Genomic DNA, 144,179 nt, shown 5'->3' on the forward strand with positions numbered 1-144,179 from the left:
CGCACGCCGCAAATGGTGCCGCGACCATGCATCTTGGATCGTTGAGGACTGGAAACGTGTGATATGGTCGGATGAGTCATCCTTCACCCTATTCCCAACCACGGGCCGTGTTTATGTGTGGAGAACGCCCAAAGAAGCTTATGATCTGCAGTGTCTCCGCCCAACTGTGTAACATGGCGGCGGCTCGGTGATGCTGTGGGCCGCCATATCATGGTTTTCACTGGGTCCTGTGGTCACACTTAGCGGACGAATCACTGCCAACGATTATGTCGCAATTTTAGGAGACCACTTGCATCCTATCGTCCGGATGTTGTTCCCGGACAATGACGCCATCTTCCAGGATGATAATGCACCCATTCACACAGCTGGCAGCGTGGTTTGAGGAACATCGGGATGAAGTTCAACACCTCCCCTGGCCCGCCTAATCCCCAGATCTCAACATAATTGAACATCTGTGGTCCGTCTTGGAAACACGACTCCGGCGACGATTTCCACCTCCATCCTCTCTCACAGAACTGGCCGATGCCCTACACGAGGAATGGTGTAAAATTCCACTTGCTACCATTCACGACCTCTATGCCTCCATCCCACGTCGCATCAAGGCTGTTCTGAAGGCGGAAGTTGGCCCGACACCATATTAATCTGGTAAGTTGCAATTTCGTTCAGGTGTTTCCATTTTTCTGATCACCATCTGTACATCGTAATGATAATTTTCCGATCCATGGAAATTCCTTTCACTTGTTTCTAAGGAGAGATAAAACTTTCCGATTCATAAAAGGTTTTACTTTTTGTTTCAAAATGATTAAAATTTTCCTACTTATAAAGAATTCTTAATTTTTCAATACACAACAGAAAATTTTTCGATTCATGAAAAAATGTTTAATTTGTTCCTACATAGTACAGGATATTTTCTGAGCCATGAAATTTTTTAGATTCTTTAAACGATCGTCCACTTTTAAACATTTCTATACATGAAGTCAATGGATTTTATGGTTATGTGAAATTATTACTTGATCACTGATATTTGTTTAGAACGGTAAATTTTCCGGAAAATTTTCTGAAATGGAAAACTTTTCATCTCACATCACTACTTATGACCATGTATTAGTCATTTTCTACATCATTATTACTTTAGAATTGTTTATAAATTACTAAATCTATGATAAATGATATGTTTGTAAGTGTAATTAATTTCTATTGAAGACAGTCAAACAATAAGTAAATTCAATTTTACTCACGCGGTTTTTAAATGATATTGCTTTTATGTTGTATTTTCTTTGTGCAAGGGTATAGTTACAAGAAACAAGTTAAAAACTAGCAGTAACCGTTGTTGTTTTGATGCTGTGGCGCATAGGTGTTGAGTAACTAAATACCTTGTTAGTGTTTATAAATGTAATATTTTTATATTTCTTAAACACATTTCTAAGAGACAGTAGCTCAGTTGATATGAGTATTTATTGCGAAAATGAACTAGCAAAGCTTAGGAAATAGGGAAATAGTGTTGAACACGTTCAGCTTTAGCAAAAGCAAAGAAAAGTGTGTGAAGAAGCCACTCCCTTCTGAACTTAGGTAATGTGAAAGGTGAGGACGTAAATATAATTTGTATTTAGTGTATGTGTGTATGCATATCGGTATCATCATACCAGCATCTTTAGAAATTAAATAATGTGATTAGTGGGTACAAATTTCCATATATAAGTGGTGTGATATTTTAATTAGTAATTACTTGAAGCTACACCCAATTTGATGTGTTAATTGCCGTTTGAAGTGCTAATGAGCCTATCGTATTATTATTTTTTTTTAAAAAAATATTTTTCTTTTATCATTTGAGATGTGTTATTTCAAAATATGAATATTGATTTTGGGCAGAGGAGACGTTTGTTTGAAATAAGTGTTAGGGAGTTTCGAAAGCCATACTTCCGTTTTTGGTATCCATGGGGGAGGGGAGAAGGTTACGGAAACATATAATTGAAATGATCCATTTACACCTAATTTTTAAAAACTGTGGATACCATGTATGGAAGTTAAACTCTCCAATGCTAGAAAAATAGAAGAAAAACGTGGAAGATATTCTGAGCTTCATCACTACAATGGTACAAAACATACAGTCTTTTCCCATAGAACACATTTTGAATCAAATGAACTATGCAGTACAGGACGTGTGAATCTTACTGTGTAATCCATTTCCTCAGATCCAAATATGCATTTCCAAACCGTCCCATTTCAAGCTGACACAAGATAATTTTTAGTATAGATTGAAAGCTAAAGCTTAGGTTCACATAATTATGGTCATAGTACCTGATTTTCAAAATCTTGAACTATTAACAATAAATGATTAAAACTCATACATTGTGATGAAATTAAAATCTTCTGTAATTTGTGCGGTAGTAAAATTCTAATGAAAGCAATAATTCTTCAATCCGGTTGATAAGGATTCAGTAACATCAATTCATTATAAATAGTAGTAACAAAGACCAAGTTGTCTACCCGTAGATCATATCTTTTATTCCTGACTTATGCGTCCCTATTAGCTAATATAAAATCATTCTCAAAATTATCTAACAAAATGCTCTTAGAATCTTCATAGTGATGCACTCCATTCCTAATTGCTTTAAACCAAACTGAACATGGTGGCAATAGTACATGAGGTAAGTTCTTAAGGGATTAGACTTATCAATACCTATTAAATCACATCTTCCTAAAATTTCTCGGCAAATTTTTACTTTGACTCCAACTGTGACTTCAACCGATTCATGTGATCCGGTTCCCGGAGCAGTTTAGGAATCATTCCTAAACTGCTCCCGGAACCGGATCACATGAATCGATTACAATTACTAACACAGTGAAAGTAATGTACGATGTTAAGAATTATACTATAAGTACAAGGGCCACAATGTTACTATACGATGTTAAGAATTATACTATAAGTACAAGGGCCACAATGTTACTAAACATCAATTCAGGTGAAGCGGTGACTATGAATTTTGAGATCTAAATGGGGGGCTACCGTCCCCAACCCCCCCGCTCAAGTACCATAAAAACATCCAAAATAATAATAAATAATCAAACCACTACTATAAAGCTAAGATAAGAAGGGAAAAATTTAAAAAAAAAAACACTCGTCTCTAATCATAAATCAGTGCATGACAAAGAAAAAAAAAATTACATCTCAACAAGACAATAGGACAAGCAGCAGCAAACCAAATACTTTGCCTAATACTCAAATGCAAAACAAATCAAGAATAAAAATAATATGAATTAAAAAAAGAAAACACTCACCATTTCCCCATAGGAGAAATCTCATGAATAATGAACTCATAACTGCTGATTCCACACACGAAAAAATAAGATACCAAGAACACATGCACAATACTCAACATTACTGAAAAATGTTCCTTTCCGCACACACGTCGTTTTATTAAACCGAGCACACTTGCTATTATTACAAACAAGAAACCAATAAACGTCCACTTTTAGAATACGTCGAAAATATCTTCAGTTTAGACCACAACTATGATAGGTTTTCTCTAACTCAATTCAACCAATTCAATTACGCGCTTCTCGAATGCCACAAACAGCAGCACACACATACATGCACACAGAACATGTGACTACTAACCAACTACCATAGGACTACACAGACACCTAGTGGGAAAAATATGAACTAAGACGTCACACCAAAGGCACGAACAGTTCTAACAAGTGACTCACGCACAAACAGTTCCAGGAAGTAACTGAACCTATAAGAACCGATTAAAGTCACAGTTAGAGTCAAAGTAAAGACTTACCAATTCCTCTATGAGGGTACTAGCCGGAATGTCATCTACACGACCACTAAATTTTGTTAATGATTTGACATCGCTAAACTTCACCGGTATATTTAAAAATTTAATATTACTACTAGCTGAACTTGCGCTCTCTACACAGTGCATCATTCACATATGAGCATGAATCTCCTTGGCATTCCTCACAACATCTGTGCATGTTCCTTTACAGGCACAAGTGAAAGACGTCTTCACAAAAATCGGCAAGGAGTACCACAGGGGGGATTTTTTTTCGATTATTTTTCAATATCTCGCACCGTTTGCAAGATTGAGCTTACTTCCGGTTGGAGTTTCTAATTCATGTATGATGAGTATTTTCTTTCTCCTTGCATGCAGTATGTGATAAGCAATTACATTACATACACAATTAATTATAATGTCAGTGATATATGGTGTTCATTGGACAAAACACTCCAGATAATAAAGACTCATCTTAGCCTGAAGAAATGGTTATCCTTCGTTTTCATTATCATGTTGCAGTAAAACAAACGCCTGTGAGATATATAACCCCTGTGTACAAATAAGTGGTGTTGGAATATGTAACTCATAGGATATGACGCTTTATTCTTTTTAAAAATTTCAACACTTCCAGTGTATCCCTAAAAAATGTAATAAAGAAATAACGGCCACGTTTTTTTTTTTTCAAATATTCAATTATAACTGGACAATCTACACAAAATTGAATCGAACAGCGAAAACGGCACGTTTCTAGCACTTGTGGTTTTTGAGATCTCATTGTCGAAAGGATTGGAAACAAACATATAAACTTTTCATGACCACACACATGTAAACCTAGCATTTTAATATATAGAAGTTTTAAAGGTCTTAATTTTCTAGGTTTTACCTGTGCTTTAGTTCGTTCGTTTTAATTCGTTTTAGTCTTTCCTTATCCGTCTCACTCTCGAGGTCCGTACTGGTATCTTACCTAGCTATGCATTCCTGCGTGCTTTTGTTGTCAAACTCCTGTCTGTCGTCTGCATGTGAATCTGGGGCAACTTCTCCTAACTGAAAGATTCGTATTGATCATGTTGCTGGTCTTTAATTTACTCTTAAGATCCAAAACTTCCTTTTGCAACTCTGAGATTTGGGGTGAATTATTGTCGCTTCGTGCTTCCGTTACATCAAACTTGCTTTTCCGATTCAGAGACAGTTCTTCTAGTTTGATACTTTGGCATTGCTAATGTTGTTCCATCTTAGCAGTCTGAGATTGCTCTAATGGTTCTAATTTATTTCCCATCTGAATAATTCTTTCATCTGCAGTATGAAATTTTGAAGGTGCAAGGTAGGAATTTCAGAAGAATTTTCGTCTGCTCTAATTTCTTGAACAGGCTCCATTCATTGATTGGTGTATATCTTTTGCTGATTTCTCAAGAATATATACCCCGTTTTGGCCAGTCTTACTATACTTCAGATCTAATCTAAAGGTTTCCTGGGCGGAACCATCAGACATATATATAACGCCACAGTTCATTTTAAGAATATCAAGACAAAATTAGTCAGTACCTATACAAAGATCATTTGTAGAATTATACACCAGCTTTAAGATTCCTCTAACACCCTGTATTTCACGATAGTTGTAATTTGCTTTAAAATTCTGTAACATATTTTAGTCTCACATGCCGTCTTGATTCGTAATCACTTGTGTTCTATACAGGGTGTTTCAAAACAACACCGACAACGTTTGGGAGGTGATTCCTGACACCAAGATAAGACAAAAAGTAAAGACCAACCTGGGTGTACAAATGCTTCCTTTTGGAGTTATAGGCTGCCGAAAACAGAAAATGAACTTTAAAGGTTCATAGCTCCAAAACTATGAGACCTACCGTTGTCGGGTCAAGACTTCACTTAGGAACTAGTATGTGCCCTATCCAAATATCCAAGTTTCAGAATCCTGCGATACTTCCGCAATAATTTTTCTAGAGGTAGTTGGTGAGTACCTCAAGTTATATACCCGTAGCCAACCCTCTATAAAAATTGTCGCGTGAGTACCTTAGGATTCTTAATCATGTATTTTTGGATAGGGCACATACTAGTTCCTAAGTAAAGTCTTGACACGACTATGTACCCAGGTTGGTATATACTTTTGGTCTTATCTTGGTATCAGGAATCACCTCCCAAACGTTGTGGGTGTTGTCTTGAAACACCCTGTATGTCGATAATTACGTAGTGACTGAACTGTTTCCTCGGTAACCAAATCAATGTCGTGACAACTGATAAACAATCATTTCTACCTACCAGGGTTGGCAAAAACCATGGTTTTTATTGAAAAACAAAAAAAAAAAAAAAAAAGTTTTTTTTTTTTGTTTTGTTTAAATCAGGTTTATTTGGTTTAAATGATTTGCTCTGTATATTCATATCATATATGGACAGAAATAAGTTTGTTTCGCCTTGATGTTATTATGCAACAGCCGGCTTATGCTGGAAGGGGCCACATAAGCTTAAAACGAAATAAGAACTGATTCTCGAGTTACATCCGAGAGAAATTGTCCTCCATTTGAACTCGGAACCACGACTAATTGGCCACAAATGCGATACATCTGCCGACTCACTCACGAAGGAATCCTGATAAAAATACGTTGTACTGATCTTTACATTTTTCTTAATATAACTGTCAAGAGTCATTTCAAAAGGACAAAAAGATAAACAGTTGCACAAGTGAAACCATTATACAGAATTACATATGGACAATTTCAAAGTACTACGGAGTACAGAAGAACTAATTTAGTTCAAGTTAGTTAACAACGGCTTTTGTTGGTCCAAATTAAAGAAATACAACGACTTAATTTGCATATCAGTAAGAAAAGTGAATAAAGATACGAATTATTTGAGTCCACTTTGGCTCAGACTCATTTATACATAATTCGATACCAAAGATACTTCTCATTTCACTAAATGCCTCTCGTGGGGTCTGTATTGACCCCCCCCCCACACACACACACAAAAAGACGGCATTTCGATGTATTTTATCAATAGTAACATTGAAACAAAACAATATTTAGAATTTTCCTTTGATTGCAATTACATAACAATGATAACAATTACAAAAAAATCACAAAACAAACATTTATAAACTTATATTAAAAAAGTTGCTTTTGTAATATAATCTTTTTGAGTAATGAATGGGGAATTTAGGTCTGAATATAATACGAATAATATACGGGAGTGAAACGTGATAACCCACAAATGTGTGTTCATCAAGATTTTACAAACACTTACACTTTTACGAACATTTTTCGTTTTTTGGTTTAAACCAGCTTTTATATATATATATATATATATATATATATATATAAACCAGCTGGTGTAACTGAAAAATTAACATTTTATGACATTGAATATTACATTTCTTTCTTTTCCTTCTACTACGTGGATAGTGCAAGTTAAGATAGCGCTTTTTGCACTAAATGAAAAATGAAATAAACTATATGAATACACTTCATCGTTGTTGTATTCGATAACTCCAACACCACTACTAATAGTAAACTTTGTACAACTCGACTAAGTTGTGTTATTGCCTCCTTTACCACAATATTTCAGTGTTAAATTCTGAAACATACTTATATATGGTATGAACCTCATTTCACTTGGCTCGAAATACTTACAACAAGTATCACCCCCCTCGTTACTTGCGTACTTTCGCTTTACATTACAGTGCCTCCGCTGGTCCAGAGTTACTTACGGGTTTAATATAACACGCTTTCGGATTAATACAGTAATACACTTCCAGAATAAAGGAAGTTAAATGAAATATTGGAAGAATCCAATCAACGTGTCGCAAAAACAGGCAACTTTACTATACAATCATAGGTCACATTGCTTACTTCATGCACCCAAAAGCCAAAAATTTTTGTTATTTTATTTGAATAGAGATTTGCTCTTCATCACAGTCTTCTAGATAATTTAGGTGTATTATTTAGTTTTCCCCCTAAATTAATTGGTAGTAACTGGCTCACTTGGCAGTGATTACGATTCGTTATTTGCAACTACAATGTAGTCATGAGTATAAATATAGTGGGAACGTATGACTTTAAAATTACAGTGCGTAAAACACGAAACAACTTGTGCTAGGGGCCACTAAAATGCACAAATTCTATCTGACCGAGTCAGGGCAGGAATGCAGCAGGGTGAGGGGCCAGGCAGTATCGAGGCGTTGTGTCCATAAGGAGCAGGCGCGTCAGCGACGGTGAGTATACGCAGAAACCAAGTCGTTTATAACGGCTCTCTGTAAGTCACAGTAGTCTGGGGCCGTCGATGGAGTTGGGGGACATTCGAAATGCCATCCTAATTTAGCACAAGTTACCACATGAAGAATCAATTTAATAATAATAACTCTCATCATGTGCTCTGCTATTTGAGTGTGAGAAAGCCTTTGATAGTGTATACCATGGTACTTAAACTATTACCTTCGTTTCTGCTAATAATTACTTCGTTCCAAGGAGCTCCTCAAAGTTCCACTTTATCTCCACTAGTGGACATTTTATACATAAGTGACATACCAACTATGACTTTTAATATGTGCACTTGTCACAGCCGTTTTCGTCTGTACTACGTTAATACAAGCAGTCAGTAATAGCTTGCAACGTGCAATAATAAAACCATTCTCAATATGGTGTAATCTCTGGAAACTAAAGATCGATAGTTGTAAAAAGATAAGCCTTAGCCAACCATCGAGGATTGCAAGTTGTATATGAAGAAACTCATCAGTATTTGATGTAAATGTCTTCGAAAAGTTGATACGCCCAAACTCAAATGAAAAATTTTTAGAAGTTAAACTTAATTCAAAGCTTAACTGAAAAGTACATCTCATTATTAAAGGGAAAATAAATAATAGGTGGAATAATTACTAAACTGTGCTCTTGAGTGCGTAGTTCAACACTCAAAATCTTAACTTATATCACCATCTTTCATCACCACTTTTAGTTACATCATTCTACCGATATTTCAGTTCTCCATTTGGAAACGTTGTGAAGTGGAGCAATGACGCAAACTAGAATATATTTTGATTACATTAGTATGTCACTCCACAACCTATAAATAGAAAAATTGGGACTGTGTATTTTGTGTTATACTTGTCCATATCTGACATAATGACTTTGCGATAGTGCTGCTATTCACTAATAAGAAAAAAGTTATATGAACCAATGCTCAAAAGTGGATAGTTTCGGAGTTATAGGGTGTCGAAACCGTGAAATAAGTGAACTTTAAAATTTCATAGCTCCACTACTATGGGACCTATCGTAGTTAGGTCAAGACATCACTGAGGAACTGGTATGTGAACTACCCAAATATCCGTGTTTAAGAATGCTCCAGTACTTGCACACCAATTTTTAGAGAGAGAGGTCGAGAGTGATCAAGTACTCCTCAACAGCCTCTCTAAAAATGATTGTGCAAGTACCGGAGGTTCTGAAAGATGAATGTTTGCATAGTTCACATGTTAGTTCCTCAGTAATGTCTTAACCCGACTAGGATCGATCCTATAGTAATGGAACTATGGACCTTTAAAATTCATTTCGGTCCATAGTTCCACTACCATATATAATGCAGATACCAAAAACATATAAACATATATATACAGTATGGTGCTAAATTCGTTGTACAAAAGCAGAAGAGTGATTCCTGAGAGTAAAGCAAAAAAAAAAAAAAAGTTCCAATAACCATAGGGCGAAAACCTCGTCGTTTACTTGTTATAGGCTGTAGAAATCATGAAAAATGAATTGTGAAGGTTCATAGCTCCAAAACTATGGGACTTCACTTAGGAACTAGAATGTGCCCTATCCAAAAATGCGTGTTTCAGAATTCTGAGGTACTTCCACAACAATTTTTGTAGAGGGAGTTTGACTGCGGGCCTATGATATAAAGTACTCTCCAACTACCTCCATAAAAATTGTTGCGTGAGTATTGTAAAACATGTACCTGCCTTAGGATTTAAAACATGCTTTTGGATAAAGCACATACTAGTTCCTAAGTGAAGTCTTGACCCGACTACAGTAGGCCCCATAGTTTTGGAGCTATGGACCTTTAAATTTCATGTTTTCGGCAGCCTATAACACGTAAACGATGGGGTTTTCGCCGTATGTTTATAGGAACCTTTTTGTTTGTTTTACTCTCAGGAATCACTCCTCTGCTTTTGTACAACGAATTTGGCGCCATACTGTATATATATACACACACATATAAAGCGTGTATACGTCAGGGTTCACACTGACCTTGAAAGTCGGGGAAATATATATTTTATAGAAGTCAGGGATTATTTTTTTCAACTGCCGACATAACATATGACGAATACCTCAAAGAATAAAGACAGATTAGAATCATCTTTAGAAAAGAAAAGCTTAAAAAATGCTGCGAAAACGTCAGGCTTTGAAAGAGGAATAAATTAAATTAAAAATTCAAATGCTACAAAAGAAAAAACAGTAAGTTAGGTTTGTTATTTGTAAGTAATCAAAGAGAAGACCAAATTATAATATAATGATCTTTATCTTCATCAACGTATCAGAATGCCGAGATAATAAAGATGCTGGTGTATAACTATTATTAGGCACTAGCGTTCCGTTGTATTTCAAGTGCAGGAATTTTGACTCATAGCAAGTGTTTACAGAAGGAAGTAAACTTATACTATGCAAATTTTTACTTTGGACATTTCGTTCATTTTATTCGATTCAGTGAATTGGATCTTTTGGTTCTGGTGTTGAGAACGTATCTGCTCTTCCAGGTTCATTACTGGTATCGAGTCACGTGGTGACTTACTGTTGCTTTTCTGTTTGTGCGCGATAGTGTGGATATGCCTTGGCATCATGTGGTCTTGCTTATGATTTGACCATGTGTTCTGCTTCGTGATTGGAGGTGCATTTCGTGAGTGTTGTAGTGGTACTTTCTTGTGTGTGTTAAGCTGTTTTCCTGGCGACACATGTCTAACGTGGTGGATGTTCCTTTATGTTGGTTGCCAACATTAGTATGTATTAATGAAGTTTACACTGTTTTAAAGTGTTTTTCGTCACTCTTGTTAGTGGAGCATGCACCCAAAATATTGATCAATGGTGATGCAGTTCGGCTATTATATATGGAGTAGAAAATTTTGTTGTTCTTATCATATTGGAGCATATTAATTCACGAATCAAGCTGCCGAACTATATTTACCACACTAAAATTTCAGGTAATTTTTTTTTTTTTTTTTTTTTTTTTTTTTTTTTTTTTTTTTTTAATGTTAGGAATTCTGACGCGTGTTCCTTTTCAAGTACATACTTTTGTACGACGTTCATGTTATTTTTATTTTAATTGTTGTTCGGGGCGTTAAAGAGGGCTTGCCCCTCCCATCTCATGTATAAAATCTGATATGTGGTTCATATTTTTCATTCATGCTGTTTTGTGTCTTTTCTACTTTGGCTTTCGGGTTTCTTATTGTGTGCCCTTAATAGCAGACGAGAAATATGGTGGTTCTTGCTGCAGCTTTCTTTATTACTATTTTATACATTGCATATTTCAAGTTTTAATAAATTTAGAACTGTGTTACGATGGGAAGTTCTAAATCTATCAGCATTGGAATCTCGCAGTGTTTAAAATAATTGTAGAAACATTACAGTCTGAACCACTATGATTTCCTTCCGATTCGATTCGTGAGGAACTGGTTCCTAGTGATATTTCACGATCTGATCCGAAGAACCAGTTCCCTACGAATCGATTCATTGAATGAAATGACCAAAGTGAAATTTTTCTTATTCTGTATTAAAAAATTAAAGAGAAAATGTTGGACGTCTATGGGATGATGGGGACTGATTACTTTATTTTTTTTTAACCTAATTGTAAATGATAATATGGGAAATGTCAAGGGTCAGGAAAATTTCCTTAATCAGACATGTATTTAGTTTCTTCTAAAATTTTCTTTACCCCTTTTTACGTTTTTTCTTATTTTCCTTTCTTTTGGAATCAGAGTATATACTTTTAGAAAAATCATAGAAAAAAATAAGATACAGCCAAAAACATAATATGAACAAAAAATCATTACCGAAGAGACGGCGTAACCATCAGCGGAAAGTTGAAGAGTAAAAATTAAGAAAAAAAACAGGAGAATATTACGTATAAATGTAAATGTTCAGTTTAACAACACTGTGTGAGGGAAATTTAACAATATCATAGGAGTAAATTTCCTGAATGAGGCTAAGATTGACGGGTGGCCAACTTAAGAAGTAATATCTAATATTATAGGGAAATTATAGGTTCCACGTAAATAAGGCCAGATTAGAAAACTGGTCAAGTTAACAGCTTTTACTATACATTCTTGTATTTTTTTCAGGTTACAATGATGAAATTATTGGTTGGTGTGTTGTTGCTAGCAGTACATTTTGCGACATCCCAATTTCGAGGAGATGGTAAAGATATAGAATGGAAGTGTCCTCAGTATTGGGTACAGTTTCAATCTTCGTGTTATAGGTTTATTAAAAGTCCACTGCGACCGCGGAATGAGGCGAGGAGAAATTGTGAGGTACGTATTTTGAAATTTCAATGACTTACAAATCGAGTGTACATAATTGTTGTGTAGTTTATTTCTATGTGAATGTTTTCCTTTCTGCAGTGACCGATTACTGAAAAGAACAGCAAGATCTTTCGCGTCATGATCATAGAACCTTGCTTATCTTTTCTCTCTCTCTCTCTCTCTCTCATAATCTCTCATTGAAATGGAAACTAATAAATCTATCACTTCTAGTTAGAATATTGAAGATTCCTCCTCCTTATACTGCTATTGAAACGAGAACTAATAAAGAGGTCACTTCTAGTTGTAATATTGAAGGTTCCATCTCCTTATTCTGCTATCGAAACGGGAACTAATAAATCTATCCATTCTGGTTAGAATATTGAAGGTTCCATCACCCTCTTAGCTCCTTATTGAAACCAGAAGTGAATATTGTGGGTTCCAGCTCTCCCTTATTTCCCATTGAAACGAGGATTAATAAATCTATCACTTGTGGTAAGATTAATGGAGCTTCCATCTCTCTCTTATTCTCTCATTCCAACTTGAACTAATGAATCTGTCACTTCTGCTAAGAATAGTGAAGGTTCCATCACTCCATTGGCCTTCTATTGAAACAGGGAACTGAATGTTGGAGATTCCACCTCTCCCTTATTCTCGCATAGAAACAGGAATTAATAAATCTGTCACATCTAGTTTAAATATTTGAGGTTCTATATTTCTCTTATTCTCCTAATGATACGGGAACTAACGAATCTATAACTTCCGGTTAGAATATTGAAGGTTCCATCTCTCCCTTAGCCCCCTGCTGAAACGTGAACTAATAAATCTATGACTTCTAGTTAGAACATTGAAAGTTTTCCTCGTTAGACTACTATTGAAAAGAGAACAAATAAATCTATCACCTGTGTTTAGAATATTGAAGATTCCTTCACTCCCTTAGACTCCGATTGAATCGGAAACTAAATATTCGAGGTTCGACCTCTTCCTTATTCACCCACTGAAAGGGTAAGATATAAATCTATCAATTGTGGTTAGATTAGTGTAGATTCCATCTCTCCCTTATTCTCTCATTGAAACGAGAGCTAAGAAATTTATCACTTCTAGTTAGAATATTGAAGATTCCTTCTCCAGCCTATCCCGATATTGAAACGGGAACTATTAACTCTATCATTTCTAGATAAAATATTGAAGATTCCTTCCCCTCCTTAGACTCCTATTGAAACGAGAACAAATAAATGTATCACTTCTGGTTAGAATATTGGAGGTTCCATCTTTCCCTTAGCCTCCTTTTCAAACGAGAACTAATAAATCTATTACTTTTAGTTAGATTATTGAAGGTTCCTCGTTCTCCTTAAACTCCTATTAAAAGGAAACAAAATAAATAAATAAATAAATCTATCACATGTGTTTAGAATATTGAAGATCCATCACTCCCTTAGACTCCGATTAAAACGGGAACTGAATATTAGAGGTTCCACCTCTCCCTTATTCTCTCAATCAAACGGTAATTAATAAATCTATCAATTGTGTTTAAATTTGTCGAGGTTTCTTCTCTCCGTTATTCCCTTATTGAAAGGAGAACTAAGAAATCTATCACTTCTAGTTACAATATTGAAGATTCCATCTCCAGCTTATCCTTCTATTAAAACTGGAACTAATAAATCTACCACTTCTAGTTAGAACAGTGAAGGATCCATCTCCTCTTTATATTGCTAAATAAATGGCCGAGGGCTAACGAACCTATGAATTCTAGTTAGAATATTGAAGGTTCCATCTCCTCCTTAGCCTGCTATTGATACGGTAATTGATAAATTTATCACTTCTAGTTAGAATATTGAATGTTGCATCTCTTCCTTAGCCTCCTATTGATACGGGAGCTATTAAATCTTTCATTTCTGGTTGGAATATTGAAGGCTCCATCACTTCCTTAGTCTCATGAACTAATATATCTGTCAATTGTGGTTTCATTAGTGAAAGTTCCATCCGTTTCTTATCGCGCACCTGAAACGGAAACTAATAAATCTATCACTTCTGGTTTAAATATTAAAGGTTCCGTCACTCCCTTAGCCACTTGTTGAAAGCGAAACAGAATATTAGAGGTTCCTTCTGTTCCTTATTCTCCGATTAAAACAGGAAGTAGTAATTCTATCTCTTTGTTGTAGATTAGTGGAGGTTCCATCTCTCCCTTATTCTCTCATTGAAACGGAAACTAATGAATCTATCACTTCTGGTTAGAATAATGAAGGTTCGTTCACCCTTTTGCCTCGTATTGAAACGGAAACTAAAATTGTAGGTTCCACTTCTCCCGTTGAAACGGGAATTAACAAATCGTTTAATTGTGGTTAGATTAGTGGAGGTTCCCTCAGTCTGTTATTCTCTCATTGGAACGGGAACTAATAATTCTATCAGTTTTAGTTAGAATATTAGAGGTTCCATATTTTCCTTATTCTCCTATTGATATGGGAACTAATGCCTCTATGACTTGTCCTTAGAATATTGCATCTTCCATCACCCTGTTACCCCCCTACTGAAACGATAACTAACGAATCTATAACATTTAGTTAGAATATTGAAGGTTCCTTTCTATCCTTAGGCTCCTACTGAAACGAGAACTAATAAATCTATCACCTCTTGTTAGAATATTAAAGTTTCCATCACTCCCTTAGTCTCTTATTGGAACGGGAACTGAATATTAGAGGTTCCACCTTTCTCTTATTCTCCTACTGAAACGGGAACTAATAAGTCTTTTCACGTGTCTTGAGATTAGTGGAAGTTCCACCTCTCCCTTATCATGCTGCTGAAACGGAAACTAATGAGTCTATCACTTATGGTTATAGTATTGAAGGCTTCATCACTTCCTTGGTCTCCTATTGAAGCGGAAACTTAATGTTGTAGGTTGCACCTCTCCCATATTCTCCCATTGAAACGGGAACTAATAAATTTCCCGTTCCATCTCTGTTTTTCTCTCTTCGGGAGATAAATTAATAAATCTATCACTTCTAGTTAGAATATTGAAGATTACATCTCCTTCTTATCCTGCTATTGAAACGAGAAGTAATAAATCTATTACTTTGGATTGATTAGTGGACGTTCCATCTCTCGAAGAAACGTTATCTAATAATTGTATCACACTAGGTTGGATTAGTGGAGGTTCTCTCCCTCCCTTATCATGCTGTTAAGACATAAACAAATGAATTTATCATTTCTGATTAGAATATTAAAGGTTCCATTTGTCCCCTATTCTCTCTTTGAGACGGGAACTAATAAATCACTTCTAGCTCCATCTCTTCCTTAGCCTCTTACTTAAACCGGAATTAATAGATGTATCACTTTTAGTTATTACATTGAAGGTTCCATCTCGTCCTTATCCTGCTATTGAAACGAGTACTAATACATCTATCACTTCTGGTCAGGATATTGAAGGATCCATCACACCATTAGCCTATTATAGAAACGGGAAGTGAATATTATAGGTTCCACCATTCGCTTATTCTCCCGTTTATCCGTGAACGAATAAATCTATCGCATGTGGTTTGATTAGTCGAGGTTCCATCTCTGCCTTATCACGCTGTTCAAACAGAAGCAAATGAATCACTTCTGGTTAGAAAAATGAACTTTCCATCTCCCCCTTATTCTCTCATTGAAACAAGAACTAATAAAACTGTCACTTCTGGTTAGAATATTGAATTTTCTATCTTTTGAACCTTCTATTGATACGGTAACTAATAATTCTATCACTTCTGGTTTTAATATTGAAAGTTCCATCTCCTCCTTTTACTTCTCAAGAAACGAGAGCTAATGTTCCTATGAATTCTAGTTAGAATATTAAAGCTTCAATCTCCTTAGTCTCCTGTTGATACGGTAACTGATAAATTTATTACTTCTACTTAGAATATTAAAGTTTCCTTCTCCTCAGCCTGTTACTGATACAGTAACTATAAAATCTATCATTTCTGGTTGGAATATTGAAGGTTCAATCACTCCCTTAGCCTCTTATTGAAACCGGAACACTCCCGCCAAGTGAATTTTGTGGTGGAAAAACACCGTGTGCGTGGGTTTCCGCGGGGTTCTCCCGTTTCGCCCAACTTTCTTCATTCTATCATTTCATTTATTACTCATCATCACCATCTCCTTTAGCCTAACCGACATAGCTGTGGGACGTAATGCTCAAAGATTTCATTCCGTTTTTGAAACCGGAACAGAATTTTGGAGCTTCCATCTCTCCCTTATTCTCTCATTGCAACGGGAACTAATAAATGTATCACCTCTGGTCAGAATATTGAATGTTCTACCTCTCCCTTTGTCTCTTATTGAAGCGGGAACTGAACATTTGTTTTTCCACTTCTCCCATCGAAACGGAAAATAGTAAATCTATCACTTGTGCTTAGATTGGTGGAGGTTCCATTTCTCCCTTACCCTGCTGCTGAAACGGAAACTACTGAATCTACCACGTCTTGTTAGAATATTTAATGTTCCACCACTCCCTTTGCCTCTTATTGAAACAGAAACTGAATATTTGTTTTTCCACCGGTCCCGTATTCTCCCATTGGAACGGAAAATAGTAAATCTATCACTTGTGTTTAGACTAGTGGAGGTTCCATCTCTCCCTTATCATGCTCCTGCAACGAAAATTAATGAACCTATCACTTGTGAGAATATTGAAGGATCGTTCACCCCTTTGCTTTCTATTCAAACGGGAAATGAGATTGTAGGTTCTACCTCTGCCTTATTATCTCATTAAAACAGGAGTTAACAAATCTGTTAATTGTGGTTAGATTAGTGGAGGTTCCATCTCTCTCTTATTCTCTCATTGAAACAGGAGCTAATAAATCTATCGGTTTTAACCAGAATATTAGATTTTCCATACCTTCCTTATTCTCCTATTGATACGGGAACTAATGACTCTATCACTACTGCTTAGAATATTGGTGGTTCCATCACTCCGTTACCCTCCTGCTTAAACGAGGACTTACGAATTTATAAATTTTTAGTTAGAATATCGAACGTTCCTTTTCCTCCTTAGGCTTCTATTAAAAGAGAACTAATAAATCTCTCTCTAGTTAGAATATTGAAGATTCCATCTTCTCCTTATCCTGCTATTGTAACCGGTACTATTAAATATATCACCTCTGGTTAGAATATTAAACATTCCATCACACCCTTAGCCTCTTATTGAAACGGGAACTGAATATTAGTTTCCACATTTCTTTTATTCTCCCATTGAAACTCGAACTAATAATTTTTATTACATATCGTTAGATTGGTGGAGGTTCCATCTCTTCCTTATCATGCTGTTGAAACGGAAACTAGTGAGTATGTCAGTTATGGTTAGTGTCTTGAGGGCTTCATCACTCCCTTGGCCTCCTATTGAAACGGGAACTTGGTATTGTAGGCTCTACGTCTCCCTTCTTCTCCCATTAAAACGGGAACTAATAAATTTGTCACTTCCCTTTAGGTTAGTGGAGGTTCCATCTCTCTTCTATTCTCCCTCTTTGAGACTTGAAGTAATAAATCTATCACTTGTAGTTAGAATATTGAAGTTTACATCTTCTCCTTATCCTGCTATTGAAACGGGAACTAATAAATCTATCACTTCTAGTTAGAATATTGAAGGCTCGATCTCCTCCTTATCCTGCTGTTGAAACAAGAACTAATAAATTTCTTACTTCTGGCTAGAATATTGAAGGTTGCGTTACTCCCTTCCCGTCCTATTGGAACGGAAACTGAATATTGGAGGTTACATCTTTCCTTTATTCTCCCATTAAAACGGGAAGTAATAAATCTATCACTTGTAGTTAGGATATTGGGTTAGAATTAACTGGTTAAAATACCACTTCATTTTAGAATATTTTCGAAGTCTTCGTAGTTTTGCAATATGAAATTAAATTCGCTTTTTTAAAATTTTTTAATTATTGGACATGAATAATATTCTGTTTTTTACTGCATAATTTTATATTCAGTATGATTATCCACGTATGTAAGTCAGTGGTTCCCGACTGGTGTGTCGCACAGTTACAGAAGTTTTGTCGTGAAATTATAGTATTTAAGATTAATGAAGCAATTAATAATCAGGTCTGAGACGGACTGCCACTTAACGCCTCCGCGTAGCAATAATAATGCTCAGTACTACATATATATTCACTACTTTATTGAAACTTACAGAAACTATTATAATTTATTCTGTTTTATTATACTTTCGAACTATACTATGAATAAGCGTCAGAGGAAGTCCTATAGAACGGCTATCTCCGTCCGCGTGTCGACATATACCAGAGCGAAAACGGTAAGAAATATCGAGAAGGTATTTTCTGCAGTCGCTTCAGCATCACAAGAATATGATCAGTTTCCTCCGTTAACCTACTATTCAAAACGAAAGTATTAGAAATCAACCGTTTCTGATCACACAGAACAAAACCGGTAATGGGTAGCGATACTCGTCTCTTTGGAATCAATTCAGAATCTCAAGAAAACTTACTATAAAGGGAACCAAGAAAGTTACTTCGCTTTTTGCGGAGGTACGTGTTCAATTGGCCCTCCCATCGTGAGTTGAATGTAATTGGAGATAAGGCGAAGGTCAGTTGGCATGTCCAACATATTACCTGGTTGTGGCAGTTCAGTTACATCGTGAAATTGCGTAAGGACAGAATGAACATGAGACCTCCACAGAGCGTCATAAGAGCGTGCATGCTGTACAAATTCAAACTGTAGCGACATGGGGTTAAACGCTGCTGCAGCGTGGCGGAAGATATGCCAGGCCTTTGGTGAGGGTGTCGTGACTACGCGGACAGTGCAGCGGTGGCTTAACAAGTTTAAGGACGGTGACGAAACACTCGGAGACGCACAGCGTGCCGGAAGACCAACACATGTCCAAAATGAAGAGCTTCAGACAGCAATTAAGGCGAACGGTGGTCAGACATGTGAGGAACTAGGACTAGAATTCAGTGTGAGTGGAAAAACCATTCGGCAGCACCTCCATCGACTTGGGAAGCACTACAAGTTGGGCCGATGGGTCCCACATGATTTGATTCCGGGCCAGAGGGCAACTCGAACAGGCACCTGTGGTTCTTTACTGTCTCGTCTGAGGAAGGAGTCATTTCTGGACAGGGTGTTGACATGTGATGAGAAGTGCATCCTGTACGAAGCTCCACGCGGCACCGTCATCATTGTTTAGGATCCCACGAACTGGTTCCAAAACAGCCGAAATTAGCACTGCACCAGAAGAAGGTCCTTCTGTGTGTTTGGTGGACTGCTTGCGGCATCTCGCATTGGGAACTGCTACCAGCTGGTCAGAACATTAGTGCAACTGTGTACTGTCAGTAGTTGAGCCGTGTTCAAGAAAAAGCTCAAAACTCTGGAGCCAGCACTTCTGAATTTTAAAGAGGTCCCAGGACCATTCTTCGCCTTAGACGGGAAACACTGTTGCATCCACCACACTGCCCGGACATTGCACCTTCCGATTTGCACCTGTTCCATCCCTTGGACAATCACCTTAGAGGACACCAGTTCAAGTCCCTGATAAGAGGTGAAAAATGCACTTGGTACTTTCTTCGCTTCACGGCCCACCAAGTTCTACCCGCGATGGAATCCATGGCCTTCCAGAACGTTGGCAGAAGATCGTTGATGCTAATGGGGACTATTTTTGATCTTCCATTTACGTCTTAGGTGACATATCGATGTTCGAAGGTGGTGGGTGAAAAAGCGACAGAACTTTCTTGGTTACCTCTATATATGCACCGTAACATTAGCAAATCCGGACGTAGTTGAAATTTACTATGACTTCCGGTTTCAATAGTGATTTCGATAGAATAAAAACAGTAAGAGATATCGATAAGATTTTGTGTGTGTATATATATATATATATAATATATATATATATATATATATATAAAAGCAATCGATTCAGCGTTCCGGAAGTTGATTCCATCTACCCTGTTAACTCTCTGTTCAAAGCAGAAATGGTAGAAATGTGCCGTTTTCGATTTCAGTGTTGATCGCCATAGGACGAAAACGGTAAGACATATAGAGGCATCGTTGTTTTTTGATAATCGATTCAGCATCCTAAGAAAATATTCAAGCTTCCTTTGTCTGTCTCTGTTAAGACCGGGGGTTTTATCTCATATTATATACCTTTCTGTTCCAACCGGAAGGTATAGATCTGTTTCAGTATTAAATTCTCATTATTTGGGAATTTACCGTAGTTTTGCAATTGTGAAATGAAATTCATTTTTAATATAAAATTAAACAAGGATGTCGTGATGTGGTAGACATTTAGTAAAGGTGTTACCAGTCAGAAGAGGTTGGGAGCAACTGTATTAAGTTTCTATGAAGTAAGTACAGTTTTATTACTTTTTTTTTTTTTTTTTTTTTTTCAGGCATATGATGCCGACCTTGTTAGTGTAGATACTCAGGAAGAACATGGATTCCTATTGTACCAGCTCCTATGGCAAGATCCCCAACATCGGAAGTGGTATATTAGTGCGAAACAGCAGAGTCCTGGTTATTGGGTAAACGAAGATGGTACACAGCTTAGTAATATGGAGGCAGCATTTCTACCAGAACAGGATTCTGGCGTGGGCAAAGATTATCTTGCTTATAGGTAAGTGGGATCACGTTCCTTATTGTTTTGTTTGCTTCTTTCATATATTAATAGAAGAAAAACTTCGAACACTGTAGTATAGAGAATATCCTGAAATGGCAGATTTATACGTCTTTATATCCCTACATCTGAAAATCCTAATTTAGAAACACCTTGATTTGTTTATGCAAAGGCTCAGATTCTTCACTTTTCGGTAAATCAGAACAAAATTATAAAAATTAACGGGAGGGTGTCTTCTTTTCTCTCTAATCCAGCAAATAGGACATTTTCAGATAAATAAAATTCAAAGATTACTGTGTTCTGGATGCGATTGAGCTTCGTAAGTCAATATATAATTAGTAGCTCTCCTTTATTCCCCATTGGGAAGAGAAATCAGGACTGGAGGGAATTCGTTTTGCTCAGAATCAATCTCTAACAATGTTACTTGTATTTCATAAATTAGTGTATTATAAGAGACTCTGTTACATTTCGTTATTCATTGCTTTATTTAAATATAGGAAGGGTTGGAGTTTTAATACACAGAAGGTGAACTTCATCTAAGAATTTATTTGCAGTTAATAACTTATCTCAGTTGAGAGGAAAGGTTTGTTTTGTGAAATTTAGTTTTATGTAATCTAAATTGAGAGATAATAAGAATTTTCACAAAAGTATCCGTTTAATTCAAGGTATTAGCATTAAAAAAAAAAGTGCTACTTAAAATTTGTATATATGTTTAAGGAAGAGGGGAAGACAAGAAGTCCAAAAATTGTCAATTTTCAGTGACGCACAGCTTCTTTGACTCTTCCGTTTGGGAGAACAGGAATGTCTATCATGAATAATGAATATTTCTACTGCTACTGGAGTTGCTCAAACAGGTACAGTTCAGATGTACACTGTGGATAAATGTCTATTTGGGACTTGTTCCTTTTTCCCAAAACCATATATGGAAATACTGGGTGTCCAATATACAATGCAACCCGGAGTTTGGGATAGTAGAACTTTTGAACCTGAAGCGATACACAAATAATGATTATACCAAAATGAAGCTTTGTTCTGCACATATTTTTAAACTAGGAAGCAACGATTGAAGTACATTAGGAACCACACAGTGTTGCCAGATGTAGCCGAAGGTGTAAATCAATTTCTTTGCGAAATATGTAAATTGATTCATACGTATGGATGTTCTGTCGTTAATTTTCAGTTTGTTTAGTTGGAGTAGCTTGTAAACTGTGGAGCAGAAAAAAGAATTTTTCATTTCCTCAGATAACTAATCGGATGAGGTCTCTGTAAGGGACAAGTGGAGAAATCGTGGTTTTCATAAATCAATGTAGACAGATCCTTAACACACCATTTGATGTACTGAAACATCAGTAGTGTTGCAATCCAGAGTGTTAATTTATGAAAACTACGATTTCCCTAGTTCCTCCTTACAGAGGCCTCATTCCATTAGTTATCGGAGGAAATGAAAAATTCTTTTTTTTTTTTTTCCTGCTACATAGTTTCTTAGCTACTCCAACTAAACAAACTGAAAATTAACGACAGAACATTCATACGTATGAGTTATGAGTCAATTTATACGTTTTGCAAAAAAATTGATTTATACCTTCGGCTACATCTGGCAACACTGCGTGGTTCCTAGTGTACTTCAATCGTTGCTTCCTAGTTTAAAAGTATATGAATGAACAAAGCTTCATTTTGGTATAACCATTATTTGTGTATCACTTCAAGTTCAAAATCTCTACTATCCCAAACTCCGGCTTACATTGTATATTGGACACCCTGTAGTTGAAAAAATGGTTTCAGAGCAGAAATATCAAGTGAATTATCGATAATTGCTGGGAAATAAGGAAAACAATCACACATATACACACACAGACGCAGTATCGAACACAGAATTTTAGCAAGGGAGAGGAGGTTGAAGCTCCCAAATTCATACTTTGTCCGGATTTTTATGTAGATATCTTTGTGTGATTAACGTTAATTTTGTCATAATAGCTTGTTCAAGAATGGGAGATTAAAACCCGGAAACTCCCTCCTTGTGTACGCCACCACACACACAAAACGTCACAACAGTATAAGCACTTTCGATAGACGCTTCGTCCAACATGAAGTGAAAGAAGGAGAAAAGAGAAAAAGCCCGGGACTCATGTTGGAATTCCCTCCATTCTGACATGGTACCCACTCTGACACTACATCGCTACTTCTGTGTTCTTTGAGTTTTCTTTTCCCTCTCTCATGAATCATATAGCTAAAATGCTGATAGTATACTTTTAATGTGCATGTGATTGTTTTCATTGCTTTCCTTGTGAGGAACTCGTTTTATATGTGTACTAATGGAGTTAATATACATTTTTGTCTATTTATTTTAGTTTCTCAGATCAATTAAAGAAGTGGGGATTTGAAAGAGTGACAGGGGATGATCCCTTATTGTACATATGTGAAGTTTCCGTGGGCAAACTGCACTACCTAGTAGTGGACGATAGGACGCATCAGTATGGAGTTGATGTGGTTGATCCCGAAAAAGTGCCTAGAGGGCCGTACTTCATAAAACAACCGACTGATGCAGTTTTTGATATTTCGAAAAGAGAAATAGCGAATGATGTTTCATTAAGGTAAATATATTGGAACTTTATATTTTGAAGAGTTCCATGTAGTTAGTCAATTGTCACATTAAAGCTTAAGATAAGGTGTGATCGAAAAGTGCGGTGAATGTAGTTGCACAGTGCCATCTATCGACGTTGTATCCATTTCAACTAGTAAGCCCGGTAGCCTAAACCTTTTGTATAGTCAGTGTCGAGTTTGAACATGAGAATTGTGACATGTTAGTTGGTTTCCAGAGGCAGAAAAGTGAGGACGTGTTAAGTGTGTCTGTCGCGCGCCAACATTAAGTTTTGTTCTAAGCTGCAAACAAGTGCCAAACATGCTCACGAAATGTCAAAATCAGTGTATTGCGATGAAGTGGTGGCATTGAAGACTATTTACAAGTGATATGAGCGATTCAGAAGCGGAAAGGAATCGTTTGAAAACGAGCAACGATCGAGACGTCCTTCGACGTAAAAATCAGATAAATACAACGTTGTATGTGCAAAAAGTACCACAAATGATTTGTTCAAAGAGGCGAATGACTATTCGAAAGAGAGAGAGAATTTCGAAGAACTAAACGTGTATGGGTCCGTGAAAACCATTTTAATCGCCGATTAAATGGGCAAATGGCTGCCTTCTTCACACGAGAAAACGTACCGTGCCACACCTTGCTTTTGATCCGCGAGTTTTTTGACCGAAAAAATATTCCTGTCTGTCCACATTCGCTGTGCTCTCTAGATATAGCATCATACGACTTCTGGCTTTCCCCAAATTAAAACCGTGCTTAAAGGAAAACGTTTTGACACAATTCCTGAGAGCATCTGAACGCCCTTCCAAAAGAAGCCTTCAGAAATGCTTCCAGTCATGGATTCAGCGTTGAGATAAGTGCATTGCTAGCCAAGGACAGTAATTTGAAGGAGATTAAAGTAAATTCCATGTAAGATTATTACTTTGTTTTTAATAAAATTATTCACCGTACTTTTCGATCATACCTCGTATTTGTACGTTGTGTTTCGATCCTCTTAATGATGATTTGAAATATTCATGTAGCTTTTTACGTTAAGAAGTACATTTATCAGATTTTATTATTACTATTATTATTTATTAGCAAATATTTTTTTCGGATTTTTAAGGAGTAGTTAACATTTTCGAGACGTAATTATAAGTATGTGCAGCAAAAGTGCACATTTAAAAGCAATATATGTTGTTTTGCTAGTAGTTTTTGGAACAAATGGACCAATTTCAGTAGCTTGCCGTGGTGTAAAACATTATTTAATGTATATAACCGAAAACCGTACTAATAATGATTTGTCCCTCCCGAAATTACTAGCAGAAGAACATGTATGTAACGAAATATTGATATATATTTGCTAGTGACAGTAAAGAGAATTTCAGAGTACAAGAAATACTGTTTCACTTTTCCCGCATAGTTACATCAGTTTTCTACGTCACCATCTAAATATTAGAAAGCAAAAGACGATCCACACTTAAGACGACAAAAAATTGCAAAATTATCCTCTTCTTTGCAGAAGTAATTTATGTCTTTATTATCCTTTCTTTTCTTACTTCATTCCCAGTAATGCGATTGAGGATTTTACCATAGTTACCAATCACTGCTCTGACAAAAACTGGGTAGTAATGCAAGATAAGTATCTTATATTTTAAAAATGAATATGTATAGTATATAAAGACTCTGGTAAAGACAGTAAAGAGGATAATGGAAACTATTTTCATGTATGAGATATGGATAGACAGCATTAGTCACCGTTACTTGTTAATATGCTAATGAATTGACTGAGTGGTGGTCTTAATTAAAAATTGTACTCATTATTCCACATGTTGGTAACATTAATGAATAATAATATTGGAGTGTTGCGTAAGTTTTTCATCCGAGTACAGGGGTACTTTAGATTTACTGGATTTTTAAAACAATGCATTTTCCAAAATATAACATACATTAATCCAAGTTTTTACCGTAACGCACGAGTGCAATGCAATTAAGAAATGGTGACGATACAGGAAAATTGCTTCTGTGTTGCGGAATATGTGAGCTCTTTGTATGAGGTTGCATGGCAGAGTGCATTCACAAAAGTATACCAAAAAGAATCACCAAGTCACTGGAACATTATGCAGTACTGTCGGCAGTTTCAGAACTTTCTTTATGTACCCACACTGCCAGCAATATTGGTAAAGATCCGATATCGCATCACTACTGCTATGATATCCACCATTAACTCCTTGAAACCCAACCCTGTAGATAGAGTGCAGAACCTCGCGACCATGCTAAGCGGAGAGCATTGGGCAATCATCAACCACATTGGTTGCTAATACCATAATTGTTTTAAAATTATTACAATTAACATTTGGGTCTCTTGCAGTCTAGTGGTTGGAGCGTTTGACTCATTGGAACATAATCTGACGAATTATAACACTCCTCTTTCTTCATATTCTACTGCTTTTGTGATATAAAATACACAGTAACAAAAACACATGTTTCATAAATAGCAGGGGTTCGTAGTCTTAGCTACAGATGGCATAACTATCGTAGACAACAACAATGACAGCAACTCGTAGACTCTGATCCTCCCCGACCAGAATCATTCGTACGTTTTTGTGGCCATTGCAATGCAAGAATATTTCCTTTTCAGCGGTTGGAACTAGCTACGTACGTAGTGGCAGGAAAAAAATGCTAGCTCGACTAAGTACAGGCCGTACATAGTGGTAGTCAAGAGGTTAAGAACGGAATGCTGCAAGACGTATGGCCCAAACTGGACTACTGCTTAGACGTGTGTTGTGGAAACTACGAGTTTTCGTTTCTCATCTACAGAGGTTTTATGAATTATTTCTAGCAGCCCAGGATAATACCTTTTCTTTCAGCTTACATTTTCTAGCTGTAGCGATCAGAGCACGTTTCCGTGATTCATTATATCGTTTGAATAAAATGTGTCTTAAGAAGAGTCACAAAATATGTTACTTGGCTTATTTCTCTGAGATAGAGATGCAGAAGATTAAGTTACGTGAATGACAGGTTACTTATAAAGTCTGGAAGCAATTTTCCTACTTACTTATGCAAAAATGATATGCTCTGCTTAGATTACATTTGCCCAACGTTGGATTGAGAAGAAAGTCACTGCGGTCACCTGAACTGAAACCCATGAACTGTGCCTTTTGGGAATTTCGAAGCCTGGGACTTGGGGTGTTAAATCTGAGATATGTATAATTTTTTATATATGATTACTGCTGCGACATGGTTCGGATCCTCATATGTCGGAGGGAGCTTACAAAAATCTGATGAAATATTTGGGATCGTGTATTGAGAATGGTATCGAAGAAGTGTTTAATTATTTGCTTTAAAATAATGTGTTCTTATCAGTTGTCCCGTTTAAGTTTTGCAGGCTTCCTGTACAGATTAATGAAAACGATAATCTCCTTTCTTATTTTAGCTGTTTCGCAGGAGGCTATCCAACACCAACTTACGAATGGTACAACGAAGATTACGAAAACGATCGACTAGTGTCGAGAAAAATAGATCCGTTGATTGATTATCGTTACACTATAAGTGGAGGCACCTTAATTATTCATAACCCTCAGAAGGTGAGCATTTGAAGAAAGTTCTTTCACAAAAAGTATCAGTGTCGTTTCAGTATCCAAAAAACTTGTGAAACTACCATACACGGCACTTCTTAATATGTCTTATAGAGGTTTTTCTTTTTTTTTTCTTTCTTTTTTTTTTATGTTATACAGCGAGGAATAACTAATGCTGGAAATTACATTTAAAAGGTAATTAGTTACAGAATTATGAGCTCAACAGCATCAGTGAAGTGGGTTTTGTGGGCTCTGGCATATAGACACTCGTGAGCAACTTAATAATAAGATAGGTAATATCTATCTTATTATACATGTTCTTTTTCAAAACAAGTGGATCATATTAAGTATGATCGGATAAGTAATTGAAGTCGATAACGTTTTTTTTTTTTTTTTTTTTTTTTTTTTTTTTTTTTTTTTTTTTTTTTTTTTGGCAGTGATAATATTTGAGATGTCGAGTAACACTTTCACACGAGATCCAAATTACAGTAGACTCACGAGTATCCGGCCTAATGTCACGAAAGAGCAGGCCGGATAACAAATATCTCACCAATACCAAAGACAAAGTTTTTATACCAAAACTCACTGTTATAATACAGTACGTATTTTCTAGCTTCTTATTTGGCTCTGTGCTGGTAGTTTATAAGTATTTATGTATTGCACTGCACGTTTCAAGAATTTATTAGAAAAAAAAAAAATAAGTTAAGGAATACGCACAGTACATGTAAGCTGTTCACATTTTAACATAAATTTTGTAATGCCTAACCTATGCAGGAAACATAAACAAAACATTAACGTAAATCGTAGGCCTAATTCTTAAGAAAATTGACTAAAATTGATTTTACAGTACATACATATGAAAAGGTAGGCCGGATACTCGGGAGTCTACTGTACTTATATCGCCACCGAAAATCTTACTTGGATGTCTCGTATCAGAAAGGGTTGATTAAAGTGCGAGCATTCTCGCCTTGATGCTGGACCCCCAGCTTTGATTCTGGTGAGAGCACATGTAGTGGCTGGGATCCCATGCTAAACTATACGCCCATTTCTCGTATGGCGTGGTACTGAAAAGGGACGTTAAAACCGAGTCAAACAGTATTATCAAAGGCGAGAATACTAGTCATGAAAGAAGTTAGTATGAATATACTTTCGGTAGCTTTCAGAAAATTACTCTCAAGGAAAATAATTCTTTCTGAAGCTATTGAGAAAAAGGAAATGTACATATTGAATAATAAAAGGAAAATACAAATGCTACGAAATATTTATATGCGTAATTAAGATAATATTTTTTTTGTGTACATGCGTCTCATGTGAGAGTCTTGTAGTTGTTTATAAAGGTACATGACTCTCTTGGATAATGCCCAGCACTATGTTAGACGAGAGCAATGCTGGATTATATACATACTGGCAGTAACATCCATTTCATTGGTACATGGCCAATTTCTATAATGTATTATTTCAGTAATGTTTATTAACTAAGCTAATTTTTATTTTGATTCATCCACACAAATTACATGATATTCCAACATTTAAGGCAGAGTTCTGGGTTTAATACTCAAACCAAATTTTCGATCCAGTTAAAAAAAAAAAAATCTTAACAAGGTGAGAAAATTTTTCTCAAATACCATTGTACAATATTTCTCAATGTCTGTTGTTTTCTCTAGCAATTGAAAACACGATAACAACATTTATTGATTAGTTTATTAACTTTTGCATGTTGTGATGTTCCCTACTTTTATTTTTAAAACTTTAGTCATGTTTTCTTGCTTCGTTGAATACACATGAACGATGTCAAAAGTTTGGTAGTTTGTGTATTGAGACTGGAACTTAGAGGCATATTTAAATAAGGTAATTTTACCTTGCTGATACAACTTGTATGTGAAAAAACAACCATAAATACCTCATTATTGGTTCCCAAAATACATTATAACTTAGTAGACATTTTACTTAAATAACATGCAAAAGGTGAGTGTCTAAGGTAATAATTAAGTTTCTAGAGTGTTCTAAAATCTTTGTCTTCTAGACGAAAGGAATTGCTTCAAGTTACATAGAAAGAAAATCGTTAGAAATATGCATGGTTGTGTAGGTGATTGTGGATATATTTTGTGTACGAGTTAAGAAACACATTTGGGTATGTCAGCAGTATTTCTCCTTCAGAAGTTAGTACGTGGATATAAAGCATTTTCAGCTACTCTTACATTTCATGTTAGCAGTGCAAAGGTATAAAAGTTGGCTGATCTTTAGTTGAATTTTTCTTCTACTTGTATTAATCCCGAATTTCAAAGTTATTATTATTGCTACAGAAATGTAGCAGTTTCAATGTATAGCTCTTGTATACGATTAGTTTTTGATCCCAGTGTGAGTGCACTAGGTTCAGATCCCACGTTAAGTTATAGGTCGACGTTGCACAACGCCTCGTTGTTGGACAGGGACATTAGGGTGGATGTTTGAAATTTAAGACCTCTTAAGCAATCGGACATTATGCGATCTGAACCTATAGCTTATTGAGTTCTCAATATGTACTTTTCGAGAATCGAACACGCCCCATGTCGAAGGTAAAAATGATGACTATTGAGCGATATGAAAATTAGCATTGTAAGTATTCAACTAATGAAACTTGTGTATTTAAATTTTAGTATTGTAATTGAATGTATTTATAAAAGTAATCATCTGAAGTATTTTCATTGTATTACATCTAGTTCGTGAGTTCATCCAGTTTTCTATGCAACAAAATCAGAAGTTATACTTAAGGTGTAGGTGTTGACTTTGATGAAGAATTCTGCTTTGCGGATCATATCAGTTAAATCTCATCCAGAGCTATGAAACTATTTGGTCTACTCTATAGATTTCCAAAAATACAAAGTCTACCTGCCCTTACAAAGTGTTATAAGGCTTTTGTTTCTCCGATCATTAAATTTTGTTCACCTGTATGGAACATGGCAGTACCTACTAATCTATCTCGCACTGACTCTGTATTAAACTTCTTTCTTGCCATTGTTAGATTTAGAATTCCCGAGTTACGTAATTACTCGAAACGAGAACTAATGTCTTTAATGAACTTACGTTCCTCTGACAAACAACGCCGCGGAGCTGATTTACTTTACGTGTATAAGATCATCAATAGCAAAATTGATTCTGAATTTTTACTATCGCAAATTAACTTCCGTGTTCCTCAGCGGCGAACTCGCCGTCTCAACTTGCTAACCTATGACACACGTAGGTTATCCATTGTAAAACGGTCCTTGTTTTACAGGCTAGCGCACAATTATAATACATTGTCGACAGGATGTAACATTTTTACCTCTGAGAGAAACTTTAGAACTTTGTATATTAAGAGTTTAACCTTTTTTTCTTTATTTTATTCTTTTATGTTTTTGTTGTTTGTTGTTGTTTCTTTTTGTCTTTGTGTTGTACAGTTTCAGCTAATTGGCCTAGTACTGTACAAAACTTTGTGGATAACTAAACAAACAAATAAATATAATGTCAACTCTCATTAAATTATCGGCTACGTCACATGCATTGCCAAACTGAAAGATCAGTTGTCATAACGTCTTCCATACCTTACCACATATTAATCTTTTCGTTTAGCCCTTCCCGCTGGCCTAGAAGCTAGCGCATGCGCCTCTGGTGTACGTGGTCTCGGGTTCCATTCTTGGTGGGAGGACACTAACATGTGAGTCCATTACAGTGCTTCGGATTCCATATTAAATTGTAGGTCCAGGGTTCACGTCTCATATATCCTCGGCATTGGAAAGGGACGCTAAACTTGCACTAACAAACAACGAAAATGTTCCTCTCTTTCTCTTCATAAATACTACACATTTGTACTCTTTTAGGTCATAACGACCTGATAGGACGTTAAGCGGCCGCGGTGGCTCAGTGGTAGAGCGTTCATTTCTGGTGCATGAAGTCCCTGGTTCGATCCCAGCTCGCTCCAAGTGAACTTTGTGGTGGGCATACACCGTGTGCGTCGGTTTTCTCGGGGTTCTCCCGTTTCCTCCCACTTTCTTCATTCCACCATTTCATTCATTTCTCATCATCACCGTCTCCTTTAGCCTAGACGGAATAACCGTGGGACGTAGAACTTAAAGATTTCTTTTGACAGGACGTTAAAAATTGTGGTAAGGAAAATGTGTACATGACATTTAGTTATTTGTTTGGCATCATAACGAAAGATCATTGTAGAATAAGATTATGTGATTGTTAAACAGTTTTGTAACATTGACACATATTAAACAAATTAAATACGTATAGTCGTAATAAAATCATCCTTCATTAGATTGTTACTTTATCCTGTCCAAGACTGACCTTTAACTGCTATTTAAACGGTATTTATTATATTTTTGTTATATGTAATGATTTAGAAATCCAGTTGTGCATTACTCTGAAAACTCATAGCGTGCACAACGTAATAACGCCAATAAACAGATTAAGGGCTACCACCATGCCAAGCTTGATCCCGATCCGATGAGTTCCGTGTATATGTTTTTATTTGGAATATATGACGCAAAGTTTGATCCCGATCGAATAAGTACGGTGTTTTTTTCTTTTTTTTCTTTTTTCTTCTTTTTTTTTTTTTTTTTCGAAAATATGACTCAAGATTCGACCACCCAAAACTCGAGAACCGTAAAACTGCGCAAAATAATATGCTATATTGTTAGGCTATCGAAAAAGGTATTGATTGTGAACAATCGGACAAGGTGTTAGGAAATTGTAGTAATAAAAGAAAGGCGTTTGTAGCAATAAAAGAAAGACGTTACTATGAATATAAATAATGTGTAATTGAGTTGTTGTAGGAATGTGAGCATTAAGTTCCTGTAGTTGTTAGATGTTTAAGAGAAGTTAGAGCTAAGTGTGGCTATAGATATTTTAGGTTGCAGAGCCAAGAGTAGCAATTAATGTTTTAGGTTGAAGACCCAAATGTGGTTTCTGATATTTTTAGGTGTATGGTAGAGCCACGTGTGACTTGTGTTATTGGACTAGTTTTTGGGATACAAAAGTGCTCCTGTTTATTGAATTTATGGTATAAGTCAACGAAAAGTTGACTGTTAAAAACAAGTGGTATAGTTATTCATTCATAGATTGTGGTAGATTTGGAAAGTTAATTAAAAGTAAATTCTTTGGGCTTGTAAAAAATGAAACATTACCTAACATATATATCTGGTCAAGGTTTACCAACATGGTAAATTTGTTCCCGATCGGATTATATATTATATATATGAGGTTTTATTTTTGAAAATACAATACATAATTTATCGTCAATAACTGGGGTACCATAAGCCAGCAAAGCACAATATTTTACACGCTTTTATAGTAGATAAAGTTCTATCACAATGCCAAGCTTGATCCCAAACAGATGAAGTTTGGGTATGGACTTTTGCTTTCGAAAATATGACGCAAAATTCGACAGCCCATAACTTGGGAACCATAAGCTTCCACAATATATTACTGCATATGCTTATATAGCTGGTCACGATTTGCCATCATGGGAAATTTGATCCCGATCGGATCATTTACATGTATTTGCAGGGCTTGAAAAAATCTTGCTTGCTAGTACTAGCCAGACCATTTTGCAGTCACAGCGTGTATACAAATAAATAAAAATCACTTTGCAACACAGTAAGCATACCAACACATTTTTGGATCAAAAAGATCCATTATACATCAGGCAAAAATTTTCGTGTAGGCCTTATACCTGGGGAACTACGTATAGTGTAGCCAAACTCAAACCATCACTTAATTCAGTATGATGTGTTTGTTCCGTAAAAAATACGAAAACTCAATGTAGGGGCCGTTCAAAAATGTTGTGGCCCCTGATCAAGAAACTAATTATTGGCCAAGATCGCAATCTTTTGATTATTTTTTTTATCATTCCTAAATTTCTTGGCCAAGATCGCAATCTTTTGATCCATTTTTTTTTTTTGGATCATTCCCAAAATTCTTGTTATTTTGTTTACTGGTATGTCTCTTACTAATAAAAAAAAGGAAGAATTACGTCTGCTATTTATTCTTGAATTTCTTGTGGAAAGAAGAGTTGCATCTATGGCGGCCACTGCTTTTGAAATAACAGTGATCGACTGCTTTCGGTCAAATAGTTCAAAGGAAAGCCCATTTAGATTTATGAGCATCAGGAAATCCAAATTAAAACTTTCTAGTGATGAATGTACTTTCGTTTTCATTAAATTCATATATCTGAACAAGATGTATTGCGCATCATTCATTCAAACGGGACAGCATCGGCAGTTTTAAAAGAGTAATGTCATACGGGCGAGTATTATAAATATGAAACACAAATGTGGAACCACGTTTGTGTCGAAACCAAACTGCTGCAGCGCTAGCGCCACTCTTTGGCGGGAAACAACAACAACATTGGAAGAACTACTTAGCAGTGTACAGAAGCTGAGAGTCGAATGAAAAAATCTTTCACGATGGTGGTGCATTACAATATTACATTTATTTATTTGTTTGTTGTGTGGAATAAAACACGTTTTTGATTGATCGGACTTGACTTGGCAAATGTAAAAAAGTACTCGCCACTGGTGAGCATGCAAGTGGATATTTCAAGCCCTGTTTATATGGGGTTTGGTTTATGAAAATATGACGCAAAATAAACTTGCACAACGTAATATTTTACACGCATTTATAGTAAGTGAAATTCTAGTACCATGCCAAGTTTTATCACAATCGGATGAATTCGGTGTATGGGTTTTTGCTTTTGAGAATGTGACGCAAAATTCGACCCCCAAAACCCGTACACTGAACTGATCCGATCTGGATCAAGCTTGATGTGGCAGTAGACTTTTGCCTGCTATACCAACGTTTGAAATATTATGTTAAGCAGGCTTTTGTTTCGCAAGTTACAGGCGGTCATATTTTCAGTCAGATTAAAGAAAGAAAGAAAAAGAAAAAAAAGGAATGTTGGTAGACGTTGAGCTAGGGTTGTGAAATATTGGGGCGTGTGAAATTTCTAAATATTTACAAATTGAGGATAAAAACGTAGTAAATACATGGTAAACAGCAATTAAAGGCCAGTCTTGGACAGAGAAGACAGAAATCAAATGAAGGGGGATTTTTGCGACTGTGCGTATTTCACTCATATTAATGTGTATTGCCCATGTCACGGGCTGTTGTTTATCAAAAAGTAGCGCAGACACAAACAGGTGATGTCAACAAATAAAATAGTTTGATGTAGTTTACAAGTAGCAGTTGTTATTCTTGTAATTATTTAGTATTAAATGAAGGAATTTCCAGTTGTATTGTCGACATATTGTTGTTGGCTTTTATTCATACTTTTAACCAACTATACAATTTAACACTTGAACTTTGGCTTTCCTTAAAATTTTCCTATTTATTTTATGCATCAATAAATAAAACCTTGCATAGTCCTAAGGATTTTTGAATGGTTGATTAGGCTATGAGACGTTGATCTACAGCTTAACGTGAATTAGAACCACATGAGCTCTCACCAGGAATGGAACTTGGGTTTCCTGCGCCGGAGGCGCCTACAGTAATCAGATAGCCACGAGGGATAACCACGAGAGATTTTAGAGTTGGTGAAAATAAACTGGGGGAACTACATTTTAAGAATACCCGGTTGAAGCTCACGGATCTGGCCCATAGTTAGTGCAGAAGAAGGTGATAGTGATCTCACCGTGAAGCCCGTGCAACATCCCGAACATGCTATACAAGGTGTGCAAAAATTACATTAGTTATCTTAATAGTACACGTAACCAATATGAACGGCCACATAAACAATTGTTCCTGCAGGCGACGTAAGCAATTGAAGACTCGGTGTAGAAAACAATGTAAGTGCCACCTTGCAATTGTTTCACTTTTTATTATTATTATTATTATTATTATTATTATTATTATTATTATTATTATTATTATTATTATTATTATTATTATTATTAAATACGTGTATGCCTTAGTTAGATTTTCATAATTCGTTATATGCTAGGTTATATTTCCACGCAATAATACTTTCTATTTTGTGAATCTTGGGCGTAATTTACTATCTTTTGTCACTACTGTTACAGTAACTTTTGTTGTTGGCACTTACACTGCTTTCTACAGCGAGTCTTCAATTGTTCTTGCAGGCAGGTCGTAGAGATGTTTAATGTCTATCTGGAGTTTACTGTTCCATGCTTGTTGTTAGATTTTAGTCATGTCCTACACGTGATAGACGAGTTAGGTCCGGAAATCTAGCAAGCTAGAGTAGAAGGTCTATACCGAATAGATACCCTATGATGTGGAGACGCGCGTTGTTCTGCTAAAAGATAGTGTCCCACGAAGTGTGAAGAAAAAATTGGAGGATAAATTTGGCTACGTCACGAATTAACGATGTACTAATTATACTTCCCTAAACGAAGGCCGTGGGTGAGCGGAATGTGTAACTTTTTGTCCTATGCCTGAATTTCAGGTGAGAGTCCTGTATGGCTAGTGCCCTCACCTGTGCAACTAAGGCATGTACTTGGCTGTCATTGAGTCAACAAACAGAAGCGATTCATTGCTAAATATTAACGGGCTGCACTAAATTCACTTCGCCACTCCAGTCTCTCCCAAAAACACCGAAAACATTTTCGTTGACAAGCAGGTATGAAGGGATAATCGCCCGAAACGAACTCGTATCACAGACTTGCCTCCAGAATGTGATGTTGTAGTGTTCTCGCGCTAACACGAGGCTCAACTCCACTCTTCGTATTACCTGACGACCCTCGAACTGCTAGCATCATGTCGTCTACACACACTATGACTATGATAACCAATATTCTGGGTCCTTCAGGCTTACATCAGGATTCTCTCCAAGGACGTATATTCTGTGAACTTCGCTCGAATCGGACGATATACACAGTGCATTTTAACTGCTTTCCCGCTCATAAGCCGGGAGGTTATGCACAAAGCCTACAATGCACAATATTTCATACTGTAACAAAGCAGGTTAAGTTCTTTCACCATGCTAAATTTGATCGCAATCGAATGAGTTGGGCGTTTTATATATATATATATATATATATATATATATATATATATATATATATTGTGCAAAATTTGACTGCCCGTAACACAGAAACCAAAAGCCTACATCTCATAAAATACGACAAATACTACAAAAGTGTCAATAAGATTGAGCTGCCTTGGAAGTATTACATTGTATAACATGCTTTACTTTCCCTCTTGATTCATTTCTCTTTCACGAAAAGTATCTTACCTTTTATACACACTAATTTGTGAGCAAATTGTGTCCACCAATTGTAGTGCCTGTACTTCTACCTTGAGGAGATTATATGATATGTTAATGTAACGGACGACATTCGTAATTACTATACGCACGGCACAATCCCAAGAAAACAACTAGAGTCCATTAATATCACATATTCTGCTCGGTCTTCTGGACAGAACCTGTTGGAGTAAACACCTTCATCGCCACTACCATTGTTTGCATCGACCAACGTCCCATACACACGTAGAATAATTGCCCGCCTTTTGGCTGAGTACCTATATACGAATGTGCACTGCGACACGGCAAGCGACTAAAATGGTAGATACTGTAAACTTACCAAGTACTTGACGAGAATTTTATTTTATTTTATTTATTTGTTTAACGGCAGAGTTAAGGCTTTGTTTGCCTTTTCTTACACTCAACCAACTCAAATGTATACAAGATATACGTACTACCATTGACGTCGAATCCATAAAAATTACAATTACTACATTAATGTATATGTACATACATATATATATACCCCTACACACGAATATGCTCCCTTACATACCCCCTCCCCCGCCATACCCTCATACTATTTATCATAAAAACAAGAAAACTATACATACAGCATACACAGAACGATATATGTATTCTTAAAAGTATACTACCTTACATTCCCCCCTCCCTTATACCTCCCTACAAACCTAGTATTATAGATACATACCTCAAGTTTCTGTTTACATTTGGTTGCTATTGCTCAGCTTTGTGGAAAAAAAAAAAAAATCATTCCCGAGATTGGTGTACATTGGCTAAGGCTGTCAGATATTGCTTCAAATTTCTTTTGAATGTCGCAATTGAGGGTGAATTCCTTACATCTGGTGGAAGCCTGTTCCGTTCTCTAATACCAGAGATTGTGAATTTGTGAATGAATTAGCCATTTGATTCGTATTATGACGAGGTATCGACAACAGTGTTGACCGGCTAGAGCGAGTATCACGATTGTGGCTATCTCTAACATACTGTAGTTTATTGTAAAGATACATAGGCACACCAAATGTCAAAACTTTAAATAAAATTGTCATTGATTGGTATATGTAGCGAGCTTGGATATCTAGACAGCCCAATTCATTAAAAAATGGCGTCAGGTGATCAGAATGGGTAGTTGTGGCCGACAAAATTGTGTGTTTTCACTACTTACCTGAACAGTTTCTTAAAATAGAGTTTTGTTGTAATATTGATCAGTCAAGTGAATACTCTTTCTTAATATGCATATATCTTTTAATATATATGTGATTCCTACTTAGATTAACGATATATGTATTTGAAGAAATATTTTATATTGATGTCATTTTTGTTTCTTTATACAGAAAGATGATAAGGGATCCTACCACTGTAAGGCAACAAACCAATTTGGTTCAATTATTTCAGAAAGTGTCCAGCTTACCTTCGGTTATATTGCTGAATTTAATTTGAAAAGGTCTCCTGAAATTGGAAATGAGCATTGGGGAAAAGCAGTATATTGTGATCCGCCACAGCATTTCCCAGGTTTGTAGCTAGATTTTTTTCTTTTTAATTTCAGGTTCTAAATTATGCTTCAAATACGTCTGTGTGTGTGGGAAGTAAAATTTAAAAATTTAGAGTTCAAACTATGCAAAAAAAAAAAAAAAAAAAAAAAAAAAAAAGTCTCACTCGTTTAGTGAATGGTGTAAAAAAAAAAATCGTTTTTATGCATAATTGATATTTGCTACAAATACGCTTTTATTTGTTTCAGCTGTCAGTTACTACTGGGCCCGAGACTACTTCCCTAATTTAGTTGAAGAAGATAAACGAGTGTTCGTTTCGTACGATGGCTACTTGTACTTTTCAGCATTAGAAAACATTGATCGAGGCAATTACAGTTGCAACGTCCAAAGTCGGGTGTCAGATACTGGACGAAATGGGCCGTTCTTTGCGTTGCAGGTTCAGCCTCATTGTAAGTATCTGAAATCTTTCTTACTTTTAAGTTTTTTTTATTTTTCTTTTCTTTTCTTGGGGATGTATTAACATATACACTACAAGTCAAAATAGGCAAATGTAGACTGGCTATAAAATCCGTGCTAAGTGCCAAAATGAAAATGTTGAGTAAAAAACCCAGATTTTACTTCAGAATTGGTAGCACATATACCCACGCTCATTCTTCTGGCGATTATTTGAACTACTTCCACCGTGAATAGTAGATATTCTGATTTTAACTGAGCAGTGTTAGGCACACAGCCCACTTTTTGACATTAAACTGAACTTTACCATTTTTGGCACTTAGCACGGATTTTATTTTCAGTCTACAAATGTGATCCATTTAAATATTAAGTTTTAATTATGTTGTGAGTACTGATGTATGTATTGTAGATCTTGACTTAAAAACTATTTTTGACTTTCAGAGTGTACATAATGTGTATTGTATTAAATTACATGTTGTGTTCATAAATTTTACTGCAAACCCGATCGGGAAGATCTAGCCGCAGATAAGATGACAATATTAAAATGGATTTCGCAGAAATAGGAATACAAGTAGAAACTGGATCCAGTTAGCTAAGGATAGAAGTCAGTTTAGAGCTTTTGTGAATGCGGCAGTGAACCTCCGGGTTCCATAGGCCATAGAGTTGGCTGGTTAATTCTTAAATTATAAAAGGCCCAATTAGGAATTTATCCAAGTGTGGGCACTTTTACTATTGGCATGAATGGTGTTTCTTTAGCTTACCGTTAGATTGACTAACACTGTAAAATAGTTTTTAGAAAAGTCTAGTTTCTTGTCGTGTTGTACTAAAATTAAGTACTTTTTTTTAACGCAAGTTTGGGGAAAACACATTTTTAAGTTGAGGAGTGAAGGAGTCACTCCTCGTTTTTAACTGATTTCAGCTCTAAGCAATGGGGATTATAAGAAAGCCTCAAAGAACATAAATAGGCACTACTATATTTATTTATTTATTTTTAACGAAAGTTATCGTGGAAAATTTATTTTATTTTATTTATTTATTCATTTTTTGATTCTGAGGGCAACTTCAAATATTTTCACTACCTTACGCTCGACTGATTTTAATCTCCAGTAGGGGGGAAAGGGGGTGATTTTGTGACTAAGCACACACACACACATAGACACGAGGCCATATTGCATGAAAAATCAGATAAATTTTGTGAAGGTAATTGTGGAGCAGACAGTTACGCAAATGCTGTAGAAACTCGCTTACATTATTTTCAATAAATGCATTGCTTTTTACTACTAATATACCTTTACGAACAATGAATTGTATCTTGTGATGAGTGGCATTTTTGCAGTTGGGAACAGTCCTAAAAAGTCGGAAAGAGAATAGTCCTGTATTGTTACGCACCAAAAGAAGATAGATATTTTGTCGCACCTATGGTCAACATTCTAAAAGTGGTATACAGTAGCTCCCTCCCTTCCACAACCGCTCCATCTCTATCTGCGTGTATACCGTATATTTCTTTTTAAGCTCTTCATTTTCCTTCAGAAATTCAAAATGTGCTCTACAAGCTTTCTTTTATACTCGCTAGAGACATTAGTAATGCCTGTGGTTGCCAGAAAAATATACTACTTTCACCGGAAAAGAAGACAACAGCCTTAAGTGAGTCCTCACAGTCGATACTTTCTGATTGAATAAATGAAAATTTGAGTTTTTTTTTTTTTTTTTTTTTTTTTTTTTATGTTCCTCTTTCTCCCTTTTGGAACAGAAGTTTCGAAAACCCTGAAACATGTATTCCCTTATTTCTAGTGGTCAGTTCGTATGCCGAGTTTTATCTTTCTGACGCCACGGATTCGTGAAATACACTATTCTTGAAGTAACTTTTAAACCCCCTTTAAAATGAGTATTTCCAAAAAAATTTCCATATTCCTTGCTTTCGTGGTAAAAGAAGTATTATCTCCAAATTTTACATTTCTACCTAGTAATATGGCTTGAGCAATGATAAGTCACGCACTTCTACTCTTTTATATAATAATATGGACTAAACAAGATTCCCACCATTTTGGAAACATTCCTGTATGAAAGCAAATTTGGTAGAGAAAGGGTGACAGTAATATGAACGTAATAATTTATATTCTAAGTGTATAGAGTAAAAGGATGTAACATTCTTCTTTACGTATTTATTTCAGCAAATTATCAACAACTGAAATTCCCCAATAACTTCCCAAAGGCTTTCCCAGAAGCTCCTGTTGCTGGTCAAGAAGTTCGATTGGAATGTGTTGCATTTGGATAGTAAGTATGAGACACTTTGAGGATTATTTGTAACCACCTCAAATAGCGATAAATTTATAATATTCTGTGACCATTTTATGTATTTTATGATGCTACAAACTAACAGATATGACTTCTGAAGTTAAATAAGACAGTTGTAGCAAAATGATGGTTTATAGATACAGTGTGTTTTCAATGCTGCAAGTTGATCTCTGGTGGGAGTTCAGTTTCCAGTAGCCAGAAGTTTATAATCTAAAGGAAGTAAAATTAAAACGAATCAGTATCTCTGAAGTTGAATGCTGAAACTTTTGATTAGTAGGTGGTTTAATTTGATCCAAATTTTGACATTCGAAAGTTGACCATATTTTATACCTAGGTAAAATGAAGTCATTTTGTCATTTGAAGGAGATTACATAAACCTGTCTCGTACCTGGTATCTTTAGCGTATATTATTATCTCTAGAGGCGGGGAACTTAGCCGCATCATTTTAAGATTCTTTTGCATGTAGATGTAATTTTGAAAATACAGATTTGATTTTTCAAATTTGAAGTGATATGAAATTCTAAGAGAACCAGGATTTAGATATAAAGAAACAATCACCATAGATTTTTTCTTATTATGTCTTGTAGTACTGGAAAACTGTCACGTGAACTACAGCTAGTGTCTGGAAATATAATTTTGCCTGAAAATGAAATGAAATCTTCTAAGTTTTACGTCCCACGGTTATGCCGGTTAGGCTAAAGGAGACGGTGATGATGAGAGATGGGTGAAATGGTGGAATGAAGAAAGTGGGAGGAAACAGAAGAACCCCGAGAAAACCCAGGAGCACTGTGTTTGTCCACCACAAAGTCCACACGGCGCGAGTTGGGGTCGAACCAGGGACCCCAAGCACCGGAGGTGAACGCTCTACCACTGAGCCACCGCGCCCCCATAATTTTGCCTGGTGTGAGATTAACTTCCACAGTTACATTTAATTTTCTGATTGAAAGATTTCTTCGCTTTATTAACTGATAAACAGAATAGTTGTATTTCATTATAATCAGGAACACATGGATATAGATAGTATTATGTTGTCTAAACCTAAATGCAAGTTTTATCTTTTTTTTTATTATTTTATTTTATAGCCCGGTACCATCATACAATTGGACCAGACGAGGATCAAGTCTCCCTCGAGGTGCTTACACGAGAAACCATAACCGGGTTCTCATTTTACCACACGTGCAAGTGGAAGATCAAGGGGAATATGTTTGTCGTGTCTACAATGAAAGAGTTTCCATTGAGAATTCTGTGACCCTTAGTATACAAGGTGAGAATCATTTGAATCTTATTGTATACGTTTTAATTCATTGCTTGTTAAGTTTTAAGTATTTCATTTATTTTTCTTTTGTCCTGTATTAAAATGAATGAAGTATTATTATTATTATTATTATTATTATTATTATTATTATTATTATTATTATTATTATTATTATTATTATTATATTTCCAAAATATGCTTTGCGTAAGTATCGGAAGGAACAATAGTCCATTTTTAAATTGTTTTGCTATTCAGCAATGAAAGTTGTTTCTGCTCGAAAACTTTTTTTTTTTTTTTTTTTTTTTTTAATATCAGAAGATCCTAATATATATTTCAATCAAAAATCTTCTTGTAGCCTTATATCTGGAGAACTACATATATTGTAGCCAAACTAAAACTATCACGTAACTCAGTATGATGTGCTTATTCCGTAGAAAATACAAAAACTCGATTTTGAGGCAGTTTAAAAATTTTGTAACTCCTGATCCAAAAACTAGTGGCCCCGTACCGTAGTCGCTAATGCTCTCGCCTTCGGTGCGAGCGGTCCTGGGTTCGATTCCCGGTTCGGTTGAAAAATTGTAAAAAGCTTTTTCAGGCCAGCCATCTTCAATGAGGTTTTCCTCGGTTATCACCAGTTACACCAGGCAAATGCCGGGGTGATACCTAACTTATAGGTCCCATGCCGCTTCTTTTCTTCCCTTTTCTCGGATAGTGTACTCGCCGAGAGACATTATCCCTTATACGTGAGAGGCGAAGTGGTCATAGACGCCGAAAGCCCAGAAATCTAAATCCTGATCCAAAAACTAATTATTGGCAAAGATCGCAATCTTTTGATCCATTTTTTGGAATCATTCCTAAAATTGTTGTTTAAAAAAACACCTTTACAGATATTCATTAGAATTCAACGAATTTTAGGGAACTTGGAGATAAGTCACACAAAAGACGCAAATAAGAATGTTGAAATAGTTCTATCAGCAAATAAACATGGATTTTTTGAAGAATAGGCAGATATTTTTGGGTAATTTTGCTGTTTCGCATAAAAGTGGATTTTTTAAAATGAAATTGGTGAGTGAATTAACACATTACAGTGTAGAATTCCCTTGAAATCAAATCACAGTCCTAAAATTATATAAAACTGTAATACAATGCCCATTAATTCAAAAGTTATGGAGAGATTGTTTTATTCATTTTCTGTATATCTGCATGTAGAAGATTTAGTTTTTGTTTATCATTCTTAATACTTATGCATCTATTCTATCCCAAATTTATTGCAGAAAACTATGAATAAATATAAAATATCGACTTGTGCCTACTCTTTGGTGTTTCCCGTTTTATTTTATTTTATTTATTTTTTTAGTAAATAATATCCCTGTGTTGTTCCTTATTGGCAATAGAAGAATGACCATACAGTATAAAAATAACATTTTCCTGTTTTATGTTTTAATTAATTCTGAAATTGATTCTTGTTAAATGCGTGCTTAAAATAGCAATTATTTTCGTTACAGCGGAGCCGAATTTTACTATTCCCCTTGGAGACAAACACATGGACAGCAAAGCTGATCTAACGTGGACGTGCGAAGCGTTCGGTATTCCTGATGTGACGTATACGTGGTTGCGGAATGGTGAGATATTAGATCCAGAAAAACTTCCTCCTGAAGACAAAGAACGTTATTCCATTCAAGACAACGTGTTGACCATTCGGTATTTAAACCCAGAGAGAGATCAGGCGATGTACCAATGCCGTGCTTCAAACCAACTAAAAACAAAATATTCTTCGGGACAGCTGAGGGTGTTAAGTAAGTACATTTCCTAATTGTTATAGTTGTGTCGACAAGAAATGTTTTTGCCCTTGCGGGGAATTCGAATATGGGGTTGAAAACATTTATTAAGATCGGAAACTATAATATGGCATCACGTATGCTTTTCTGAGTCGTACTTGTTTCTATGTTTCAGTAGCGTACGACGTGTTAACTCATATGCTTTAACATAGCTTTAAGCTCGATGTAGTTTTAGTCAGGTGATTATCATACTTATTGAATGATAAAATCAATAAATTATACTGAATATTTGGTGAAATAATAAATTGAAATGACATTCCGCATCTCTGAAACAAGAAGTATTATATTTCACTAAACAGAGTCTACATGACATGAACAAGATTTGAACAGATGAACCTACACTAGAGAGATTAGCACCATATCATTGAGCCAGCATGATTTCTGGGCTGACATTAGGAAACAGTTTTATTTTCAACACTGAATTCTCTCCTTTACCGTGGGCGCGGTGGCTCAGTGAAAGAGTGTTCACCTCTGGTGCATGGGGTCTCTGGTTCGATCCCAGCTCGCGCCGTGTGGACTTTGTGGTGGACAAACACCGTGTGCGTGGGTTTCCTTGGGGTCCTTCCATTTCCTCCCATTTTCTTCATTCCACCATTTCATTCATTACCCATCATCACCGTCTCCTTTAGCCTAACCAACATAACTGTGGGACGTATAACTCAAAGATTTCATTTCATTTCTTAATTACCGACCACCTCCAGTAAGCCATACGCTGCATATAGCTATAACAAATAAAACGTATGATTACTCCTTTTAATTTTTGTGATCTTTTAATATGCAAACTCCAACACAAATCTTCGCGCAGATGGTCAGGCGACTTCATGAAGAGATTTGGTTCTTTTGCAATATTTTTACCATTTTCTTTTTTTTATTAGTAAATGTAAATTCAGTCAGTATTAAATTCTTGATCGCTTCTCTATTTATTCCGTTTGAACACTTTAGCCCTTTATTAAGACCATCTAATTGATACAAAGATGCCAATGGAATCAATTATTGTGACAAACACTGCCTATTTAATTTCGAAAGCTTCATTTTTGATAATAAATTTTCCAGTATAAGTTCGTTACTGAGTGGTGATAAATTTCCCTTGCTCCAAACGTGTGGTTTCTGAAACATCATATCAAATATCACTTTGTAAAAGAATATTTTGTTTTGGATTTGCATACCGAAATATATCAAACACAAGCTTTTGCAGAAAATAGAGCTCTAAAAGAAACTTACGATTTCGGGGAGATCTGTCATTTTTGTTTTCAGTTGCTGGTGACAAATGCTTCATTGTCATACGTGGGTCTAGGTTATAGGAGGAAAACATACAGCTCTCTGACCGCTGCTTAATATTATCCTCAGCGTGCAGCATGTTTATTTTATTTTAGTTTAATTATTTATTTAATTATTAATATTCACTTCCATTATATAACTTTCCAAGTGGTTTCCTTCTTTTGTAATAAAATATAGCCATTTTTAAAAATAAATTTCTTATCAAAATGGCCATCGTATATGTAACTTCTACGTGAAAGTTTGCTGTCTTTTGCAAGGATTAGATTTTTTCATTTTGTGAAAAGGTCATTGTTTATCTGGAGCTTTTCTGTCCTGAAACAAATAAAGTATCGTGAATCACAACTCTCGTCGCTAGTCTAGTTGCTAGTGCGTGCGCCTTTCGTGCACATAGTCTCGAGTTCGATTCCCGATAAGAAGGCAGAACTAATTTAATTTCACAGTCAATTCACTTTCATTAATCATCCGTCTGTTTTAAGCTAAAGTGCATAAATGTGAAACGTTAAATTTAAAAAAAAAAAAAAAAAAAAAATCTTGAATTGCAACATAATCATAAAATTCTCAGTTTATACTTCTGAGTTTTCTGTACAGGATGTACCAGAAGTAGCGACTCACCTTTTCAGTGATCAGTACATTGTTATTATAAACAAGAATGGTATGAAACAAAATAGTAGGTACAGAGGAATGATGTAAGAGTCAAGTGTTTTACAGTATCTAATCCTTATTCTGCATTTAGAGGTTCACGTGGTGGCCATTAACATCGATGCATGTCTGTATTCGGATACGCACATTTCTGCCTCCCGTCAAGCGTTACCCCACCCTAAACCATCACATCAGGACTCTGGTGATCATGTTCAGTCACCACATTTGGACTTTTAGGACGCCAGTAGATACAGTTGTGATGGTTCACTGACCCTGGCACGTGGAACTTTGCCTCGTCCGTCCAGGCTATGGGGTTCTCGAAGTCGCGATTTTCCTCCATCGTCTGCAGATGCCACTCAGCAAACTCGATACAGCGATCGGGATTGTCCTCATTGAGTGCGTGCAGGAGGCTAGAATGATACGGGCGCAGTTTCAGATCCTTGGGAACCCTGGCAACCGATGACATCGGGATATTCAGGGTGCGGGACAACCGTCGAATCGATTTCGACTTTTTCGGTGACCTTGCAAGTTCCGCCTGTATCCGAGCCGCACTTGTCGGATTGTTGACGGACCTAGATCTACCCGGCCTCTTGGCGTCAATTACACTACCAGTGGTATCGAAGGCTTTGTTTACCCTTGTTATTATCTTCTGCTATGGCGCAGGATCACTGTACAACTCCTTCATTTTTCGCTGGACATCCTTAACCGTGTCTCAGGAAATAGGCGAACGCATTGGACATGTTTCTCAAGCATCAGGCGAGCCGCCATCTTGTAGTGCTTTGCTGCTAACTGAAAAAAAAAAAAAAAAAAAAAAGCAGAAACACGAATACACCACAACACAAACAATACAAGAAACAAACAAACAACAACATCAATCATACAGCCTAACCTACCTCAGCTAACAACAAGTGAGTCACTACTTTTGGTACACCCGCTGTATTCTTACAGTACATAGCAGGACAAATACTATGTGGGTATCTGATTTGTTTGTCCATTGAAGTTGGGCTTCCCTTTTGAACACCGAGGCTATATGAGAAGTACACCTTGAGTTTAAGATGATATTAATTTGAATTATTATAATGTGATCAGTGGTCTCCCACAGAGAATCGAACCCGGGATCCTGTGCACCGAAGGTTCACGCGCTAGCCGCAAGGCCACTGAGAACTGTTCTAGATGTTTGGCACAAAAATGAAATTAAATCTTTAAGTTTGACGTCCCACGATTATGCCGACTAGGCTAAAGGAGACGGTGAAGATGGGAAATATATGAAATGGTAGAATGAATGGAGTGGGAGGAAACGGGAGAACCACAAGAAAACCCACGAACACAGTGTCTTTTCACCACATAACCCACTTGACGCGATCTAGGATCGAACCAAGAACTCCACGCACCAGAGGTGAGCGCTGTACCACTGAGGCATAAAAATGCATAGTATTACATAGTCACTATGAAATAATAGAAGAGGATACCTAATCATTTGTTTTTAATGCGTTCTTTCAAACAGTGGCGTGTTACGACTACCGGGCTATATCTCACCTATTCACAGCAGGACAAAAATTTGGTATATCTCCATTATGTTAAACGAATATTCTTCCATTCATTACGATTTAGCTTTGACTTTGTATAATTTCGACTGAAGATGAAACAAGACAGTACATTACACATATCAACCCGAGATTATAAGTTATTACGTGATAAAGCGTTAAACACAATAATTAGCGTCTTTAGCATAGTTTTGCATGAACATATCTTTATAGTTCTCAGAAGTTAGTGTTGCTTTTTGTTTGTCAGATTACTGGAAAACCGGTGGAAAACAAACGAAATCAGTAACGGTTAATTGTTATTGACTTGGGGGAGATTTTTTTTTTACAACATGTGTGTAACTAGTGTTAGCACATACTATGCTGATAATTTGAAAAGGATTTACGCGGGCAATGAAGTGATAGAACGAAAAAGTTATATGAAGAATAACAAAAATACTTATCTATTCTTCAAAACCAGTGTGTGACTCTATTAAGCTAAATTGGGGGCCGCAGTGGCTCAGTGGTAGAGGGTTCACTCTGGTGCTTGGGGTCCCGGGTTCGATCCCAGCCCCCGCCAAGTGAACTTTGTGGTCGACAAACACCGTGTGCGTGGGTTTTCTCGGGTTTCTCCCGTTTTCTCCCACTTTCTTCATTCCACCATTTCATTCATTACTCATCATCACCGTCTCCTTTAGCCTAACCGGCATAATCGTGGGACGTAAAACTCAAAGATTTCATTTCATTTCTGTTAAGCTAAAGCTGTCATCGCTTCTTATAGATCTGTTTTTTTCAATTTGTCGAAAAATTAAATATAACAGATTCATTCTTTAGGTATTAACAGAATAGTGAAGTACAATTGTGAAATTACTATGTTGATTTTTAGTACTAAACTTTTGTAACTTCTTAACTACGGTACATAATTCTTAATTAAAGGATTAAACTTGTATTAATTAGATTCATAATAATTCTCATGATTGGAGTTCTGTATAATTCTAGACATGCCTTCCTTTTCTGGGCCTACAGTTCTTGTTTCGTCATTAACTTTTATTTTGCTTCCAGCGCTAAGGCCATCATTTAAAAAGCAACCTATTGAATCAGAAACGTATGCCGCAGAAGGTGGAAATGTCACAATATTGTGTAACCCAGAGGCGGCTCCAAGGCCTAAATTTATTTGGAAGAAGGATGGAAATGTGATCGGTGAGTTTATGGAATACCTTGTACTTGAGTCAATGCATTTTAATTAAAAAAAAAAAAAAATATTGGTCATATTGGTACCTCAATTATTAACCGATTCTTTTGTTTCTTCGGAATTGTGCTTGATTTTAATTCTCGGTCATTAGTCAGAGATTGTAACTCAAGTCTTGAAATAAGAACTAATTACATAAACTATGATTAGTATGGAAGTTCAGTAAGTATTATTGTTCTTTCCAGGTTCTGGAGGAAGGCGTCTTATACTGGAAAATGGAAACCTTATCATTAGCCCAGTGTCACGGGATGATGAAGGAGTTTACACATGTACAGCCCAAAATATGTACGGCTCTGATGAAAGCAGTGGGCGATTGATCGTACTACGTATGTAAATATTTACTTTAGTAGAGGTTGTGTGTTATTTATGAATAAATATATTTGCAAATATGGCAACTTTTTGCTGACAGAACGAAAGGAAAATCTTTGACTAATATTTGATAATTACTTTTAAGGAAGTCTTCGAATGTACATATACTTATACTATTTTACTTCGAAAATAAATTTTATTACATGGAGAACTAAAATAGCGTGAACCTTTTTGAGATTTATTTTCAGTAAATAAGAAAAAAAAAAGTTAAGCATGTTAAATCAAACTCGTAGTCTGACTGAAGTTGTTTTAATCCGGTGGTTGGTAATGTTAAGAGTAAACAATCGAACATAAGTGATATACGATGCATAAGTTATAAGTCATAAGATTTATTTTATTTAATTTTTTCCCGCGTGTGGGAGGATAACACGAAAAATCGACGATAGACGTTGGAAAGTATATGACATGTACTACCGAGTGGTGCCACCAGAGGAATGCCGGCTGTAGGAGATCCTAGTAGGGAAAAAGCAAACGATAAGCAACCGTACAACATTGGTTTATGATATGATAGGAAAAAAAAAAATATTCACAAAACTACTGACACATGGTTTCAAATCGATTACAGTATAGGACTTCTAGGTTGTCCACAGTGTTTAGTAGCCTTCGAAATAGTCTCCGAGTTCACCGACGGTTCGTTGCCAGAGATAGGCAACGCGCTGAATACTATTTGCTTCATTGTGTTTCGCTGGATGTCAGCCACCTTGCGTAAAAGTGCTGTCAAAATGTCTGTTTTGTTAGCAAAGCATTTCCCACACAAGAGCTTTTTTACTTTGCGGATGATATCATAGCTACATGGATTGAGATCGGACGAATATGTTGGATTTGGAAGCACTTCCTATTCCCACTGCTACAAAAGACACTTGACACTGTCTATTGTGTGAGCTGCCGCGTTATCCTGTAGGATAAAGGCGTTGTTCAGAAGTTTTGCTCATTTGGTGCGTGCTGCGCCGAGCAACTGCGACACTAATGAATACCTGTAATACTGGGCATTCCAGTGTTCTTTTCACGCACTGGATGCCACGCAAGAACATCTTAATAGTCATACGCCAGAATGACCATGACCTTTGTTTGTGAAGGATTTTCTCGAACGTTGTGTTATCGTGGTGACCCAGGATGATGCCCTTCATTAGACTGTAGTTCTAGTTTTGGTTTATATGCGCATGCCCATGTTTCATCCATGCCAATGATACCATTCAACATGGCACCCCTTTCTTCGTGCAGTTTCTCCAGATGGATTCGACATGTTTTGTAGTGAGTCTACTTCTGTACCTCTCTTAATTGATATGACACCCACTTTACACAAACTTCCTGTATGTTCAGATCCTCTCGTAAAGTATGGCTTATTTGTCGGAATTCCTGTTTCCTCTCCTAATGCTGTAAGTGTCCAGCGCCTATCACCACGTAAGCACTGGCTCACGACCATCACCCATGCATCCTTGTCTGCAGACACGCTGCGCGACAGATCAGCAGTCAGTACTTTGCCCCGTTTGAAGACCTCTTTCCACTTCGCCATTGTTCTGTAGGGCAGAGCATGCGTACCAAGTGCTTTCTTTAGCTCTGTGCGGCATTTCCGTTCATACATTCTACGGAAAAAATGCTAGTTTTACATACAAACGTTGTTCACTCTTCCTGATCTTCATTTCTGACCTCTGACCTCTGTCGTTCACCAACTGAATTTCCAGCTGAGCTCGCAGCTGTGGTCACATACACGATCTGGTGGCACCATTCGGTAGTAAATGCAATATGCTCTCCAATGTCAATCGTCAATTTTTCGTGTTATCCCCCAATTCGCGAAAAAAAAATGGTTGCCATGATTTATGACATCCTTTGTGTAACAAATTTAAAAGTACACAATTAGCCTTTTCGCTAAACGCTTCATCAGGGAGATGGGAAAGAAAGAAAAAAAAATAAATAAAAGAACAAACCACTTGAATGCTTTATTGATACTTCTCTTTTCTGTATTTTTTTCTTTATTTACACTTCTTCCCCTCCCTATCCGACTAGGCGTTTAGTGCAAGCTCTCCTTTTGCGTACAGAAATAACTGTGGGAAGTTAATCAAAGATTTCACTTCACATGATACAATAAAAAAAGTACGTTTCTGTTGAATATTAGATTCACTATTTAATGGGAAAGTTTACATGAAACTGAATCATATTTTATTCTTAATATTATTAGGTGGTCCAAGATTTGTTTTGGAACCCCCAACGAAAGTGGTGACTGCTATAGAAGAAAACGTCAACTTGAATTGTCACGCAATAGCAGAGGAAATATTAGATGTAGCATACATTTGGACTCACAATGGCTTGAGAATTCATGACAGAGACAATAGATATTTCCGTGTGGTAAGTATGCGTATGATAGGGCAGATTACTTTCTTTGTATCTATAGTATACACCATTAATCTATATATTAGAATGCTAGGTTTATATGTTTGTGGTCAAGAAAAGTTTAAACGTTTGTGGTCAATTATTCTGACATTGATACTTCGGAAACCACAAGCTCTAGAAAGATGGCGATTTCATGATCGATTGCAAGTTTTGTGTAGATTGTTCAGTTCTAATTGAATATTTAAAAGAAAATGGCTATTATTTCTGTATTGCATTTTTTAGAAGTACAGTAGAAGTATTGAAATTTTGAAAAGCATCATATCCTACGAGTTATACATTCCAATACCACACATTTGTATACAGGGGTTGCACATCTCTCAGGTGTATGTTTCATGCCCAAATGATTATGAAAAACGGAGGATAACCATTTCTCCAAGCTAAGATGAATCTTTATTCTTTGGAATGTTTTGCCCAATGAACACCATATATCACTGACATTATAATTAATTGTGTATGTAATGTATTCGCTTATTACATACTGCATGCAAGAAGAAAGAAAGCAATGATCGTAAATGAATTAGAAACTCCAACCGGAAGTAGTCTCAAATCTTGCAAACGGTGCGAGATGTTGAAAAAATATAAAAAAAAAAATCTCCCCTTTGATAGCCCTTACCGATTTTTATTAAGACGTCTTTCACTTGTTTGTAAAAGGACATGTATAGATGTTGTGAGGAATGACAAGGAGATTCATGCTCATATGTGAATGATCCGCTGTGTAGAGGGCGCAGGTTCAGATAGTAATAATTAAATGTTCTTGGAATTGTGAGACACATTAAATGTATATTTTTGAAGCCTTTTTATATTCTTTTCCCGAATTCTTAGAGGAGAGCAGATTGAAGGTTGAGGATTATTAGGGATATTAAAGACTTAAAAGGATTGATGATCACTAAAGTTTAATACTGTCAGAAATTTAATTTCTGAAGAATGTATTAAATGATTTTGGTGTAAATAAAATGCAGTAAAATTTGGAGCGCAGAGAGATGAGGAAGATATAGAGAAAACTTACTTGTTCTCCTTCTAGATACTTGTCATCCCTTACATACAAAACTGAATTCTTGTTTAAGTCCTTTCCCTTTACTTTGTGGTGGACAAACACCGTGTGCGTGGGTTTCCTCGGGGCTCTCCCGTTTCTTCCCAGTTTCTTCATTCCACCATTTCATTTATTTCTCATCACCGTCTCCTTTAGCCTAGCTGGCATAAACGTGGGACGTAAAACTCCGGGATTTCATTTTTGGGTCACGGTAGGTAGTGGGTCATTGTGGGTTGTGGATCAGTATTGATCACGATGTGTGATAGGTCAACGGGTCGTGGGTCAAGTGGGACGTAAAATTCAAAGATTTCAATTTCTTTCCCTTTACTTCAACTCCTTAAACTACTGGAATTTTCCTCACTTCCTCTGGCAACTAAAATATATACCTTTGTCTAGATCATCAAATTCATCTCATCTTTCTTCCCAAGATAAGCATCTTGAGCCATGTTGCTACTGTTCGGTTTAGTTGACAGAGATTTCTCGTGAATTTCAACCAAATAAAACTTGCACCCTACCTCTGTTTTCCTTGCATTATGACGTCCTTCTTTACTTAATGTTATAAGGAAATTTTTTTTTTTTTTTTTTTTTTTTTTATCGGGCAATATTTTGTTAAAATTTAAATATTTAATGTGATGATTATCACGCCATCAGGTAACATCGTTACAAAGTATCAGAGATTATATTTCCTGCTAAATAAAAACTACGATACATGTAGAAGTTGCATTTGTACCTGCACTTAATGCTTTAGGCCTACAAGACAAACTTAGCGATATAAATTATTGGTTGTAAATATTGTTTATCCGTTGAGATAGGTTCATTATGTCTCATGAATGATTTATTGAATATAATGGATAACTGAAAACAGTGGATGATTTGTTGTTTTTGCCGCAGTCATTGGTTTCATGGTGTATACGATAGTGTTTTCAGGCTCTGAAGACATTTCGAAGTCACTTGAACGGGAAAGAAAGAGAAGAAAAATTTCTTATACATATATGACGACACTAGACCAAAAGTACATCTGTGTACTCTAGTGTTTTCTTTGTTTTTACCCATGAACATAATTAGGATTGTTAATTTAGTATCAGTTTGAGAATAAAATGTATGCGTGATGTGATAAATAGATATCACAGGGTATATGCAGTTTCTTATTGTCACAGCTTAATACCGATACGACGGACTTCTTTAAATTTATAATCGAAAGTAATATGTCTGGTGCTCTATTGATATCATTTTTGACATCGTTAAATTCCTTGTGTTTTGCAGGCAGCTGATGGAGGATCCTTGAGAATAAGAAATGCAACATTTGCCGAAGCTGGAGATTATGAATGTATTATTGAAAGTGCCGTTGGAAGAATCGCCACGAAAACAATGATTACTGTCGAAGGTCCTCCTGGACCTCCAGGTAATGTTTATCAGCGTTTTATTGACTGATATAAAGTAAAACTTCAGATTGAAGACGCCGTGATCTGCGAATGAGTCAATCAAGATCGCAGGATTTTGAAATTTCCGGATAATATGTTTGAGTACATTTTGTAGTGATCAGCTAGGCCCAGAACATCTATTTCAATGAAGTTATACCAGAAATTTAATCTTAGACATCTGATTCATTTTCTAGGGCTATTTGATTGTACTTCTTTCTGTTTTGTTAAAATAGAGTATATTCCTTTTTTTTTAATTCTAAACTGAGATGTAAATACAGGGTGTTTCAAAACAACACCGACGACGTTTGGGAAGTCATTCCTGACACCAAGATAAGACAAAAAGCATAGACCAACCTGGGTGCACAAAAGCTTCCTTTCGGAGTTATAGGCTGACGAAAACATAAAAACATGAATTTTAAATGTCCATAGCTCCAAAACTATGGGACCTAAGGTAGTCGGGCCAAGACTTCACTTAGTAACTAATATATCCGCTATCCAAATAGTCACGTTACAGAATCCTAGGGTACTTACGCAACAAGTTTTGTAGAGGGAGTTCGGCTACGGGTATATAATTTGAAGTACTCATCAACTACCTCTATAAAAATTGTTGAGGAAGTACCGCAGGATTGTGAAACTTGGATCTTTGGATAGGGCACATGCTAGCTCGTAAGTGAAGTCTTGACCCACCTACGGTAGGTCCCATAGTTTTGGAGCTATGGACCTTTAAATTTCATTTTTTCATGTCTTCGGCAGCCTATAAACCACTTCTGCATCCAGATCGGTCTATACTTTTTCTTATCTTGGTGTCAGGAATCACCTCCCGAACGTAGTCGATGTTGTTTTGAAACACCCTGTATATGTAACACTAGAAAAATGTGTCAAACACAAAGCATAAGTAACTAACAGAAAGTCTTACTCATTATTTTGTTTAATCTACATGATGCGGCCTTTATAGCAATTGTGACGTCATCTCGCAATATAAAGACTTATTCTTCAGCAGTGGGGAAGCTTCAAAGTTTTTATTTTCCCTTCCTTCAAAACTCACATTTTCCTGAACATTTCTCCAGCAGTAGTTAATATTCTGTTTGCTTCTGCTTAACAAGAAGTTCTATTGCAGTGCTGGAATACAAGTTGATTGCTTTAACAGTTTCGCGAAAATATAAATATTGAAGGAAATTAAGTAGGGGTTGCTGCAGTCAGCTCTTGTAATGTTCTTTGCATGAATTCTATGAAGAAACCTGTAACACTATTTCAATGCACAGCAATTATTGTGTTTCTTGTTGAAGGTGGAGTACAAGCAGTGGATGTAACGAAAACCTCAGCTATTATTCAGTGGACAGATGGGGCTACTAATGGACGACGTATCGAGTTTTATACTATTGAAGGTCGTACCAACTGGAACCATACGTGGGCCATCCTGGCAGAAAGTAAGTTGTATATTTCATGTATTTATAATTGCATCATAAACGCAGCCACAAAAATATGCATGTTATTGAGTGAGTTTTATATTAAATATCGTTTGCTAAAGGTGAAAACGTATATTTTGCTTGTGAGCAAAATGGTGTTTATTTCGAAACGTAATAAATGGTACAGTGAAACCTATGTTGTCCACCATCAGTTCCATTGAAAAGTGGCCAACTTAGACAGGTGGCCAACTTACAGAAAATAAATGTGATTGATGTATTTTTAGAATAGGGTTTTTAGTACAGTACCTTTCGAAAAATAGCGAATCAGTTATTAAAAACAAATTTATTCATGGTGGTTCAATCTAGACGCATTTCTTTTATTCTTTTTGGTACATATGCACATTTTAATTTTGTAGTTAACTTCCACTTGTTAATGAGCTATAAGTGTTTCCCTCGGAGCTAAATATGCTTTGAGAAAATCTTATTTCAAAACCTCCGCTACCTTTCGACAATCCGTCAGGGGCAAATAGTTTACAATTGACATAGTTAATTTTAACTTTGAGAATTTTTCGGAATTACTAAAGCTCCCACTGATGAAAGGAGCCAATATTACTCATGATTTTATCAAAACAGTCAGAGTAAACAAATACGTACAAAAATTACCTGAATTTCTATATTTTCTTTATCTTATTCACATCTTCCTTCACCACCCTTTATCAGGGTAGTGTTCTGGCTATTGACCTCCAAGAACAAATTTTGCGAATCTATGCTTCTTTATGTCCAGTCACAAATACAGAACATCTGCCTCTCATATGGGAAATCGAAAGAGTTAAGAAAAATAACAAAATGGTATTTTACGTGGCGAAGATACGCAGGTAGATTTATCATTATCATCATAGAGTAAACATTGCTTCAATGCGGTCAACTTCCAAGATAGGCAGGTGGCTAACTTACAAAGTAATAAGTAACGGATGTTTTACGGAAAAATGCACGTTCAAGACGAACCAGGCCAAGATGAGCAGGTTGCCAACTTACAGAGGTGGCCAAGTTGACAAGTTTTACTGTATTTGGTTTCTATTCAGGAGAGAAAGAAATAATTATCGAGATAACTAAGAAGACTGATTGAGTTGCTGGTAGCAACCACCCAAAAAGTTGGACGAATTCGTTGTTCGATTCTTCGCGAATCAAGTGATTAATTTCTTTCATATATTGGTAGTGTGTAAAACGGAAGAATTGTAAAATTAAAGAGGGCCCGCGGTGACTCAGTGGTAGAGCGATCACCTGTGGTGCATGGGGTCCCTGGTTCGGCCCCAACTCGGACTAAGTGAACTTGGTGGTGGACAAATACCGTGTGCATGGGTTTTCTCGGTGTTCTTCCGTTTCCTCCCATTTTATTCATTCCACCATTCGATTCGTTTCTTACCATCACCGTCTCCTTTAGCCTAGCTGGCATAAACGTGGGACGTAAAACTTAAATATTTCATTTAATTTTCTACATGTACATTCTAAAAGATAAATAACACGAAATACGGTTGTACAGAACTTCAGATTGAGTTCCCTGTTTTTTAATGGGATATGTACGCGGAAAGCAAATGTTTTACCGTAATTTTATGAATATTGTAATTGGCGAAACATATATTGCTTCTAGTTGTCGAATTCTTTTTTTCTTGTAGATGTAACTGCGAGAGAAGTAGATCGCTACAATGGACGTAAAGAAACTGCTGTCGATGGTCTCTCTCCTTGGTCGTCTTATGAGTTTCGTGTAGCTGCAGCAAATGAATTAGGGTATGGATTGCCATCAGCACCATCACCAACTTCCAGCACAGCACCAGACAGGCCATACAAGGCTCCAACTAATGTTGGTGGTGGAGGAGGAAAGATTGGAGATTTAACCATAACCTGGGATGTAAGTAATTTGCTTCAACATGTAGTTCATTGTATATATTTTGAAAATGTATTCACTTTGTTAAAGTACAGGATGAACCCGAAGCCATGTGTAGTAAAAGGTAATTTCATTTATATGTGGCAGACGTAAGTACAGTCAAGATTCATGGATGGAAAATTAGCAAAGGAAGAAGATTGAAGAAGATTGATTTAAATTCCTTTCGTTAATAACTAGAGAACGGATGTTAGGCAAAATGCCTATTCTTTAATATTAAAGATATGATATTAAATCAATCATATTAAAGATATGATATCAAAAATAACGTTTTAAAGTTTATATAGGGCGTTATAATTTCAATTTAAGCCGATTTTATTTTGCCTATTTCGCCCATTCCTGCCTAAATAATTGCTTTAGCGCCTAACGTTGCCTATTCTATGCACTTTCTTCAAAATAAGATTTTATTGGGGAAAAAACATATAATTTAATATTTCAAAAAGGGATTCTGCCTCTTCCGAGAAATATAGGCGTAAGTGTTGTTTGTAGTGATATGATGTCGTAAAACCTTGGACTGCTGCGTGCACTGATAAGTGTATAAAATTTGGACTGTTATGTGTAGTGATAAAGTGCTGTAGAGAATATATTTACCAAATATACATAGAATACATGTCAAGCTACGTTTATATATATATACAGTGAAATAAGATATTAACAAACAGGTGTTTCTTTATTCTTTGAACATTATCTTTGACTTGAATTTTTTAATTGTATTGAATATTTATTTTCACTATCTCGAGTGACATTCTAGTGCCCATTTTTAAATTTTAAGTGCCTGTTTCCAGTGTCTATTATTTATTCCATTATTACACATTACCTTTATCATTCATAACACGTCATTTAATTTCCATTTTGATTTCAGTCATCAGTTTACACATGACCATCGTCCTTCAAGACAGCTTATTTTTTGTCCATTTAGATTATATTATCAAGGTTCTTGAGTTTATTTAACTTGATCACTTAAAAAAAAAAATATTTACATTTACAGTGATCATTTCTTTTTTCCATAAATATCTGCTTTGACTACAATATATATATCCTGTGAGAAACAGTCCAACCAGAGTAATGACTCACCTCATAAGACAGGCGTTATGTTATTATCTCATCTCCATATACTGAAAAGTATCCTAGGAGCTTTCCAACTAACACACTATGCATCCCCCGCACATTTCAGTTTTAGCGATCGATGCCTTTCTTCCATCTTACGCGTCTGGATTTTTCATTCACCCTGTATTCGGTGTTGAGTACATGCTTTGAAGGCCTAGGCGCAGGATGGGAGGACAATATTAAGATGGATCTCGCAGAAATAGAAATACAAACTAGGATCACGCCATAAGACATATAATATTGTGTTGTTAGTACGTCCGTCCGTTACTCCGCACAATAACTCTTGAATTTATGGGATTTTTTAAATTTCGTTTTTTGCAATAGATAGAGCGATTATCTCGGACAAGTTCGTGAAGAGTCAGGCCGTTAACGGATACCAGCAACTTAACGGTGCCTATCTGTAACTCATATCCTGTACATGTAAGTGAAGTTTCTAATTCTGGTTTCTGCAAAAGATAGCTAGAGCGGTCGTTTCGGCCGAGTTTTAATGGAGTCATCCGTTAACCTATTAACGGATAACGGCGACCTTAACAATGGCTATCTATAAACCATATCCTATGCATGTAAGTTAATTTTTTAATTGTTTATTGTAACGGATAGCTAAAACAATTACCTGGACCGAGTTTGTTAATGCACTCAATCCTTTAACATATTAACGGATAACGGTGGCTATTTATACATCGAAGCGATTTATTAAATTCTGTTTTTTCGATAAATAGCTAAAGCGATTATATCGGCCGAGGTTGTTAGTGGTGACAATCCGTTAACGTATTAAAGGATAACGGAGACGTTAATAGTGGTAATCTGTAGCCCATATCCCATACATGGAAACAAATTTTTTATTCTGTTTTTTTTTTTTTCCATAGATAGGTAGAGCCATTATCACGACCGAGTTCGTTAGCAGAGTCAATCTATTAACATAGTAACTGATGACAACGACTTTAACGTTGAACGATTTTTTTTAAAATCATGTTTTTGCAGTAGAGAGCAATTACTTAAGCCGACTTCATTAATGGAGTCAATTCGTTAACATTTTTAACGGCCAACCGTGTCTTGAACTGTGGCTATCTGTATTCTATGTCCTATACACATAAACCAAGTTTTGAATTCAGTTTCTTCCAACAGTAATTTATCTCTAACGGAGACGTTAATGGAGACAATCCGTTAAACATCTTGACGGGTAACGGTGACTAATGCTGGCATCCGCATCTCATGCATGGAAATAGTTTGCGTGATCCTCATTACTGTCTTTTCCATTGTTTATTATCTCTTGTGTTGAACTTCATAGATTTCTACATTCTGTAATTACCTTTCTAGCCACTTCCACCACAAGATCAGAATGGACCAGGCATACATTACAAGGTCTTCTGGAGGAAATATGACGATATAGAGTTCCAGTCGGAAGTATTGAAGAAGGGAAATGTCAATACGCATGTTGTGGGTATATCCATGGACTTTTTCTATACGCAGTATATAGTTAAAGTGCAGGTACGTATATCTCTTTCGTGCTTCTAGGAAATTAATATTATAAAATGTCAATGAACAGCAGCATGTCGCTGTCTAGTTTTAAATTTTAATTTTAATTATAATTAAGGAAGTAAAATACGGGACAAAAATAAACGATCAGAAACACCGTTAAAATTAATGACGATTTTGATCGTTTAATTTTATTTCTTTCTTGTCTTATTTATGTTCATGTTAAGAAGTTATATATATATATATATATATATATATATATATATACAGTACGTTGTAATATGATTCTGTCCTTGTAAGATATTTGTAAGTATCTTATCTAATATAAATAAAATAGAGTTTGTTGGTGTGTTTGTCTTTCTGTGTGCGGGCTGGGGACCAGACGAGTGGACAGAGAGTTACCAAATTGTGGTCACGGGTACCTTGGTCGAGGTCCCAGACCAAGACGAAGCGTCTTTTTTTTTTTTTTTTTTTTTTTTTTTAAATCGAACCAGGGGGTCTCAGGGGGGTGCGTTTACCGAGACATGTAAAAGTAGTGGAAAATGAACGATATTAGTGTCAAATTCACAGTTTTCGCGGTCGCTGAGATGATTGGTGATACTCTTACAGGCGTTTACTTCCAAATACTGCCCCAGTCAGCTGGAAGCCACGGGCGTTTTTTTTTTTTTTTTTTTTTAATTCGAACCAGGGTGGCTCAGGGGGCGTTTACAAAGATATGTAAAGGTAGTAGAAAATGACGGATATTTTTTTCTTTCATTGTTTGTTCACATAGGTATTTTATCTGACCCATGCGAAGAATGGATATTTCAACTAGTATATATATATATACATGATACATGATATACAAGCAAAATATAGAATTACTTGCATACTGAAAATTTACTTTCTCTGTGATATCTGAGTGACTAAAATTTTTCAGGGAATTTGCGATGTATAATCTGCACGTCACAATATGAAAGGTAAGATGTAAGATTCCGTTTACACATTTATCTGAGCCTGTGTGTCTCGTATGCTGAGACTCCTTCACTAAACTTAGTTTGCAAATTAGATTGTAAATGTGACAGAACTATAACGTGAGTATTTACAGTTCTTTCGTCGTTCAATAGTGTCTCAACTTTAGTGCGAAGAAAAGCCAGTTTCGATTCGCGTTGGGAATTTATGTAGTTTGGATTCCGTGTTAAGCTATGGATATTAGAGAGATGTTAATCTGCAAATGATTAGTCTTAAAAAATAAACGAAGTGAACTTATTGAATTTATGTGCTACATTTTTATTTTTTATTTGAACAAAAATAAACAAAGCCATTATTTCGTTAATACAAGCCTATATTTTGCTTGTCAAGCATTTTGATAGTTAATTCGGTATCATCTCTTATTGAAAGATGTGTATCTGATTAGGAAGGTTATCAATCAGTCTCTTAGGAACGTTACTCAGCTATGTAAACAAATTAGTTGGATCTTCTGTACAAGGTATTCCAAATCTATGAAGAATTCCCTAATGGATGTAGTTACCGTACGTGCTTTCGGCGAAGGAGACGCGGGTTTTATTCCCAGTGGGAACTCGAGTGGTTTTGATTCCTCGTTAAGATGTAAGTCCATGCCTCATATACTCTAGGTGCTAGAAGGGGCGTTAGACGTCAAATCAACCAATCAAGCAATCCAAATTATAAGAGCCGCTTCCTAACGTAATACGGCATTACATCTAATTTATTCGAAAAAAAAAAAAAAAAAAAAACGCCCTGACTTTAGACCTAATAATTACATTTTCAAATGGAAATCTACTTATGTGTAAATCTAATCTTAACTTCACTTTGTATCAAACCTTTTTTTTTTTTTTTAAATATACAAGATGTGTTCCAAAAGTCAGGAAATAAATTAAATAAATATACACTGGTCGTCTTAAAATTAAGGAACAAATGAATACTCAGGTGTATAAGGAAAGTAAACGCATGCTGGTGAACAAATTGTTATTGAAATTAAAGGAGCACCTATTTTACGCCATACAGCAAGGAAAACTGCAAAATGAAAGTATACTCGTGGGGGGAAAAAAAGTGATGCTTGACGTAGGTGGCACTGAAATTGGGAAACACTGAACCCGCAAAAGGATATTAATGTCAGGATGGTTTTCTGACATTAATAAGGGATATGATCACTGTACATAGCAATACAGGACTCACAACGTCGTCTCATGCTAGTAATAAGTGTTTGTACCAGCTCATTTGGTATCTGGGTCCATTGTTGACGAAGAGCACGTTGAAGATCTTGGAGAGTTCGTGGAGGGAGTACAAGGCTTGCAATGCGTCGTCCAACATGTGCTCGGTCGGGTTAAAGACCGGGGACCTCGATGGCTGCTCCATTCGTTGAATATGGTGTTGCTCCAGGTACTGCTTGACCAGCTGTGCTCTATGGGGACGTGCATTATCGTCCTGTAAAATGAATCTCTGACCTCTAGCACATGCGAAGCGAAGAATACAACGTAATGATCCAGATCATTATCCCTATAATGCTGAGCTATTATTGTGCCACGCGGGAGAATATACCATCTCCAAGCGAGATGCCACCCCACACAAGCTCACCTGCACCACCATATCTACCCCTTTCAAGAATATTGGATGGATGGTAACGGATTCCTGTTTGTCGTCAGACCAATCTGCGTCGAGAATCAGTGTTCAGAGAAAATCTAAACTCATCAGTAAAAAGAACTAACTTAGTAATTGCTCCTGAGTCCAATTCACATGCAGTCTTGCCCAATTTAATCGCTGCATCTTGTGACGCCGGGTAAGGGGTAGATACACCACTGATCTTCTGGCATTCAATCCACCTTCGTGAACTCGTCTACGTACTTTGCTTGTTGATAGAGGACCTCCAGTGGCACCAATAGCCTCCACACGCACTTGGCTTGCTGTTGTAGACCTGTTTCTTCGACTTCTTAAACGGATATATCGATCTTCCCTGGCCGATGTCACACGCGGTCGACCGCCACTGTAACTTCTCGAAGGATTTTGCGTTCTCTGGAACTTGCTCCATAACCTGCTGACCACTGATCGATCGACATTGAGCCACCGGGCCACAGGCTTGACGGTGTCCTGTTTGCAATCTACCGATGGCACACCAGCGTAATTCATCCAGCAAGTGATGCCTCGTTGTCATATTCAACTGCTTCGCTCCACTTGACTTGCCTCTGCACTCTATATACACTGTCAGCTAACAATTCCGTGAGTTCATGTAGTCTTTGCTTGCACCTAGTACTTTACGAAGTCGTGTTAGGGCAGCATAGTCGCAAGTTCTTCCGAACAATCTTTCCCCGATCATTCGCCAATGCTCGTTGTATTACGACATCCGTCTTCTCTGCTTTTCGCCAGCCCTCCTTGCGTCATTTCTTTTGTATTGCACATTTTGTGTTTGTTGTTTAATTTACGACAGCCAGTGTATATATATATATATATGCCATGTCCCAACAGGTCGCAGCATTACGTTCGGGGGTGTTGAGTTAGGTGGGCAGGACCCTCAACTTTGCAGCGCACCCTAGGTCAATCTGCTCCGAGTATCGGTGGGATCAGGATCGCTGATTTAGTGCACCCCTGTTTTGAGACCATGGTAGATACTTTCGAACAACGTTGGGCGATCAAATTCTGCACAAAAATCGATGAAAAACTCTGAAGAAACTCATGAACTGTTTAAATATACCTACAGGGAGTCTGCTTTTTCGTATGTGCAAGTTAGGAGGTGGCTTAAGAAGTTTAAAGGGGGGGAGGCAGGAAAGGGTGGACGAGAATTCTTGCTATGGAGGGCCATCAACAAGCCAAACTGATGAAAATGTGACTGGTGTGCGTGAGTTGGTGAATGCTGACCGTCGAATGAGTGTTCGGTTGTTAGCTGACACTCTGAACATTCGGAAACCTGTTGTGCATCGCATCATTACGAAAGAATTGAACATGCGATAGCTGGTCCCTAAATTATTGACAGACGAGCAAAAGGTCAATCGAGTGTTAACCGTGAGTGAACTGGAGGAACATGTGCAAATTGAACCGGATTATTTGAACAACGTTATTACCGGTGGTGAAACGTGGACATTTCAGTACGACCCAGAGACGAAGCACCAGAGTGATGAATGGCACACCCTGGCGTCTCCGAAACAGAAGGCGAGGATGAGCAAATCCAAATTGAAGACAATGTTGATTGTCTTTTTCGATGCTAAGAGTGGTTCACAAAGAGTTTGTACCTCAAGCACAGTCCGTTACCTCTGCCTACTACTATGTGGATGTTCTGGAAAGATTGCAGAAAAGGGTTTTTCGCGTGCGAAAATACATCGCCGCTACCTGGACCTTGATCCGGCTGACTTCTTTTTGTTCTCCAAGATCAAGAAAGTACTCAAAGGATGGCGTTTTGACAACATCGAGGCTATTCAAGCGGTTGTGACAACAGCTTTAAAGAAGTTTCCCGTCAAGGCCTTCGAGGGGGCGTACTGGTCATGGAAAAGTCGGTGGAAAAAATGTATAGATGCTCATCGATAATACTTTGAAGAATACTAGTAACCCTTTGCACAGAGCTTGTTACTTAATCTTCTTTGAATATATATATAATATTTCATGACTTTTGGGACATACCTGTATATAAGAAAGCGTTGCAGCGAAAGTTCGTGTGTACTTTTCTAGTTTTGTGATGTATTTAGTATTATTTGATGAGTAAATCATTTTGTATTCGTTTGTTGCATCGAAATATATACCGGATGTAACAAAAGTCATGAATAAAGGTACCATAGGCTATCTCCGTCATGAATAAAGGTACCGAAAAGTGAAGAGAAGAAAGTTAATGGAAAAAATTGTTTCCAATTAATTTAAAATGGAGGATTTTTTCCAACTACACCAGCCGTTTGGGCGCCACGCTGGTAATTCGTCCAATGTTGAATAAAAATACAATGTTGCCAGTTCAGCAGACTGGTCGAAAGGAACATAATGCCACACACATATGACATGGGGAACATGCACATTGTTGTGTGAGAGAAGCTAGAACACCTGAAACTCATTCTCCAACAATACTGCGTTGTAAGTATGGTGAAGGTTCAAACAACTTTGTTCTTTTTCCATTTTTTCGTTTCTTTATTCATAACAAAGATAGTCTATGGCCTCGCATTTTTATTACGCCCGGTATATACAGGGTTGAACATTTATCTCAATACGCCCTTGTAAATGTTAAACTAATAGATACGAAACGCTGAAATTTCGTATCATGCAAATATAGACAGAGAGACACTATTGGACATACTCCGCAATACAACAGAATTAAGTGTTGCCAATCTAAACGTTTTTTTTAAAAAAATGGCATTACATCAAGTTATTACATATTTGCAAATCTCTATGTCAAACGAAAACTTAAAGTAAGACACTTGTTATCCGGTGTTGTAAACTAAGAACGCTACAGTATCACAAACATAAAAAATGACCAAATTTTGGAGGCTTCTACAACACTTATAAGTGAAACGAATGCAGCAATGCACATCCAGAGTGCCTTACTGTCGAATACTACGGTCGTCATACAACGTATTTCGAACAAATAGAGACAGAGTCACAAGAAATTGAAAATTTAACTTTTTTTTTTTTTTTTTTTTTTGAAATGACTTTATTTCGAAAAAGTTCTTAGATAATTATCACGTTCAGTTACTTAGAGGTTTTTCAATAGGAAATAATGTCGGTTACAGCAATTTGATGCTTCAAACTGTTGCGCAGATATGAAACAATGGTAAAGATTGTTACATTGCTTAAAATAACGCATTTGTGGGAATTTTTTAAGATTAATGGTGGTGTATTTTCCTTCTATAATTTAACAACAATATTTTTGGTAAGTGCGGGCACGGTGGCTCAATGGTAGAGCGCTTACCTCTGGTGCGTGGGGTTCCTGGTTCGAATTCTGGCCATATAAGTTTGTGGTGGATAACATCAGGCTCGTGGATTTTCACGGGGTTCTCCCGTTTCTTCACACTTCCTCATTCCACCAATTCTCCCACCATCATTCACTTGCTTTAATCGTCTCCCTTAGCCTAACAGGTATAATCGTGGGACGTTAAACTCAAAGATTTCATTTCATTTTTAAAATAGTTTTTCGAAATAAAGGGTTTTGAAAAATGTCAAATTTTGAAACACTCCTAACTTCGTTCCTGTTCATTCCCGTCATGCCATGAACATAGTATTGCATACTAAATTACTTAGCATGTGTATTGCATCGTCCGTCTCACATTGTTCCTGCTGTAAAGGCCTCCAAAATTTGGATGTTTGCAATATTATAGTATTCTTAGTTTGCAACACTGAATATTAAATGCGATATTATACGTTTCTCGTTTGACATGTAGATTTGAAAAATGTAATAACGTAACGTAGTGAAACTTGAAAAAATAAAAGTTTACGTTGTTTTGGCAATACTATTTACCTGTTAATGTCGCGGAGTGTGTCAAGCAATGTCCGCTGTTGATATTTGCATGGTACAAATTTACAGTGCTTTTCGTCCATTAGTTTAAAAGTTACAAGAGCATATCAATATAAGTGATCCACCGTGTATACATCCGATGATGACATCTTCATTAAGCTCATCCCTCCCAAATCAGTGAACCAATATATCGTGGTATTAAATGCGAAAACAAAGTTATAATGATAATTATGACGTTCTTGTTACAGGCTATTAATGAAATAGATGCCGGCCCCGTATCAGAAGAAGCAGTTATATATAGTGCTGAACAAATGCCACAGGTTTCGCCTGCCAAGGTGGTAGCTTTGTCGTACAACTCTACCGCTATCAATGTGTCGTGGCCTCCCGTTGATCAGAGTCGGGAGAGAATACGTGGTAAACTTATTGGACATAGGGTAAGTAATTGTTTAGCACTAAAATATAATGATTTTTTGTACTGTTTTGGCTTGATTTATTTGAGGAAAAGTTAGTTTTCAGAATTTGGTGTACACTCTTTGTGTTAACCTAAAGGACAGACAGATGACTAAAAATTGTATGTAACAATTATGTTGTAAATGCTCTGTTAGATTTAAATTTTATTTTGTATATATATAGCATCCAAATTGGTTGATCCGTTAGGCTAAAGCCGTATGCGATTCTCTAGTGAACTGTATATACAATAGCTCTGAGTTCAAAAGAGAGCAACAGTGATATCGTTATTGAGCGAAGAAAGGTTGCAAGTTCAAACTATATGAGACCTTTCAATTGGTTTTCTGAACTTTTATGTATGAAGAAAGTTTAATAGAAAATTTAGTGTTTCTGTTGATAAATTTTTCGCACCTTAAAGGTAGCATGATCCATACACTGTTCTTTTATTTAAATATACTAAAATACAATTATCATAAATTTTCTACGAACTTAAAAAAGTTTGTTACTGAATTCTCCATATCTCTCTCTCTCTCTCTCTCTTTTTTTTTTTTTTTTTTTTTTTTTTTTCAGTTTTGAGCCCTCCTTTCGATAGAGCATCAAAAACTGCCTGAAAAAGTGATGGAATTTGTCGCGTCAGTCTTGCCGTTCCCTAGATATTGGCCATAAAAGTTCCGATTTTGGGAGATTTAAGGAGCCATATCTCGGGAACCGTAAGTCATACAGAGATGATATTTTGCGAGAAACAGTAGGTGTGGATAAAAATATTTACTTTTACATGTAGGAACAATCACAGTTATCCTTCCCGCTCCATCTCTCCATTCTTGGGGCCGCGGTGGCTCAGTGGTAAAGCGTTCTCTTCTGGTGCTTGGGGTCCCAGGTTCGATCCCAGCCCCCGCCAAGTGAACTTTGTGGTGGACAAACACCGTGTGCGTGGGTTTCCTCGGGGTTCTCCCGTTTCCTCCCACTTTCTTCATTCCACAATTTCATTCATTACTCATCATCACCATCTCCTTAGCCTAACCGGCGTATACGTGGGACGTAAAACGTGGAGATTTCATTTCATTTTTTTCTCTGCATTATTTTTAAATTCGTTCTAGCAATGCCCTTGGAGCATTCTCAACTGGTTTATTTTTGTTAATTTTCTTGAGAATTGCTTTCATTATGGTTTCTTAGCGCACTACCCACAACAGAGCTATTATACATATGAGCATACACCATTGGTTGCCCATAATAATAACAACAGTAATAATAAAAAGCTTGTGTATTGCGTTATTGCATATACTACATCACTTTAAAGCACACATTTTGTAAAATATGAATATATAGAGCAGTATTCAGGTTGAGTAATATACAGAAAGAGTAATTTCCTTCTTAAATATCACCGGTATGATGTTTGAAGATGGATTGAAAGAGTTTATTTATTTATTTATTTTTTAATTAACCTGTTAATTTCCTGCCTTTGTTACAAGCTGTTATCTGTCAGTATATGCTTATATGCTAAATATTTTGTTTTCATTTTTAAAGCTGAAGTACTGGAAGAGAGAGGGCAGAGAGGAAGATGCCGTTTATTATTTGAGTCGTAGCACAGAACCTTGGGCCTTGATTGTTGGTCTGCAACCTGACACTTACTACTTTGTTAAAGTTATGTGTTATAACTCAGCTGGAGAAGGTCCTGAAAGTGAACGTATCCTGGGTAAGTACTGATACGTAATGTAGTATATTATTTTGATGCCCTTAGGATGATAAATGTTTGCTTGTGATGCACCATTTAACGGCTGTAATCCCTGGTGAAGGTAGAAATGTTTTCTTGCATATGCAAAGTTTGTTTAGTATAGAAATAATTGTTTGAATGTAGGACTAATGGTTTGTAGCCTACAGAGCCGGTAGTACGATTATTAGAATGGATATGATGAGTACATAATCACCTACTAACAAATTTGCCTGACACGCCTTGGAACAGTCCCGCAACTAGACGGGGGTTAGGGTGCCTGACCCTCCTAAACTTTTCATGGCCTCTCCAAACCTCAGTACAAAATGCTGTTATTAATTCAAAAAACACACTTTAGACATTTGTAAGAGAATTTTTAATCACTTGGTCCCCCTATGCTATTCATGGCTCCCCCAAATCTCTGTGGCTGGCTGCGGGGCCTGCCTTGGAATGTTCTTCTTTAGCTGTCAAAGATTATTTGTACTACAGAAGCTTAGATTAATTTATTCTATCATAGATTTCTATGTTCACCTTTGATATGTAAGTAATTGGAAGCTTCTTCAATAGATGCTGCCTAATTCCTATACTTCTGGTATAGCTCTTTTATTATTATTATTATTATTATTATTATTATTATTATTATTATTATTATTATTATTATTATTATTATTATTATTGAGTGTATTGTTTCGGAATTCGACGCTTACTTCCAGGATTAATATAATAATCTTCTTTCACAATAAGTACTCCCAAGTAGATGATTGTTAGCACATGAGTCTTTGGCATGTGGGGTCAGAAGCTTTATTTAGCCTACAGTGTTTAACTGGAGGATGTATTAAAAAATAAAAAGTGGAATAATTGTAAAAAGTAATACTGTGAATTATGTATCAAATGTAGCCACAGGAACACGAAACACAATTTGAAATAATTAACAAACTCTGGAGCTTAAGAAAACCAAATGCTTTTTGTCTCACACAGTTTGGACATTGAAACCTATCATGCGTCAAGTTAATCTTGTCAGGATTTCATTACCCACATCCCTAAAGATCCTACTTCCCATCTCATTCTAGGCCTCATACGCAACCAAAGTATGGTGCCGTCTTAAGACTATTATGAACGTTTCCATTGTGTAACTTCTATTTACCTATATCTTCAACCCAAGTGTCGTCTCGATCCATATGATATTCGGTGACGAGTACATGTTTTGAAATTCTGCATTATATAATTCCACACTAAAAATTTGTTAGGACTGTTTGGAAAGCCAGAAAACCTCCAAGGTGATTATCGTATTTGGATTAACCGCTCATAAGCTTGGCCTTCTGTATGTGTTGCATCAAGAAATTAGCTCATTGTTTTATTAATGACAAAAGTTTGTGAAACTTTTCATGTTTTCTTTTAAAGGCTTAAGTAGTTTAAGTATCGTAAAATTTATATATGTTCTTATTTCAGAACGGACGTATAGGAAAGCTCCGCAGAAACAACCTACTTCCGTGCATGTAACAGGGGTTGACCCGACGACTGTGAAAGTTACGTGGCGATATGTTGCACCAAGCCAAGATGAAGAACCGCTTATAGGATATAAGGTATTTCTCTATCGAGTTTTGATATCATTATACCTTATGCAGCGTCGATATGTGACTAATGGACCTGTCTTAACTACCACATGATTTCTGTATTATTAATTGATAATTCACAGTCTATTATCACAAATCACCGCTGTATTTATTTTTGAATTTTAGAGTTAATGATTTTTGAAAAAGTAAGGAAACGACGAAGGAATTAAAGCAGTGGTGAACAGAAATTAAGAGGTATACTTTGCTCACAAACAAAACCAATTTTCTTCCTTCGAAGGTTAAAATAGAAAGATAGTATTATTCAAGGGAAGATCTGGTCAATCTCTCGTAACCTTCTTGGCATCAATGCAAATCGGCGAACCCTTTGTAAGAGAGACAGCAGATTTATTAACGGCTTGCACATGTCTATTACTGCACTTGACTACAGATGTGGATGGGTTAGTTCATAATTCAACTGTGTGTCAAGAATTACTATAAGGTATTATGAAATCTGTGCTGAGTGTATTCTTTTTCTTAATAATTAGTTATTTAGTGAAATCCTTATTATGTCTTGAAGGCTAAAAGAAATAAATAAAAATTCAACATTACATTACAACAGTACTTTTACAATGCCTGAATCTCTTGATTGACGCGTGAAGACAAATGTTGTTCAGCAAATTCTTATTAAATAACTCTTCTAAGAAAAATTAAACAGTATCTATCACCTCTGTTAAATGTTCTACCAATATCTTTCTCTTTTCCAATAGATACGAGTATGGGAAGTTGACCAGGATATGAGTACGGCCAATGATACAATTATTAAAGTAGGAGGAAATCTGGAAGCTTATATACGTGGTCTTTCCCCAGGAAAGATGTATAATTTGAGAGTCTTAGCCTATTCCAATGGTGGTGATGGGCGTATGTCTTCTCCAACGTGGAAATTCCAAATGGGTATGTATTGTTTGCAGAATTAGAAACCACATCACTTTAAGTCTGAGTTATGTAAATGTATGTCTATCGTAGAAGAAAAAAATGCAGAGGTCTTATTAAACGCTTGCAGGGACATGGGTTTACAAGTAAATGGAGAGAAAACTAAATACATGGAAGTTCGTCGAGATCGTAATACTGGAAATTACACAAAATATCAGATAATACTTTTTGATAAAGTTGATACTTTCAAACATCTAGTATCAGTATTAACATACCAAAACCATATTCACGAAGAAATTAAATGTCGACTAAAAGCAAGGCATTCGTGTTGCTATTCAGTTCAAAATCTTTTGTCGTCGCGAATGCTGTCGAGTAATTTGAAGCTTAAAACATATAAAACGATAATCATGCCTGTTGTACTGTATGGATGCGGAACATGATCGCTTACTCTGAGGAAAGAACGTAGACTAAAAGTATTTGAGAACAGGATCCACAGACGAATATTCGGACCCAAGAGGAACGAGAATGGGGAACGCCGGAAACCTCATAACGAGGAACTCATAATTTATACCATTTACCAAACATGGTTAGGATCATCAAGTCTAGGAGGCTCAGGTGGGCAGGTCATGTAGCTAGAATGGAAGAAAGTAGGAACACTTTTAAAGTCTTGACAGGAAGTCCAATCGGAAAATGACCATTAGGAAGACGTAGGCGTAGGTGGCAGAATAATATTAAGATGGATCTCACAGAAATTGGAATACAAAATAGAAACTGGATCCAATTGGCTAAGGATAGAAGTCAGTGGAGAGATTTTGTGAACGCGGCATTGAACCTCCGGGTTCCATGGGCCATAGAGTGAGTGAGTGAGTTCACAATCGTCCTATTTTCAGTTTTCGTGAACAGTTTTAATTGGCTGTTTCACAACAATGATTCGCATTTAACAAAATTCTAGTATGTTGCACGTCCAGATATGAAAAGATAGAAGAAAAATCTCAAAATTTAAGCGTCATTCTAATATGTCTGTTGTTCCATTTGCATCCAGTATATCGTCTCATATGTGAAAAGTTTGGTAAATAATGATAATTCGTGAAGTGGATTCGGCTTAAATTGTTATGATGGCCAAATATTAAATCGTAATTACAGTGTAATAAATAAGCAATTTTTCATCAAATTAATTATTTAACAACTTGCACATAGCATCTTTTCGTAACAGAATCAAATCCATATAAAGATCAATTCGTTTGCATTCTTGTTATAAAATCTATCCATATCATGACATTCATTCATTTTTAGTACTAATTCGACATAACAATTAGTGAAACATACGAGGAGAAAAAAAGTAAAGGGACTTGCAATTTCTCGCACTAGGTTTTGGTAACACTGCTAGTATCCAGCGCTGAATTAGTGTCGTCTGCAACACTTCTATGCAACGTGTCACTCTTATTCCCGCGTTAGTCGTTGGAGTGTAGTAGACAGTTAAACGTGGCAGCTCCATTGTCGATCAGCACCAAGGAGGAAATGAGGGCAGCGATTTGCTTTTTGTTTGCGGAAGGTGTTAAACGTGCGGAATTATTCGTCAAATGCAAGTGCAATATGGTGACAGCTGTTTATCGAAAGCATAAGGCATAGAGGTTGGACATCTCTCATAAACATTTAGCCCGTTATCGTCGCGAGGGAGATGGATTTTTACAGCAAATCGTTACTGTAGATTAAATTCGGGTACGTCATCACGAACCGGAAAGTAAGGCTGCGAGCATGGTTTGGAAATACCCATCATCACCAGAAGTTAAGAAATTCAAACGTCAATCGTCAGCTTGTCATTGATGCGGTGCAAAAATGGTTACAGGTGCAACCGAAAAACTTTTTTTTTTTCCCACGGAATAAATACAAAATAAATAAATAAAAGCTTGTGAAACGTTGGGAAAAGTGCGTTAAAGTGCAGAGAGATTATGTAAAAAAAAATAATGTATGTTTCAGTTTTCTTCCATGAGAATAAATGTACCTTTATTTTTTGACTTTTCCTCAAATTTCAACGTCTTTCAGTCGATGTACTTGGCATTAAACCCAATCCAATATTCACCAACTATTATTTGCTATATAACTCCAATCTTCTGACAATATTTATTTGTTTTTTTCAGGAGATGCAGCTGAATTTAGTAGAACTGATGCTTCAATGGGAATTATACCTAACATGTACCTTGTTTGTGGCTTGTATATCCTTCTGAAGGCGGTGGAACAAATGTGACGAGAAGATAAACACTGCGAAATGCTCACCACCGCAAGTGTTCTTAATGTTTGTTGACAGCTACAGACTTGCTGGAGATGTGGCATAGTTTTATTAAATGGCCCAGAGGCTGATGTGTTGTATCTGAAAAAGTACGAAGAATTTCGAACACATTGTTAGTGACTTCAGACTCCCTCCATCCAACAACTTCCATAAAAGTTACTAACTTACGCGTCTACAGATGAACTTGTTCAAGTATTTACAAAGGAACAATATCTGAATTCCTGTTTTAATTTTTTTTTTTTAATAAATACCAAAGGGTTGTTAAAAATGAAATGAAGAAAGTACGTAAGATAAAGAAGTATTTATTTTCGTGCCGTTGAATGCTGTAGTGAATTTAAAAGACCGTGTCTTACGCACTAACATGCAAAAGTGTCTTGCTATAATACGTGTATATGTATATATATATATATAGATAGATATAGGAATCTCATGTATTAGGTTTAGTGAAGCTCAATTGTTGAGACTTAAATGAAAAAAAAAAATGTATATGTACCATCGTGTTTTTGCTTCTCATGATTGTTGCATTAGGATTTAAGGGGATTGGCTAGGGTACCGGGACCAGTAGTGTTGTTGGAATTTAGAACATTTGATCTCATAGCTGATAGCTTGGGAGAAGAGTTTCAATATTTCTAAAACTACTGAAAACAAAAACAAAAATAAAAAACTGTGGAAACACAACCGACCAAACTTCGACCTTATACTAAAACAAAGAAAAAAGTTCTTAACAAACATTGTTGAAAAACGTCTCCTTTTAATTATAAGCTGCCGGAAGTGAAAAAAAAAAAAGTGTTTTTAAAGTGCCCTAGCTTAAATACTAATACAACTTAACTCAGATGGTTCGAAAAATTACACAAGAGTCGGGAGTCGTACCGCATCATCACAATGTATTTTATAAGATAAGGTCGTATATCAGAAAGATTTCCAGCAGATACGGAATTTACACTTCGAAAATTCGTTGCGTAAGCATGATACAATTCCCACTGTATTTAGCTTAGAATTCTTACTAGTTGTTAATCAGTTACTCGAATTACTTGAGATAGACCTCCGACAGGTGTTTTTTTAAGTTAGGGTTCTTTGACATTGATTTTTTGCACACTTTTGGTGGTACATAACAACCACACGGTTTAAAAGGAAGCATTTTTCGACCCCCATGTTTGTTAAAAGCTTTTACCTTTCAATTGTTGTAAGAATTCTTCTCTCAAAGTTTGGTGATAGTGTTTTTATCACAGTCTGTATATTTCTATCCGTAGAGGTCCTCCCTATTATGAGGTTCCAAATATTTCCTGTGCACTGCTTAGAAGTTATTTCTAGAGAATTCCGATCTATTGAAGCTATTTTAGCAGGACATAAAACAAATGATTTATTTGTATTTAGTTCTTTCATACTTTTAGCTCTCATTTTAAGAGTATTCTGATTGAAAATGTGTATATATACTGCATTTAGTGTACTACATGAGCTCAATGAATCTTATAATCTACTGAATTTTTACCCTTCCTGAAGATTCTCGCCAGAGGGATTGATTAAAATCAAGCCAGTTGATGGATTTTTCTATGGGAATTAAACTATTTATCTCGTTCATTAGAAATCTCACGCAGTAATCAAGAAAGTAGTTAGGACGCTTCAACTCCCATCCGTCTAGAATAAATTTATTATATAGTAGTATCAATTTGATAGCTGTTAAAAACATCTCATTCTATTACTATTTTGTCGTAAAATTTTCGTCTTTTTCTTCCGAAATAAAGTTCCGAATTCTTAACTGAGAAAAACCGTCAACTATAGCTTCTAGCCCGTTGTATAACACAATACAATTATGTTGTACTGTTCTGTGCGGGATTTAAAAATAGAATATGAATCTTTAGGTTTCTCGTGAATATATTTGAATTTGACTGATTGGTTGTTCCAGCCGAGACAGCGATGTACAATTGTATTCTTATAATTCCTTAATAAATCGTTTTTATTGTGATGGTTAAAGGTTGTTGTCGAAGCGTGCAATTTTGATTTCAGCGTGCAACATTTTTGTAGGATTGTTTTGCAAAGTGAGTTTCAAATCACACGTGATCAAAATGTCGCGACCTGAATATTGTATCCGAACTTAAATACTGTTGTGCTCATCATTGTTTTTTGTTGTTATTATTATTATTGTCTTTCGTTGTTGTGCATGAGAAGCATACATATCATTAAATGCATACAATGCTTTTTGTGGCATAGCTCGTTTGAAAAGTGGCTTTAAAGTATTTGTAGAATTTCGATGGTATACTATAATTCGGTGATAGATATTACCATTGAAGCCACGTTCATCGCACTAGGCTTCGCTGTATTTTGGAAGTGCAGTAAAGTTCTGCTTCAGCACAATTCTTTAAAAATTTCGAAAGGTTGTGAAGAGACGTTGATAAGTGAGGCATAAAATCTTCGTATTGCATCTTGGGGACCTTCCTCATATCATCTGTCGTAATAGATAATCGTGGTAACTAGTATTATCTTGGATTTTCATGTGTATGTCATATACCATTGTGGGGGAGGAACTTAACCGGCTAACTTGTACAAACAGTATTAAAGATATCATTGTTACTGTGCATTATCTCTTTAACACTCTTGAAATATGTAACCAAAATCTCGGTTGTAAAAGCATCACATTGCTGTTTCGTTATTGAGAGATTAGAACCTTCTCTATTAGTTGTGTGGTTACGAATTTGACTCGTGCTGAGAGTTCCAGTTCATTAGCTAAGAGAGTATCATCTTGGGGTGTTAATATCCTAACTATATATAAAACTAGACGAACTGACATAAAATATCGGATACTTCCGGTTGACGTGGAAAGTTGAAATTTAGCATGATTGTAGCTTTCCGGGACTAACCCACAGGAAAATTGCCAAAAGTGATTTTCTTTTTTTTTTTTTTTTTTTTTTTTAATTTTTAGAGGATCTAAAGCAGGGATGAAAACATTTCCCATGTTATTTATCTATCTATTTATTTTATTTTATTTTTACCTATAGTCTCATGTTTTAGGTACTTGGAATTGTAATAAAAACTTGAAATTCGGTATGCTTGTACGTTTTCGTTAGCGTTACCTAAGTAAATCACCAAAAATAAAAATTTCCAACTGTTGAGTGGTTTTATGGGGAACTGAAAAATCTTTCCCATGTTATTTATATGGGACACCTTTTACACCCCAAAATGTTTAGGCACTTCCGGCAGGCCTGGAATGATTGTTGCCTTGCGGGACTAACCCCCAGGAAAATTGCCAAAAATGAATATTTTTAGTTTTTAAATGGTGTAAAGGGTGGATGAACAAATTCCCATGTTATTTTAATGGTTGTTTTCTTGGGTTACAAAATATTATCTTTTAGATAGTTGAAATACGAAAAGAAACTTAAATTTGGCAGAATTTTGGGTTTAAGAGGTGCGAGGCTGTAGGCCGAGTAAATGCGGGTGTCAGGGAGAGGGGGCGAAGCACCGAGCTGAGCCAAATTCAGGAAATGTTAAGAGCAAATGCACAAAATTCACTGTTGATGCAAAGATTGATACATAAGAGAGGCGAGTGTGTAGGTCGAGCAAACGCGGGGGTCTGGGAATAGAGCCCCCAGCTAGCCAAAGGCTAATTAAATAAATAAAATTCTTAATTTTAAAACTTAAGTACTAATAGATAAGAGGCGTGATGAATCAAAGTAAAAGAGAGATACAGTATTTATTGCAATGTAGCTGGTCCCACGTTTAAGATATAATGATTAAGGATGCAATCATTGATAAAAATAAAATTTACAGTACCTGAGAGCATAGGCAGTGCTGATGTACAATATACATATATATATATATATATAAACTTAGAGCCAGTATTAAAATATTTATATGCGGAAGATTGGTACCTGTGATGGTGATGTGCACCACGTCTATATAGGAAGAATGTGAATGGTTATATTTGGTAATCGTGCAGTAATAGGGAGGTAATGCGGCAAAAGAATTATTTCCTTTCATCTGTTAAGCTACCATTTTTCACTTTGAATGCTTGTCACTGGTAGTTGAAGTATCTATTTCTAAATTTTATGATAAAAGTTAACTTTCTCAAGTAATTAATGGATGGCAGTGGTCTTCTGAGAGTTCGACAAACTTCGTATATAAATGAGATTGTTACATTCCAAGAAATAAAGAAAGAAAAGAATATATTGTAACATGTTGGGAACTATGTTAAGTTTACTGTAAACCTTTAAACTAGTTATAATTTTTTATCGTTATATAATAAATGGATCAATGGTCAGGGTTTAGCCTGAATGATATTTTGTACTGTTATATTAATTTAGTATTTCGGATTTTATATTTTTTTTTCTTTGCTATATGACTGTGATAGTTCATCAGTGTTATATAAAATGTATGTATGTAACGCAGATAAAACTGTAGAAATCTGTACAGGCATCCTTCAGGTATTGCATGATGCATATTTTAAAAGGTGCAGGTGTATTGCATATATATTTTTATATATATAATAACTATTAGGGAATTGCACTAAAATAAAAGATTATGTGTAGCAACTTCTGAAACACATTTTCGAAGATGTGCTTTTATGTAATAGAAGAACAGATGTATCTGTTGTAATAGGAAATGAATATCTGCTTTATTACTGTGAAGACATAAGAGCCATTTGTGAGAAAGCTTATCCTATGCAAGTAACAGTTTTTTTTTTCTACAAATGCATGTGGATATATTACATCTGTTTTAATAGAATTTTTGCAGATCATAATACTAGCTAAGTATAAAATTTTAAACTTGTACACTAGGAGCTCCGAGCTAACGAAATGGATGTATGTTATGTATTACTAACGAAGCTACAGCAGACACAAAATTTAAAGGAAAATACAAGACAGCTAAATACTTAGCTGTGCAGAAACTAAAGATTAACTTAAAAAAAAAAAAAAAAAGCAGAAACGTGAAGTCACAGTATGCCTCTAAGCCGCGCTTCTATGGTAAACTTGGAAGGTGAAACTTGTACATTATATATTCCTTTAAATTTTGTTGTTGTGGTTAAATTTACTAGTGTAATTCACTCTTATTAATATATAGTTAATTTATTTTTTACAAAGTGCCTGTTATCCGTTCAGCATCTGAAAGAATCGTCTGCTAAAAAATGGTGAAATGCGTTATTTTAACATATTTCCGAACATCTTATTACGTAATATGATAAAAATATTCTCCAGAACTTCTCAATATACTTGCGCATTCCTCCCCTTCTTTAAATTTTGCAAAAAATTGTAAGAATATCAAAGATTTATTACTTTTTTTCTAAAATACAATATATATGTATATATATATATATATATATATATTGCCAAATGCTATGATCAGTAAGAGTTGCTATAAAACTTCATTACTAAGTAGTATGTCACCAAAGTCCATGACGTCACATTTGCCTTGTAAACATACGATTCAACTATGAGGAAGTATCGATGACGTTTAACTATCATAGATCATAATTTTTATTAAATACCAGAAAGTTAGTTGTCAAATTTTATATTGTTTACAAAATGATGCGAAGTGTAAAAGCATACTAAGAAATCCGGTGAACAGCGTTACCTTAACCCTTTTAAATTTTGGCTTTTTTCAGGTAAATTATAGACTTTTAGTCAAGCAGCTACAGCATCATCCCTATTTATCCTAGAATCATGCTTTGTACTTCATTCTTTTCAGAATAGTACAGCTTTTCAAATGGTACCATTCACATTTCCCTATCGTGTCCTTGAGGTAGGAAATTTTGAGGGAAATCGGGATTTTTTCTGATTTTTTTTTTTTCAACCTTCTGGGACCCTATATTAACGCACAGATTTCAAAATCAATTGAAAATGCTAAGGGTTGTACTAAATTTCAGACTTCTATTTTGAATAGTAAGGGAGGGGGGATTCATCCCCTATGTCTCAACGCAGAAAATCGTGAAACGATATGTAACGTGTTTTACAATGCCTCCAGGCTTAAAAAAAGAACGGAAGTTAAATGCTTTATTGGTACCTTTTTAACCGAATAATGAAGATACAATCTTATCACCAAAAAGTAAGTGATAAAAGTTAAGCATAGACCTATAAGACAACTACATCCGGATAAAAGAAAAATCGTTTACATCAAAGCCCATAGTCCTTTTTTTATTGTTAGTATTGTAACAAAGGTCAATGAAATTACGCATGTAAGGTCCTATTCGTTAGTAGGAAACGTGAGTTTTCTGTAAGAATATTTATACGATTAATTAACTAATACAGTAGCTAGAGAACGAGAATGTCACCGTAAATGTTTCGTATAGTTTTTGTGTCTATTTGTTACAAGAATAATTAAATATGATCTGCATTTAAAAAATATATATGCAATTTGGTTCTTTTTAATATAGAAGCTATTTTAAGATTTTTTTATAAAATAAAAAAATCTTACTTGTTTTTGTCCCTGAAAATAAGAAAATTAAGATTATTCTTTTGCAGAAGATAACATATACATTCCACTTTTTATAAAGTCTGATAAGCTACTGCTGTTTGGACATCAGTTTATTAAATTGAGTGGGGTGGCATTTAGTATCTCCCCAAATCCATCGACGGCTCCGGAGCCGGTACTGTGACTTTAGTGAGTCGTAAACAACCTCGTTTATGCGTATACCGGCCGACCTGACGTGCTTACTCCCTACGGACGCACCTTCTCGGTACCCTGCTGCGCTCCTGCACTGACTCGGTTAGATAGAATTCGTGCTTTTTAGTGGCCATTTAGTACAAGTTGGTTTGTGTTTTATGCACTGTAGTTTTTATGCCATACTTCCACACTATAGTTATACTCATCACAGTTACAAATAACGAACCATAATCACTACAAGTGAGCCAGAATCACTACCAAGTGATTTTGGGGAGAAACTAAATAATACCTAATTGAGTGTTGTAACCGAGTGGTTAAAGCTTTTATTTTTTGTTAGTCGCGGGTTTGATAACCATGGGAAGCTTACTGTATAGGTTGCAAGTCTGTGGATTGGAAAAAGATAGATAAGCTCTCATGTTAGGGTTATCAAAGCACTTAAACATAGTAATGCAATTTCAAACGAAATATTTTATCATCAGTATTAGAGTAACAAACAGAAAATGCCTCTGATAATATTTGTACTAAAATCAAATAGTTATGACTGAATATTTCTTTTGCAAGCATCATTATGTCAGAACAAAACAATGATGCCAAAACTTCCATTTTCACTGTCTTCCTTCATTATACTCAATGGGTGTTAATTTAATTTCGTGATTAATCATTGTCGTGTATTTACTGTTTTATATTTAATACTTGTGTGTCTGACATGAGATTTGACTGTCCTCTGTTGTAATGTATTCGTTTGTTTATTTGAGGATTTAGTGTTCGAGGTACAAATGTAACCTTCTTTGATTTGTGTGTGTGTGTGTGTGTGTGTTAATCGTACAACTAAATAACTAAGGCAAAATTTGGCATTGTGGCATAGGAAAGCACTCACAAAATATCTAAGACTACGATAAGTTCTTCCAGAGACGGTCATGACAGAAGTTTACTAAATTGTCCATGGTTTTGTGTTTTACTACTATTTTTTATTTAAAAATAATACTTCATTATGACGATTAAAATTGATTTATCCCAAGACAGTCCAGAAAATTATACGATCGTCTAGAAAGCTGAAATAGCCTCAGAACTTCAAACATACCATGATTAATTGATGAAAGATTTCTGATGTTCTGGTTTGTTTTCTGTAAGCAGCATGGGCATTCAGACATTTATCTTGCCTTATGGGAAGTTTCTAAATTCTTTTGTCATACACCTCGGGAGCGTCAGTCCCTACAGAATAGTTCTGACCTTTTTTTTATATATATATATATATATAACTATGCCTCACTTGGGCCGGCTGGCATAGTTATGGGATACAAGACTCAAATATGAAAAGAGAAAAAGAAGAGAGCTTTCTAAAATTCTCTAGTTTCGTGAAAATAAAAAATGCCCCATAACTTCTCATTTGAGGCTTTAAAGTTCTTTTGTATGGCCTATGTTATGTTCCATCCACTTAGCAGTGCAAAATGATAGGGGAATAAAGCATTGGTTAATAAACAGATAAAATATTCACATTTTTATACTTGATTACGTACATAAATTGTTGTCATAAGTCAACTTTTGAGGAAACTTAAAACTGTTTGAAGATTTTTTTCTAAAATTACAATTTCGAGGTGCGCCCTTTGTTCGGGACAGGCCAATGAAATTCATGAGCAGTGTGAAGGTAAGATTTGGGGCATAGGGTTCCTCAGGTACCATTTCACAGACTGGTGAACCCTGATGAAGGATAAAACGAGTACTGATCCGTTCTGGACTGTATCTGATACTGATAGATAGATAAAGTATCTATCTAGATGTTTGTATATAGACACCTTACCGTTATATCAATACATTTCTTTAATCCGTGTGTATTTTGAAATATTGCGAAAATTACTATTACATTGCTATTGTCTGTTCCTTCCAGCCCTTTGTTCCATACAAGTGTTACTCACCGTAATAATGATACGTGACTTGGCTGTATCTGACGGTTGTGAAAATAATACCTTTCCAAACAAATTTAAATAATTAGACCCCCTGTTCCTTTGTTTTCAATAGTAAGTCCTCTGCACTTAATAAAATTTAGCATTTCAACTAGTGGAATAAGTTAGTTAGTTGCTTATATTAGGATTCGTGTTCTACTTTGATCAATAACAGATTTAGTGGTTTTTGTCAGTACCTGGTACAAAAGTGATTATCATTATTTTTCCTTCTCCTGAAGCTTTTGGGGACCACGGTAGCTCAGTGGCACGTTCACCTCTGGTCCTTGGTTCGATCCCAGCCCGTGCCAAATGAACTTTGTGGTGGACAAACACGGTGTGCGTGGGTTTTCTCTGGGTTCTCCCGTATCCTCTCACTTCTTCATTCCATCATTTTCATTCATTTTTCCTCATCACCATCTCCTTTAGCCCAGCCGGTATAACCGTGGGACGTAAAACTTAATGATTTCATTTCGAAGCTGAAGTGTTTCTTTTCTTTCTCTTTGAGGAGGGGGGGAGGAGGTTGAAGAAAGGGAAAATATTTAGGAAGTACAACCGAACTAAAGAAAGTAGGCTGTGTCTTTCGGGAATGGGCCAGTGATATTGAGATGCGATGAAAAATACAGAAACTTGTCATACAGTACTATCAGTGGCTGAATGTCCAGGCAACTAACATGGAAAAATAGCCTAACTCATTTATAGGTAAAATAAATTAATAAACAGAAGAAAAATAAGGGATCTTTTATAGTTAATATTATTGACCATGCGCTGAAGCTTCCTATGGGTAGTCTAAATCGCATGTATTCTATACTTTTTGTGGTTTCTCTATGTATTTTGAGACTTGCTGCGGCTGTTTCTAAGTAAGAATAAAATAAAACGTGAAGCAGGTTATAAGGATAAAAGCAGAAATGAGATAATAGAAAGTATATGGTACCCATTAATTTATGAAAACTGTATTTACAAGCTGTAGAGTCTACTTGTAGACATCGATCTGTATCTCAGCAGCCATGTTGTAGTTTTCTATGTAAATTTACGCTCAAGAAGCAGACATAGAAAGTAAGCACACGGTAGAAGTGACATCCGGCAGAATGTTTTGGGAATACTGTTTTAACAAATTCACTGCATGCCATTTTTGTTTCTTTTTTAAGTAATGTTCACAACGTGTTTTACTTTATTCTTCCGAGGAAGAGCATAAACAGAGCTTAAAATATGCGGAGAAACTCGAGAGGGAAAAAGTCACAAGAAACTTTCTTTTAATAAATAGTTGGCTCTCAATGTTGAAAAACTCACAGCATTAAGTAAAATAAGAATTAGAGTTCTAGTATATGAACCCTAAATTTGTCTTTTGTGCTTCTGTGCGGCAAAAACAGAGTCCAGTTTAGTACTCAGGAAGTGACAGCAGTCAGATCATGGTAGTTATTACTTACTTTCTTCAGAGTATTTTGTAAAGTATTAACTTTTTTTTTTCCTTTTCTTTAGTGTCCTGATAGTTTTGTAGTTATTTAGCTAGATTGTAAATTCGTGTGTTTCTTTGCAGTTTGCAAACAAGTCACAATTGAGTACCTTGAAGTAATTTCTTTCAATTCATTCACAAAATATTTTAAGGCAGAAATGAAATGCACCAACTGTGGCCTTATCACATTCCGTCCAGATATTATTAGTATTAATAGGCCTTGGTGGTGGGATATAATATTGTGTTTTTTTTGCCTAAGTCTGGAGTGAAGTGAAAGAGATAGGATTCTTCATAATTTTCAGCCTTCTTCATTAGAACTTGGATTTAGTTTTAGTTTCTAACTAACCACACCTTACAAAATACGCAAATTTAGAATAAGAAAAAAAAAAGTCTTCCAAAAGGTAAAAAAAAAAAAAAAAAAAAAAAAGCAAGAAACAAAAATTGAAATGAAAGCATTTGGACTTATTGAAAATAAAAGCGTAATCGTAAATTTACGAAATCATTTTATTAAGTTGTAGGAGCTGATTTAATAAATAGTTCAAAATTTTCAAATGTGACCGAACGCGTACATTTCCTTTTTATTATTATTATTATTATTTAAATATATTTTTAAAAAACATGTTTTGTTTAATACCAAGAAAAGTAATAATCATATTACTATCTGAAAACATTGATCGTATAAAAATCATAACAAATTTATGCAGTATTTTGTATGTGCAGCTTTTTAATGTTTTTATTTGTAATTACTACCATCATTTTTTTTCAAATGTAGAAATGTATGTATTTTTTCCAAAGATGTTGGTGTGTCTGATATAATTACAGTAGAAGATAAAATTGACCATGGCGTTTCTTTCATGGCAATGATTCAGTGTTCTCATTTTACTGTGTTACTCATTGTATCATCAGTTTTGTAGTAGTAAACCAATAAGTGTTTGTATATATATTTGTAACTAAACTAGTTGTAGATTTTTCGTAGTGAAATTTTTGTAATCGCTTTACACTTAGGTTATTGAGAATTATACATAGGTGAAAGCCCAAGACTGATTGATCCATTCCTGTCGTAAAGTAAGCCATATTTGGCCTACAAGTTTGATTTTTATTAAATCTGTACATTTTTTTCTTTTAAAAATAAGTATTTCTAACAAATAAATCTGATAAGACAGTTATTTCTAAATTTTAATACTTGGAAATTAGTGTAAGAAATATTATTGGGTACAGATTTTGATTTTTACTTTGAACTTAGGAAAGTTGAAAGAAACGAAAATATTACTCTTACCTTTACACTGTCTGACAAAAAGAAAATATTTCGTCAGTATATTTCGAGTACATGGTTGTACGAGGTAATATCGTGAAGTTTTAATTATCACCAGGAAGTTATTAAGATATAATGATGAAATTTGGTCAGTATTGTGTTTGGTTCTTATGTGCATAATGTTAAAGAAATTAGCTCCTAATGATTCTTATTTTTTTCCAGGGTGTGCCAAACGTGACCAAAGTGCAAGATGGATGAGATTGACGTTCTTAGTGTGATAAAATTTCTGCATTTGAAGGGCAATAATGCCAGACAAATTCATGATGAGATGAAGGCTGTATATGGCGATGATTGTCCGTCTTATTCCACTATTGTAAAGTGGAAAACGAAATTCCAAACTGGTCATATGTCCCTCATAGATGACCCAAGACCTGAAAGACCATCCCTGACGGTCGGTGCAGCCACTGTAAAGAACGTGGAGTGTTTAATCCTTGAAATCAGACGTGTAACCATCCAAACGATTATGAACGAGACTGGTCTCAGTTATGGTAGTGTGTGAAAAATTACCCATGACGGAAAGGTATCTGCTCACTGGGTTCCTCGTTTGCTGGCACCTTTGCAGAAGCACCCGCTCATTCAAGTTGCTGTCGACAAAACAAGGGCGTGTGGCTTCCAGGTATTGCGGCACCCGCCTTATTCTCCCGTCCTCGCACCTAGTGACTTTTTCTTGTTTCCCCAAATGAAGAATCCGTTGCGTGGTCGCCATTCTAACAACACAGACGACGTCATTCATGAGGTGGAAGAGTGGTTTCCTAAATCTTATCCATCTCGCACTTTGATCAATTTTAGCCCACCCTGTAAAAAAATAACAATCATTAGGAAGTAAATTCGTTAACATCCTGCACATAAGAATCAAACATAACTTCCTGGTGATAATTAAAACTTTACGATACCCCTTCGTACTCATCGTCGGGACCAACACAAGAAAGATGAAATCATATCAGAGATAATAGATTAAAACGATTAAATTAAAAATGATGAGTTTGGTAGGACTTTTATAACAAATCTGTCATATTGTCCATGGAGGATGAAAACCGTCTTATGTTACAGTTAACGATTTCATGTAACCACATCTATAGGACAACTGGAGTTCCACTTCCGGATTGTCTTACCACCACCTAGATTCTTCAATTTCCGTTCGACTTTTTTCAATGCTTATCAAAAACATGGAAATAAGGAAGTTTTCTCGTCTAATACTTAAAACATATAATTTCTTAAACAGCTGCAGTTCGTTAATTTGGATGATGAATAAAGAAAGTCAACCTACTTACAATTTTCCGTTCTAGAGAGAATGAAAACTTACAGAAAAAAAAAAAAAAAAAACACGAAAAATTAAAAACAAAAGCACGGATAAAGTTTCGCTTTGTGTATCTTGAGCATAACGTTCCTTTCCAGTTTCAACTTTACGTGGGATACAGTTTAATGCGAGGCAAAATTCCGGTGGGAGTTGATGCCGAGTCTTCTCATTAATCTCGCATTGTTTTGGAGAGTGCAACCGAAAGAAATAGCTTGAGTAGCAAAAAGTTCCAAAAGTCTCTTGAAGTTGATACGTTTTTCGATACATTTTCTAACAATTGTGTATCAATTCATTTTTCAGTCATAAATGTTACCTACCACTCACATAAATGATATCAAAACAATAATAGTACAGGAATACCTTGCATAACTTTTTAATTAACTCCGAGCTGTGCACAGTCGCGTCCTTCAAGATCTAGAGTTTCAATTGAATTTGTTCATCTCAAAATTTTGAATAATCCCAATAATAATAATAAGTAGCAAACCTGCCAGTCTGTGCGTCACGCTAAATTCGTAATTGTAAATAGTCACACTAATAGATGTCGCTCTTGCGCTGTCGCTTGTCTGCCTAACGCTAATAGATGTCGCTTGGTACTCAGTGATTTAAATCAAAACCAGATTGTGTAAAACAAGGTCTTGTATAATTGCATAAATGTGGTATGAAATTTGATGTGGTTGGTAAACAAATTAACAATTTTTAAAAAGAGTTAAATGTAAACAGTTAAATAGATCATTGTGAAAAGGTATGTGTGCAACGTATTTCAAATGGAACATATGCTCTCTAATAACTTAGATACCCCTTTTTTTTCTATCCGAACATAACTGATGCACCGTCTGTAGCAAAGGAAATAACATTTCACGCAAGAATCTCCCGGCTTATTTGACGTTTTTTATAAGACCCTGATATTGAGTTTAATATAGTCACGAAGCTATATTAAAATCAAAAATGAAAGTACTAGGTTCAGTAAGGCTAGAAAACGCTGCTTTTGTGCAAGTAACCAAAGCTTCTTTCCTATTTATCGATCATTAGACCTACTGTATGTTTAAATCATACTCGGGAATTGAGTCAATTAACTTATTTTTCTCTATCTCAGCATATGAATAATGAGAGTGCAAATATTTTCCTATCTCCAAACCTTTCAAAGACGGCAAGTATAGAAGAGCTGGTAAATCGGAGAAAGGTCGATTGAGGTTCGCTAGTGCATACACAGTTCTGAAAATGCGACATTTAGGATTTAGATTTCTGGGCTTTCGACATCTATGGCCATTTTACCCGTCACATATGAGGGATGACGTCCCTCGCGGATCACACTATCCGGGGAAAAGGAAGGAAGGAAGTGGTTTGGGACCTATAAGTTAGATACTAGTCCGGTATTTGCATAGTGTGAATGACGAAAATCTCATTCAGGATAGATAGCCTGAAAAAAGCTTTTATACTTTTTCGACCGAGTGCCCCACCAGGAATTGAACCCGGATGAAAACGCGACAGATGTGTTCATGTATTGCAGTCGATATTTGCAGTTTCTATTCACTGTTTTTTTTTCTTTTCTCTTTTCTCTTGGTTTTTACTGTATCTTCTCTTGTAGTGTGTTGTACCTTTACCCACTTTTCAAAATTATTGAAATGATGTCGCTGTTAAGATCATATATTCTCACTTTTTCGAGGTCAATTAAATTTTCAATATTTCTTCAATCTATTTACCTTGGAAGTAATCGGAAATCACGCTTTACACATTTTTTATAGCGTAATATAAATTACTCTGCATAATGACTCTTGGTACAATATTGCAAGGATCCGTATACCCACACGTAATATAAGCCGCATGTTTTCACTGTAAATATTTTTTTTTTTACGACAAACAAACAGTGGCACATGACAGGAGGCAACTGCAGTTTCAGGAAGAAACGAAGAGGGCACGGAGAACCACGAAGAAACCCGACGACCCCTCCATAGGTTCTCCCTCCATAAAGACGGCTATAAAAGCGAACAATAGGACCAAGAAATTATCAGTGCCGCTGCTGATCGGTCACCTACAATACCTTTCCCGAGACCGCTATGGGCTACGGAGACTTATCCTTCAATACCTACTGCCGAGGCCGCTATGGGCTACAGAGTACACTTGCTCCCGAGGCTACTATAAGCTACGGAGTGTAACCTTTCCCGTCTGAGGCCGCTGTGGGATAAAACAAACTTCCTTTTCTACCTGAGGCAACATTGTATGCCGAATGGGACTATTCATAACCTACACTGAAAACATTTGAGAGTAATTGCAGCCTTCGTGAGAAACTTATATAAACTTTGTACAAAAATAGATATAAGACATTTGTATAAGAAAAAAAAAAAAAAAAAAAAGCTAAACTCCTGTGTAGGCCATTTGACTCTACCTACAGAATGTTACATGGTGGTTAGGCGCAATTTCAGTTCTCTACACTGAGCACAATGATAGAAAACCTCACTACGGGATGCTCTTTTTATTAACTTAAATTCGGACTTTAGCTCTCGAGAGGCACATTTTTTTGGATTAGTAAAAATATCATTTTTCCTTTTCTATTTTCAATAAGTCTTTCTATATGAGACAAACAAGTCAGAAGTAAGTTTTTTTACACTTACAGAGTATCCAGAAACAAGGACATGAAAGCAAACATTTATATAGAGGCGGATAGCGACGGATCGGACAACGAAATGACGGAGGGAGCAATACAGATATCTTTCAATATGCTACATTTGACCAAGTATTCTGGGCATATTACAGAGGATCCCGACCGATCTTTAATGCCGTGCAATCATATGGAAAATCTCCAATTTTGTTCAACCGCTAAGTAAAAAAAAAAAAAAAAAAAAAAGTACCACCAATGTATCTAAAGAACACAACCCTAGATCTCATGCTGCAGTGAAGAATTAAAATCAATACAACACTGTGACGTATGAAGCTTTGAAGGCAAAATTAATATAGTTAAGTAGGTCGAAGCTACCTCACTACAAAGCCAAGTTCAAAAGCGTCAGGACGAACCGATTTACGCCTATTTTCTCACGAAATTATAAGCTATACGGCAATTCGCACCGAAGGTTTCGGAGGAACAGAAAATTCATTACAGTAGAAGGTCCTACTTCCACCTAATTTGACCTGGAGAGTCCCTTCAACTGGTTAGTTGCTTGGTGCTACAGTGTATGATGGGTATAGAACACCCTGGCAGACTCCGCCCACCGTCGAAATCCGGATGTTCCCATGGGAAATGGATTTGTTGCCAGACTCCGTCGAATTTGGCCTTGGGTTCCCACGTGCTAGGTTTCAGTGTATAATACTATGTTGAAGAACTGATGATCAGACTGCGTCGAATTTGGCCTTGGCTTCCCAGTGAAATTGGTTAGGTTAGTTGCTAAGAGGTTATAGCGTTGAATTGTTAACTTTTTGACGAAAGTATTGAGTCACATGATTGTGTGAGACGTGGTATACCTGATGATGATGATGATGTAGGATCACGTGATGAAATTAGCGAATGAGAGGATGAGGACTTCGTAGACGGAACGTAGAGCGTACACATGTGTGTATGTGTAGATCATTCCGTAAGCAGCTGTTGTGAAGGAAGAAACATCGAAGTAAAGATGGCATCTTCAATGAATCTATTAGATAAGCTTAATATGCCATCATTGGAACCCTTTACAAAGATGCGCGATTTAGAGATTGGCGTACCATTTCGTATTGTAAACTGTGAGATAATTATGATATATGGAAGGAAGGCGTGTGTGACATTTGAAGAAAGACAAAAAGTGATTTTACCAGGACACTGCACTGAAAAATTAGAAGCAGATAATGATGCATTACGATCGTATTTGCAAAGTAGAAATGTATGTTTAACATATAAAGGAATGGAGATTAATTTATCTGGACGTAACATGTACGATCTTGAATTTACTGAGTTGGTGTTTTCCTCGTAAGCGTACGGGACATGTACAAACAAGATGAAAGATGATTTTTCCTCTTCTGCATTCTCCTTTTCTTCCTCCCCTTCATGCGTGCACAGATATCTGTATGCATAGTGACATTAGTCTCTGTTGACCAGCTACTGGAATAACATGTCTGTGAGTGCTTGTGCATCAACTATGGGTACAAAGAAAGAGTACTTACTAAATGTTGAATATGGTCTTAATTCAATAAAAACCAAATTAATTTGTACTGGACTGGATAGTGACACATTTGAACCAGTGATTTGTATTGGTAAAGGACTTGTATTTGAAGTGAAGTTAAATAGGAAAAAATTATACATTTGACCCCGTTTGTTTCGGAATATTTGAACTCTCAAATGGAAATTACATTTATAAAATCTCTTGGACGGAATAACAAACTGGTGGTGCAAAAAAACTAATGGGTGAAAAATTAGTGATGTTAGAGAAGAAAGGAATACTTCATGCTTCTCGAATGAGTGTGTACTTAAATTCAAGTGATTGACTTTATTTGTTTGAAATATTATCGTGTATTGAACATGCTGTGAAAAACAGTAAAGCTTCCAGTGTTGTTCTACGTGAATATTTTTACTTGTGTACAGATACTGTTCGCAATCATGTACAATTGCAGTGTCTTACATGTAGAGGAGTGGCTGGAATTCATAAATGTGTGGATGAACAGAGTATTATTAATGGAATGAATATCAAGTATATCTCTTGGTAATAAGGACGGTGATGTGAATATTGATAGTGAAAGATTAAAATCGGAAATGAAAGTATTTTGCAAACAAAAATTCATAGATTCAATTAGGGATGATATTTGTCAGTGTACAAAAACTGCCATAGTTGGGGGAAACTGATACTCAACCTTTGGAGAGTATCGATGAGGTGGACTTCTGTTAATAAAAAAGAAAAAATGATCTTTTTCATTCATACTGAACAGTGTAGTAAAATTTAGTGCATTTAATAATAAAAATTATACTGAAATTGATATGTTTTATTTACAAAGAAATGTGTTTTGCGTTCGTTTAATACAGTTAAATAAGACAGCTTTTTATTAATTTACTAATGTTTTACGATTTATGGAAGGAAAATCCTATCATATTTTACTTGTATACTATGAGCATTATTTATAATAATGAATTCACATACTTGAGTTGCTTTTAAATAAAAGAAAAGTTCATATTTGAATTCATTATTATAGAAATCTTTCTTAAGTATGGTAGAATATTTTTTACTTTGAGAAAAACTAAAACCTTAAAATTAATTATTATTAAGTTTTAAAACAAAATCCTATCATATTATTACTACTACAACTATAATAATAATTATATTGAATTCACATACTTGTTTTAAGAAAGAAAGACTTATTAAGTATTTGAATTCATTATTATTATTATTGTTGTTATATGATTACATCATTGAATTTCAAAAAGTTCTGGATTTTTTAAATAGTATGAAATTCTTTAATTCAATGATTTTTAAAAAGTACAAAATATGTTTTATGATATATATAAGTACTTAATTGATCATAAAACATTTATTAGGAAATGAAAAAACAAAGAAAACAATCTTTTTTAAAAAACAAAAGAATAATACAAACTATTTATTGACGATAATATTTACACGAAAGAAAAACGATGGTAAGTACATTACATATTTTTTTAATGTTTCCTTTAACTGAGTTCTTAATTAACACATTTTTCACGTCTGTTATGAAAAAATATTTAATGTTCAATGTAGGTATTACGTCATTTTCATTTGAAGCTGTCACTGAATATTATTTACATTTTCTAACTTAATTATTATGGAAAAGTCTTCATATTGATGGTGATGACGATAATCTGATGAAACGTGGATAGAAGTCATACTGTGCAACGATGTTGACCACATTCACGATGTCTTTCTTTTATTCTCTGAAGTGAAAAAATGAAAACAATTTAAAATTTACTTTTTCTATAATAATAAATGAAGAAATGATAATACGTATACACAGGGGTGTAGCCAGCAGGTTTGTGTAGGGGGGCCCGTCGTTTTTTAGGGGGGGCCAGCTACAATGTACAAAGCCAAAAAAATGTGTTGCTGCTAGTGTTTTTGAGGCCTGAAAGAAAGGAGAATTTTGGTTTCCTTCTGGAAAACTAAAAACACTATTTTAGCTTATTATTATTATTATTATTATTATTATTATTATTATATTATTATTATTATTGTCCATAAATTATATTCAAGATAATTTTTATTATGCTTAATCAAGAACTACTGCCTGGGACCAAACGCTATACTTTTGTGCATAACTATAAAGGTAACCAAAAAAGTTCTGTCCCTTTTCGTGGTGGTCTGTGTTCCATTGGACCTCATACCGTGAGTTGAATGCGAGTGAAGATAAGGCGAACGTTAGTTGTTGGTGTGGGTATATCCAACATACTACCTGGTAGTGGCAATTCAGACACACCGTGAACTTGCGTAAGACAGAGGGAACATGGGACATCCACAGAGCGTCATAAGAGCATGTATGCTGAACGAGTTCAAATGGAGGTCAAACGCCGCTGTAGCGGAACAGAAGATATGCCAGGCCTTTGGTGAGGGTGTCGTGACGACGCGGACATTGCAGCGATGGTTTAACAAGTTTAAGGACGATGACGAAACACCCGAAAACACCACGTGCCAGAAGACTAACACATGTCCAAAGGGGAACTGGGACTACAATTCAGTGTGTGGAGAAGCCATTCGGCAGCATATCCATCAACTTGTGGAGCACTACAAGTTGGGTCGATGGGTCTCTCATATTTTGACTCCGGGCCAGAAGGCAATGCGGCAGTCGCCTGTGTTTATTTACTGCTTCGGAGCCATTTCTGGACAGGGCGTTGACATGTGGTAAAAAGTGTGTCCTATACGAAGCTCCACCGTGCCGTCATCATTGGTTAGCATCCCATCAACCGATTTCAAAATAGCCGAAACCAGCACTGTACTAGAAGAAGATCCTTCTGTGTGTTTGGTGCATTGTGCATCGGGAACTGCTACCAGCTGGTCAGAGTATCAGTGCAACTGTGAAGTGTCAGCAGTTGAGCTGTGCTCAACAAAAACTCAAAACTCTGGAGCCATCACTTCTGAATTGCAAATGGGTCCTCGTTTACGGGACAACGCTAATTCCCACGTGGCTAGGATGACTCAGGGTACCATTTTTCGCCTTGGATGGGAAACAACATTGCAACCACTATATTCCCCGGGTATTGCACCGTCCGATCATCACCTGTTCCATTCTTTGGACAATCACCTTAGAGGACGCCAGTTCAAATCCCTAGTAAAAGTTCAAAATGCACCTGATACTTTCTTCGTTTCACGGCCCACCAAGTTCTACCGCGATGGATTCCATGGCCTTCCAGAACGTTTTCAGAAGGTCGTCGATGCTGATGGGGACTATTTTTTATCTTCAAGGTTAGGTGACATATCGATGTTTGAAGGTGGTGGGTGAAAAAGCAACAATTTTTTTCTTGGTTACCTTTATATTTAAATTTAAGACCTTGTATACAGATCCTATCTACACAAGATTGATTTTCTTTGAAATTTCACTTAGTTTATTTACGGTTTCCTGACCGTACATAATTATTTTATTACACTGAGTAGAAATAAAGGAGAGATCGAATGAAATCCAAATTGAATAAAAGCATTGTTTCTCACCAAATTTTCAATCCTCTGTCTTTTAAAACACTTGTTAAAGCATATAAAAATATACTGTACTTACAAATCAGTTTAGTACCTTTGTTTTATGGCTGTATTTGTAGTACCTTGTTAAAATGTTTGTCTTCAAGCGGTCAAATATAAATCGCAGTAAATTGTGAAATCTGCTCACAAAAAACATCCTATTTTTCGATCGGTATAAGGAAGAGATACTATACTATTGTTCGATCGGTATGGAAAAACAATATTTCTCCATACTATTTTACCATAAATTTTGTCAATAAACTTTGTTACTTTTAAATGAATGAAGCGAGATAATTTTACTATGATGCTTTAAAAGCTCGTCATTTGGGGGGGCCAGGAAACCATTTGGGGGGGCCAGGCCCCGATGCCCCCCCCTTGGCTACACCCCTGCGTATACAAAAAAGTTTTCTCTACTAAAAGGTAGTAGTAACACACAAATGATTACCTGCAATAATAAATACAGCAATTGGAGATCATTTCTTTCTGGTGTTGATGAAAACATATGATGAGAATCGTTTAATGATTTTCGTATAGCTTTATAGCATAAAAATAAGTATGAATAATGTCCACATAAGGATGATTTCACACTTTGAATTTGTTTATTACTGAATTTATAATAAGGAGAATTTCTACGTAGAAATTGAAAGTGCTGCATTGCATATGGAGGAAATCCGAATGTATCGAAGTATTCTGCATGTCCATAAGTTAATATATAGGAATACCCAATAGGTACACCCATGTGCAAAATTATTGTCGCATGTCTATAAAGATGTTCTTGTACGAATATAATTTGATAACGAATTCGCCCAGTATTTCTTATAATGTTAGTATGTGTATAATCGACAAAGTCATGTATGTTGCAAATTTCATGTCAAAAGAGCAGTAAATAAGAACAATAAAACGAAAATAAAACTCTTGTCCATTTAGCAACATTTTGTTTTACTCATTCTAATTTTCGTATTTATAATTCTTTTCCTATGAAATTTACTACAAATATACTTTACCCGATTATACACATAGTATCAGTATTAAGAGTACCCTGCAAGATCATTATCAAATTATATTCTAACAAAAGGACAGTTATAGATATGCGGCAATCATTTTGGACATGAGTGTACCTATTTTAGTAGACGGACCTGTATTTATTATGATAGCTGCAGGTAGCGGAACATGTAACTGTAATTTGTTGGATGCAAATACACTTCCGTAATGATTATGAAATCAAGAATTTGTTTGAAGAGCTTTTAATAATTCTAATGTAGATGACAGCATATATAAAAATGCATACATGTACACATATGGTGTGTTATTTAAATAATAATAATGTACCTTTAAAAATCCATGATTACGTTCCTCTAGTAATCCACTTCTAAAAGGGACTGGATTTCTTCATATGTGATGCATGAGACAGGTGCTGGTAGGGGCTTCTTAAAATAAACTTTCAGACGAACACGGTCGTGTCTAATGAGGTTCCAATGCTGCACAGCGCTGATTTCTTCATCTTCCATAATGTCAAAAACAGATAAAGTATCCTTGAGGAAAGTCAAGGAGAGGAATGTTGTTACCATTGTTAGAAAAATGAATACCTGATTCACATAATAAGATGTGATATGAAAAAACATACAGGTTGTTTTCAGAATTTGGTTGTAAAAGTTTTGAAGTTACAGGTCTACCATCAATGTACAATAATAAATTCATGTCAAAATGTATGAAATTAAACGGATTTGAAGTTATCATTCCTGTATAGGCATGATTTTGTGTAAACGCAACAATAACTGAAGTTGGTAATACTCCCGTAAATAAATTATCTGTTGTTCTTGATTGAAGGTCCTTTGGAATGACGAATGACTTCATTTGCACTTTTGAGATATTTTGCGGATGTTGATTGTAGAAGCTTGTTATGTGCTAGTTTTATTGTAGAACTAACATAAACCTTTTTAGTATGTAAAGCAGCGTCTAAAATATTTACTTTAGCCTCAACAGAGGAATCACCGACGATGAGAAAAAGTTTGGCTTAGCAGAAATTAACTTGATGCGTAGTTCTACTCCTTGGATTAACAATTTATCATGATTAAAATATTACAATGAAGATGTTCAAGCATGTCGAATTTTGCACTGATTTTTGTTAATTAATAACGCTGTTGAAATCCCTTATTAACACTAGTTATTGCATTCATATGTCCAACAGTATCTTGAAACCATAACGCACATTGAATATGGGTGTTTTAGCAGAACCATCATAATTTAACAGTTTTTTGATGTATGATCGATATGGATGATTATGAGATGGAAATGAAATCAATTTGTTATTTAAATACACTTCCACTTCACTGAATATAGATTAAAAAAAACATTAATAGGAGCCACAACCTTATCACTTCCTCAAATGATTCGTCAGATTTAACGATTTGAGCTTCAATATAAAGGAGTGTGTGTGGAAGATCTATGTATTCATCACTTGTTCCTGGTATGACAAATTCTATGGGTGCATTGTCAGCTAGTGAACTTATTGGTTTATATGTAACAACATGATTATCTAATATACTGGTTTGATTTTATAGAAAAAAGTCTAGCTCACTTTTTACACACTCGCAATATTGATGATTGATGATGAAGAAAACCAAGCTGATAATTTAATCAAAGATATCTGAAAATTTCCTGTTCTTATAAACTTATTTCCCTTTGTTTTCTGTGCACGCTTCCTCTTTTTACTCTTGCACTTCTTCCCCTTGATGATGTGTAATGATGAAGGGTTAAATATGGAACGATGTGTAATTCTTTTGTACTTTCGTTGATATCCAAATCCTAACATATATTTCAGTTTATTTTTAGCTTTTTCTTGCAAGATGGACCTCGCTTCACCCATTCCTTTATGAAAGGATTCGTTAATAGGTTGATCATCAATGATGACGTATTTAATAACGTTTGCTCCAGATTTTAATAATTTCTTTCCTATTGTTTTAGCGCCTTATTTTACTAATGGAATGACAAGGAAATAATCCTCCAAGGGAATTTCCAATACCATGTGCAACTTGATAAGGTGATTCAACAAACGTTTCAGTTCCGGAAAGAGCTTGTTTTGATAATATTGGAAATACGGATTATTCATAATTGTTTATATTGTTGCATTGGTAGAAAATGTAGTTTAACGTATACAGTTGAGAAAGTAAATGCCAGTGGAGACACTGTACTATCTCTTATATCTATTTTTATGGGTTCAAAAATGCATATTTTCTATAGGTACATAATGTGGAGGATTAAAAATTTCTATAGCACTACTTCCAAAGGTATGACTCACAGGATTCATATGTATGATGCGTAATAATGGTGGTACTGTACCTCGAACAAATACAGATTGAGTTATATCACAATATACATATATTGTAGATGGAAGTCCAAAACGTAAATTTAGAAACCTTTGGTTTTGATGCTTGTCTTTAAATCTGCTTTTGGTTCAAATCCCAACATCACACCAACACTTGGTGATAATACAATCTCCACATTTGTGTTTTTATAAACACGTCTTGTAAAACTCGTATTACTTTCACTAATGTAGGAAATATATAAATTTGTGAATTTGTATGTATTAATTAACTTTATCAACTATGAAATATCAGTATAATAAAGCAAGGAATAGTTAAAAACTTCCATTCATCATTGTTTGTAGGTCTGTAAACAATTATTATTTTCCTTAATATTTAAAATTGAATGAAAATAATGAATCTGAACAATATCCACTTCCCTTTTTTCACGGAATTCCATTCTTCGATTAAGTTTAGTAGTGTATGATGTAAAGGTGTTATTAGGAAAACATTCCTTGAACTATTACTGGGAAACCTAACGTAAAAATCTCCATCAGGTTATATTGTACTTGATCTTTAGAGAATCCAGAAATCGAAAGAAGGATATCTTTTTCAGTGAACAAGATGCTCCTTTCTGTTACCTTTTCTTCTTGTGCGTATGATATTTTCTATGAAAACTTTTCTGATAACGTCAAAGTTTGTGATTCTATAAAATAATCTATCCAGTGGTTCATTGTTTAAATCTTCTCTTTCATAAACAGATCGTTCTCTAGGTATTATCTTCTTCAATTTAAATATTTTGCAAGTCCAGTTTTGCATGTATCCTTTATCAAATGTACGTTTAGTTTTACTAATTCGAACTGCATCACCAATCTTAAATTGTTTTGAAAAATTTGGATTATTCTTTTCCTTCATTTTACTATCATACAGATTATGCCACACTTGTAATAGGTTATTTTGAGAAACGTTTGCGGGGGACATCTTAATGCTTGTATAACCTTCATTGTATGATTTCATAAGAAGAGGTAATACATTTACATAAATATACGTTTAATACTTTGTGAAAAACTTCCACATTTTTTGTTTTACAGTTCTGTTAAAACGCTCTACAATACTAGCCTTTATATCAGGATTTTTAGTTGTAGTATGTTTTATTTTTGTTTTCTTTGAAGTACTTCTGTATAGTTTTATTAGTAAACTCACTTAATCTGTTCGGAATGTAATTGGTTTTCTGTCTTTGAAAACAACTTGTGATGCTTGTAATCATTTGTATTTTTAAGATTTTATTGGCAGAGCGCAAGCATATAGACTGAACGCATCTATCACTGTAAGAATATAACGATATCCGTCATTAAATTTACGAAGAGATTGAAGATCATTAATATGACTTTCCCACTCATGATCAATATTATTCACTACATAGAAATCAATCTCAAAACGATGACGTGCTGGTTTGTGTAATGTATATGTTGATAATTTTAGTAACCACTTTCTTATACAGCGTATGGGAACTTTCTTTATAGTTATCCACAATTATTTCGCAGTTGAAAACAAAGCATGATATGATGGGTTGTAATAAGTTTTGTTTAACTCTGTTTATGGTTTATATTTTGACCATACTGGAGGTTTACACGCACGTTTCCTTTTTCTTAAAGCACATAATACTTTTTCCTTTTCGTCTGCTACAAATGATTTCGTAGGTTTTCCCCTTAACGATGACGATGCTGAGGATGCTTTGTTCCGTTGTAAAATAAATGACAAAAGCTTTAGATTCACAGTAAGCTCTTGTGGAGATTTATTAGAAGGTAAACAATTACAAAATTTCTCCCATCCAGGTGTATTTGTTTTCTTCGTCGCAACGCATCACAAATCAAATCTACAGAATGAGATCCTTCTAGTTTATGACTTTTGATGTAAACGATTCCTTTATTATCGCACGTGATGTTATCATCTTGTATCATTCTATGTAGTAGTAATTCTGCTTCTTTACGATACTTTTGGGTATACACATCTCATATAGCCTCGCTGCTGAAAGTGACGTTAAACTGAAAATTAACTCAACTTTTGGGTATAGACAACCATATTTTTTCTTCTTCAGGCTTCTCTGATTTAGTTGACGTAATCGAAAGTGTTAGAAGTTCTTGTTTTCGCATTAAATGTAAATACCTTTGAAGAACATTATATTGATTCCATTTTTCTTCACCACTAAGAGAGGATAAATGTAAAATGTCTCGCATTTCTTGATCCAAACTAGATTCTCGTTTCGGTAAAACTGATGATGATGGTGGTTGTATATGATTAAGAACTTCAAGTGGAACTAAAATATTTTTTGCGTGTTCCATTTCACTAACGAAATACTAAACTTGGTAACTCGCCACTTAAAATAGCTAATAACGCAGGTAAGAATCCACCCTGTTGTACTAATATATGCTTCTTTCCGATGGAGTTTCCTTTGCCCACAGGATATCGAAGCATCCTCTTGCATCGCTTTAATCTTCCTTTCTGCGTCTTTGTAAGAGGTACATTTCTTTTAGTACATTATAAGAACACTCGCAAATTCTACGAATCACCAGGGCCTACATTTGCCACTATAGCTTTAGGTAATAAAGAATTCGCTTTGAACAACGTGCTAAGAAGATCCCCGTATTTTACTCTTTGAGACATCGATAGAATGAAGAAACACGGTTTAAAACTAGCATTATAAACACAGCTTGATCATCATAATCTGCTTCTACCTAATTGGAACATAAACGTAATGATAAACATCATCTGTAATATAGTTGTTTGAAAATGAATTTCATCTGGCGTATCCTGTTTTAAATCAATAAAAATATCCATATGTTAACTTTGTTGCGTCGTTAAAATTTTCTTGAAGAAATTTTGGATTCTCAGGAGGTACTTGATAACTCATATGTTTGTGATTTATCCCTTGGATATTAAATAATACCAAATAAGTTCAAAATCATATCTCTGCTATTTTTTCCTGGTGAAATATGTTTTGTGTAATAAATATTGCACTAAGGTCTCTATGATGAGAACCCTTTGTAAAGAAGTCAACTATATTACGGTTCTCTTTACACATATGGTCGTAAATAATAAGATGAGTTCCACTTTCAGGTAGTCTTTTGTTCGAGTTAATCCTTTTAATAAATTGCACTTTCATTGAAATTTCTCGGTATGGATTTTGCCACTCTCCATAGTACCAATAAATATTACGAAACGATGTATTAACCATGCATGATAAATTAAGAAGTAATCGTATTACAAAGAAAGTTTTTCTACATCCACTTGGTCCAGTAACAATTCATGAAAAGGGGTTTCCACGTAGTATCCATGTTAAAGATTGTGATAATTCTATCTTCAACTATATATTTATAAATGTCTGTATTGCATTTTTCTTTTTTTTGGTACATTATCATACGAATTTGGCCTTCTAAATCGTTTTATGTATTTCAACTTATACACCTTTGTTTCTGAAATGCTAACGATAGTATAATATCTCGGTAATTTTTGCTCATTTGTCATTTTGACTTCTGCGGTTTGAAATTCTTGCTCTTAATCTTCATTAACTACTATCATTATTTGATCACATCAAAATTTCAGTGTTTGGAAGACTTGTAACTTAATGAAAATCCTCGTACTTTACCTACTTGATATTCCCTATTCTAACTGGGGTCATAAATACGTAACTCATTGTTTTTCAGACCAGCTGCTACATATTCTGCAGTATATTCCTCTTTACCATATTCGAGTAATTCATTTCTTAAGTCACCTGAAAGTAACCAGTTGGAATTGTGCTTTCACCTTATTTTTGTGTGTACATTACTGAAACGCTATGAAGATATATTATTATTTCTTCTTGCTGATCTAAATATTTATGCAATTCTAATCTAGCTTGTGCTGTTGTGTATGCGGCTATTAATATTTACTGTTGATAGTGAAATGGAATTCGTCTCAGTATTACCAATCTTCACATAAGATGTCATCATTTACTGAAAATATTTGATGAACTTATACATCATGTACTGTTAATTTAAGATATATTTCCTTGGGGTCATTAATAATGCTTAAGTGTCGCATGTTCACACATTGGCCAAATTTTCCCCAAAATTAATTCAACATTAACTTAGCTAAACTTCTAATAGTTGGATTATATTTAATTTTCTTTACATCTAGTCTTATTCCTCCTTTATCATAAAATTGTTGAATGTACTTCTCCTTTAGCTCATCTGTTTCATACTATGACGACCATCCACTAGGTTCCATTTTTGCTTTCAAATAGGTATTTATGTATTCTGCAAACAATCTACCACTTTTTGTTTTCACATCATACTAAACATCATAAGCCCAAATCTCATGACTATTATTTGGTATCCTTTTTCCAATGCGTTTCTTAATTCGTCTGCTACCCACGTACCATGTAAGACTCGTTCTTCATGACTGTCAATTCAGGTTGACTGATTTAATTCATCACATCATGTGCGACCAAGTGGAAACATTAATCTGTTATTTGATTTGTAAGGTAATACACAATGAAACAGAGTTTTAGGAGGAAGAATATTTAACTAATCCTTCTACATCTTCAATGCTGAGAAAATTATAATCTGCAAATAGGTGATCGCGTGACGAATTGGAAATGTGTCAGTTTTGCATACGTAAGGATATAAGCTATTAACGTCTACATAATTTGCTTTTTTCAGGCTCTTGTGCTTTATGATACAAACATATGACATTCACACGTCCTCCATAAAAAGCGTCACGATGATTCAATGGTATTTTCTTTGTGTATGGATGATTTATAACATACTTCTTCATCTCTTCATTTCATGTCAACTGCTTTTTAAATACACAACCTTATATTTCGTGAACTTCACATCCGAAATCTTTTAATATTTGAATCTTCATTGTTGTTTCATATCGAAATTCCATTGTGTCTAGCATTGTTACATATGGGTTCATCTCGGTCATTAGGGTAACAACCGTGTGTAAAGCATCCTTCATATTCCCATATATATATTCTTCCTGTATCGTTGTCTATTCACCATCTACTTTCATTCATGCAATTTGCTTTTCCTTAATGCGCTCAGCATTGGTAATTTGAAAGTTTCTTGTTTATTCTTCTCAAGGTAACCATTGTACTGCTTCAATCGATTGTACATCTCTCCATCGAAACCCGTTCTTTGATATGATACCGATAGTATTCTCCTTTAAGAAATTTCTTCCATACACCAACTTACATACGCTAGAGATTTTAATACATTCAAGTAATGAATTTACATTTGTTTATGACTCAAATGTATTCCTAAAAGAATTACACGCTTGGCGTAAGACCTGTACATCCTGTACAAAATACATTATGAGATCTTTGATTTTAAAGTTGTCTTTTCGATGTTCATTATAGCATTCCAGGAACTTCATTCTTTCTTCTACTTTCATGGTGTCTGATGGATAATACTTTGTCTGAAAGTACTTTCATACGTCTCAGTATGGTCAATACCTGACTACGAGCTTAATTTCGGCCCTTTTTGTGACCAGATTTTTTACATATAAATATTAAAGAAACTGAGCTATGTATAATGCTATGCGCATAGGCTTTTATGACATTAAAATCATAAAAACCTATATCTAAACCTACATCTAATTCTCTTCTATCTTATAATGATCCCGTGGCAGGGTATTTATTTCATCTTTTAAAACACATCGTTTATCATCCATACTACTTAATGCTATCTTATTTACTTCTATACTATGTATATATCATGCTTATAATTTGTAATGAGGTTCATTTTCTTATAATACTCCCCTTGGTTGAATAAACTGTCTTTTTATTCCTTAAAAGTCAGCTTTCTATATACAGCACTTTTATTAATACCCTTCGCTTTTTTTACATTTTTCCTTCTCAAACTTACGTTTAAAGTCTATCTGTTAAATCCATTTTTGGTGCTTTTATTGAGTACATCGTAGATCTTAAACCTACAAACCCTTCTATAATTGTACCTTTAAGTTCACCTTTCATTTTACTAAGTATTTTTTATTTGTGGTATATTGTATCTATTATTTTCTGGATATTCACTTGTGTCAAAGTAATCAATATATTTTTTCATATCCTTGTATACACCTTTGTTTGAATATGGTAAATATAACTATCCGTGTCTGTATAACATACTTCGATTTTGTCTTGATATTTTGGCTTCGTCACATTATAATGCAAATCATATATCAAATATTTTGAAAGATCTTATATACTCATTCCAACATATATCGGTCTATTGAACGTTAATTTGGTTTTATTCAATATTATTGCACATAAGTTCTCTGCATAAACAATTCCATCTTGAAAATTTGGTTTAGCAATTATTTTTTTCTACTCTTATCCGGATCACATTCTATTTTTGTAGGTTTACATCTCTTTCTAATATTTTCCATTGTATTCCTGAAGAGACAGATATTCAAGAGATTATAGAAGTCTTTTTCAAAAGCATTTGTTCCTTTTGTTGTCATCCGTGTGTTTAAATCTATATAATTCTGTAACCAGTCTAATTGCTCAAACTCTATTACCCGATGTATTTTCTTAAGATTTAATCCAAGTGATAGACATTGCTTTAAGTTTCGATAGTGAATCACATACTTTTTTTATCATAGGGAGTTGTTAATAACTTTGATTTTTTTGAACCAGGTGGACACATTTGTTGAGGAGCTAATGAATAGTCTTTGTGATAGTCATGTAATTGTTTTGGGTATTCAAGATCTATTTCTAATATGTAGGGATGTGCACGAGACAAGATTTGTGTCTGTCTCGTCTCGAAAATTTGCTGTAAAAGTGATGTCTCGAATCGAAAAATGTATATTTCTCTGTTGGAAGAGTCGTGTCTCGGCTCGAATTTTGTCAGGAAAATCCTGTCTCGACTCGTCTCGTGAGCATCCCTACCAATATGTAACTAGTATTACAATTATCAGGTATACTTGTGAAATTTGTTTATCTATCTCTTTTTCGCTTAAACATCTAAATCACTTACACGGTAGATATTGATTCATAGTCCATCCATACAGATTGTTTGCGTGTAAATACATTAGGTAAGAATATTCTTTATTCTCATTATATTCTTCCATGTATTTATTATTTACTTTTTTAAATATATCTTTTGGAACATTGACGAATTCCGCGTCTTATAACTTTATGATCAATACCATATTATAATCAGTTAATAATGGTAATTCTATATCTGTCATCTTTAACATTGAATCCCAAGCTAAACCTGGTGCTGTCATATACCAAGCTGGATCAAGAGAGTAGGCATTAATACATGTTTCTCTAAAATTCTTGAATACATTCGCTTATAAGAACACAACAGTTTTTAAACATAAATCATGGTATTGTCCGAGATTATTAATTTTAAATGTTTCCCACACTTTCTTTGCGTGTTCATAGTCTTCATCACTAATATAAGTGTTAGTAAGCTTGTTGAAGAATGCTTCCGTTGGTGTTAATTTTCTATGTCTAATTTTATTCCAGTCACTAATATAATCATATGGATAAACACATTTTCTTATTACAAGTTTAAATTGTTCTTCATCAGGACAGAAGTGTTGTGTATGAGTCATTTGTTCTCTCGTTAGGTTCGATGATAATTTGTCTAAACTACATGCCACAAAACTAAATGAATCTATAAATTTTAATTTTATAGTTCCAACGTTTTACTGAGCATATCATAGTTCGTTATTAGGCATTAACTCTATTTTTCTATATTACATTCTAGCTCTTTTATAAACAAGTGAGAATCATATCCTGTTAAGTTATCTGTAATCAGCGGCAGAAACTTATTTACTCCAACTTTTAAATTACAATTATTACATAATGTAGCTACAACTTTTCCAGCTAAGTGATCATGGTGTTTAATTTTATGATTTTCTTTCCAGTAGAAAAATGTTCAGGTTTATTGAATGTTTTTCTCTCTTTAGGTGTTAAAGGTAATTCGTTATTTTGTTTATATATATTCGATATTTGTTTCGCTTCTTTCTTTAGCATCGTTATGTATTTCTTAGCTGCATATTTATCTCTATGCACAGCAGGATCTGCTTTAGTTCCGTCACTTTTTACAATATAATAACAGAATCCAGATGACTTATGCTGTTGATATTTTTTCGTATATGATTCTTTTTCTGGATAACATTCTTGGCAACACATAATCCTATATTTATGTCTGCCCTGTTTATCAGAAATTACTTTCTGTTGGGAGGGTACTGAAATGAGAGGGGCAAAATAAAACGTCGTGCCGCCTCCCACATGGTTGTTCAAATTATTACTAAAGAAAGCATGTTAATCTAAGATGTCTAAGGTTACTACATTAGATAAGGATGGCATTTTCAGGATTATTATTATTATTATTATTATTATTATTATTATTATTATTATTATTATTATTATTATTATTACTATTATATGAATGACTTGGAGCACCGAAATTGTGCAAGACGAACCATGGTTTAAGATGGGTGGTCATAGGGGAGGAAAAACCAGGATTTTTCTCCATCTAACTCTCTATCGTAAAGATTATGTGCTGAAGGTAAGAAGCATCATCATTCTACAATAGGTTGCTTTTACGTAGAATATCAGCTACTTCAGTTCTCCTCATTCGGGCTACTTACCTCATGTGGTAAATTCAAAACAATTTCAATTCAAAACAAATACATTCTAAAACTTTTCCGTAATTAAACATCTAGGGAAAATTAAACATTTAATAGGGAAATCTGTTATCAAAATGTCCACACAAGTAGATAGAAGACTATTTAATGATAAACATTGTGAAACTTTATAAAATTCTCCAAATTAGAATTAACGTTTACTGGAAAACATTCGTCATGCATCAGCGAGCATATTGTGAGCAGTGTTCATAGGGAAGGTAATTACGAAACTGTTTGCAAACAAAAATTAGGGACATTCGATTCCCGGTGGGTGCTCATGTGGTTCGGATTCCACGTTAATCAGTAGGTCCACGTCTCATATAGCCTCACTGCTTAACGGGACGTTAAACTCAAACTCAACTCAAAAATTAGGGACACTAATGCAAGTGCGACAAAGACATTTTTTCTTTTTTTGTATCGTCATGAGTTTTACACATATGTTACAATTTGATTCTTTCCCACATAAAAATAAATAAAATAACCATAGTAATAAAAATTACTAGTGCACTTCTATGGGGTTCGAACCAGCAACCTGCGGCATACAGACTCGTTGCTTTAACTAACTGAGCTATTTGTTTTCATACGCCTACTAAACCTGTTCTACGGTAAAGACGATTTTTCATTATGATCGTGCTACCAATTCGTCCTTTTCCATTGGTAATTTCAACTATTTGCTCTATTTATACGTTAATACTTGGTATAGATTCATATATTTGGAGTTTGCAGATAATGCACGTAATAAGACATATTAGAAATGTTTCGTTTGTAGATTTAATCCACATTTCTCTCAATGACATAGATGTCGCTGCTTCGTGTTGAAGTGCAGAATTCCCTCGCGTTCGTGAAAATGTCCCACTTTAGCAGAGTTGGTAATTCTCGTAATTTCGGTCGATTTAATGTTTTTTCCTTCTAATTTATTTATTTTAAGCTAATGCCTAACACAAATATTAACAACGGGTTTGTTGTTAACCTGTCCTGCTGGGGGAACCTTTCGAAATTTCTAACATATAAAGAAAACTGATATATTTTCAAAAAACTTCAAAATAAAGAGACGCGTCATTTATTTTGCTCACAGTTGTACATCAAGATGGCCTTTGAGACTTTTCATGAACATGGTTGATATTGGAGCTTTGAATTCTTTCATAATTTGGATTTCAATAAACAAAGACTGGAAGTGTAGGCAGACAAATCGTAGATATCAATTTATGTTGGATTTAGGCAAGGAACTTATCAAACGCAACATTCTGCGCAGGGCAAGTAATCCAAATGGTCTCTATCTTTCTACCATCAGGGCAATTGAATCCCTTGGAAGTCTGGTTGCACCGAAAGCTCTGGCTCAAAGCACAACATCAAAAGACCAAAAGATACAAAAGAGGGGACGATGCACATACTGTCCAAGACGCACAAACAGGAAAGTGAACACTATGTGTTCTGAATGCAAACGTTTTGTCTGTGATTCACACAGGAAGACCAGCGCATTAGTGACGTGTGCTAAAGATTGTAGTGACGGCAACAAATGAACCTTTATTATTTGGTTTTGTCAAATTAGGTAAATATAAAACCACAATATATTAAAACATACTTGCACTGTTTCACATTATCTATATATGTACACATTGCATTATATATCTTAACAAATATACTGAAGTGTAAAAGTAAATGAACATCATCAGCTTCAAAATTTGAAAAGGCGTGCTAGGATTTGTATTCACATTTAGGACCACAAAAATAAAAATGTATGAAAAATTACATACGGAAATATATGAAAAATATCCAAAAAAAGCGTAAATAGTAACCCACTATATATTAAAACATATTGTGCTGTATTTTATATTACCTTTATCATTCATAATATATTATGTACATTCATAATACATTTATGAACACATGAATAATAAAAATGAAAATATCTGAAAAATATTTGAAAACACGTTAATGCTATATGCTAAAACATACTGTGCACTGTTTCACATTATCTATATATGTATATATTGCATTATATATCTTAACAAATATACTGAAGTGTAAAAGTGCTTGAGTATCATCGGGTTGAAAATGTGGAAACGCTTGCTAAAAATATGTAATCACACTTATAAATACAAAAACAAAAATAATAATGAATAAATAAGTACTGTTAAAATAAAGACATCATTTCATGTCATCTATAATTATTTACCTTAAATACATTTTTAGACACGCAAAAAACTTCACTTGAGTCACCTTACACACTAAAATATTGAGAAATATAAAAGAATGCATGGGGTCCTTAGAGGACCCCAGCTTGGTATACTACGTTGGTAATTTGTGGTTGGTATATTAAGGGTTAATAGATATATCGAGTCTTCTTTCAATTTTTGGGATATCACTTAGTTTTACTGGAAAATGAATATCTTTTATTTTTCTTCCAAGTCTGAAACATGGTTATACTTCGTTGTGGTCGTTGTGGTCTTTGATGGTCGTTGTGGATCTTTTTCGATAACAGGATGTAGTGCAGAACCAATTGAATATAAGAAACATTTTCTTTGTTCCATACATCAATAACAATTTGCTTCCTTTTAATTTCATAGTTAATATTCATAAGACCCATCCAGAACTCTACCTTCAAACTCATCCATTCTTGTTCTTAACTCCTTACTGCATGCCGTGCCATATATGGCACATAACCTTTTTCACTTTAGCTTTTTGTGATTTATCAAAGGCATCAAATGACTGTTTTGTCTGCTGTGTGTGATATTGACCTGTATGAATAAGAGATTTTGGTGTCATCTGGCATGTTCTTTGAGTTGTAAGTGTGTCATATATGGCACATACTTATTTATCGTCGGAATTAAGTGAAAAATCTAAAATTCAAGTTTTAATTCATTTTTCAAATTCCCATATAAGGATTTCCAATATTGATTAATTTTTTCGCTAAAAGAAAAAAATCATGCAGAAAGGGGTTGATATTTTTTTAGCATTAGTTATAAATTCTTTTAAATTGGCTGATTGGTAAATCTCTTTGTTATTAGTGATAAAGAAAAAGTTCTGATTTTTCCTTTCTAATATTCACAGTTTATTAAAATATTAACCTTTAACGAGCCATGTTTCTGTAAGCTGATATTTAGTCTATTTTTTAAATCTTTCGATGTTGAAGTAATATATTGTCCTAGAGAATCATGTTATTTATAATCTGTTTTAAATCTCCATGTTTCTAATCTTGATTTAGATGCTAAGTTTTAGAGGTTTACATCAATTGGTATTGATTTAGGTTTTTCTAGTTTTGTTTCTTCAAGTATCTCTTCTTTAAATGGAAACAGTGTTAAAGCTTTCTTTACATTTAATCTTTCTGATTTTGGTTCTTCCAACATCTCTCTTTTAAAAGGAAATGTTTTTTAGTTGACATTCATCTTCATATTTAATGAGGTCAATCAATTCTGGTTTTCTTAATCGGGAGAAACCTCTTATCCCCTTCTCGACCAAGATTATTCAAATAAGATGCGTGACAAACGGAAGCAACTTCAATTGTATCTAGATGAGGTTAGAAGAAAAGGAAGCTTCGCATATATGCAATTTCGGTTTTTATTCATAGATGGGAAGAGATTCACCCTATGGGACTTGAAAAAAACAGACCAGCAGCAAACAACAATGGCTGCATTCTAAAGTGATAGTGTGCCACCTGAACAACCCTGGGCTAAAGAAATCCAGCAGCTGAGTTCTGAAGGCGCCACAGGGAGCAGGAGGAAGAGTTTATCTTCCCTCTCTTCGTCCAACAACAAACCTATTGTGGCAAACCCAGTCAAGGGGAAAATGTGTCTCAAGGACTCTCCATCTGTAAGTAAGATAATAGATAACAATATGCATGTACCAGAAAGCTTAAAAAAGAAAGGCAGTCACACGTTATCACAAATAGGTAGAACTAACTTGCATATATTTCCAGAATTGTCGTAGCTTACGATGCAAAATTGAAATATTTTATACTAATGTTTTATCTTCTAACTACGATATTACTGTAGCTGTTGAAAGTTGGTTGTGTAAGGGTTACTATAATTCTGAATATTTTGATGACAGATACACGGTATTTCGTCAATACAGGAACTTGAAACTATTTGGGACATCAAAGGGAGGGAGTGTAATAATAGCAATACATTCAGACCTCAATGTTCAGTTTGTGAATTCATATGATGCAGGATTTGACTGTTCTAATCAAACTTATATACAAATCATTAGTTGTGTATATTTGTGCTTTGTATATAGGACCAATCAAAAATAATCACTTACGAAAACTTCTATCAATTCATTGAAAGTAATTGCCCAGTGGGTGGCTCTTTTCTCTGTATTGAGGACTTTAACCTACCGGAAATTAACAATTATATGTTTGACTTCAGCATAATCATCAGCATAATCAGCATAATCAGCTCAATGATTACGTCATTAATAATAATATCTTACCCCTACACCAATCAGGCTTTCGCAATTCACATAGCACTGCCACAGCCCTACTTCATATCACTGACGACATTTTTCGAGCATTAGATAACAACCAGATATCATTTCTGGTATTATTAGATCTTACTAAAGCATTTGATTCAGTTCATCACGACTTACTCCTAGCTAAAATGAAATACTATAACTTTTCCACCAACACGATCAAGTGGTTCAGATCATATCTTTCAGATAGGCAACAAAGAGTGGTACTAAGAGATCCTAAACTTTCAGTATCAAACCGAATCAGTCTTCAAAGAGGAGTGCCACAGGGATCAATACTAGGACCTCTGCTATTTTGTCTATATACAGCAGACGTACCAAAGCTACACTCTAGAATACATTTGTACGCGGATGATACACAACTCTGCTTATCCACGTCTCCAGAGCACGCCTTACAAAGTGCAGCCCTCATCAATGAGGACTTAGAAATATTTAGTGATTGGTGCTTGTCCAATTCCTTGAAAATAAACGCAAGTAAATGCATATTTACAGTCATGGGAACAAGAGAAAATCTTAGGAAATTGGAAACTGGACAAATTAATATTTCCATTCGAGACACGCCGTTAGATTACTCACCTTCAGTAAAAAATCTCGGATTAATACTAGATGGTGAGTTAAACTGGAAGCGACATATATCTACTGTATCTAATAAATCAATATCAATTCTGCGATTATTATACAAATATAATGATTTTCTAAATCAGAAGACAAAACTGTATTTAGTGAACACGCTTATTTTTCCACTGTTCGACTATTGTGATTCTGTATATGGACCAGCCATTACTAAATCCTTGTCAATATCAATCCAAAAAGTTCAAAATGCCTGCATGAGATTTATCTATAACACGCGAAAATGTGAACATATACTGCCCTTACTAAATCAAAACAACATTCTAACAATGTCAAGGAGGCGTTTGTTGCATCTGTACTGCCAGATACATAAAGTCATACACAATAATGGCCCCCTATATCTTAAAAGTAAGCTGACGTTCCGAAATGAAATCCATCCATACGAAACAAAACGTTCCCGTACATTTGACATCCCACGGCATACATTAACAAAAGCAGCGAAATCCTTCTCTATTTCAGCCGTGAGAGCCTGGAATTCATTACCTTCCGATATAATCGAGTGCAAAGGATTCTTGACCTTCAAACGTAGGGTAAAGGATCATCTTTTACATCAACAGAAACTTAGCTTGAACACCTACGCCTTAGCCTGCAGCAAATAAACCAATTTTGTATGCATATTGTAGTATAGAGGAGAGTATTAGGCCTATTGTACCTGAAAAACTATTATATTCTTACTTCATATTGGTTTTATTCAATATATATATATATATATATATATATATATATATATATATATATATATATATATATAATATTAGTTTGTAGTTAACTAAACGTTATATGTTTATTGTCGTTATATATGTACGTGTATAATATTTTTTATATATATTCTCATGTGACATTCCTGATTGTAATTTTGTTGAGGTTAGGTGGTAGAGCAGCCTACGGCTGAACCTCGCCTCATGAATAAAGGCATTTTCAATTCAATTCAATTCAATTCAATTCATTCCACAACTAAGTGTAAAAGCCTCTTCAATTTCATGTCACTCTATAATTTAACTATGCATAATAATATACAAAATTCCAATAACAGTACACTAGACCTAGTACTCTCAAATTCAATCGAAATTGAAGTAACCGTGAAAATAATCTGTATATGTAGGACACTGGATTGTGAAAATGAAATTTTTGTACGTAACTTAGAAGTAATACTCTCACATTATAGTCGTACTAAATACAGCGCAGTAGTAGTAGATCTAATTATGGAATTTTGAAAGATATTGATGTAAAGATAAAAACATTATTGGGTACGTTTAATTTAAAACATTTAATAAATAAACCTACTAGGGTAACTCCAACCAGTATATGAGCACTAGATCAGATAATTCTAAACTCTGACCACTTGAGCTCAAACGCGCAAGTGATTAGTGCCGGATTTTCTAATCATGAAGCTCAGATTGCTGAAATATGTGATATAAACACTTCTCTGTAACTCAGAAGTGTAAGAAATATAGTGTAAGAACTTTCAAAGTTACAAGGGTATTCAGTAATCAGAATATCAATTATTCCAATTATTTACTTAGTCACGAAACATGGGAATGTATACTTTCATTAAACAACACAAATGATATATATAATGAATTCATAAAACCTTTTGCTTGCCATTTTGATATAGCTTTTCCTAAAATGAAACTCGTGTTAAAATCCCAGAAGAAGGGACAATGGGTTACTCCTGAAGTACTAAAAGCAAGTGCTACAAACATAAATTTATATAAACTAAGTAAGGTTTTTAAAACAGGTTGTGCAAAGTCCTACTATAAACAATATTAAAAAGGTACAAGGAACTAATTAGAACGACTAAAAAGAACTACTACCAACTTAAACTTGCTTATGCATCGAATAAAACTAAAACCATGTGGAACATTATAAATGAAGAACTAAATGGTGGCAAAGAGACACCATATGTAGATACAATAATATATAAAGCGAACAGTGTAACAAACCCAAGGGAAAAGGAGAAATATTTAATATTTTTTTGTAAGTGTTGTCGCAAAAATTATGGATGGTGATAAAGTAAATAAATGTAAACAGAATGGCTACAAATAGTTACTGTAAATAATTTTTAAAAAAGTTCAAATAAATGTGAAAAAACAATCTTTCTACAGCCAGTGTCAGAAGATGAAATAGCAAATATAATAAAATCTCTCAAAAACATAAAAAACAGATGGAATTAATTAAATTTCAGACAATTTATTGAAGAGATGCTTCCATGAGATGAGAAAGCCACTTTGTCATTTAGCAAATATATCACTTACAAATGGCAAGTATCAAGAAAAGTTAAAAATTGCAAAAGCTAAGCCCTTGTTTAAAAAAGGTGTACAACAAAACAAATAACTACAGAGCAATATCTCTCCTACCTGTCGTTGGAAAAGTTTCGGAAAAACTTATGTATAACAGGGTAATTAATTTTTTATTGAAAGAAAATGTTATCTCAACAAAACAACATGGCTTCCTTAAAGGTCGATCTGCAAACACGGTAATATTTAATTTCATTGAGAAAGTAAGAAATATTGTAGATAAGAAAGAAAACTGTATAGGAATCTTTGTTGATTTGTCTAAAGCTGTCGACACAGTGAAACACAGTTTACTTTTCAACAAACTGGAGAACTGTGGAATACGTGGTAAAGCAAGGAACTGGTTGGTTCGTACTTAAAAATATCGTAGGTAGGTCATAGAAATAACGCATAAGAATAATAATATTGCAGAAAGCTACTTATCAGATGAATTATATATAAAACACGGAATTCCACAAGGATCTATTCTAGGACCATTCCTTTTATATATTAATGATTTTGAAAAAAGCATATCTTCGGCAGATGTTACCCTTTTCGCTGACGATACCACTCTGCTAGTGAGTGGAAAAAGTGAAAAATTATTGAAGCAGAATGCTAGGCAAACACTAAATAAAGTATCTCTTTGGATGAAGAATAATGGTTTTTTGTTAATATTGAAAAATCCATTGCTATAAATTTTCATATGTGCATAAACCTATATACCCTATCCTTTATCAGAACCAAAATAAAATTAACTACACGACACACTGTTTGTTTTTAGGTCTTACTATAGATCATAACCTGACATGAAAATTTCATAGAGTCAGTTATTAATAAATTAAATAAAATATGTTATGCACTAAGATTATTAGAAAAAAAGGTAAATTTAAAATTAGCTAAAACCTTGTACTATTCGTGTTTTAACTCTATTTTGCAATATGGTATCATGTTCTGGAGAAATTCGAGTCAGAGATTTAATGTTTTCTAAATTCAGAAGAAAGCCGTACGAATAGTTTGTGATAAGAAGACGAATTTCTCCTGTAGAGATTTGTTTAAGGAGGTCAATATATTTCCACTGGATAGATTATATTTGTATCGTCTCTTTTTGTATTTGAAAGAACACTCATCGGCATTCGTAACAAATAAGGATGTACATAATCATAATACGCGAAATGAGAATGATTTTCATTTTTGTAATCACCGCTCAGCAATGTATCAAAGAAGTGTAAGTTATGGTGGTGTTAACTTGTACAACATGTTGCCTATTGTTATAAAGTATGAAGAAAATTGAAAAGGTTTAGACAAAAGTTAAAATCATTTTTATTAGAAAATTCTTGTTATACGATTGAGGAGTACGTAAATATCATGAGAAGGTAATTTTACATTATTTTACTCATGTAAATGTTTTGTACATATGACGCATGTTACACTTACTTGAGGACATTCCTCATACCTGTAAGTTCATACAAAAGAAATAAATACAATACAATACAATTCACCACTGGCACCTATAGACAATCACCACCCCCCTTAAATATCTCGCTTCCAGTTAAACGTTTTCCGAAACAAAAAGTAAACAATAGATCATCTGGTTTTAATTTCAGAAAAGCCGATTATCATAAATTGTATTTAGAACTTTCAAAAGTTAATTGGAATTGCCGTTCATATTTAAATGACGTAAATAAAGCTGTAAAAACTTTTATCAATTAATTGATGACGTATTTAAACAATGTATTCCAACTAAAAAGAATCACAGTAATAAAATCTTTCCTGTCTGGTTTAACTCAGAAATAATTCAAAAAATCAAACAAAAATCGTACTATCACAAAAGTGGAAGAACACAATAAGCAACAATACATATTACCGTGATAAATTCTATAATTTAAGGAGGGAGGTAAAGTCAAAAATTGCGAAAGCATAAAAAGAATTTGTAGTAAACTCCGAGAATTGCATAGCAGATGATCCTACAAACTTTTGGAATTTTATCAAAAATAAAACAAGGCATTTGACTAATGGTCCCCTTATGTATAATGGTGAAAGTCTACAGTGTAACAGGTATAGTGCGAAGGCGTTTGCACATTATTTTAACTGTTTACAGCCATGAACACTGATGCTCTAATGTCACACGAACCTAGAAGTATATCACTCGATGCATTTTAAATCACTGAAATAACAATATCAGAAATAGAGAATGCCATTAAACGGTTGAAATCTAGGGCAGCATGTGGCCCTGATGGTAACCCATCCTACATAATAAAGGGAACTATTGATATCATAAAATATCCCATACATATTGTTTTAAACATGTCGGTAAAATATAATGTTTTTTCCAGACCGATGGAAAAAAAACTTGATATGTCCTATTCCAAAAACTAGAAATGCTAAAAATATAAAATGCTTTAGACCAATTGTAATTCTATCTGCATTTGCAAAAATTAATGAATATATAATACACAATCGCTTACTTACTCATGTTAGATCCAGCATCTCTGTATAAAAACACGGATTTCTCAAGATCCGGATTCGATTCCCGGTGGGAGCTCATGTGGTTCGGATTCCACGTTAATCAGTAGGTCCACGTCTCAGATTGCCTCGCTGCTGAACGGGACGCTAAACCCAAAATCAATCAACTCAACGGATTTCTCAAGAATACATCCACTTCAACTAATTTGTCAATTATAAAAAACTTTATAGCTTCAGAACTAGACAAAGGCGGCAGGTGGATGGAATTTATACAGATTTTCAGAAGGCGTTAGATTTAGTTAACCACGACGTTTTACTTGAAAAACTAGCTCTTATGAATCTTTTTAAGCAAGCATTAGTACTTTTCACATCATACTTACGTGATTGTGAAAAATCTGTAGCTTACAAAGATCATATCTCCAACAATTTTAATGCTACATCGGGAGTACCGCAGGGATCAAACCTTGGACCTTTATTATTTCTCATCACTATCAATGACATAACTAAGCACATCAAGAAATCGCATACTTTACTCTTTGCAGATGATTTAAAATTATATGCTCAACTTAAATCACTTGAAGACTGTAAAAACCTTCAGGAAGACTTGGAAAATGTAAAACACTCGTGCCACGTGAATAAATTTAGCCTAAACATAACTAAATGTAAAGCTATTACATTTACTAGAAAAGGAAAATATATAAATTATGATTATACTATTGACGGTAAACCTCTGTAGGCCGGAAACTGTTAAAGACCTTGGTGTCACCTTCGACCCAAAACTGACATTCGCAAATCGCATCGACACAATTGCAAACAATGCTTATAAGAGTCTTGGATTTATTTGTGGTGTAAGCAGAGACTTTCGTAGACACATGATAATTTTGAAACTATATTATTCGTGTATCAGACCCCAATCGGTATACGCTTCTGTTATTTGGACTCATAATGGAAAATATATCCTAATGATTGAAAGAGTACAGAGTAAGTTTTTGAGATTACTAATGTATAAAAAACTGGACGGTACCCTGTGTACATATCATACCCAGAACTTACAAACAATTTCAATAACTGACATTAGAGCAACGTAGGTATGTTAGATTTAGTTTTTCTACATAAAATAATAAATAATAAAATTGATTGCATAGAACTAAGTTCTAATATAGTTCTGCATGGTCGGAGGTCTAGAACGAGGTCGAGCAATACTAATACCACGTACTGTAGGAATGCACGTACTGACATCCTGTATAAATCCCCTTTATGGAGAATGAGTTCTTACACAATAATATTGGAGAAAATGTGAAATGATAGACGTATTCAATATGTCTGACAAAGTGTTTAGGAAAACAATTTGTGGTATGATGAGCTGAGTTAATTAATGAAACAATAAAAATTTCTGAATATTTTTCTTCTGTAAAAATAATGACATTTCACCATATATGTAACACAAACACTGTAAATGTTCAGAACGCTTGTTGTTGTTACAACAAATAATTATTTTTAACTCTACTACAATATATCTATTCATCCTATTTATTATAGAAAAGCTTTCTTTATATATTTTTCTTAATTCTACTACAGTATATTTACTTACATTTTTCATCTTCTTGTATTTAATTTTCACTAATACGACAGCTAATATTCAGACAACCTGCCAAAATCCTCATGTTTTTAACTGTTGTATTAGAAATTCGGCTTTTATGAGAATATCCCATCAGTCATAAATTATTTAATATAAAACATATTCATTTTCCATTGGTTCAAAAATATGAACTTACTACATCATGTAAGGTCTTTCTTGTGTGCTCATCGCCACATGGCTTTCTTGTGTCCTCATCGCATTGCATTATATTCCTCTTCTAACATATTGTTAATATCTATTTCATAGCTATATGTTCTGTCTCAAAAACATTGTTAATATCTGTTCCATCATCATTAAATTCTCTCAAAACATTTCTTTATACAAGACAAGAATTATTTACTGTTGACCAAGAAACTCACTCAATTTCAGATTTTCACTCTAATATGGACATTCAATTTTACTCTTTACCGATTCAAGACCGCTTGCTCTTAATATTAATTTATTTTTAGAAGATTCATTTAATGTTTATTTGTTCTTGATAATATATATATATATATATATATATATATATATATATACTCTTTAATTTTCATTATGAAGTCTTAAGAAAACTTTGTCATAACTGTATATTAGCGAATTTAAGTTTATATATTTATGTTGATATTTAAGAATGAACTTTTCGTTCTTATTCTGCAATCTAACATTTGACCAAATAACATTATTCTCGTATTTCATAATCAAAGGTTCATCCAACAAACTTGTAATATGTTCCCAATTTGTAAAATCACTAAACTCATTTAAGAAGTTTTCTAGTTCATGTCCCCTAAATAAGCATTAACTTGAAATCAGATCCTGATTTAATTTGTCTTTAAAATTTTTAAAAATGAGGTCTGATTCGTTAAACACTTCAATAACAATATCCGTACAAATAATGTTTTAAAATATTCTACTACATATTTAGGATCTAATTTACTACCCATGTCTTCCATTTTATCATCTTTATTCCGGTTTCACCTTGATGTTTGATGAGGTCAACTAATTCTACTTTCCTTAGTCGGAAATATCGTTTATTCTCTTTTCCTTACATATTTTTCTTAATTCTACTAGAGTATATCCATTCATCCTATTTATTACAGAAATATATAAAAATAAACTTCATTTTTAAATATAAACCTTTTATGAATAGTATCCATAAAAAGTCAAACACTACACTACAACGTTATCTATCCAATTTTTTTGCGAATCATCAAACCCTAACCATTTAACATATACTTTACCTTTCTTTCGTAAAACTTTTTCAACAAGGTACTCGTCTTTATATTTAGTTTTTAATAATTCTTGCTCATAGAACCTTCCTTGCACATTCTGGTTATTTAAATCTTTTATTCTGTATTTTGGTGGATTAGATGATATAACCTCTTTAATAACAATAACTTCTGTTGACGAATTAGGTTTATATCTTTTCTCTAACAAACCTTTACATTTACTAATGCGAACATCACCAATTTTATATATATCACAAATAAGGTTTAACACGCTTATATTCTTTCTTAAACACTGTCTTTAATATTATTTGCTCATTCTTTTTAACTTCTACAGGCTTTATACCAATTGTTCTATGTACTTTATTATTATACTCACTAACTAATGTTGGTAATATATCGATCCATTTATAATTTACTTGCGTAGTAAACTTTTCCACATGTTTAAGAGTTCTGTTAAATCGTTCTATGATAAAAGCCTTTTTAACAGTATAAGTTGAGTGATAATTACTATTGTCATATTTCATCATCTCTCTAAAATCTTTGTTATAAAATTCTTTACTTTGATCAGTTTGTTAACTATTAGGTTTTCTAATTCTTAATACTGATTCAAACGTTTCTACATTCTTACCTCTTTTATCTTTAACAGGAATAGCAAACGCAGATTTAGAAAACATCAATTATCGTTAATAAACACTTAAACTCCTTGTTTAGTTTAGAAACACCTTTTAATACTCCACTATCCATTTCTATAAGATCAGCTTGGCAAAGATCATCTGTACCTTTTATAAGAACATTTAGTGTAGGATAGTTTTATGCAGGCTTGTGAATTTCTCCTATAATGCCTTCCCAAATACCTTTACCTTCTAGTCAGTTTTCCTTTTTATGAATTGTGTTTTATTAGTACCAAATACAGCACATATACTTATCTTTATAAATCTTCCATTCTTTGTTCTATTCTAATGGTATCTTTCTTCATATCTATTGATTTCTTATACTTAATACGTCATCATTGATATTTATAATATAAAAAATTATGTAATTTCTCTTTCTATATATATATAACAAATGATAAATGCCCTTCTTTCATAGCTGAAATTATAACTGATTGAAACATATTTACATCACCCATTTTAATGTGTAAAGGAAAAGTTTCTAGTAGAGTATTGTTTAAAAATATATTTAGAAAGTATATCTCCAGACTTAATTCCATATGCATTATTTTTCTATTATGAAGAAACTTATAACTATTCGATAAATTAAATATTCTAAAGATTGGATTTTTAAGACGTTTCGTTCACAATCGACAATAAATTTATATTTTCTTCATAATGAACATATTTTTTCTTTGTTTCATATTTAGAAACCTTCGTTTGTATAAAATTTATCTATATCATCCTTTTAAATAACGTTCTCTGTTATGACATTTCCACTTTGTATTTATTGAATTCTGGTACAGGAAATTTTACACTAAACAAAACAACTACATTATTATTAGCCTTTTTATTTCTTTCATATATTCTCCCCTTAAAGCATCAATATCATCTTTCCTTATATATATATATCTTGTAATGTTTTTAATAAATCTTCAAATTGGTTTCTATCACTTTCTATTTGATCATTAACATTACTTTTTATTGATTCGAGTTGTTATAAAGTTACTACATCTTGTTGAACAATTGCATTAGCCACATTAACAAGTCTGTTGGTTTTAAAATCATCCCATGTTGTATTATTTGTTGTAAAACTTTAGTTATATCACTAATGTTTGAAGCCCTACTTTTAACATTACCAAAGATATCCATATTTATTACTTAAAAATTCTGATTATTTAACGGCAAGAAGTACAGTGATACGAGCTTCACCATTCTCATCTCGAATCGAAACTTTGATAGTGTTAAATTTTTTGTGATGTATTGGAAAAATATTGTAAAACTTCTCGGGTAGAGCAATAAATGTACTCGGGATTTGGACTTTTCCCTTCACCTTTTATTATAAAAGTTTTATGTACACAAATTATAATAAGAAATTCCACTAATATTAGGTAAGATTAGATGGGAGCCCGGTGACCAAGCATCGTGGGCTTTGAGGTGAGGTACTCTCGGTGACCAAGCGTCGTGAGAGGGGTTTAGATTAGGTATCTCTCTCTCGGTGACCGTGCGTCGTGAGAAAGAGGAAAGGAACCCGGTGACCAAGCGTCGTGGGTATAAGTTTGGGTACCTCTCGGTGACCAAGCGTCGTGAGAGGGGTTTTAGGTGTTGCGATCAATCCGGGAAGATTGATGTTGGTCGAGGTGTGCAGGTCCTTTTTATTCTGTCTTGTCGGCTTGCATCGTTGATACTCGTCCTTCCGACTGTCGGCGATGGTGATCGACTCCTCTTCGGGACTGTCGTCTGTTTGTTTTTATTTATTACTAACACATGTAGTTCACACGTGGTTATTGCCTGGTACGGCAACGTGGGGATCCTTACACCCCCGGGGCGTAGAAAAAAAAGCCACTGGATTATTTTTTCGTGTTTGTGCCAGCATGTGGAGTTTGCATATTGGGCACAGTATACACTGGAAAACACTATAACGCTGAAACACAAAGTAAGGTTAAGAGCACTGGTCACTGTATGGGATACTATCACACAAATAAAGTTTAAAATGAAAGTTGAAGTTGGAGCACTGACAGTTTGTCCTCTTGATCTAAGCAGGATCCGTGTAGTACGTCATCTCCCTCAAAGGAGAGGCTGTCGAAGCTCTGGTGATTACAGTTAATAAGTATAACTACGTCACTGATGGTAATGTCCGTAGTATATGTTATGAAGTTCGCACGTCATATGGTGCTCTTATATAAAAGTTTCTAATATTGGTCTAATTCTGGCTAGTACTAGTTAATAGATGACTGAACACACTTAGAGAGCGGTTAAAGTCAGTATTTTGATAATTGTAGTCACGCTGGAAAAAAGGTTGCCAATCAAAAGTCCTGATTTTCCGAACACTCTGTACATGTAGGTCAATGTGTTAGTTATATGATACGCAACGGATAAGCGCAGAGAGAAAAAATGTTTAGCTGGCCTTGTGAAGTTCGTTCGCTCGAAGTCAAAAGAAAATGCTGGCTTGCAATTTTGTTCACTGAAGGAAATTGTATGTATGGATGCTTATTTATATTACAGAATGCAGGTTGGTTAGGAATTATAAGAGTGAAAAAAAAGACAAGGGATCGCTTGCGATTTGAATACTAAGGTAGGTACTAGATTTGGTCACTTCAAATAGTTAGCTGTATCATAAGGTGTATCTTGTTTTCTTCTATTCCATGTTTTATTTCTTGTCTCGCTTTTTTCTTTCTTCTTTCTGCCACTAAAACCATGAAGAGTGCGCTTCGCATGTTGCATGTGTATATCTGCTGAGAGGATGATAATCTTTTTTTGTCTTCTTTCTGTTCGGTTCGTCATCTTATCCGCTCCGTTCTTCATTTTCCTCGTGTGGTATGTGTTCCTCGCCATCATGGTAAAATTTGATTCTATCGATGGAGATATTCTGTTCTCTATCCCTGAAATTATGGGGCATGCGAACTCGATAGAGATTATTGTTTAGTTTTGAGATTATTGTAGCCGGTCCACAGTATCTATCGGCCCATTGTGAGGACTCTCCAATTCTTCGAAAGGGAAAGTAAATGAGTACTTTATTTCAGTGTGAAAAGTTTGTTGTTTATGTCTTTTATCAAAGTACTTCTTTTGTTGTTCGTGAGCCTTCAGTAAGTTATGTCGTGTCTTTTCTCTTCTCGAAGTTTTACGAGTTGGTCCCGTTCAAGCTGTAGCTGAGGGGTAATCCGTAGTTTGCAATCGCTGATGGTCCTGGGTTCGTATCCAAACATGAGAAAGAAGCTGGATTTGTTCGTTCCTAATTGAGCGAAACTATTTAAACCAAAAGTAATATGAGGTCATAACTTTGGCCATGTTTCGTGATTTTGTTGGACGAAAAAATTTAAGGAATTCTGCAGTGTTTTGTTCATAACTTCGACTAATCCTATGTCTCGATGGTTGAAAGCAGGGCAGAACTTAAATTCAAAGTTATATATCTCTGCTAGTTTTTGAAGTTTCTTCGCTCTGTGCACAGGATATCTGTCCAGATGAAGTAAACGAAAGGCGCCGAATTTCAGAATTATTTCTTCCAATAAAAATTGTTCAATTGTATCTGCTGTAATCCCATTAACAGCCTTCGTCACTATATAACGTGTACTTGTTTCGATGGCGACTAAAACATATTTTGGTTTCCCTTCTTCGTGCGGATAGGGACCTAAGCCGTCAAACATCCATCGTTCTCCTATATGGCCTATCGGGTGATGCAGGAGCTCTCCCTGTCGTTTTTGGGTAGTTTTTTCAATAGTTGGCACTCCCTACAGTTCTTGATTCTGAATGCCAAGTATGATTTCATGTTTGGCATGTAGTATTTGTTAAGGAGAGTCTTATATGTCTTACAAGTAACACTTCACATCGTTGCTGCCGGTCTGACGCTAAACTATACATTTTCGGAAAGCACTAGTCCTAAATAGGATAACTACACAGTGCGACGGTCAGACGTTGCCGCGTTCAGGACTTATGGAGCGTCAAACATTAACATGGGGTTTATGAGAGTTACAGGAAACGAAGAAGAACACAAGGTTTGTGACGTTTGAATCGACGTTGTCTGATTGAGCACTTGTTTGCGTAAGTTAAAGGGTACAATCAATGTGCAAATCGTCGAACAGAGCATGAGAGATGCAAAGAGTGCGCTCACAGTGTGCACACTTGACGAACGGTAGTTCGCCGCACGTGAAGCACACGTCACCTTCGTCGAGGGAGTCAAAGCAGTACTCGTGCGGAGAGATCCACATTCCCGGCTCCTCGTCCAGATAGCCAGCCTTGTGGAAAGCGTACCGGATCAGGTTCTTGAATCGGGGTGCGCTGAACTGGTAGAGTGAAAACGACTGTAGTGCCAGGAATCGATCGCGATGCCAGATATCCATGACACTGTCCATGGCCAGTGTGTCGGTCACAAAGCGTACAAAGGACTTGTACTGACGGAAGAAATGCACATCTAAAGGCTGAATCTTTCCAGTGCAACCACCAGGAATCAGTCTCTTGTGCAACGCAACGTCGGCAGGCTTCAGTGCGTTCGATAGATTGTCGTCCTTGTTCAGAGTCCACGAGTCCAATAGCAAAACGATCTTCTTCCGATCATCAGGCATGCTTGGCCAGAACACTTGCTCGTAGAAGTCCTTAAGGTCGTCCCTGTTCATGTTGGACGTTTTGCCAGCAAATGATTTGATGTTCGGTGGATCTGCAGGCTTGTTTCCCGGAAACTTTCCACTTGGTTCCGACACCAGTACATACATCGGCCGCAGAATCTCTCCGGCCATGGTGATCACGGGCATGATCATGTAGCTGTGGGTTGTTGCGCTCATGGATCCCACAACCGCTCGCACGACTGTTGTTCCTTTGGTACGGAGAGTGCGAGTACTCTGCAACAACTTCTTGAAGCTACTCTGATCTGCATTGGCAACCTGCGTTGGTGGGATGCTTTCGCTTGCAATGAGCTCGCGAGTCGCTAATACGAAAGCATCAGCCTGCTGCTGCAAGTCCAACTCTTTCAGTTGCCAGGTCCTGCCGACCCTGTGGGTGAATGCACGGTCCACGATGTTGTTGCGCTTCTTGAATCTGTACACCCACGACGGTGATGCCTTGAACTTGAGACTCTTGTTAGGGTCCAGTTCATTAGCTGTTTGCCTAGCCCAAATTCGCAACGTTCGATCGTGAATGATAGCAGTGTGCTGTTTCTCCGCGAACATGCCCCGAACTGCCTCATTGATCTCTGCCATCAGCGTCTTCTTGTCATCTTTGCCTTGTGTTGCCCCAAAGTGACGTAGCACGCCAATGTTCCGAATATACCTGAACTGATTCTGCAGAGTCGAGTGGGTAGCACGACCGGTCTTTGTGTTCCAAGGCCTACCTGTTTTTGGATTTACCGTCCAGTAGGCATAGGCTTTTGCCTTGTACTCGCGCCACTGCTCTGGTGTCATTTTGGAGTCTTCTGGAGGCTGATCCTGGAACTTCGGCTTCTTCACAGGAGAGGGCAGGTATTCTGACGCTGATGAGCCAGATGCGGAAGACGTATGAGACTGCTGCGATGACGAAGGCATCTCTGCATCCTCCTGCTCTTGGTCTTCCTCGTCTCCAAAATCCATGTCTCCGTCCCCCTGGTCACCATCACTGTCACCGAAGCCGAGCGTACGAATCTCTTCAACGACTTCCATCCCGCTGGTCAAAAGAGACTTGATGTGTGCCACCATCCTTTGCTCTTCCAAATTTGGATTGCGCTCATTTGTCCCGATCTCGGCCACCAGAGCCCAAACGACCACTTTCGGATCCATCTTACAACGCATACCTAAAAAACACAAAAACAACACAAATGTTAGCACAGAGTACAAATGCAAGACGAATTAGCATGAAATAATACGACTGCTACAACACAAATGTTAGCACAGAGTTCAAATGCAAGACGAATTAGCATGAAATAATACGACTGCTATGGTTACTCTCATAAACCCCATGTTAATGTTTGACGCTCCATAAGTCCTGAACGCGGCAACGTCTGACCGTCGCACTGTGTAGTTATCCTATTTAGGACTAGTGCTTTCCGAAAATGTATAGTTTAGCGTCAGACCGGCAGCAACGATGTGAAGTGTTACTTGTTAGAAAACCCAAAATGGGGAGCTGACGGTTCTTTATGAATAGACTCGAACCATTGTCCTGCCAAGCTTTTCGGGATGCACAAAAGATGAAGTAGCCCAAGTTCTGGATGTTTTTGTGTACGATACAATATATTGTCTTTTAATCGAAAATATTTGGCTGCTCTCGTGGTGGAACTTTTTGCCAGTTCTCCCCTTTCTAAAACTGTTATACTATCAGCGTATGCGTCATCCTTACGCTGCTCTTCTCGTAAGTTCTTCAAAGATCCAGAGTATTCTATTCGGAGAATGGTTTCCTCTAATGAATTAGATCTGTATGCATGTAGATCTTCGATTGCGTGATGTAGGTCCATGGGTTCTGAAGTATCACTGCTATTCTGCTCTAAGCGGCTGATGATATCAGCCGGATGTTTCTTCCCTTCGATGTGGCAGATATCGATATTATAGTCAGCTAAGAAAAGTCTATAGCGAGTGTATTTTTCTACCCTGTCCGGGTGACTACGCAAAGATGTTAGACATTTTGCGTCTGTAAACAATTTAAATTTACGATTGAGCAAGAAATATTTAAATTTGTGTAAAGCATATATGATAGCGTATAATTCTTTTTGCCATACTGAGCTCTTGATCTCAGTTTTTGTGAGACGTCTGCTACAATAGGAAACGATTCTTTCTTCGTTAGTTTTGGGATCAAAACAAGCTAATAGCCCTTCGATCTGGTGAGAGGATGCATCTCTGTATAGCCTTATCTCTAGCTTTTCGTCGAAATGATAAAGAGAAGGGGCATTCAAAATGTCTTCTTTCAACTTCTCAAATATTTCGTCATGTTTTTCTGTCCATTTAAATTTGGCATTTTTAATAAGAAGATGCTGGAAAGGTTCTATCTTGATCGTGAAGTCCTTGATATGACTTCGTAAATAAGAGCATAGGCCATTAAAGCTCTTAAGTATGCGTTTGGTAGTTGGCTTTTTAAAATTCTTGATCTTCTTTGCGATTTTTGGTGAGATGCTTATCTTCTCTCCGGATACAAGGAATCCTAGTACTGGGAGTTCCCTATATAACAGGTGCGTCTTCTTGGGGTTGGCTCGGAAGTCGTGTTTCCTTAATTTTTGAAATAAAAGCTCCAAATCCGAAAGTTGTTGTTACCAAGTATAAGAACCGATGACGATGTCATCTGCAAAATTGGTTATGCGTTTAGGTAAGCCGTCTAGTAGCATTTTAATTACTATAGTCAAAGATTGGGAAAAGGAACAACGACCCATTACGCATCTAAGGAATTTATAACTTTTGCGTGTATGATTTACCTCGAAAGACATATATTTAGTGCTTTTTGGATCCATTTTTATCTGAAAATACGACTGCGAAATGTCCAAGCTTGAACTTAGGTTTTTCCCTTTTAAAACCTTAAAACGTCCTCTGTATTTTGAAATGGTATGCTTAAGTATTTTGTATAACTATTGCATGCCTGGAGATTCAACACAAGCCTGAAATTTGAACTGTTTGGATTTTTGATCGCAATTAAAGGCGAGAAGAAATTACTAGTCTGTGTCTCCGTTATGATTTTGGCATCTAACAGCTGTTGTATCTGCTTATCAATTTGATCTCTTATCCCTAATGGAATTGGTGGGGAACGGTGATGAAATGACGCACTTTTATCTATACGAATTTTGTGTTCATATCCTCTAAAATAGCCTATATCCTTTGGGCTGTATGAAAACATATCCCTGTATTTGTATAATAAGTTGGTTACAGCTATTCGCTGGTATTCCGGTAAATCCGGATTTATATCAAAAAGGTTAATGTTAAAAGATTTAGCAGTTTGCCTTAATCTTTCCTTTATCTCTTCTTGAGTACGAAATTGATGCGCTTTCTTTTCGTCTTCTTCTATTGTAAATGAAAATTCTTCCGCACTCTCCTCTGTATACGCCACTGGTGTACCTTCATTTAGTGTTATTATTCGTGACGTGGGATTGGAAATTAGTAACGTAAGGTCGTTACTCGGTACTCTCATGGTCATTGCCTGTAAGCCGTATCGGTCTAATAATGATTGTAATGGAGTAATGTAAAATGCAGCGTCATGAATTCTTTCTTTTTGAATCGATACAGGGAAGTAGAAATGTTATTTCGCTGGAATCGTAACTTTACTTGCTGTGATGACGTTTGCATTCCTTCGCAAGTGCAAAGAGTGAGTAGTGTCTCGTGACATTTCTTCCGATTCTTGCTTTTCCATTGGAAACGTAGGTTTCCTAGGTTTTCTGTATAATGATATGGATTTATTCTCCAAGTGTATTTGAGAGAAAAGTCTTGTGAGAATGTCATTCCCGAAAATCGGATTAAAGTCAGCATCTATGATGCGGAAGTAATGTGAGAAGGTGGTGGTGCCAATTTTAAATTTAATTAAAACTATTTCTTTTAAAGTTAGAACTTTGTTGGCAATGTCCTTGATACGAGATTGAAATGGTATTAGCGTACATTTTGGGGGTACGTCCCTTCTTGACCATAGACTAAGACTAGAACCCGTATCTATTATATCTGGTAGACTGTTTGTATTTACATTAATATTGAGTAACAGTTTATTATTTTCTATTCCCAGCTTAACATGTTCACGATGTTCATTATTGGTCGTCTGGGCGAAAAAATTGGCGTTCGTGTCCTTAAAAGTTTCCGCTGTTGCCTGCTCTTCTTGATTGCCATCACATTTTAATTGTGGTGGTGTCTGTGTGGCCCGCGCCGACTTTTCGGAAATGGCCCGCGAGGCTTGACTTTGGCCTGCGAGCCTATCTATGCGTTTTCCTGGTTGGAATTTTTCCAGCTCGTGGATGCTCCATGGTTCTTCTTGTAACAAATTGAGCAGACTGATATTTTGTCGCCCTTTACAAAATGGTTCTTTTTTCTACCACCGTTATTTCCTTTATTGCTATTCTTCGCATCCGCTTTTCGTCCGTTGTTACGCCTATAATTGGACTTCATGGAATTTTGTGCTACCATTAACGATAACTCGGCCATTTGATTTGCTAATTTGGTAAGGTCCGTGTGAGGAGGTTGTGAGGGCGGGTTTTGACTTTGGTCGGGGTGCGGATTCGAAACTTCAGGTCCAGAGGAAGTTGACTGAGGAGGGAAGATATTCTGCGATGGAGGTACAGAACGTAACGATTGCGAATAACTAGGAGCAGGTTGGGTGTGATGCACATTAGAAGTTGGCTGTTGTGCATAGGTTGATAAGTATGAATTTGAATTCGTTTGGCTATAATGGTCGTACAAAGGGAGTGGTGTGAGGCGGTTAGGTTGGCCGATTAAAGAATGAATTGCCTGTGATAATTCTACATAATTCCTCTTTTGCATGAGATCTTGAGCTTTTTCCAGTTCGTGGAGTCGATCCTGCAGCCGCTGGATTGTTGGAAAGGATTCTATCGCTATCTTTTGCAGCAAATTTCGTTGTAGTCCTAACGAAAGAAAATGAATTTTCTGTTCCTCTGAAGCCACTGGCATCAGCTGTCTGATAGCCCTCAATTTCCTTAAGAAATATGAATCGACCGATTCATTTTCGTTTTGTTGTATTTCAAAAAATCCTAATTCCGCCTTATACGCTGGTATATTTGGGCGGGACAGAGAAATTAGTTTGGTTTTCAACTGTTCGTAATTTAGTGTGGAATTGATTCAGATTTTGCAATTGTAAGACAAAGTCAAGAGCTACGTCCTGTAGATACATAGGAAAAATTTCTTTCTTCTTTTCGGTGTTCCAATCCTGAAGTAAAGCCAAATGATCAAACAGCATGAAAAATCGATAAGGGTCGTCAGTACTGTGACCAGAATAACTATCACTCTTTTATTATAAAAGTTTTATGTACACAAATTATAATAAGAAATTCCACTAATATTAGGTAAGATTAGATGGGAGCCCGGTGACCAAGCGTCGTGGGCTTTGAGGTGAGGTACTCTCGGTGACCAAGCGTCGTGAGAGGGGTTTAGATTAGGTATCTCTCTCTCGGTGACCGTGCGTCGTGAGAAAGAGGAAAGGAACCCGGTGACCAAGCGTCGTGGGTATAAGTTTGGGTACCTCTCGGTGACCAAGCGTCGTGAGAGGGGTTTTAGGTGTTGCGATCAATCCGGGAAGATTGATGTTGGTCGAGGTGTGCAGGTCCTTTTTATTCTGTCTTGTCGGCTTCCATCGTTGATACTCGTCCTTCCGACTGTCGGCGATGGTGATCGACTCCTCTTCGGGCCTGTCGTCTGTTTGTTTTTATTTATTACTAACACATGTAGTTCACACGTGGTTATTGCCTGGTACGGCAACGTGGGGATCCTTACAATATCTTTTCTTTAGGTTCATATATGATTGGTTCTTTAAATTCTGCATTTGTTCGAAATGTTGCCATTAAATCTGTTTCTCTCTGTGTTGTGTCATTATGTTTTAAAATGATACCTTCTGCTAAATCACAGTGAATGTTTATAGTATCAAACGGATGTAAGCTTGGTGGCTTATCTCCAATATATTCTGTGCCTTCAGGTAAATTTTTCTGACTAAAATCTAACACAGTATTTATGGTATCCAAGTTTAGTAAACAATAATTATTCCATACTTTAACTCTTTTTTTCTTTCTATCTTCAATAAATTTAACTCTGTCTCCTATCTTAGTGTAATTTAGTTGAAATGATTGAATATATTCTTCTAATTTTTTAAAATTATATTGAAGAGGTTTAACTATGATTTGCTTAGAAGTAGGTACAAGGTTTTCAGTATTAGGGTCATTTGGGGCTACTAGAGTTTATTCTGTTAATTTATTTTTCCTGTAACGTTTGGTGTTAAGTATGTTGTGTATAATCCTATAAGAGCTAGATTTAGATTGTTTTTCAAATGTATAGAGCAGAGACATGCTTAGTACAGATGAATAACACTTTAAATTAAATACTTCCATTTATTCTTAAATAAATGAAACGAATAATTTTTATATTGAAGTAAGGTTAACAGAACAAACAAGAAAGAGAAAGAAGAATGGATTGTTATTACCTGATAATATAAGATGTTCAATAGTAGGACCGAGTGGATGTATTAAGACGACGTTAATGATTGATATTTTTTATTAGCACTTGACTGGTTATATGGAAATATTTATATCTATTCTAAAATTCTAATCAAACTAAATATCAACCACTAATAAAACTTTTTCGATATAGAACAAGATATTAATAATAAAGTATCAATGGTAAAAGGAAATAATGAAATCATTCCGTTAGATGAATGTGAGAATGATTCTGTGGTAGTGTTTGATTATTTCATTTTAGAAGAACAAAACAATGTAAGAGAATATTTTGCTCGTGGTCGTCAATAAAGACTTAAATTGTTTTTATCTCAGACAAACCTAAAATACCAAAAAATTAATTACAGATAACTGAAACTTTCTTTGTATTTTTAGACAGGAGAATGTAAATTTAAAACTCATATGTTGTGAATATGTTGGATCTGATATGTCGTTTGAAAAATTACAATCTTTATGCAATAAGTGTTGGAGTGAAGAGCATAGTTTCTTAACAATAGATATAACTAGAAAAGCGAATAATGGTAAATATAGAAATTCAATTAAAGACCTTTTTAACTCGTTTGCTGCAACTTGACGCCAGATGGCGTCATTCATACCTACTGTTGTATGCATTGACGTCATTTGGCGTCAAGAAGTAGTTTTCATTGTAGACACTCTCATTGTAGACAGCGGCGCAAATCAGTATTCAACATTGGGGGACGGGTAACACCGTTACCATAATCTTTTCTTTTTTTCTTAAGGGATTCCAAAATATTTATGAAGTTGAAAAAAATTGTTGTGGAGGATTATAGGAGGAGAGTTGTCTTCAACGTTGGGAGGCGGGCAGATTTGAGGCTTATTCTGGAGAACATCAATTTCATCTCAGGTTCCTTTGTGGCAATCGGAGAAAAATAATAATATTTGTCTCCAGAAATATATTTCTAATCGGATTATTGGGGGACACATATTCCCCTTATCGCCGGGATTGGCTCCAGTGTTTCTCTGTAAATTGTTACGCAGTTATAGAGAGCTTTCATACTTTGGTGGCACACAGTGCTAGCCAGGTCACTTTCTTGTAATGTGCTTGGTCTCCGTTAGATGTTTCTAGTTTGTTGCAAAAGGCTAAATGTTGCAAAAGTGTAGGTGGTACATTGGGTTGGTTTACTGAAATAAAGGTGGCTATGAAAGAGTTAAACGTATATGAACGAAAATGTTTTTTATTTCGTATGTAATAAATGTATGTTAATAAACCTAAAACATTTATTAAGTTAAGAGAAGAAACTTGTTAAAAATTTATGGAAATGAGGCGGGGAATCGAAATGCATATGAGAAATATAAAGAATAAAATCAACATGTTATCGATGAAATTAAAGGTTTAGAACAAGATATATCAAAATTATCAGAAAAAAATAAAAATCTATTACAAGACTTAGTTGCGGTTGTACATGAAAGTGCACCTCAGTATGATAATTCAATAAGGGAAAGTGACACACCTATAACTGAAGAAATAAAACAATATGAGAGAACAAATTAAATATAAAGTAGAAGTAGTAGAGCCAATTCCTAAACAAACACTTTTTGGTATTGCTACAAAATATTGTGACAAGAGATGATAAGACTTTTGGAATAAATGCATATAATGACGATGGGAAAATAAACATGATAGAAGATACTGAAGTTAAGATCGATGTTTATTATTTGATCAATATTAATCGACATTATACTGAAAAACTATTATGATGATCTAGATAAATATACACAAATAGTAATTGATTCTAATACCGCATTTCAAGATAATGCAAATACAAGAAAATCAAAGTCTAGTTTTGCTAAGAAATATAATAAAGTTACCATTCCTACTTGGGATAACTTAATAAAACCATCACAAAGTAAGAAAACACCAAAGTCTGAAGAGGGAACCGATACACACATACACACACACACACACACACACACACATATATATATATATATATATATATATATATATATATATATATATATATATAACGAATTACCAAAAGAATGTATATGGATGGATGATGTAAGAAAACTAATTTTTCGATTGATTGTTATAGATGGAGAAAAAAACTGGAAACAATAATTTTTATAATAAGAAAGTGGGAATTATGGATATGATCAATTCTGAACTTTCACAATTTATTCCTAATGATCCAAAGAGTATAGGTTATTTGATAAAGACTTTAAATACATTACAACGGACATTTTGAAATACTGAGAAGTATGGGAAAGGATTACAAAATAATTTGATTATTAAACTTCCATTTGAGATGCATATTCCTGGATTTAGCTATTGTGACCCGGGGATCAAGCTGCAAGAAAGATTAGAGAGAGGAGATTAGTGTATAATTCCATTAGACGAAGCTTGTAAAGAACATGATATCTACTACGGAGATAATAGAGATACAGCTTCTAGACATATTGCAGACAAAGAATTAGAAAATAAAGTATGGAAAAGAGCTTTTGCTGAAGATACAAACTTGATATCAGAATGTTTACCAGCCTTAGGAACGGCGTTAGCGATGATTACAAAAGTAACGTTTGGTTTAGGTTTATAAATATTGTTCCATTAAAAAGTTTCTAATATTATAAGAAATATAAGTATGAAATTGAAAGGTTTTACATGTATAATCTCTAGTGAAGAACTTAAACAATTAAATATTGATTACATTTTAACCAAGACACGAATCTAACTAAAAGAAGCAAAACTAAGTAAATGCCAATGTATGTCTTTATCTCTTTCTATACCTCAAATTTAAAATTTAAGAAATGAAGATAAATGATAAAATTGTTTATGAAGGTTTTATATTTACTATTCCAACTAATCTAGCTATAATAGGAGCTATAGGTTCTACCGCTAGTGGAGCTGCCACCATCGCAAAGGCTGCAGATGATGCAAAAAATAATAAAAAGGAATTAGAAAAAACATACATAACTTAGTAATGGAAGAAAAGCAAGATCGTGAGGTTCTAAAAAAGCGGTAAGCCAAAGAGAGTCCCTTAAGTAACTTCGATTTAGTACTACTCCTCAAACAGTTAAAGATAAAAATCTTTAGATGCGTATTTATGAGTGATAAATTACTTAAACAAGCAAGGAATAATGAGTGTGGTGTTGCTAATTTTGATACTTCCAAGAACACATTGGATTTATTATTGGAAGAAAAGAAATAGAAAGTAAGTATCGGATTCATTGGGAGGTAATCCACCAACAACTCTTATAAAGTATCTTGGTCATAACGGTATAGAATATAGTAACATACGTATACAACATTTCAGTGAGGTAATCTGTGGGTATTTATGTATTCCAGTGTTAAAAATGTTTACGGATGGGTATAATTTTTCGGAGATTAGAAATAAAGATGTTTGGTGAAATTATATTTAAGTTCTTCCATAAAACTTTTCTTTATAACAAATATGGATAAAATAGAGTCGTATTAATTACAATCCTTTAATCCTAATTAAAAGACAATCGAGAATTTAAATAAGCCAAAAGATCTATTGAATTTGATATTGATGTTGATTGTGGTTTTATTCATCCTTATTATACTGATATGAATGTAAGTTTTGAAATTAGGGGTATTGATGGTGAATACAGTGGTAAGGCATATATTAAACTCATTAATAATTTCTTTCTATATCTGTTTTCTCAAATAAAAATCAGTAAGCATGATCAAATATCAGATATTTAGACTATCCTAGAATAACTTTAACTACAGTAAATACATGTACAATTTCAAAACCAGAAGCAAATCATTATGATGAAAGTGGATAGGGAGAAATTAAATGGTGGAGAACAGATGAAGGAAGAGTATTTCTGTTAAGAGTTTTATCAGGATTTTGTTCTGATTATAAAGATATTATGGAGAAAGGAGGATTAAAATATATATTTAAAAGAAGTGGATCTCATGATAATGCATTTTTCATTTGGAAAACGAAGGAACAAGATGGGACATGTGAGAATGATCAACCACATCCGGATAAAGTCAAAACCACAAATATGGACATGAGAATGGATGCTATTTATGAACCACACTACGCAACCTTACTAAGATGAAACATGCTAAACGAAAAAAAGATTCCTATTTCCTTCAACATATGTCAATGTCTACAGAAGGTTGTTAGTCGAAAATATTTAGAATTTGACTTAACCACATAATTTGATATGCCTCGAATGAATTTGATATGCCTAATTTTGTAATTGCCTTTTCCAAACTAATAGAAATGATAATCAAGAAACAGACTGAAGGAAATTCGTTCATTGTAAAGTTGTCAATATCATTTCAAAAACGGTGATAGCGAATCTTTTCCTTTAGAATCTTTGAATTTAGATTTCGAAAAACAAATATCTTCAAACGTATGTGATATAAAATATATAAGGGAGCACCATTGGAAACACGGAAATGTATTACTATCCAAGAGAGTTCTTAGAATATAGACCGATGTTTGTAATTAATACAACATAGATCTGTAACGGTACATGATAGACCTAATTTCAAATTGATGGTTAATTTTGAAAGTGAAGTACCAGGAAAAAATATTCTCATGTTGTTATGATTGGGAAAAAGAACTTATAGTATGATTTAGTTAAAAAAAATAATCGAGAAAATATAATTGTGTTAATGTTATAATAAAATGAGCATTCCAGATAAAACTCCGTGAGAGAATTTAGTTCTAATAATTGAGGACGAAATATTCAATCTTGAGAAATTATTAACCAAAAACAAAAGGAATTTTAAAAGAATAAAATGTATTTATGCGACTCTTATTACGTTATCAATATTGCTGTATTCATCAACGGGGTTTTTCAATGTATTTATTCCTCTGACAGTGTATTATATTATTACAGCAGCGTTTGCCTCGACTTCTGCTGTAATAACGGGTTTGTCCACAAGATGTAATACAATTTCGAATAAAGAGTATTAGAAAAAATATGATTAATCAAATTGAACTGTTTAAAGATGAGCTTAAAGAAATAACATTAATGAATGGAGAATTAACAGATGAACGTGCAAAAATATTGTTAATAGAATTAATTATATAGTTAACGAGATAAGAGAATATGAGAAAAAAAATGCAATTTTAAAAAATCTCTTAGGAAAAGGGGAATTGTTAGTATGGAATCTCAGAAGAAATTTATTCTTACCAATAACTTCAACGTAATTGTGACAAATGTTGAGGAAAATACTGAAATCGTTTTTGAGGTGAATGCCTGCTTATTTTCTCTATAATTTATGATAAATGGACAGAGTTTAAAAAGCCACTATTTCCCATACAGAACTAGATAACCAGGATATTTCACTATCAGTATCCAAACAATTTTCATGTAATACATACAATTTAGGAACTAAATCTTTATGGTCATAACATCATAAAAGTTATTCGTAGAGTTATCCTAAGCAATGTGCAACCTGTAATGCATAAGGAAAAACCTAGTTTAATTAATTGTTGAGTAACGTTTGAATTTTTTAATATCTTAATTAGCGGCTAAGATTTTGAATTTTAATCTCAGCTTGGTGTTTGTGGGTGGTGAAAGTGTAGGGGTGAACTTATTGCATAGGCATTAAAACTATTTAACCCGTTTGAATTTTTGCATACCTTATCTAGGAGCTGAGATTTTGAATTTTGACTTTATTTCGGTGTTGGAGAGCGTGAAAGTATAGGGGAGAATTTATTCCATAAGTATTAAAACTAACTAAACCGTTTGAATTCTCAATATCTTAATTAGGATCTGAGAAGTTTGGTTTTCTTGATTTTAACCCTGAAGTTATGCAATCCAGCAAGATGTACCCCTTAATATTTCGAAGTTAGGCAATCCGTAATGTTTCAACCTGAAAGTATGCAACCTGTAATACATATATGGGATATCTAAATATGCAGTGAGATAGTCAAAATATTCAATAAGGTCTGGGATACTAGTATTCTTATTATACTATGTTTTCTAATTTGATGCTGCAACATTTTCAAACAGTTATTGAGTTGCTCAATAATGGTACTCACTGTTGTATAGTTTATCACTTTGCTAATAGACATTGCTACTTTTAGCCTCTCGAGATCCTTGAGTGAGCTTGCAGCCTGGTTCAGGTCATATTTACCCCTAATGACTTTGTAAGTTTGAATCGATATCTTTAAAAAATAAAAATTATGACAAGTCATGTAAAAATACCACAAGTTAGAAACACTGAATGAATCGGAAACACTATTTTCTCTAGTGAGATAAAAAGCATTAAAACATGAGATAGAATTGCTGACGTCCAAGAAAGAAACCAATCCGTTAAGCATTCAGCAGATTGAGAGATCATACACACACTCACACACACACACACACACACACACACACATATATATATATATATATATATATATATATATATATATATATATATAACTGGTTTGTGTGAGATTGTATTAGTGTGTGTCATGTTGCAAAACATCTTCTCTTCATATTTTATCTATTTGTGGGTCAATTGGGATGCAACAAAGACTCAATTAGAGGTTATTTAATATGGTGTATGATTTGATAAATGAAATTGGTATAACCTTTTGATATTATGAACTATGTTAATTACCTAACGTATAACTTAAACCATACCTATAAAATAGAAAGTTATTTCAATCGGAAAAGTGAAGCGACATTTAAATGAGGAAATATTAATTACACAGTAAGAACATGATTTTTGCTTATGCTTACAAATACAAAATTTAATTAATATTTTAATTCTCACAGATGCTTTAGTCTACGTTTTTGTAACTATATATATATATATATATATATATATATATATATATATATATATATATATATATACGATATTTTCTCGGTTTTTGTGGCAATGTGGGTCGGCTGTCCACAAGAGATTGGCCATCTCTTGACGTAAGACCCAGAAGATAGCTGGATTGATCTTCGATATTACGAGTTAATGTATCAAAGAAGACGCAAAAGGTAACTAGCGCTAGGAGGAAAAGCGGAATCAGAAGCAGAAAAAGTATATACAAACAGAAAAAAGGAGCTTTAGAGGCAGCAGACCGCAAACACCAAAACCAGCAAACATATAAGAGAAAGGCGTAAGTCCTCTCAAGTGCTTACTAGGCGCAGGTTGTGCTGATTTTTAAATTTTAATTTATCAATCGGAGTCTGAAAGATGCTCCTTCCAACGCCGTACAGTGGCCTATTTAATAGATGTTTTGAGCAATAGTATTAGCGATGCTGGAAAAGCGCTTATTAAGGGCAAATCTAGTTAAATGTAGCGCTCCGCTAAATTTTGGCTGTCTTACATTTATTGGTGTATTTAATGAAAGGTGTGGAAGAATAATATTAGCAATACCGTGGAGAGATATAAGAGAAGTAGATGTAAGTTTTTGTGGACATCATAAAAACCTATGCGCAGAGCACCCCACATGATTAATAAACTTTAAGAATTGTAATTTTGTGAAAATGTGTGAAAAAGAAAATTGCCCTAAAAGTAACCTATTCCTTCCCTAAAATAGTTTTGAGTGACGTATTTAATAAAAGATGTCGAGGCAATAATGTTAGCGCTGCAAACGATGTGCTATGCATTTTCCTGTGTCAATGATTGCACTTCGTTTTCGTAGATGTGTTAATAAGTGTTGTTTTACATTTTCGCTACCAAATATATATTCACGTTTTCCACAAACGACACATCCATTTTTCATGTTTTTTATCTTCTTAACAACTGTAGCATGCATCCTGACTAACCAAAGTATTAGGTATATGTTCATATGTGTTTGCTTCATCATCTATTTTAGTATCTTGTGTACATTCAATATCATACCAAACAATCATAGCACTCTTTTCCTTTATAATGTTCATTGCTTTTTTGAATTTTTCACTTACTTTCATGCAAAATTCGTGATTAGGAGGTAGGATAGTGTATCATATTTTAAAATACGTTTCTTCATATACGTGAAATCCTTTTCCTTCACAACATAAATTTTCCAACACCCTGCACAACATTTCACAATTGAACATACACGCTTTCCATCTTGATAAGGAGCTGACTTGTGATACTCATAGCATGATTGATCATAAAATTCTCGATTACAATCATTGCATAGTCACATGGTAGTTTTGATGAGATCGGTAACATACAGCTATACAATGTTTCAAATGTCCATTCTTTCTTGTATATTTCTTATGATAACTTTCGCAAAAATACCTTCAGCTAAAGTATGCTGTCAAGCTTTGGATTAAGTTGTAATGATTTTTTATGAAAGGAAAATTTAAAGTGTTCTCTCCTTATCGCTCGGAGGTGTTTCAAACATAACATCTCTCCCCTAAAATCCTTTACACACTATGATTCTATAATCATTTAAATGTTTTTGAAATTTATGAATTTCAGGAATTCCCCCCTATGACAAATGTCTAGATCGGCAGCTTCACACATATCATATCTTCTGCTTCTTTTTCTATAACACATTTACTTTGATTTTCATATCTTCTACTTTCTGTTTGATTTCTCCTCTTTGTTTTTAATCCTATGGCAACGATGATTGCATTTGCTAAACACGTTCATTGTACCTTTGTTCTTAATTGTGATAATACCTTTTTCGCTTTTAAATATTCGTTGGTATTCATAACAGCTTGCTTGAAATGACCTTGACCTCTTGGCATGCGTACATGTTACAAGTTCACTATACATACATCGTTTATAAGAAAAACAACATTAGTTTTGAGTACTTTTTCATAACTCAGCCATAACACTTCCGTTGAGAGATTCCTAGCTTCTCTAAACGGCATCCAAAAAGGGCGATGTCCACTTTCATTTGTGATCGTTATTCCTACGTAATCATGTTGCTGCACACTATATAACAAATAATGTATTAGAGCACGTAAACTTGTTTCAATTGCAGTAAAAGGATTTTCTTCTGCATGCGCGGAGGCTAAACGGATTCTTAGCATTGTACTTTCTGTACTTTCTTCTACGTTCGTCTATTATATTAAATCTATTGTTATCATGATTACGTCTATTATTATTTCCAAATCCCACTTGTACATTTGTGTTCCGTTCTCCTTTAAATTCGCAACCAGATCAATACAACGATTCCGTATTTCTTCTAAATGAATATCTACTTCTTGTTCAGTATGTTCTTTTTCTAGTATTTTCATAAAGGATGAATATATTTTTCTTCTCTCTCTTTTTTCCAGGGTTTGGAAGTAAATCGTCAGGCCAGTTCTGTATTTCTTTTTCGTAAAATTGTTCTTCTTCTGCATAGTTTCTTCCTCTTTGTAACACTTCTCTAATATCTATGTGAACGTTATATTTATTGTTCTTCCTTAGCTGTCATCGTTTTCGTTTTCTGTCTTCGTTTTCTTCTTGTAGCCACTTCTTTATTTCTTGTATACAAGCGGATGCGTCACTGTCTTCCTCCTTTCCCTTTTTTATTTTCTGATATTTTACTTTCATTTTCTATTTTATCTAATATTTCATATTTCTCTTTTTTGTCTTTAGCTTCGTTCAGTAGTATATACTTCATCATATCTTGCTTTCTCCTTCTATTTCAATTTCATTAGCTATATAAGTCGCATCTCTTCCTCCTCCTTCCTCTTCTTCGGCTAATTACTTCTGTTCGTAATCTTCATTATTTTTCACTTCTTCAATTTCACCCTCTTTACATGTAACTTCTTTTTTCTTCAGCTTCTACTTTTCTAGGTGTTCCTTTCTTCCTCTCATCTTTTTCTTGTTCCTTATATGTATCTTTCTTCCTCTCATTATCAACATCTTTTCTATCTTAATTAGATCATCTGTCCACCAATAGATCTTGTGTTTGTTTATTTTGTACGTATTTGTCTTCTTCTGTCTCCAATAAAGTCTTCAATATCTTTTAATACTTCTTGCGTACTCTTTATCTTCTTATTTATTTTATTTTAGTATATGTATATAAGTATTTACAAAGGAATAATGACAAGGAATAAGGAAAAAAGAATCTACACTTTTCTTTGTTTGTATTCTACGTAAAATAACAATAAATTCATTCCTTCCAAACACATTCCTATATTTACAAAGTTATGCACATTCTTGTTTTTTTTTCAAAATAGTTATAAAAGGCGAAAAGGTAATACAAAAATGTAATATTAAAACACTGTATACATACAGGAAAGGTAAGACAAAATATAACATTAAAAAAATATATACGTCAACAATCGTTATCAGTTCTACCTTCCTCTTGCTCTTTTTCTCGCCTTACATCAAGTGAACTTTATGATGTGGAGGAAACGATAGTACACCCAGTAACCTACTTACTTGGCAACCCCTTCCTGTATCACACGTGTACCAAACATATTTGCTTCTGCGATGATGAACCTTTTTTGTATTCAACAATAAAAGTGTGAAAGAAAACAAGTGTGTATTCACAGTTTGCTTCAGTTTTGAATAATAAATATTACACTTAATTTTTTATGATGTGCACACCTTGTAAGTAAATAACCAACATCACCATTGGTTTCTGACATTAAGTCATCAAGTATTAATAATGTATTTTCTTTAATTGCAAAATTATTCATGTCCGGTATTCCCTCTACAAAACGTATTTTTGCATTTGCATCTAATTTTGGTATCACTGCACCAAAACACCATACAATATCATTAAATTTTATACTAAACATTTGATCACGTTCACTGAGTAAACGATTTGCAAAACAAGTTTAACTAGCCCTTGAAGGACCAGCAATTAAAATAGAGGGATAATGAAATTTTAACATCTTGTAAGCAAATGAATGCATACAATAGAGTATTTGCTTTATTCACACACACATACACATTTAACACCGACTTTCCATGGGAAAGTGGAACATAAAAACAGAAAACGATTTAATAAATAATTAACACTGAGGTTCAATAGGAATTTTATTATTTTCACAGCACAGCTGTTATGAGTTTGCCCAGCAAACGAAATATTTAATGCGCCACATTCATAGTGTACTTATGAGCTTCTACAAGAAGCGAACCAATAAATATGAAAAATAAATTAGGAATACATTTGAAATAAATTAAGAATAAATTAGAAATAAATTAAGAATAAATACATTTTAAGATGTCACAACGCAAATATAACATCGTGCTTCCACATGAAGTGATCCGTTAAAAGGAAAGATGGAAAGCGATCCTTGAAAGAAGAAACATTAATACAAGTCACATTCACTCTTTCGTTTGCGTATAACCGTATGGAACAAATGATCGTATAGGTTCATCGTCAGTCACGTTCGTCAATACATTTACGATTTTTGTTGACCTCACTTAGTGTCTTTGTCTCTATACAGCTAAAGGTGCGGAACCCTGGTCTACGTACGATACTATTTGGATTTCCTATTAGTGTGGGGTCTAATTGTACATACACTAATTTATAGAAACTCTCAAAGTTAATTTTCTGAGACGTCCTATTGTTTAGTGTTATCCCACTAATTCTGAAAATATGCTGAACATCTCCATATGTACTTATTAGAATCATAGAATAGTTTTTGGCTCCTAAGCCAATAAAGGTTGTAAACAACCAATTTTCTGGTATTTCATCTGTCAGATCAGGCAAATAGTAACAAAGGTTCCTTATCTTTTCCTGTAGATACGTGATGCTGTCGGTGTCACAGTAGATTTCTCCGTCTGGTCCTACAGTCATCAGTAGTTTCTATGGTCTAAGTCTAGCCCACGAAATGCGACTAGTATCACAATGGAAAACAGTAACGGTACGTTATCATTTTCAATGTCTCTGTAATTGATAATTAGATAACCATCATTATTGCTACCACACATTGAATTTCATAGTTTGCCGTCTCTAAATACCTAAGAAACGTTGTTTCATCAATAACGATTACACTCTGTGACATGCGTTTCCTCATGTCTGTGTGTTGCCCCATTTACCATATAATGAATTGAAGTATAGTACTGAACATTGCCTCAACCCCGGGTTCATCCGAATGTTATCATAATTCAACTGTATGCCTTCATGGGCATAAGGTTCTCTGCAGTGTTGGGAAGTAACGTAACGCAAGTAACGCGTTACTTGTAACGCGTTACTTTTTAAGTAACGTTTCCTAGTAACGCGTTACATTTTTTCCAAAGTAACTGTAACGGTAACGCGTTACAAATTTTTAAGTAACGTACCTAGTTTGTGTTACTTTTTTCGCGTTACATTTTGGATGAGTAGCTACATTATATGTATATTTTTTTCGGAAACAAATGTTTCAGTCCTGTAAGTGAATTTCTCAGAATGGAACAATGGAGCATGAACAATGTCAGTGACCAACAATTCCTGCACTGTTCGCCTTTTCCCGTTTCGCCTTATGACCTCTAGCAATGAAATTTGCATGTAAAACCTGTTATCACTTTTCACCTTAATGTAAGGCGGAACGGGAAATCTCGATGTGCATTTTCCCGTTTCGCCTTACGAACTTTATGTTGGTAGGCTTGCAAATGCATTCATAGATACCACTTGATTTGTTTATTAACATAACAAAATATAGTGCCATTTGCTGTTTTTGGAAGATGAGGACAGCCTCAGGGAAATCAAGTGTACTCATTGCAAGCACCTGGAAGATTTTGTCTTAGATTTTGACAGCTCCATATCAATACATTCAGTGAGTGAACTACGAGTGCAGTGGTACTGGTAGTCTATTTTACTTTGATTGGTGTTGTTTTTATAAAGATGAAGAACGAAAATATTTTATCGTTCGAACATTTGAAAGAATACTTTTTCCTAAAAGCTGAAGATGATGGTAAACAGAATTTAAAAGTAAAGTGGTGCTCCGGTAGTTAATATTTATCAACAACTAGGGTGCCATAATTAACGACATTCAGTAAGGGGTTTGTATGAATAAACTGTGTTCTGATGAGCAGGCCTACTTTATTGATGTAATGTTGATGGTATGTAATATTAGTTCTTTTAGATCAGTTGCATATCCTAAAGTCCAGTTGATACTAGCTTTAAAAAGCATGTATCGATTTTAGTTATTGGCAAATTTTGATTCACCCCCAGTTCATGTGTTCTCATTTTGTCAGTTGTAGTGTAATGTTTCTCTACATTCTGTATTTTTGATTTTACATAGCAACATTGTTATTATTATATAATTAGTTTAGCAGAATAATAATAAGCAACCATTTTTTTCTAACGCATGGGGATGGGCACGAGTAAAGCTAAAACTCGACTCGAATTCAAGTCGAGTTTCGAGTGGAGTCAAAAGTAATATTCTCGAATCGAGTTCCGAGACGATTCACTGTTTTTGGCGTCGAGTTTCGAGTCGAGTCGAGTCGAGTTTGATAAATGGCTTACTTGTTTTAACTCGTTTTGAAATCATGGCCTGATTACACTGGAAAGCGAAAGCCATGAGAAATGTAAGCTAAGCAGTAATATGGAATACTTTTAGTATTGCTCACGAGAGGGGACACTGCTCGCATCTCGTCTCGTCTCGATAGCGAGACTACAAGAGATTTTTTTATACCATGCTTAGCTCTGCTCGGCTTAACTGAGCCGATGGCTCGAGCCGGTTCGCTTCGGGTGAACCATCGGCTCGAGCTGGCTTGGTTGGGAAGAGCCATCTGCTCGGTTCGATTCAACTGAGCAAAGGGCTCTAGCCGACTCGGTTGGGTGAGCTGTTGGCTCAGCTCACTTCTCGGTTTGGTCGATAGTGAATGAGCTGTGAGCCGATCTGCTCGAGTCGTTGACAATTCTAAACCCGGGCCGAGCAGTTTTGAAGATATTTGGCCAGTGTCCTATAACTTTTAACAATGTTTGGCTCGAGCCCGAATACTCAACCTAGACCCTCAACCCAAATTCAGAAGCTCGTGAACAACGTCCTTGACTCCTAGACTTCACGACTACCGAGGTTGGCAATCAACTACTTTTTAGTATTCATATAAACTGTCTATCTTTCATGTTTATACACACTGTTATAATAATAATAATAATAATAATAATAATAATAATAATAATAATAATAATAATAATAATAATAACAATAATAATAATAATAATAATAATAATAATAATAATAATAATACTGTAATAATAATCAGAAGAATAAGAAGAAAAAGAAGTTGTAGTAGTAGTAGTACCATTAATAATAATTATATTGTCTATGTAAGATACTTGAAGAGAGTACTCGAAACTATACACCAGATTTGGCTCGACTCGACTCGAAACTCGACCCGAATTCGAGTCGAGTTGGAGGAAATTTTTCAAACCGAGTTCTCGGGTCGAGCTCAAAGATGTCTGTTTCTAGTCGAATCGAGTTTCAAACAAAACTTGCTCGAATTCACTCGTACCCATCCCTACGAGTAACGCAGTATGGCATTTTAGTCAATGTTACATTACATTAAAATGTTCATATAGTTGTCAAGTAAAAATTTGTCCTTGCATTTACATAAATCGATTCACAACGTGCAATAATAATAATAATAATAATAATAATAATAATAATAATAATAATAATAATAATAGCGGTAGTAATAGTAGTACGGAAAACTGAAGTAATAAGATTTTTTCATATATTAAAAGTTTCGGACCTAAAAGTAACGCTTTTGTAACGCGTTACTTTTGAAGTAAAGTAACAGTTACTTTTTTAAGGCAAGTAACGCGTTACTAACGCGTTACAGTTTAAGAGAAAGTAAAGTAACTTGTAACGCGTTACATTTTTACAAGTAACTTACCCAACACTGGTTCTCTGGTATATTTCTGTTTGTCTTCTTCCGTTTTACAATAAGCGAGAAAACCAGAGGATTCCTCTTTCATATGAAGGAAGGAATCACAAAAGTTCACAATTACATAA

General features: G+C 35.1%; 1 protein-coding gene across 2 annotated transcripts; it reads left to right on the forward strand.

The window, feature by feature from the left end:
* Positions 1–1,329: 1,329 nt before the first annotated feature.
* Cont (Contactin) lies at positions 1,330–77,688 on the forward strand. 2 transcript variants are annotated; one of them, XM_081761513.1, is made up of 22 exons: positions 1,330–1,581; positions 12,115–12,303; positions 20,664–20,887; positions 23,236–23,478; positions 26,893–27,043; positions 37,610–37,787; positions 38,014–38,214; positions 40,390–40,492; positions 41,596–41,777; positions 43,274–43,564; positions 48,106–48,243; positions 48,478–48,618; positions 50,838–51,004; positions 53,343–53,481; positions 54,787–54,927; positions 56,580–56,812; positions 59,270–59,440; positions 66,095–66,280; positions 67,818–67,986; positions 69,451–69,584; positions 70,322–70,505; positions 72,623–77,688. In XM_081761513.1, exons 2-22 carry the CDS (start codon positions 12,121–12,123, stop codon positions 72,727–72,729), a joined length of 3,666 nt encoding a protein of 1,221 aa, XP_081617639.1. In that variant the 5' UTR covers positions 1,330–1,581; positions 12,115–12,120; the 3' UTR covers positions 72,730–77,688. The 2 variants fall into 2 exon arrangements, with proteins under 2 accessions (XP_081617639.1, XP_081617640.1); XM_081761514.1 differs by having other exon boundaries at positions 1,330–1,569.
* The last annotated feature ends 66,491 nt before the right edge of the window (positions 77,689–144,179 follow it).

This window comes from Thermobia domestica, chromosome 6 (assembly GCF_964235325.1).
Source record: "Thermobia domestica chromosome 6, izTheDome1.hap1.1, whole genome shotgun sequence".
In the NCBI taxonomy this organism is placed as follows: Eukaryota; Metazoa; Arthropoda; class Insecta; order Zygentoma; family Lepismatidae; genus Thermobia; species Thermobia domestica.

What these genes read in the sequence shown, in the direction of transcription:
- Cont (XM_081761513.1), top strand. Translation starts at nt 12,121, where the DNA reads ATGATGAAATTATTGGTTGGTGTGTTGTTGCTAGCAGTACATTTTGCG. An exon ending in GTAAACTTATTGGACATAGG is followed by an intron (nt 66,281 to 67,817) that starts GTAAGTAATTGT and finishes TCATTTTTAAAG; the next exon opens with CTGAAGTACTGGAAGAGAGA. An exon ending in AACCGCTTATAGGATATAAG is followed by an intron (nt 69,585 to 70,321) that starts GTATTTCTCTAT and finishes CTTTTCCAATAG; the next exon opens with ATACGAGTATGGGAAGTTGA.